The sequence below is a fragment of the Cuculus canorus genome, chromosome 4, assembly GCF_017976375.1.
Source record: "Cuculus canorus isolate bCucCan1 chromosome 4, bCucCan1.pri, whole genome shotgun sequence".
NCBI classification, from domain to species: Eukaryota; Metazoa; Chordata; class Aves; order Cuculiformes; family Cuculidae; genus Cuculus; species Cuculus canorus.
Genome location: NC_071404.1, coordinates 47,513,328 through 47,627,624, shown reverse-complemented (window position 1 = coordinate 47,627,624; position 114,297 = coordinate 47,513,328). Strand labels below are relative to the sequence as shown.

At 38.8% G+C, this 114,297-nt stretch overlaps 1 protein-coding gene across 6 annotated transcripts; it reads left to right on the top strand.

Moving 5' to 3' along the window:
* Positions 1-22,373: 22,373 nt before the first annotated feature.
* Positions 22,374-113,210, top strand: FHIP1A (FHF complex subunit HOOK interacting protein 1A). Of its 6 annotated transcripts, none has more exons than XM_054066133.1 (13): positions 22,374-23,143; positions 31,434-31,542; positions 74,827-75,059; positions 76,451-77,077; positions 81,887-82,045; positions 84,214-84,300; positions 96,107-96,274; positions 99,924-100,003; positions 101,430-101,617; positions 101,867-102,907; positions 106,509-106,687; positions 106,975-107,113; positions 111,182-113,210. In XM_054066133.1, the coding sequence occupies exons 3-13, from the start codon at positions 74,958-74,960 to the stop codon at positions 111,430-111,432; spliced, it is 3,021 nt and encodes a 1,006-aa protein (XP_053922108.1). In that variant the 5' UTR covers positions 22,374-23,143; positions 31,434-31,542; positions 74,827-74,957; the 3' UTR covers positions 111,433-113,210. The 6 variants fall into 6 exon arrangements, with proteins under 6 accessions (XP_053922108.1, XP_053922110.1, XP_053922106.1 ...); XM_054066131.1 differs by lacking the exon at positions 22,374-23,143 and adding an exon at positions 23,187-23,458; XM_054066132.1 differs by lacking the exon at positions 22,374-23,143 and adding an exon at positions 23,491-23,723.
* Positions 113,211-114,297: the final 1,087 nt, after the last annotated feature.

Here is a 114,297-nt window from a genome sequence, read left to right as displayed (position 1 = left end):
AGCATTCTGCCACTTTTTTTTTATACTGGTACATTAATATTCAGCAACAGAATAATTCTGCAATTAAATAATTTTATGATAATTACTAATTTGTGAGTTCAGTGCTAGAAACTTTAATATTAATAAGGTTGTAACAGTCTAGTTACCTTAACGTGTGCTTGCTAGTGGAAAAACACTTTTGTAATGTGGAAGTTTTTTTAAAAAAATCAGAAAATACTATTACAAATAGAACATTAGAAGTTTCCAACTTTTAAAAAATCAGTTTGATCTGTTACAGATATTATCTTTTCATCATATATTTAACACACTGGTTCTTAAAACAATTTGTATTTTGTAAAAGCGGAAGAATGGGAAAATAGTTTGATAGCTTTGATTGAGCACTTGGCTAGGGCCCTTGACAAATTTTGGATGACACCTGCTTATTTTAAGCCAGCCAGTCAAACGTGATACAAGATATAGTAGTGTTTCTCAGACATAAATTTTTCAATTTATCTGATAAGAAGGAAGGACCTGCATACCTCAGTAGCAATTAAGGGAAAAATAAAAGTGGTTCTACATGATAGTATCCATCTTGTCTTTTTCCATTTTGTACTAGAACCCTTACTCTAATCATTGTATGTCAATAGAAGAATAGATGATGACAAGCATCCATATCACCCTGGCATCCATTCCAGTTTTAAAGAGATTTAAGGCTTGACATCAACCAGAGGTTTTATGTGTTTCACACTCATGCTTGGAAGAATCTATCGTCCTAGGCTTTTAGGAGTCCTGTACTCCATCTATAAATAATTATCTAAACAATTGTAATTTTTGAGCTAACAACTCCCAAAAAATCAAGGAGATACCTATACTGTTTAGATAGAAGAGAACTTTAGCTGCAGAACTACCGGAAAGTTTCATGTTGTTCATATATTGCTACTACAAAGCAATGTCGTGGTTTTACTGTTAATGACCCACATCTTACTAACTCTTTGATGTTGAGTTTTATTAGCAGCATAGTCCATCAACAGAGGTCTTATCGTGTTTTTTCACCTCCTTATTACTTTTCGTCTACATACACATATTCACTGGGTTCAGATTTTTTTTGTTTGGTATTCACCAAGTATAGTCATAGGATTGCACCATTAAAAAGAAAAAGATTCCTGTGATTAAAAAATACAAATTTAAAGTTTATAATGTGATGGTACATCAGTAACCAGTTACCCAAACCTCTGCCTTCCTCAGACTGCAGCTACTCATACTGTTTATTCTTCAAAATGTTTAGTATTTTACCAAGAAAGAAATTAGATTCTTTCCTTACAGAGAAACAGCGTGTTCAGTCCAAGTCTTACAGCTGCTTTTTGCAACATCATTAGCTCAAAGGAAATGCCACATTCTTCAAGGGGCTGCAGAAAGCCTTAGGAATATGGAAAGCATGAAAGGCAAGGAAAAGGCCTAGGTAGAATTTCCTGGGGTTTTGCACCTTGGGAGGAAGTATGGGACATTCCTCCTACCTCCAAAAAGGACCTCACTCCAATTTATTTGGGATTTTTTTGTTTCCAAGGACAGGAAGTGGCAACCAAGACTTAGTAGGGCAAAAAGCATTCCAGACATGCTCAGTTGTGCTCTCTACACTCTTCTGGTTGTTCTCATTGACTAACTGAATTGTCTTTATGGAAAAAATCTCCTGAATGCTTATCTCGGGTTAACTTTATCAGTTTGGGAACTGCTTCACAGAAAGAAATCTTTTATATCTACTGTGAACTCCTCTCCTCCTAACACTGTCTAAATGCCAGAAGCTGTTTAAAGAATCTCTACAGTGTTCAATTCCTGATCAGTAAGAGTTCAGTGGTCTGGAAAATAAGGAAGAGAGTGTCAGAATCAGTTTCTGGGATGCTTTCACAAAAGCTGTGTGTTCAGCACTGTGCTGGAGGCAGAAACAACCTATCAGTCCAGAAGCAGCACTCTCAGAGACAACTTTATTTCACAAACCCTTCAGGGTTGGAAAACAGCCTTTATATTCTGAAAATCTATGGATGTGGTCATGCCCTGAATTTGTATCTTGACAACAATTTCAGACTTCCTTTAGTTGAGAGAAACCAAGTGATTTGTTCTGATTTAACTGAAAATATAATCAAAAAACAGTTTTTCATCTAGAATTCAGCCATGAAATCTACAGTACACCCTGCTTTTGCCCAGATCGGAGGGATGCACATAAAGGAGGTAGGTTTGAGTTACTCTCTGTGTTTCATCTGTGCAGCAACATATGGAATTTTCTACTGTTGATAGCTCTGGCATACACAATTATTATTGGCAAAGCAGTGATATGAGACTGAGAAAGGAATGCAAAAAATTGCAAAAGGAGAATGTAAAATATGCAGATAAAACCTTGGTCCTATCTCACACAATTACAGGAAACACAGTCTTCCAAAGGTTTTAACATGGGTTTATTGTCCAGTCCCAGCGCAAGACATTAGAAAGGTTTATAGGAAAAGGAAAGTATACGTTGAGAATTTCTGGAGTAAATAGTCTCTGGTTTTACTCTGGTGATTACACTGCTTGAATGTTGATATACCACTGCAGCACTAGGGCTCATCTTTCTTTGGATTAGCACTAAAGAAAACACATTGGTTTGACAGTTGTAGTAAATGAGCCTTGAGCTTTTTCTTTTTTATTCATGGCTGGTTAGGTGTGCAGGTCACGTTCGAGCCTCATTAGTGAATAGCGGCAACTTCAGTCTGGTTATTAATCCTCCAACTTGAAAGCTGTTTGCAACGGAAGCCTAATAATATTGACATAATTTTGGCTGAACCAGAGATTTCTGAGCAGGACTTCTGGTTTTGTTTCCTGATGAAAAAATTCTCGTTGAAAAAAAAGTAACCGGTTAGTGTTAGTGTTAGTGTTAGGCAGGTACACGTGTGCTAACATATGACACCTGGTGTGTTAACAACTGGAAAAGTGACATACTTGAATGTTTCCATTCTGATTCTTTTTTGGTGTTTTTCCAAGACTTCTGAAAATTTACAGGCCTGATTTTTCTCTGGAGGGTTTAAAAACAGATTTAGTGAATGAAAACACTTAAATCACATTTCCTGTTCTCCTCAGGAAGTGCCTGAGTGCAATGATTCTTGCTTAACTTAAAATACCGAAGTATCTCGTATTTGCAAGATGTAATTTCCATCTTATGTATTCTGAAATATTTTGACAGTCTTCTGCTAGCAGAAGTATACTATTCATTCTGCATCACTACCAGGTCAAAACTTTCAGGGGACAACTATAAATTTTCATAATTTCCTTATGTATGACAAAAATTATATTCAAAGGGGACATGAGAAATATAAACCAATCACTGTTCAGGTATTTCTAATGTGCTCATGGTCACAGTATCCTGTTGCGTTAAGGAAGTTAACTGAAGCCTAATTCAATTAATACGCTTTTTTTACCCTTCTGATTAAAACAGCAGAACTTCTCTTTGTGTCACACATTTGGATGTGTTTAGGTATATATGATCATTACTGTTTCTGTCAGTAACAAAGACACAATTCATAGAAATAAGATTGACTTTTGGCTCTAGTAGTACAATTAAAGTCCAGAGCTAGATAAAGTAAAACACTATGTCGCATGACAGGACAGCATCTGTTGTCTCCTGTAATTACTACTAAAATGTAGAGGGAATTTTGTATGCCATTTTCCAATGTCTTTATTATCTTATGAATACTATTCATACATCATCTTTTTTTTATCCTAGAATTTTACCTCCTCTTTTCGAAACCCCCATAAAACTAGCATTGTGGATTACCTTTCCATTTAAAACTAAATTCTCGGAAAATCCAGTGAAATGAATCTCAGGCTATTCATGGTTACACATATTGCTTTTCTTGCTGTGACTGTACTTCGAACTGTTGAGCTGAAGGAATATTGAAATGTCAGCATGCTTCTTGCCTATAAATAAAGAACAGTCATGTACAGTGAGTGGTGTCAAGAGGGGAATTACAAATCATATCCAGATATAACCCTATATTTCTTCTGTATATCCCCCATACAGCACAATTCAATATTGACATGCAATTTCTGCAGTGTAATCCAAATCACATTCAAAGGATGGCCGATTTTTATTACCATTCATCCTTGTCAGGATCACTTGAACAGCGTATGTAACTGAACTCTCCAAAGAAGCAATCTTTTTCTGTGCGAAGTGATATCAGAATACAATCGGTAAGCCAAGAAGAAATAGGAAAACCAGAAGTTCTTAGCACTTCTGAGAAAGAAAACTGAATAGATTCTACCAAACTACGTAAAAATGTTTAAAAATTATGCCCATTGGACTTAATGTTTTTTTTTGGTCTAATGTCTTCTTTCCAGAGTCCAGTCATATGAATCTTATTGTATTGAAAATATTCATTCAAAGGCCTCCCAGTTCTCATACTACCTCTGTCTTTAGTCAGCCTGGCTAATAGACACGTGCTACTTGAAAGCTCATTTCAAGTAGGAAATTCTGAGGCTACGGGAACTATTACTTTTATTAAAGGCTAGTGTGGTATCACGAAAATGGTAGAATCAGAAGACATGGAATTGGAAACCACCCAGAGGGACTGTCTTGGAAGATTGTTAATTGGTGAAAGACTGTGCAGTGATCACTGATGGGGTCAGGCAGTTCTAAGGAACAGGGAGCTGGAAGCAAGAAAGCCAGGAAGCAAGGGGTAGCAGTAGAAGGGGAGGGTCAGGAAAAACTTGCTATACACTCTAGTTTCTTTCTGGCTTCTAAACACTTCAAACACCCCACAATCACTAATGCCTTAATCCAGGAAATAAAAAGACTGAAAAGACACTCTGAGATGTTTGTTATTTCGCAGAAAATCTGGCCTTACACTTGATATCACGGTTCTTATGTTTGTGTCACCAACTACATGTTTGATTAATTCCTCACATTTCTCCCAGTTACATTACTCTGTTGCTAGCTACAATATAAAGTTGTGTTTATAAATTTATTCTTTGTATAATAAATATTCTAGCAAATTTATGATGAGCCCATATGGTCCACACTGATTCAGACTCTGATTGCAAGGAAGTTTTCGGTCGGTTTCACCACAGCCTCCAGTGTTGTGTCTTATGCATTTCTCCTGTTATTTCTGGGACCGAGTTCAGTGATGAACTAGAACGGTGATGACAGAGCTGTATCAGCACAGCGCTTCCTGGCTGAGACAGCCTCATAGAAATTACTTAGGACATCTCAATAAAAGTGAAGTAGATGTGCACTTTAAATGTCTTCAAATGTACGCTACCTTTTTTATTCCCGCTAAGATAGTTGGATTGTTCTGCAATCGGTAGAGTCCTTGATGATGGTGGTATAGAGGTATAAAAAGTATAAAGGCTGTTTATTCAAAGTCCTCTTGCAAACCATAGCAAATAGGAGCTGTCAGAGCCAGAACTTCAGCACCAGTTGGAAGCCAGTTCAGATTGCCGAACAGCCCAGAATCAGAGAAGTACAAAGTGTGTCTTGCTTATCCTCCCTGAAGGCTTTAAATTCAGTCATCCTGCTCCTAGACATGCAGTATAAAAATTCTGCTGTAGCCCTGCTGCATTGCTTGCTTAATTTGGCAGGCTCCTCTCTACATCAGGATTGGTTTTCCTCATTAAAAAAAACCCAAAACCAGAAATATGCGTGCTTTCCCTTTGCTTTTCCCTGTATTGTAAGCAGGCACAGGCAGAGGATCTTGGCACAGCTATTTCCGTACGCCTATTTTAATCAGTATCAGTAGATGAGGACACATACTCCAAAGAATTACAATCAAAACAATGGAGTCTTTCTGCCAGCTTCGGCTGGTTTTGGATCAGGGATTTAAGTCCTCACATTATCTGCAAAACACATACAGTGTTGAAGCAATCCAATGGAAGAACTATGAATTTTCCAGACCTGCAGATAGATTTGATGAGATCACATATATAGGGCAATAATGGCATTACATTTCAGTCCTTTGCCTCTCTTCTAACAAACAACAATACTGTCAATTTCTGCCAGCCGTGGGAATTTTGAAATTGTAAATGTTTACCCATTAGGATGTGAAAAGAAACAATTAAAGAAAATCTGTGTTTTGAAGAGAAAAGGAAATAAGACTCATATAATTTCATGATAATTTATTAAATACAAGACCAAAAGGAAATCAAGCCAGCTTCCTGGAGCTGGTATCATGAAAGTGGCTAGCTTTTTGAGCCTTAGGTTTAATATACTTCTTACAATATTTATCACGTTCAATTCTTTTATGACAGATAGTATAACTTCATGTTTGTGTGTGATTGAGAGCTATACCAAAATATGTTCCTGGAGTATACAGTGTATTGAGCAATTTTTCTCTTTACACTCCAATAAATTTACTACTGTGTGTATAGTGTCCACAAAATATCTTTTATAAATAATAGTATTGGAGATTCACCACTGCCTGAAGGTTGTACTAAGTGCCATGCATATTCAGGATAAGATTTTGCAGTCAAGCCAACAGGAAAAGAAGTGGTAGCATAGTAGACATAACATGAAAAGAAATAGTACAAACAGTACAGATAATTAAACAAAGCAGGAAAATCAAGACAGGAGATTATTTCAATGCGAAACTTGATCTGAGGTTAGAGAGGGCAGAGCACTGGGTAGCTGAAGGGAATACTAATTTCAGTATCTCCCAGATTTTTGCTCTTAATTGGATCTGACCATGACCTCCATCGTTTTGCAAGGGTCGTAGTGGGCGTCCTATTCCTTCTAATCTGCTCATCCTTACTAAAACAGAATATTAGTGGGGAAGAAGCGCTGTGAGGAACTATGTGTAGTGAAATAAAATGGTAAAGTGAGCTAGAGTACCCCGGCTAAAGAATTTATCAGTGTAATTGAGCTTCCAACTCAGATTGGGACATTTCGTGTTGGGTACTGTATAGATGCACTGTTCCTACACTTAAGAGCTTACTATCAAAACAAATATGAATAAAACCCCACACAAAAGAAAGCAACAACACCAGGAAATAAGACAACAGGAAGGAAAGATAATGCATGTAGAAACTGAAATACAGAAAAGTGAAATGGCATTTCACCAGGGAGGGCAGAAACAAGTAATTAACTCTGCCTCTCTAAGGCTCTCAGCTTGATAGTTTAATGATGCTACCCAATGTCTTTAGTGGCAAGGGACAGGGAAACTACATGTGGGTCATCTAGGCACTTTCTTTTTGGCACAGCAGGATTTTTGATATAACTAAATCATCTGGCACTATGATAAAATGAATACACAATATATGTTTGACTGACTAATTTCTAGTTAACCTAACAAAAGGAAAGGAAGATAAGGTAAAAGCAGTTATTTATATTTCCATGTCTTGACACTAAGGCTAATTTGGTTTTATAGGACTTTCCCCTTTGTGAATAATTTAGACGCACAAGGAAGAAAAGGTCCCTTTCTCAGGATTAGGATCACTCTGTACTATTAAGATGCTTCTACATTTTTAAAACATTGAGGGCAAGTTATTTTGTTTTAAAAAAGGGTATCAAGTTTGGACATTTACTGTCTCAGAAGCAGAGCCAGACCAGACAGGTGAAAAGTATGCAACTAAATACAGGCCCATTATATGATGCCACTGTAAAAACAGGGAAACAGTAGCATTTTGAGAATAGCCATGGACTGTATTTGGAATTCAACAGCTTTAATAATCTTCTATACAGTCCTGTTGTAGCCCTGTTGCAGCTGCATCTGAAATAGCGCACACTGACATTTCCAACCATTTAGGAAGAATGCAGAAGAAAACTAATGGTAAATGACAATGAAATTATGCAAGAGTTTCAGAGGAAAAAAAACACAACACTTTGTGCAAGACGGACATTTTTATTATCTCCATGTGAAGGAAATAATTGTTTATTACAGCATCTCAAAAACTACATTGACTGTTGCAGGATCTGGTTTGGTTTGCAGTTCGATTTACTATCTTACATCAACAGTTAAATTAATTCTTGCAAACTACAGCTCACCTAGCTTTTGTTAGCTCTATGCCTCTGCATGCATAGTTTACTTGTGCGCATATCTGACACAGTACTACCCAACAGAATATTTGTTGATATTCTCTCACTGTCTGCTGCTCTAAATCTCATTCTTTAGCCTTGCTGGTAGCCTTGAGTATTTCAGCTGCATGTGTTAGGTGTCAAAGACTGCTGCACTGCAGCACTTGCTAGGTTTGTACGTGGCACCAATCGCTACTCCAGGGACTCCGGTGTTTCTGCTACAACAAATAAGCTACAGAGTAGAATGTTGTGCTGCCTGCATCATGCTTCAGGCAGCCTTGCTTTCTTTTGCGTTCCAGCCTCTAGCTATTTGGTCAGCATCCCTGTTCTTGAAAAACACTTTTATTCTATTTCAATATTGTCACTTGCAACTTCAGCATATGGTTTTATGACACACTTCTTACATTGCTCTTGCTTGGACTGACTGCTGTAGAAATACCTTAGAATATTAGGTAACTTTTTACCTCCTTTTATACTGGTTTATTTCCCATACACAAGCTGTTTCTCCTCTGATTTGTTCCTGAGCTCCTGTTTTATGATGTCCCCTTTTTCAATCTCCTGTTCATAATAAATTTTACTTGTAATATTCCTAAATGAGTGGATATAACTGCAGCATTCAGAGCTTCCTAATGCATATTCCAGTTCTGTTTATTAGGCCATAGGCACTTTTACCTTCTTGGCAGAACTGCTTAGCACTTTTAACAGCAGATTCTGTATAGACATCAAAGGTACCTTATGGCTGAACAACTTAGAAAATACTGTTGTAAGAAGTTTTGTCCCTTGTTATAATATTAATCTATATTAAGATGAAGTATGAAAATGCTGCAGAGGTTTTCTGGAACAATGTTACTGACATGGCCAAAGGTCAGTACTTCTTTTAGTTTAAATCAATGATGACTGTACACAATGGATTTTTATTTCAGTAAGAGCAAGCTGTTTAATTTTTAACAATCCTTCTTCCCCTCTGCCCTCCAGCAAACCCAGGAGTGAATACAGGAGAATATTCAGAGGAAAATACATATTAAAATTTTTGAGCTAGTTTTCATGCTTTTAGGCTTCTCTGACCAATAAGGCCTCTTTTATTAATCTGAATAAAATTTCCTTTGCTTTGGACTTTATTTTTCACATTGCTTTCAAACAGTAGGTGTTGTTTGTACAGAAAATAGTATCATTTTGAAGCCCTTATAATATTTTATGTAGTACCTGATGGTCACTGACAGGACATCAACACGAGACTGTGTTTTTTAGAAGTTAACATCTACAAGCAATTAGATCTCTATCAACCTCAAAGTTTTCCATTTAGCTTAGATGTGCTAAAGCTGAAGGCAGGAACACATCTCAAGCTTGTTCTTATTCTACTTTCTGAATAGAAACGTGCAAAATTGCCCAAAGATGAGGAATAATACTATACATATATAGTGCCATTCCCGTACTCTTCAACATGATTTTTGACTGTGAAAGGTCTTGACACTGTAGAACTCAAGGTGAAGTGCTTACAGACAGACGAATCTACAGCTTGCTCATAGTACTCCAGAAGCAGATCTGCTAAATTTCAATCCTCTCCATTTTCAGAAGCAGATATGAAATTAATGACTTATATAATAACTTACTAGAGAGCGTATTCTAACTTTGCATAAGTGAAAAAATTCTTAATAAAAGTTTAGATGCCACTTCAAGTCATTTGAAAACCACTGTGGATGGCTACATATAAACCTCTGTGTTTAAAATACATTTTGATTCACTCCCATGACTTAGTTCTTGCACAGATTCAAAAGCATCAACATTGCATACTTATGATGGACACAAAGCATGTTATCATTCTAAGCATCTACTTGATTTCCTAGCCACAGTATTTTGAAAGCATATTTTTTTTCCTTTCTGGCATACAAGAGTGAATATTCTCTCATTTGAAGATCCAATTCAAAACAGCATCATTTCAGACAGCCAGAGCAAGCAGCATAGTAGAAAATTACATGTATTATAGTACGTACAGTATAAAAAAAAAACCAAAATCAAGGAGATGGTCTGCAACGTATTTAAGATATCAGGGTGGTAGGTGCCTACAGGTGAAATGATACTCTATTCGTTTGTTTTCTTTAAGGTAATCATACTCTCGCATATGTTCTATCACACAATCCCAGAAACTCCTCTGATACCCTCTACTTCAGTGGAACCGAAACTGTAGTTTATGCATATGGCCATCGAGCGGCAGCCTAGTAACAAAAACATCCGAAGTACTTGATGTTCCAAGAAGTGGGTATTTCCTAATGGTTTAACATTGCAACAGGGTTTCTAAACACCAGAGAGAAAAATGAACGAGGTGTGAGTAGCCCGTGGAGAAAGAAACCACACAAAGTGGCCTTGATAAAAGCTCAATACTAAGGGGAGGGAGGGGAAAGAAATTGAAAATTAGATGGCAAAAGGGGGTCAGATTACATGCCCACATAAGCAAAGCTGGTCAGAGAGTAAGAACTGAAGGACCTGATTTACGTCTTAAAAACTAAATTCTATTCCTTCCCTTTGATACAGGCAGTTAAGTACTTCCATCATGTGCAGAAGCTAGTGGACAGGGTTACATTAATACAAGCTAATTTTTAGTTAAGTGATTTCACAGACTTTTAACCGATAAAAACACAGCTCAAAAGGCCTCTGAATGTTCAACCAGTATTGCAAATATAATATGTCAAAGAACAATATACTATTGTTCTGTGTTTTGCCAGAGAGGTTTATGTGTGAAATAAGAACAATTAGATCTCTCTGCATTAAGCTTTAGTTTTATGTGGAATTAAATGAGTTTGGCAATTTCAAGCACACTTGAAACAGTATGTAAGAGAATCACTGAGGCTGAGCTTTCTTTGCATTTATGTAAATGAAAATTAGGATTAACTCCATTAATGCTGGTGGAGATTTGCAGCATGAAATTACTATGAAAAAAGCATTTTCCACAGTAACTTTTAAGGAAGTTAGTTTCCAGTGCTACTAAATTATATAGCTCATTATCCTTAGAAACATAATTATTTTATATGATCCACTTATAGTTTTACTTCAAATAGCTGCAAGTATCAAACTTACTTATTACATATTAAATATATCCATGCTGGAATTCCTAATTTGTGTATCTGTGATGTCCACATATTTCTGATGTTCTTTGCAGACCAGAAGTAACACAAAATGGAGAAAAGTGTGGAGACAAATACCAACCAATTAGTAATCAAATACAGGCTGCACTATACTTTCATGTGAACAACTTTCACTGCAGCAAGCCTGAAAATTACCAATCAAACTGAGATATAATTTGAAAGCTGAAAAGCAGCCTCACACAAAGTTGAAGAAGCCTTTGCTGGCACACTCATGTTCCTTCAAATTGCCACATATCCTTTTTACCCACTCATATCCATCTGACTTAGTTGGCTGACATTCAGTGCTTAAAAGCAGAGAGAACTGGTAAATGTATTTCTTCACAGAGCTGTAACAATTATTCTAAATAGTCCATATTCTGCTCTTTTCTCTTCCACACCTGCTGCTTGCAATAAATTGATGTTCCTAAAGGATGAAAAGGAAAGTGGGAACCTCTAACCTTCTCAGCTTCCTCCTGGATATCAAAACAAAGTCAACATGTTATTTCCTTCAGCTTCTACCTCACTACCACTTTGCCTGTTGATACTTTCCTGTTTTTAATGTGAAAAGAGATGGAAGTCAAGTACTGTGTAATGGCTCACACAGATGGGTATGTCCAGCCTGATATCCCATCTTCTGCAATAGCTAATAGTACATACTTACAGGAAAAGGATGAAAATAGCTTAATTAACCTCTCTCTCCAGCAATAAACAGTTCAGAAACTTTCTGAGCCAAAAAAAGTACCAGGAGTACTTTTTCCAATAGCAATTATATATATATATCAATTATGACTTGTGCTCTATTTTATTGATTCCCTCTTGAACGCATTTTAACTGTTGCCTTACAACCACTGTGTTGCAATGATCAGCTGTCTAGCAAGGCATTCTGACACCTCTTCCTAGGCTTCCATTACTATCCCTCACACTACCATTACTTCCTGCTTACTCGTTGCTTTAAACCTGCAGCGGGATCACTTCATGGACAGCCCTTTACTGCTTCTGCTCTGAGAATAACGATGCCACAGACTCTACTGACTAACATTAAGGGAATAAGTATCATAGAATCATAGAATCACCAGGTTGGAAAGGACCCACTGGATCATCGAGTCCAACCGTTCCTATCACTCCCTTAAACCATGTCACTAAGCACCCGTTCCTTGAACACCTCCAGGGAAGGTGACTCGACCACCTCCCTGGGCAGCCTGTTCCAGTACCCAATGACTCTTTCTGTGAAGAATTTTTTTCTGATATCCAGCCTGAACCTCCCCTGGCGGAGCTTCAGGCCATTCCCCCTTGTCCTGTCCTCAGTCACTTGGGAGAAGAGGCCAGCTCCATCCTCTCCACAACCTCCTTTCAGGTAGTTGTAGAGAGTAATAAGGTCTCCCCTCAGCCTCCTCTTCTCCAGGCTAAACAACCCCAGCTCTCTCAGACGCTCCTCATAAGACTTGTTCTCCAACCCCCTCACCAGCTTTGTTGCTCTTCTCTGGACACACTCCAGAGCCTCAACATCCTTCTTGTGGTGAGGGGCCCAGAACTGAACACAGTACTCAAGGTGCGGTCTCACCAGTGCCGAGTACAGGGGTACAATAACCTCCCTGGACCTGCTGGTCACACCATTTCTGATACAAGCCAAGATGCCATTGGCCTTCTTGGCCACCTGGGCACACTGCTGGCTCATGTTCAGTCGGCTGTCAACCATTACCCCCAGGTCCCTCTCCTCCATGCAGCGCTCTAGCCAATCTTCCCCCAGTCTGTAGCACTGCATAGGGTTGTTGTGCCCCAAGTGCAGGACCCGGCATTTGGCCTTGTTGAACCTCATAAGTATTGAGAGGTCCCGGCAGCTGCCTTCCCTAGGAAGCCAGACATTGCAACTGGCTCTATTGCTCGGCCCAGGAAGCTATCTAGGATCAGTGGTACAATATCTGACCAGCAGTCACTTGCTAACTGTGCTTCCAGGCAGGGATGGATACTAGGGTTAATGCTGTTGAACACCTCTAACAAAGACCTAGGTGAGGGCATGGGCTGCACACACAGCAAGTCTGAGTGATGCCAAACTGCTGGGCATGGCTGTTACACTGCTATTCAGGAGGACCTCTGCATACTGGAGAAATGGACTGATGGGAACTTAATGAAATTAAACAATGGCAAATGTGAAGTCCTATGTCAGGTACAGAATACTTCACACGACAGGGCGGGCTAGAAGCCAGTTAGGTAGAAAGCAGCTCTGCATAAAATGACTCAGAAGTCCTGTGGACAACAAATTGAATGTGAGTCAGCAGCATGCCCTTGTCTTTTATTGGAGGTGCAGAGTGATAGGGCAAGAGGAAATGGGCACCAGTCAGAACACAGAAAATACCCACTAGGTAACAGGAAGAACTTTGTAACCACAAGGGCAGTCAAATACTGGAACAAAGGCCATAGAGGTTGTGGGATCTCCATCCTTGGAAACATTTGAAGCTGGACTGGAAAAAGCCCCAAACAAGATTATTTATTTCATCCTTCTCTGAGCTGGTGCTTGGCCCTGGCAGCCTCCAGAGAGCTCTTTCAGCCTGAATGATTCTATATTCCTGTGAGTCTCTGATTACTATGACTAGAAACGAAGAGGTGTTTGCACAAGAACCATAAGATGGTGGGCAATTAGTTATCTTTCCAGAAGACAGCAATTTCTGTCCAAAGAAGCCCTGTTTTGAGTTTCACGCTCTAGCTAGGAACAGACTAGCTACCATTAATTCTTTTTTTAAGTGCTTAGGACTCAGTACAGAAATAGTTTCACGGAAATCTGATTTTGCCAATTGAAACAACCATGTACTATACAACTATAGCACTTCAACAGCACAATTATCTTCAGAAGTCTATAAACTTCAATTTTGTTTTCCTTCCAATTTTAATATCTATTTATTTATTTATTAGCGTGTGTTTCTGGCTATAGTTGCAACCCCAAAAAGCATCTTCCATTTGAATTTCTGAATTCCAATAAAGGAAATGAAACATTCTGGTTTATTCTGCCACGTTGTTGCTACAACTGTATACTACTTTTCCAGATGATTTTCCTGAAGTTGGCAATTAGACGTATCTGGCTGTTGCAGAATTTATTTTGCAGCTTTTTAAAATTTTTAACGGAGCATTAATTAACTTATCAGGTAGGAATAAGAGCATAGGAATAGCTGCACAGGAACAACTACCTTGCGACTGCTGTCCCAGGTTTATTGACAGATTCATGGAATTTGAATCCTGAGACATTGTTAGCTCACCTTGTCTTACCTTCTGTGAATCACAACTAACCCATGCATTTATTGCATAGTTTATCAAAATGAGGCAGGGAGGTGCCTTGACTACAGCATGTAAGGTCATATGTGTATTATCCAGTCCCTCTCACACACACATGCACACAAAGAATTATTTGTGTGTCTGCATATCTATATATACACACACATACGTACTATTCATATATATATATAAAGAGTAAGGTATCCTGGAGCCAAGAATAATGAACTAAAAGAAAACCCTACAGGTTTAGGTTCTCAACTACACTGCACATTTTCTGTATATTAATATAGAGACTGATACCACATTAGCTCTTTGGATATTACGGTATTCCTACTTATATATATAATGCAGAATAGATGCTGGTGGACTTCAGACTTTAATACTAGTTAGCACCGTCATTTGGCAGGTGAGATATTTCCCACAGGTCACACAATTCTACATATTTATTCCTATTGATCTCACTAATCTCTGCTCTGGAAGGCTGAGCTTCTCTACTAGAGCTTCTCCTCCCATCTGATGCAGATAACTCCAGCAATAAGCCTCTATTGACTGAAACAGATGTTGCTGTTTATTTAATTTATTTATTTTACTAAGGCACAGCTGCCAGGGCCAACAAATGAAAAACATTGAATTCCATCAGGATCACAATTTCCAGTGACTACATGTCAAAGGACAGAGCCCCAAAAAATTATTATTTCTACTTTTTTTATCTAAGGGTGTCAAGCTTGAGCTTGAACAAATAATTTCTTATGACAAATAATCTCAAGACAGTAGTATCTAGCAGCTTACATTCTGTAAATACACAGGTTCTTGGTGTGAAAACTATAATTGATTTCTCAGAGGCAAGTGTGTACAACTCATGCTGTACAGTTAGGCTGTATTTCTTGAGCTGTTACGGTCCAAGTTAAAAATTATTAATATTTTATTATATAATAATATTATTATAAATTATTTCAGATACTAACTACACATTGTTTTCTTTTCCTTTGTGTAGATAGATGGCAACCATATGCAAGTTTCCCTCAATACAAGTAAAATACTACAGAATATCATTTTAGGGAGAGAAATATGAGGAAAAATAGGAAAAGAAAAACAAATCAACAGAAATATCCTAATAAAGACAGAGGAAGGGCCAATTCCCTTGAACTGTAATTTTGACTATTTCCAGTTCTCCATTTTGCCTTCAGCAAGAGAGTTAAAGGCCAGATTTCCAACAGTGGTGGCACTGCCTAACTTTCAGATGCTGGAGTGAAATTCATACCTGCGTTACAGATTGTTCATTGAGTGCATGGAGAGAACTAAGCCCCTTACAAAGGCCATCCAAGAAGTCTCCACTGAGCAGGGAGCTGCTCAAAGCTAGCTAAAGACCTATGCAATACAGAAGAGTGGAACTGCAATCCTGTCCTCTCTGGAGATTCAGTGTATGAATTAGGGCTATAAATGAAGATTTTTAGTTAGCACCCAGAGACTAATAACTGCTCTTAGAAAGAACTGAAGGGACTGGTCTTCAAAACACATCTACTGAGGAACTGCTATTTGCTTTGAAACAACTCATTAATAGATCATTTGCCTACAAAATAAAAGAGCATAGATTAATTTTAACTCAGTCAAAGAAATTCAAACTCACCTTTCTTTCCTTGCATCTATGTTTCTCACTCATCAATTTATACAAAGTGAGAAACGGAGGAGTCTTTTGAAGCTGGTACTATGCTGCAAAGACCACAAGCCTGGGAACAGCAAGCAACAAGAGCATGATTGTACCAGCTGGCAGCTAGGAACTTGCTCTCAAAGGAGAAGAAAGAGCCTTGGAGCCTGGTCTTTGATCCTAATGCTGTCTATGCATTTGATCCAATGATTTTTAAATGTAAAGGGTTATGAGAAATTCTCACCTGCCAGCTGCTTTTGAAAAAATCCCAACAGGATTTTGTTTCAAAGAATTTAGGCACCTACTACTGTTGTTATTGGACCCCAAATCTCCAAATGGCCATTGACCTCCAATTCAGAAAACTGCCAGTGTTTTCATAAAAAAATCCTATTGAATACCTTGCAGAACAAGGAGGGACCTCAAAATATAGGCCCTTTAGTCTCTCATACCAAAGGTTTTGTCTAGACTGTTCTCAGTCTTTCTCTGAGAGTCTCACTCTAACTGCTCACTCTGAGAGTTTGGAGTAAACAATCTCATACAAAGATAGGTGCCCAGCTTTAATCTTGCACCAAGTATTCATTTGGCACAAATAAACTCATTATTGGCAAAAAAAATTGAAAAAAACAGTTTTCAAAAGATTAAGTAAAGTCTTTTGTCAAATAACTACTTAGTCTTACCACTCTTGTTAGCCATAAACTCTGAAGAGAAGTTAGGCTACAATGTAAATCATTAAAATCAACTGATTTTCCAGGAAAAAAACCTTCTTATGTACATGGTGTGCAAGAAATACAAAGTGAAGTTATCCTTCTTTGCAAGTGTTATTTTTCTCTCTTATTTTCTCTTCAGAAAATAACAGCTACTGACTTCACAAAATATCTGACAAGGATGAAGAATCACTTTATTCCAGCCCTAAGCAAGGAACGAAAAAGCACATGCAGAGGAACAACACACTACTAAGAATTACTTTCTGATTCACTATAGATTTTTTGCCTAGCAGCTGAATGGTTCATCTCCTGTCTAATATTGTTCCATTTTTAGACATCAGTATTCACATACTCACACAAGAATGCTACTTAATAATATTTCATTGTATTTTAAGTGGTGTAAGAGAGACTTGCAGACTTATATGATCTTTTTTTGCTTGTTTAGTCCCTGCATCTTCCCAGTCATGTAGCTGACACCAGTGGGTTTGTACAGTACAACATTTTCCTTTCCCCCCACAGTAACAATTTCCAGCAGGTGCTAATACATGTTAGTCCAGGATGAAAAAAAAAATCCAGTATGTCCGATTTCATCTATAGAAGACAGACTTTGTGCAACACAGACCGAAGGATTTTCCTGCATCACAGGTAGCATATTTCCCACTGTCAGTAGCTTGGTGTTTAGAGAGCCAACAAAAAATATGGTCTATCAGGAAGATAAAGTGAAAGGTTTTATGAAAGCAAACAGAAGCGAAAGCAGACAGAAGTGTTACAATATATTATAATGGTGAAAACTAAGGGAGATGTTATGAAAACAGGGATAATACTGTGTAGCTATTAATAGGCAAGTGCTTCTCTAAGGAATTTACATCGATCTCACTGTAATTAGCTGGGAGGAGGCCTTGTATCTGAGCCAGCATTCAGTAGTGCTATTGCAGTCTGCTAAAATTTTCCCTACTGATGAACTTTCAACATTCTGGTTTCTAAAATAACAGAGAATCAATGATTGAATCTAGATTGTCAGAGATGAATTTTGAGGAGGTAGGGACAGAAAATATGTATGTTTTTCCACTATTGACTGTGATGTGAGATGTGTGCAGGTTATGGGTTATGGAAGAGTTGCTTTTGCTCTGTTTGCTTAAATACTATGTTCACTATAATCACAGTTTGTATAACCAGAAAAGCAGAATAACGCTGATAACCTAATTTTCATTAAGAAATGTGTTACGTAGCTCTTGGCCAAAACTCTCACTGGACCTTGGAGTATAACTTGTAATTAGAAAAGGAGGATGAGCCTTTAAAGTATCTACTGCTACTCATTCTCTAGGGATATATTTTTGTTAAATATCCCTCAGCTGTATTCTTAAAGTAAGAATTTGCTAGGGTCCGGACATAAATCTTTGCTGGTAGGGATAGTGTATCAAATCCAAAAGAAACCTGTGAGAGTGAAAAAATTTCTGTCCTGCGACAGGAGCAGCCTACAGGCAAGGAAGGAGGTTTTGTCTTGTTTCTGTGAGAAGGGAAGCTCTTTTTTTCCTTTCTTCTTTTAAAAATGTCAACAGTTGCCTTCCTCCCTGAGTACACAGCTTGAAGGATTTATAGCACAGGTCCAGGGTTCAGCTCTGCATTTTCAATGCATAAAGAGAAAAAGTGAGTATGTGAAGAGGACAAAGGCAAGTTCTCAGAAAATGCAGAGGATATATTATAGCATGTGCTTTTTTAGAGACATACAAGGTCCAACACAAAAAACCCAAGACTCACCTCATAGCTCGGGAACCGAGAGTGTGAGTGGAGAGACAAAGAGATGGTTATAGAACATGTTCTAACCTGTCACAGTGAGACAAGGCTCTATTCAATCACTTCACTCAGTACAAGTGGATGTGTGTTCAAATATAGATGTTTTCTTACCCTCAGTTGGAAAACGTTGGTGTGTGAGAGTGAAGATAACATCAAGTATTTTGTGAAACTGAAGAAATCTGACAGAAACTTTTCAATTACTGACTGAGGCTTACGGTGAAGAGGGCATGTCTCATGCACATGTTTTTGAGTCAGTGCTCAAAGGAACCCATTTTTTTGTTGGTAGAAGATGTGAAAGCAAAAACTGCAGAGATCCTCAACAGCCTTCTAGATAATGATCTGCAGGACTGCTCTGAATGTTGGCCAGCATCATATGCAGCTGTGTGTCAACTCAGACGGGAACTATTTTGAAGATGATTCTAGTTGATTTTCTTAATTTATATAAATAAAAATAGTTACAGGCACAGTCTTGGGCTTTTTTGTGTCAGACCTCATACTTTCAAGTGAAAAACCTCACAAACAATAGGATAGAGTACAACTGTTTCTAGATACCTATCTGTTAAAATCAATTTTGGAATCATACTTTCAGCTTCACATATTCTTTATGCTAATATATGGTGGCCCAGCTCATTCCTGCCCTCATGCTTCTCCCCTTCTTGTGCCAGAGTAAGGATGTATGTGGTGGCAGGTGAACGAGATCAAAGAAAGGATCCATGTTAATGTTAACCGTAAAAAAAAGGTGGGGGTGGACGTAGTTTGTAATTTTAATCTGGATCAGGGAATTGATCTCATTTATTACACAGCTACATAGATTTTCTTTGCATCAGCGAACATGGAAGTGTAGGTAGGGACAGAATGGGCAGAGGAAGGCAAGATTTCTTCTTTTGACAGCAGTGCTGACCTGTGCCATTTTGCATCAAATGAGAAATTACAGACTATGAGTGGACTCACTTTTGGAGCAGAGTGAATTAACCTTTTCTCAAAATTAGTATCAGGCCCTTACAATGTATTATAGATAACCAAACCTGGTTTTAAAGACGAAGAACGATTTTGTTAAAGGGGCAGTGGTTTGTCTCATTATGTCACTCATGTATAATGGTCAAAGGTGAGCCTTTTCAATGAAATCCTGTTATATAACTTCTTTAACAAACTTTCTTTTGTTTAAAGAGTTGTGTTGAAACAGGTAAATCTACAGCTACCAGTTAAGACAGATTATGAAATCTTTAAAGTTGTTTCTGTTCATCAAAGTACAGACATTTCAGAATTCATTATTGCTTTTTCTTAGCAATCTTAAGTTTCTCGTATTCACTTGTGTTCACTTAAAGGTAACTTATTAATTTCCAGTCTCTATCAATATTTCTATTAGTTACCAGTTCAGCCAATTGTCTGGGTTCTATCCATGTAAATATAACATTTCTTTCACGTGTTAATGATTTTAGAATGGTACTACATTGTAAATTGTGCACAGAAGCAAAATATCTGCAATACTGTATCTTAGAAACCTTGGGGACATCTTTGAACACTAAGGGATAACTGTGGTTTACACCGTTCAGAAAAAATATGATTTAGGTAGAACTAACCAATGATTTTTTCACAAGCATTTAAGGTACAGTGCTTTTCTTTCTCAGTATTCAGGTTTTAGGGTATGCGTAGTGACAATTCTTAAAGCACCTTTCTGAGGATTTAAAGCAGGTTTTCTTCTTTCCTATCGCTCATAAAATGTGTTAAGAAAGGCTGTGACATAGCATATAACATGTCTTGGAACACATTCCTGTATTCCACATCATTCTTAAATGAGATGTGTAAACACTAACGCCTTTCCTGGAAATTGGATTTCTTGCTAAGAAGCAAATGTAGTACAGGTTTGTTCTACTCTCATAATCACATCTTAGAAAAATCTGCCTTAAATCGAGTAGCTCAGGGGTCACTTATTTTATAGCGAGCATTCTTGTTTGTTGTCAGTAATTTGATTTTTTAAAAATTAAGCTATTTCCATCTTATGGATTTGTAGTACACCTGCAACTTGTAATTGGAGAGTGTAGTTAAATTATTTGCATAAAGTACGCTTCCTAATGGACAATTGCTTATACACCTTAAAAATATGTAACATGAAAAAAATGGTATACAAATTACAGTAAAAGGGCTCTTCTAAAAGCTGTCTGTTTTGCATAGGTAGATACACTTGGTCATTTTTATCTACAACAGTAATTTTTTTTTCTGATGCTGGAGGCACACCCCTGGATCACAGAAAGCAGAAACTATCTGGAATTTCTTTAGAAAGCCTGAGATTTCTGTGTAGTAAAACTGGTGACCAAAATTATAATCATACATATTGTTATGTTTTCTAACTACTTTAAATATAAACTTAGTTGTAATTGTTGCTTAAACTCCACTAGAGGCACTGCACAATTGTGCTGATGACAACAGTCAAGACTGGTGAACGCTGTTTCTTAAATCTTCTGTTACTTTTACTACTTGCAACTATCCTGCCATTCAATTGTCTTTGGGTTCAAGCATTATGCCTCTTACTCTTATACCTGGGTGAAGTATTTCTTTGTTGCTAAGAATGCCTTCAGAACAAAGAAGGCCAGTAGAAGGATTAGTGGGAGCTTGTGATAAGCCATCTTTACACTTCCATCTCTTCTGTGTGATAGAACAGCTTATCTAATGATTAAAAGATAGGGATGTAGAGGGACAGCTATCTCAGATTCAACCTAATTATCACAGGAGAAATAATTATGGAGTGTTTTTAAAATGCTTAGAGCAGCAATATAAAGAAGTGAAATAGATTATATCAGCATCTCTAACAGGAACTGCTTCAGAGGCTCACTCCTTAATTATCTGCTTATGATGAGATGTTGCACACAAAGGGCATCTTTCATCTGCGTGCTGGCTGATGGTTCCCATGCTTCTGAGACCAAACAATTTAAACAGAGGTACCCACTCAGTTTCTGCGAAAGTCCTCTAGGCAATTTTACCAAGCTGGCTGCTTCTCTGCCATCCCAGGCAGTGACTGAATGCCATTTAGCTGCGTACCTGGGCTCTATAGCAGCACACCTGAACGAATAGTAAGAAATAAGAGATCTAATGCTGGAAACCAGTTCTCCAGCAGAGACATGCACACCCAAACACCTAGGCAACAGATGCTGGATTCAGACTATGAGGTGGATGACATCAGCAGCTCTGCTGAGTACTTCTATCACAGCATTTGCAATAAAGAAATATGTGGAACTAATATTTCATCTTGCAGTTCTGAAAATAATAAACGACAGCATGAGAAGAAGCATCGTCTCTGGAAATGGCAGATCTCCCCATGTGTGACCCCTCCATAACCTTTCTTAAAAGCTTAGATTTAGCTTCAACATACATCAAGATATTTTACAGGAAGCAGCGATTCTTCCAGTCTAACTGGAGGAACTTGACGCAAGTTCGATTTGTTTTATTTCTGACTGGATTTTTGGATGATGGTTTTGGCCTGAGTTGGGAAATCTTAACTCTGGCATACCTAGCTGTGAGATAGTTTGTGTGGATCTAGTTAGTGATCTTTGCAAATTATTCTTTAATTACACAGAGCAATGGGAAAGAATGTTTCCTGAGCTCATACAGAACACCATTATACTCAATAAATTGTTTTATACATTTATTTAAATGAGCTGTTACCCTAATAGGCCAGCATCTATTCCTATTTTGAGTCATTAGCAAAATCACAATCAGTACCCTGACAGTCTAATTAATTTATTTGAAGCCATTTAAAATAAAAGATGACACAATAGCACAGCAAACCACGCTTAACTATTCACCACAGCGGTCTATTGCAGTTATAGCAAGGTATTTAAAAATAGAAGCTACGCAGTTTCTCTTGTTAGGGAAGTATGTCTAATTCTAAATGGTAGGTAATATGGGCTAGGTATAAAAGGTTACTTCTGGTTTGCAGGTTTTCCACCTAGGAGAAATGGACAGCAGGAAGCTTTCTTAGTTATTAGAATCACAGAATGGTTTGATTTGGAAGGGACCTTAAAGAACATCTAGTTCCAACCCCCCGCCATCGGCAGGGACACCTCCCACCAGACCAGGCTGCCCAAGGCCCCATCCAACCTGGCCTTCAACTCCTCCAGGGATGGGGCATCCACAGCTACTCTGGACAACCTGTGCCAGTGCCTCACCACCCCCACAGTAAAACATTTCTTGCTAATATCTTACCTAAAAATCCCCTCTTAAAACTGTTCCCCCTCATCCTATCCCTGCACTCCCTGATAAAGAGCCCTCTTTATCTTTCCTGTAGGCCCCCTTTAAGCACTGGAAAGCTTCTCTAAGGTTTCCCTGGAGCTGAACACCCAACTGAACTTCTCCAGGTACAACCCCAACTCTCTCAGCCTGTACTTGTAGCAGAGATGCTCCAGCCCTCCCATCACCTTCCTGACCCTCCTCTAGGACTCGCTCCAGCATCTCCACATCCTTCCTTCTTTCGAGGGCTCCAGGGGCAATCTCTAATTTGCAAGTAAGGCGGGCTCGGTGGTTTGTTTTTTCTTCTGTGTAGGAGGAAGCCTTCTCAGCTATTCACAAGGGGCTGCGCCAGCGTCGCTCCGGGGGTCCCGCGAGGGGCGGGCAGGTGAGTCTCTCTCTGTGCCCCTTCCCCGCGGGCGTTCCCTCCCCGCCCCTCTGACTCAGCTCCCGGTGCGGAGCCGGGGCTGCCCGCCCTAAGGGGACGGAGCCTCCGGGGCGCTCGGTAGGGGCGTGTTTGGGTGGGAATCCCTCCCTCCCTCCGAAGGGATCAGCGCCGGCTGCCCCGTCTCCTACCTACCCGGCCGCCTCCTCCCCTTCCCTTTTTTTTTTTCCTTCCCGGAGCCGGTTGTTTCGGCAGAAAACGAGTGGAGACCGCTTCGCTCCTCCCCGAGGAAAAACTTTCCGCCGCTCCCCGTGCCAGGTAGGGGCTGGGGCTTTCCTGGGCTGGCAGCCGGGAGCTGGGATGGGGGTGGCGGAGCATCCGTGCGCCTCCGGCCCCGGGGGTCGCGCGGCTTCGCTTTGTCGGCGCTTCCCGCAGCTGTCCCGGGGCCGAGGGCAGTATATAGGTCACGGCAAGTAATGCCGGCCTAATCCCCTTTATCTTTTTCGGCTCGGCTTTTCCGCTGCTGGTTTGTAGGGCGACGTGGGCAGCGCCGCTCGCAAACTTCGCGGAGAGGAGCGCCGAGGTGAGAGCGTGGGGTGCGCGCTTCGATTTCAAATAAAGCTTTTTTTTCCTCGCAAATCGGACGCTTTACGAAGCGCCAGGTGTTCCTGCGGATGGCTTTCAGCTGCCTGACCCCAGCGCACGGGCTGTCAGCTTGGATTCGGGCTTCTCTTTTAACAGGCGAGAAGCATCGGGTGTTCTTCCTTCAGGACACTCGTTGCATCACTCACCAAATCACTGAAGGCTATTTCGATATTTTCTTGGGATGCCAAAGGGCAGTAGAGGTCTCCTGGTAACTGGAGAAGGCAGTGTGTCCTGATGAAGTGATTGCTGTGTTGCTCTCTTTCCTCTTTTAGGCGACTCGGAATTGCTGGCAGGGTCATGCAGACGTATTCAGGTTATCAGTCATAACTCAGTGAGTTTCTCTGTGTGGACAAACCTGTAGGTGCGGGCAGAGACACACTGTCTGTCAGTCCGGTCAAGCACAGGGCCAGCCTGCCAGCACAGGACAGTTTGCCACGTTGGGACGGATGGTTTATTGTAACTGGGAAACGCTAAGGCACTTTTGGTAGAATTTGAAATTTCTTTTTTTTTCATTCTGATTTCTTCCTCCCTCCTGGGATGTGTGACTGGTTTTCTGATTCTTATTGACACAACTCATATGATGATAATAAGGGAAAAAAATGCCTAAAAATGAGTGCGTTATGTTATATGCTGCTGTATTGTCTCTGGTTGAACTTCCTTTTTCAAGACTTCGGAATCTGCCAGTGCCCTCTCTCTTTCTGCCTAGATGTTTTTTGTTGATCAGCGTGAAACTGGTGCCATGGAAGAGTTGCATTTTTCATCAGTACATCCGTGTTTTTATTTCTACTCATAGCCGTAAGAAGGATTCAGGGCCTCATCTTGTTAGTGGTAAAGCGTGATGCTTTTATCTTGTTTGCATTTTCAGAGGGAAGAGAGAGTGATGAACTGTCCATTCAAAGAGATTTCTCACACACCGATATGGTAGTAGTGTTAGGTCCTGCGTACACACCTGTGTTTCTGGCCTGTGCTGGCCATCATTTCTAGAAGTAAATATTTTTTGAAAAAATGGCAATTGGAAGGGTTTACAGTACCTGGATTAGGGTTTTCACGTTATTCATGTTGCCTTTCTTTCTCTGGGCTTTGTATAAAAAGTCTACCTGATCTGAAGCTAATCAAAGAATAAGGACCTAACGCTGTGATGTGTTTCTTCCTCTCTGGCTTTGCTTTAATGGCCATGAAAGGTAAAAGGGAGAAGGAAAAGACAATCTGCTTTGTGAAGTACAAATAATTGCAAAGGGCAAGACTATACCAGTCAGATATTGGTGTGAGGATGTCAGTTGTGGAGCTGATGGAACGTCCAGATGCCTTTTTCTGTTTTCCATCTTAATCAAGACAAATGCTTTCAATTGACTTCTGCTAACACCTAATTCGATCTAGTTATTGAACCATGGTGATTGATGATCTATGCCTTGAAAAATAAGTGAATTCTATTAAAATGATGAAAAATGTGTTGCCAAAGCCCACATAAGAAACATAGCTTCATTTATATGTTTTTCTTTCTTTCTTTTTTTTTTTTCTGTAAAAAAACCCCAAACCTGTATCTACATTGTCTAAACTATATGGTGGTGATGGTAACAATGGGATTATCCTCAGTGATGCTTATTTTGGCTTCGGTTTCTTTTTCCCCTCTACATGGGATACAATACTTCATAGAAACTGAAACTAAGAGGACTAAAATTGGAGAAACTGTTGCTGACGTTGTTTTATTTGATCCCGGCGTGTAACTGAGCTTTAGAAAGCTATAGATGTATTTTCTTTTCAAAAGATTATACTAGTACATTGACCGTTAAGCTTAAGTCTTCAGATTTACAGACTCTTTCGTAGTATCTGAAGCATCAGTTTCTCTGTTAAACTGTGTATTGAAGCTGACTTTAATGTACATCAAGTTTTAAGGCTTTTTTCAAAAAGAACTTATTTACAAATGCTGCTCTTCCATCCTTGTGTATCTTTATTTATTAGTATACAAATGCTTTTTGATGCTTGCAGCAGGTTTCATTGTAAGGGCTTTTAAATTTTGTAAAAATCTTATGAAAATCTAGTTTAGTTCTTTAATGTTTGAGCTGCGTACTCAAGTTTTAAGAAATGCATGTCTCCACATCCTGGTATAATCTTATTGTGTTTAGTAGTTTCTATGAAACGGTTGAAAGAGATGTTTCTTGCTCTCTCTCTTTGTGCTTATGGCATGTCTGGAGCGGTTGGTATGTTTGTGGTGTTTCTGTGTTTAGGTGTTGCTGAGAACAGGGCTTTTGTGACCTCTTGTTCCGGTCATCCTTTTTTGTAATAGTTTTATAACTATGTTTTGGTTAACAGCCACTGTAAACTCTAAGACTTTTCTATTCAAACATGCTGACTTGGCATTGTTAGCTGACTTGTCTCTTCTCAGCCTCGTCAGATAGCTATTTAGTATAAGACTGACCTACAGCCCAAGAAAAAATCATATACTTTATTCCCACTGGAGGAAGCCCATAGGAAAGGTGGCATCAAGGAAGGCTGTTGGCAAAATAGTGCTTTTTATGTCCTGCTTTAGGGTGTGTTTCAGGTAATGTATTACACAACAATGGATGCCTATACTTTAGGTATGTTATGGATGCACTCTTAATGCTCTGATGGCGTTGTGTCAAGACAAGCAACCTCGGGGTGCTTCCAGAAGAGGCTGCAAAGGCCTGCACTGGTCGAAAGCTGGGGTGGTAGCCCAGAGTGGCCAAATAAAGGCCTGTAAGTAGCTGCCGGTACGGCTGTTCTTTAAGAATTGCTGTACCTTTAAAAACTCACACAAATAGCCTCCAATGAATGGTGGCTTTTCCTAATTGGCTTAATCCATTTGGAAAGCAGAGCTAGGACTTCACTGTGTCATGGGGAGCAGGTCACTTAGACCTGGCTCAAGTCTGAAGACTGTCTGGGCTCATAGGAAAGAATGGTTTTGAATGCCCTTGTGAATGAGTACAGCAATAAGTGGTTCTGGCTTAATTACTGCTGAATCATATGTATACATACACGGGTACATTTTAAAGTGTCAACTTTAGTTTGGAGGTGCCAGGATGGTAGCAAAGCATTCACAGCTAAAGTTAGTCTTACAAAGACCGAGGAGCTTTTGGGAACACATCTTTCCTTACTTTCTGTCTTTGGCATTAATCATAAGACTTTCTATTATTGTATGTAGATATCTTTTAGTAAATAAATTGCTGATGGTATGGTAAGAATTCTTTCCATTTTAAACTGTACGGCCAAAAAGTTCTTGTCAAAGGTGATCCTAACAGGCATATTCGGGTGAGGCAGTTTCGTGTGGAATAAAAGCAGAGCAGGCAAGGTAAGAGCTGGGGACAGTGGTGGTAGAGGCTCAAGGCATGTGAAGACACAATCTAATCATGTGTTACCTCTGATGTCTAGTGGGATTGCCTTTAATTAACAGAGGAAATTTTGGAAGCATGACACAAATAGAGCTATGTGCATATGGGAGGCCTGAAACCTTGTTTCTCTAAATATGCATAGCTTATTCCTCCAAAACAAAATTCCACCTGAAAAGCAAGAAAGAGATTCTGACTGAGTTTGTAGAAGATTTAGCTGGAGCTTCAACTTGCGTTGTCTCTGATATTGGAAAGAGAAAGGTCCAATTGGGAAGTAACAATGAATTGTCTACCTGCACAGTGATGGTAGGCCATGACAATTAATTCTGGTCTAATCATAATTAACATTGTAGAGGACACGTTATCTGCTTCTGTGTGGGGAAATGCATAGCTAGATTAGTGGTAAAAGTGTTAGGCAAATTCTAACTATGTAATTTTTGCCATTTAACATTAGAAGCACAGTCAAATGTCATCTTCCCCCCTTGCACCTCTACCATAGTTTTGAAACAGAGTAACAGACACAGTTTTGTTTGTTTAAACAGTTGCATGCCTTAGCAGAACTTGTCCAGTTTGGTTTTTTAAAAAAAAAAGTCAAAAAAGCTGTGTGATAATAAAAACGTGTCAGGTTCTTTGCATAAAAACCTTGCTGAAAGACACTTGTGCCCTTTATTCTTCTAATTGTAGTTCATTTTTTACAAGTTGCCTGTATTGTAATTTGGGGGAGGGTAGGATTTATTTCTGTGAAAAATTTTATATAAATAGACCTAATATAGTGACTACTCTTGTAGTAGTTTGCCTCGGGAACTGATAAAGTGATGCTAGTGAAAGAGCTCAAAGCCAGAAGATGTATGTAAAAAAGAATTAAAATTAAAATTAAAGCCTTTAACCTATTGACAAGACCTATATGCCAGTAAACTTCTGAATTGTAACTTAAATTTAACAGTTTGCTGTTTTTACTGCACTGTGGTGCTGATGGTTGAAGAGTTGCACTGCTGAAGAATTGATCCCACTCGGGTTCACAAAGTCTTTTGTAAAACCTCAGGTACCCCTGAGCAGTAAGGAAGAGAATTTTGTATTTTTGAGTTAGTTTTATGAACAATTAACAGTTAATGTGTTTGTAATAACTGAACATTTTTCACGTATTTATTTCTTGACACGCAGGTCAAAGAGCAACAAATGAAAAACTGCTGTTCTGTAGCCAGGTCCAAAAAGTAGCTTGAGTTTTTATTAAATTGTGTTAACTCATTTTGACGTGGCAGGCTCCTGCCCTAACGCAACATGCCTGAGAGGGAGAGGCAATTTGGCTTGCTGGTTCACCACTCTACTGGCATTATATTAACAGCAATGTTTCTATAAGCGTATGTATCTTGAACATATAAGGAAGAAGGGAGCCTCAGCAGGGAGGTGCTGCTTTTATAATTACAAGTTGAAACATCTGTGGCTTGGAACTTGCTACACTGGACCCGTGTTCTTTATGAAACATAGCTGTGCTGTTTCCTTCTTGCAGGTTTAACACTTCTACACTTTGCCAAAGCCATAAATGTGTTTCAATGCAGTGTCATAAATTCAGTATTCCTGTAAGAAAACCTCCAGAAGACAAAAGCTTATCTCCCCTTGGGAGGAACACCCTTTATTTTAAGCACTGGACTTCTCAAGAAGTGCACGCTCCCAACTACAGTGGCGTATGGATTTGTTTCCATAATGAGGGCATTGTTCCTCTCCATGTGTGACTTAGAGTTATGATGGGTTCTCTCTCTTTTGTGCCTGACCAAAGTACAGCTGTGACAGGTGCTAGGCAGCCTAAGACTTTTCTGTGAACCATTAATGCCTTCAAAAAAAGGTGCGTTGCTCCTTGTTTCACTCTGAGGTTGTTATTGAATCACCCAAATGTCCTTCCAATGCCTGTGGCATGTATTGGGAATATTAGTCGTACTGGTACTTGTAATTCTGAGTTTCAGAGATATAGTGGATTCAGGTTATCTGGTACTTTGAGGTGGTCCTGGTTTTTTATTTATTTGTTTATTTATAGTTGGCCATTTTGCCATTCACTGCAGGGAAGCATAGAACACAGTCAGCAGTAGGTGTAACAGGTTAATTTCCTTTCTGAGTTGCTGACTTGCATTAAGATTAATTATGCTTGCCTGCTTGGAGTGGTTTCAGGTAAACAACTCGAAAGTTCTTTATCAGCTCCTTGAAACTTTGTCATAGGGTAAGAAGCATGCAAAGTGGAAATACGTTTTCTGAAAAGTGGTGGGACGGAAAGAAGGCAGAAAATAAACATGGAGGGTAGAAACCGATTTGCCCTCGCTGTGATTTCTGTTCTAAGTGTTTTTGGTCCCAGCAACGTAAACAACTCTGGGAGACAGTAGTGTGAGCTGGCTGCCAGATACCACAGAAGTTTTATGGATGTCAGTGGTTACATCTGCCTTCAGCAGTATTTTGTTGGCATGATTTTTACAGTGGTGATGTTTGCCAGCAACAGCCCAGTGCTTAGGGGTTCCTGACGTGCTAGTGTTGATACGGCAGAACACACCATAATATTGAGATGATTTTGCAGAATTTCCTTAGGCTAGATAGAGCTAGGTTTGTTTTGCTTGGATGCCAGTGGAGCCATTGGTCTTGGAAAACTTTTTTCTTTTCACAAGAACCTTCGTTGTTGGAAAAGAAAATAATCTGAATGTTCAGAGACCACTAAAGCCATTTAGCAAACACTGCATTTATGATGCATGCTATTTAGAAGTTATATCTTTAGTTAGCGGTGTTGTTTTTAGCAACTTACTTGTTAGTAAAATGGATTAATCTGAAGTGGTAAATTGCATCCACTACCCAACATTGAGGACGTAGGGAGGAAGGTCAAAGGAAGTGATAATGCTCTTTGTTAAATCAATTTCTGCAGCTGAGGGAGCAGACAAAAGTTCTGGGCACACCGACCCTGGTTCTGCTGACATTCAAGGCAGTTCAGTTAAAAATACTGAATTATTTGTCTTTTGTTGTATATAGAAGCTCTCTGAACAATTTTGGAGTTATTAGTATTTCTTTTGCCTAAGACAATTTTTAGCAGAATTTATGGTTTGTATTTGCATGAACTTTTCCCATTCACTTCACTGAAATTCAACAGCATTTGGATTACTTTATGTACTGATGCATTTAAAAAAGTTAAATGAATTACAGGTGCATGAAATGTTATCAGAGTCTTCCTCCTGACAATTTAAAATCCTGAAGTGATAGTAATGTCTCCCATTTCATGGATGTTGTATTAGCCTAGGAAGTGATAAACTATGCCTAGCTTAAATTCAGTACTTGCTGTGCATTGTATCTTTACACATGGAACACAGGAAGATGTATCTTTACACGCAGGAACGCATGCAGTGAGACAATTGGCGGAAAGTTACTGTTTGATTTTAAAGTAGCAGAAAATGTAGGGGATAAAATGTAGTTGCATTGGCAGCAAGACATGTTCCATTACTAGTGGTAACATTCATACAGAGTTTTGGCAAGCATTTAAAGTAAGCAGTGGTTTAGATTGTAAACGGGCATCAAATCAACAACAACATTTCAGGAGCATTCAGCATTGGGCTTAGTGACAGGAGATAATGTGATCTAAGCCGTTATCATTCCAAAATACATTAAAATAGATAAAAATATTATTTATTCGAGTACAGGATTATTTGGGGCTGTGGCATAAGGGAGTTGAAAGAACAGTTGATGGCAGAATAAATAAACTTCTCCATTCTAAGCAATTCTACTAATAGTCTGTGTGAATAAAAAGGAAAATAATATTTGGTAAAAGTGACTGAGGGCCAGAAATTTGGGGAGATTTTACGTTTGAGAAATTGCTGTAAACGTTATGTTAGTAAAAAGAAACTCTGACTGGGTGGTTTGCTGCTCTTTGAAAACTGGAGTTGTGGACAGATAAGGCAAAGCAGACAGGTCTTTTTTTCTTTTTTCACCTCTTCTTTAATAAGAGAGACCAGGACTAGGAGGTGAACATGATGTTCAAGGAAGTGCCAAGACCCTGAGCTGGTGTGAGGGAGAGTAAGTTACAGAGCATTTAGACAAGTTTAAGTTTGAAGTGTTAAAAAAAAACACTGTTGAAAGGGTAAGAGCTGGCTGATGTAATCCCTGAGCTGCTGCAGTTACTTAACTGGTGGAAGATGCGTGTAATGCTGTGAGACTGAGAAGCGTGATTATAGTGTCTGTCTTCTCAGGTGTTGGGGGTGGGGAGTAGACCCAGTTGCTTGACTGTGTTTTTAAGATTAAACCATGTTAGACTAATGCAGTTTCTTTCTCCAAAATGCTAACAGGCCCTGCAATCAGAGGAGGAGCAGCTGGTCTCTGATAGCTTGACTCTTTATGATAGAAAATGTCAAAACTTCACTCTTGTTAAAGAATGTCTGGAGGAACTCACTGTGGGTAAGTGCTAACCTGCTTGAAAAACATTGTGTTCTCTAGGAATGGACTCATGATTATTTTAGAGTAGGGTGGTTTGAGATTTTTTTATATATATATAAGAAGGTTTAGGTATTATTGTGGGTAACAAGAATTACAGAAGTCAACATTGTTATGTATTTGTAAAATTAGAGAATATCATACCAAGATACCATCACAGAATGCTTGAATTCTGCCCTTAGAAAAGGATTTTTCAATAGGGCTGGTTGTCAGCTTGGGGCTGAGGTTTGCATAGCAAAAGCATGAGCCCCACAGCCTATCTTCTTACTTCAAACAGAGCGAGGCTTCTTTAGAGTAATTACTGCCTCCTGGCTGATGGGAGCAATAGGAGAAGGCCAGAAGGACCAAATGCTTCCCCCCAGGTTTGCTTCAGTAAACCTCTAGGACCTTTCTGGTGTGTTCTTACTGTGGGGTACTGTGACTGCATTACATATGTGAGAACAGATGTATATTCTGCAACTTAAATGAAGTAACCTTTCTAGCCAGTGTTGAGGTAGTGTCCAGTTTTGAAGATGGAATTTTGATCCTTTGGCTGGGTAACTAGGAAATGGTTACTGTGGTACAGCATGACTTGTAAAATCCAGGGAGAGCACAGTCCTGAGAACTCCTTTTTTCCCTACCTCTGTTCTAATGTCTCAATTGAGAGGAAGGATCCAGGCAATATTAAAATGTTGTTTGGGTTTTGTTTTTTTTTTTTTTTTTAATTATTTTTCATCTGCATGGGGTAGAGAAGTGAGACGTAGAATGTCACATTGCTGTGGCTTTTGGAACGTAGCTAGAACTCCCTGTTATAAGACAACAACATGAAAAAAGGCAGGCATGCCTGTACCCACACTGACTCTGCAGGAGCAAATCCTAGAACAGGGAGTTCTTGGCGGTGTGCTGTGAAGATGCCTAGATTAGCTTCAAAACCAGTTTAGTCATATTTGGATGGCATTGCATCCAAGCCACTGTGGTTTTATGGCTTCCAAACCCATGCTAATGTCTGCTGTCTGCCATGCAGACTTAATCAGCTTGTGTTAGTGACAATTTGGCGAACTCTCATATAATCCACTGTATGTTGTAAACAACCCTCTATTGTGCTGCCCTTGTAGCCCATGTTTGTTTGGGTGCACTGTTTTCTTTTAATTAATCGTCCAGTAACAGCACAAAACAGAGATGGCTCCTCTCTGTGTGAGATTTCTTGTCTGAATGCTAGAGATAACAATAGTGACATTAAACAAAGGTTTTAATTTCAGTTGGATGTTATTGGGCAAAGCTGTGAATAGCAGAAGCAAAACAAAGATTTGAGGGAGTCCTGCAGTGTCAACTGATCTTTAAATCAAAAGCAAATAGGCAGGATTTTATGTGAAAGTAACAGTTTAGGTGAATTTTTTTCTTACTCACAGAAAGAAGTTTCCCAGGCTGTGTTGCTTCTATGAGTTGTTCTTTCTCTTAATTACCATCATGCATGTATGAAACGGAGCTAATTCGTAACATAATTCCCTTTTAATATTTTAAAGTCCATCTGCTGTTTTTGTGAGATTTTGAATGTGTTGCTTTTGGGAGTGTTTGTGTTGATTCATGTATCTATGGATGATGGTTTGTGAGGCTATTTTTTTTGGTTTTCACATGAAGGGGAAAGATAAGGAAAGCAATTTAAATTTCCCAAACCACAAGGCTATGCATCTTTCATAATATCTAGCCTGGGCAGTGGTGTAGGTTATGATACATGGGATGCAATACAGTCTCTAAGGACAACTTTCATCTCAAATAAAATGCAGTATAATCCTGAGCTCAAAATTAATTGTTTGAAAAAGGATGGCTAGTGCTTCGCTACTCGCTTGCAAAATCCTTGAAAAGGCTTTTGCCATTCTGAAGATGTGCTGGTAACCTGCCTATTAAAAGGTTGTTGAATTGCTCTGCTGTGGGTTGAAGAAACATTGAAAACTGCCTTCTGTCATGATGCTGATGATAGTAAGATATAAAATAGACTATTGTAACTCATGAAGGTTACTGCTGTGAACTGACTATTTTTATCTTCTAAAACTTTTTAATATCCTTATCACACTGGTTTTTTTTTTTTGGACAGAATTTCAGACTATCCAAGCAATGTAAGCTGATATATATATGTGTTTTTTTCTGATATTCATATTTTTTTTTTTAATGTTTATATCTGGTTCTATTTTTTTGTGAAGAGTTCCTCTACCATTTCATTTGTCTCAGTTTTCAGAAATGAGAAGGCAGAAACTTTTTGTGTTCTTTCTCTATCTGTCTTTCTCTAACTGTCCCCCTCATCCCACTGGGGATGTAGAATGCAGATGTTTGTTATTTTTTACCTAATGTGTGTTATTGCTTGTTTGTTTTTGCAAAGCTGTGTATTTGTTGCAAAAGCAAAATACTTGTTCTTCCAAAAATATGTTACATAAGGCAAGACTGTGCTTGGCGGTAATGGTGTTTATCAGTGCCTAGAAGGAGATTCAACTGTCAGTGCTCTCTGGAGATAGGATGTATTATTTTCTAGCTGGCAGTACTGAATTTTGTCTGGAGGTGAATGAGGGATAGTAATGTGTACACACTGCCAATACTTTGATTAATGAGATTCTCCTGGGCCACAAGTACAGGAAGCTCTCAGTTTAATTACAACTGTGCGTCTTTAATTTAATTACAGTTTTTTAAAATAAAATAAGAAGCAGTGTTTGGAAATCAGAATTTCTTTATCAAGTTATTGTGATTTCATATACTAGACTGAGACTTTTTCTCTTCTAACCTAAGGTGTGTGTTGTTGGTTTTTGTTTTGTTTTGTTTGTTTTTAAATGAGTTGGGAAGCTAAAGGCACTTAAGTCCTGGAAAGTTACCATAGCTTTACGTTAAGGTTTCAGATCCAGATTTTTTTTATGTATGTGTATGATTCAGAGAATCTCTCCATGTTCTGAATACTTTAAAACCTGCACATTAGCTGCATATTGAAGAGAAATAATTCTTTTGTAGATTACAGAAGAGCAGATCTTTGTGCTTTTCTTTACTACCTTAGTAGTAGTAACAAAGATTCATTGAGTGCTTTGAAGCTGAAACACTGAATGTATTAGGATAATACAGCACCACTTAAATATGTGTAGTATTTTATTAAGCATGTGTGAGGAAGCCATGCACTAGCCAGATCAGAAATGGGATTGTTCATCATATGAATCTGTCCTTCGTTGACTGTGATTTCAGTCTCCTGTACCAATTTTCAGTTTCAGGCTTGTGGTTCTAGATACAAAATATTCTTCAGGTCGAAGCATACTGGAATCGTTAAAACAAATGTGCCTCAATTCTGATCATTTAAGGCCCCTCCATGGATGTTTCTTGCGTATTTCTTTCCCACATCTGCCTGAATAATGATTTCTGGAAAGACTTGGGGTTACTTTCTGTGCTAGACTTTGGTTCTGCTATGGGTAAGAGCTATTTCTCTTAGTTTCCTTCCCCCCCCCCCCCCCCCCCCCTTCTGTTCTCTGTGATGGACTACTTCAAAGGAAAGAAATAAGCCAGGCTGATCAACTTTTAAACCTTAGTCATGAGGACTTAATTTAGACTATGCTTTTTTTGTTACATGTATGATAGTAATTTTTAAGCTATGCTACAGATTAAAGAAGATAAATCCAAGGGAGAAAATAATTATCTAGTGGAATGTCCCTACCCATAGTGGGATGTCCCTGCCCATGGCAGGGGGGTTGAAACTAGATGATGTTTAAGGTCCCTTCCAACCCTAACGATTTTATGATTCTATGATTCTATGATTATCTAAACTAAAGTACAGCTTGGTCAGGAACACAATTATAAGCTCCGCTTACAAACTTAAACAGATAAGTGATACAGCAAAACAAAGACAAAAAGACTGTACTTAACGAATCAAACTTGTAATCTTATTTTTTATGACCAGACATAATGGAAATATGAAGCAGACAAGACAGGAGTTAGTGTTAACTCTAAATTATGAAGAAAGCTCCTTCCTTTAGAGGCCAAACTCAGAATTAATTTCAGTAATAAGAAAATATATTAAAAATATCATGGTTTACTGAGCTAGCATTTTGTGAACAGGATTTTACTATGTCAGTGATGCTACACACATCCTCCAGTTGTGGAAGGTAGCTAGTAATAACAGGCTATACAGAATGTCAGCAGATAAAAGCAGTTGTTTTGAGTCTCTTATGGATTCTTATCTCTAGTGAGCTATGCAAAGCGATACCTTTCTGAATTGGGGTCAAAGAAAAAACCCAACAAACTTTTTTTTCCTAGTGTAGAATTGAAAAATACCCAACCCCGACATACTAGTTACAGGGTGCTTCAACAAAAAACCCTCAGCTCATAACATTTTCTGTATTAGTCTGCTAGGTATATGTTTTCTTTGCTGTTCTTTAGAGGCAGAATCTGGAGTAGGATTGCATTAACTGGAAGCGTATTGGAGATGATTTGGAGAATAGTGAGATTCACACTGGTATCATTTCACTTGAGAAAACTGGCTAGTTTTTAGGATTACCTATTTGTTTTTATTAGAGGGGGAAAATTGTGCTAAAAGGCTGTTGTGAGATTTCAGGTTACAAGAGCATGAAGGTGGGTGTGGAAGAACCTAGTACAATCATTCCTAAAATTCAGCAGTATGTAATGGCAAGGGTTCTCTTGGATCACCCAGACTAGCCTGAAATGAAGCAGTGTTTTATGTGTGATCTGTAAGCTAGTAGTGTCTTCCCGTAAGCTCTTAATTTTTGTGTGGTTTTGTTCATGCTGCTTTGATTGGAAAGCTGCTTAAGAATCTAGTTTAAACTCTGAGTTCCTGGCCAAAAATTATGTTTATGCAAAGTAATTGTTTTCTCCCCTCATGTATATATAAACCCTTATACTTCTGCATGATTCCTTTCAGCATGCTGAAAACTATTTCAGAATTTTGCCTCCTTGGTTATAAGAGAGAAAAACTGGCAGCCTCCTTACTTTGAATTAATTTGTGTAGTCTGGAGGAATTTCTGCCAGACAGGTTAGCAGGATGTCTGTAAAATCAATTTTGAATGCTAAGCATTGTGTAATGAATAGACACCCTTTTCATACTCACATTTTTTTTTTTGTATGTGTGCGGCCTTGTTACATGTCAAATATACATTTAATATAAATGACTCCAGTGTTGACAGAAAGGTGTGGATTTCTCCTTCTCCCTCGACTTTGCATGTGTTTAGCTCGTTTAACAAGATGTTGTTATGATGCATTTCCTGTCTGAAAAGTGGGTTTTATAATCAGCTTTTTTGCAGCATAGCCAGCTTTAGCATTCAGTGTCACACCACCTTTCTCTGGTTTTGCGTTTTATTATTTCTTTTCTTTCCCCACAGTGGTTACTCTTGAGCCAGAACAGTTTCATGATTGTCCCAGACACATTCAGTGTGTGATGCAAAAGTGGTTTTGAGGTGCAGCATGGGTGCATACATTCTTGGGTTGCAGCAGTGAACAGCAGGCAGCAAGGAAGGGAAAACTGGATTGCTTGGACAGTAGTGTAGGCTCATAGCTGGTGGTGATCTTTGTGTTTTCAAGGGCTTCTCACCAAGCTGATGGTGAAAGGCCTGAAAGTTCTGATCTTGTCTGTGCTGACCCGTCTCATGCCTCTTGTATGCTTGAGATTCTATCATCTTGTGCTCTTTAAGATGGTTAGGTGTTGTGTCTACCCCTGCTCTGTAGTTAAGCTGCCAAATTTCATTCAAGTGTTGGGCAGTTACTTTATAGTGATAGAGAATCATATTTTTTTCCTTTTCTACTTTCTCTGCCTTTCCTTTTCTGTAGTGGGAAACTGGATGCTGCTGAGAGGTGTCAGCTGAAGAAACTTTAGATCTAGGTTGTCCACCAAATGGAACAGCTGCAAGAACAAATTTTTCCTTGCTGACCTGTTAACATGTTTTAAGTGCAGGTAAAGTAAGCGTGTGTATATGTGTGTGTAATATATGATTTGTAATAGAAGCCTGTTTGCTGAACCGTGAGCTCTCTGCTTGGGATGCTTGGTGTCACGATAAGCATCCGTACGGCAAAAACCTGTCCTCTGAAAAGCGGGGCTTGAGACTTCAGTCTTTTTAAAACATCAAAGAGAGGCTCTATCTGGTAGCATTGAGCTGCATTTAGATAAAGTGAGCTTTGGAGCATCCTGCCAATGTGTGGTGGTTTCAGTTCCCCTTCTTGCTTGCAGCTATATAGTATACTTCATAGAGGATGACAGTTGCCTAATATTGCTAACTGCTTACCTTTGAAATGAATATATGGCAATTATAAAATGCGCTTAAGCTGTCTCTTAGTGCCCTGTAACTTTTGGAAAACAATAGTATGTGACCCTATAAGTTGGTGATAGATTACCAGTGCACGCTGATGAGAAACCAAGGCTGTGCACCAGGATTTTATTTAGTTGGAGAGACTCCTCCTCTTTTTTTTTTTTTTTTTTGTTTCAAGGATATCTCCATGTCGTTTGGACCATGGAATATGAAATAGTTGAAAAGCCTGTCATGCGAAGAATGTACATTTTCTTATTTTCCTCTGACTCGAACAGGTAGACTGTGAGATAAAGAAAGAGTTGATGGAGGAAAGACTTGTCTTCTTCTCTATATGTGCTTAAAAATTGAGCACAGAAACCTTAGAAATCCTTTTACAACAAAAACTGAATAAGGTGTAGAGGCTCCTAGTCTTTGGTTTGTCATTGGATCATCTTACTTCATCTGACTCTGCAGTGAAACTAGTTGGCTGACAGATGAAGATTCAGATACATCTCCTCCCTGACCTGGTCTACAAGTATGAGTATCATTTAGTTCTTGATGCAACATTGTGCATGTGCCTTTTTAAATTCGATTAGCTGGTTTACAAGGTGAAAAGGGCTGAGCACTTATGAGTTGCCTTCCCAAGAAAAGCTGACTCTCAGATTGCAAAACGGGCTGGTGAAAGAGCATGAAGGTGGGTGTGGTCTTCATAGCTTGAATGTTTCATAGAGCAGTTGGCATCATTTGAGGAGATGTGGATGTTAATTGCAAGGCTGATATAAGGAAGTTGTGTGCACGAGAGAAGTAGCTAGTAGGAGGCAGCCTGATGTGTAGGTGTAAAATGCAACTGGGATTAGTACAGACAAGCTTGAAATTTGTCAATATGTTTGCTTTCCAGAGTTGTGTTGCTTACCTCAGGTAGGCTATTCATACCAGTCAAATAACATTAGAGAGGGGAACAAATATGAAATTATATTTACAATAACCACTACCTGCTGGGGTTTTTTTTGTACCTAGGTTTTCTTTGAAACAGATTGGAAAAATTAGGAATAGCTGGTAGATATTAACTAAATAGTAACTATCTAGTAAACTCGTGCTTGTTTATTTTAAAACTCCAAACACTTTCTTTATGAACATTAACATCTTTTACCAGCCTTTCATATAGTGTGTGTCTGGACTTATCCTCCTCTTTAGAGTTACATGTTCACTCTTCCATCTCTTGCAGTTTGTTGCAGTTCTTGATGCTGACCTGTGAAGGGGAGACTTCTGTTTTGTCAAGTTGAACACGAGGATATTCTTCATTTCATACCAGCCTGTGCTGTTCTGTAATGGTTAGGGAGGCATCTGTTTCCTCCATAATATATTGTATGAGTTCCCAAAGTACCTTATCAATTTATCTTTCGGAACCTGAGGGGCTGTGAATACACTGATGCTTGACAAGTTTAGTATTTAATATGTTATTGTTTTCACTCTGAAGGAATTAATTGGCAGCTCTGACAGTGTTGTAAACCTGTTTTGTTACATGCAGATGAGTAAAATGTTTCTGAATGTCAGACTTTGTCCAGAAGCTCAGTTAGCAGGGTGTTTGTCCAGAACTATGTGCGTCCAAGACAGAGGACACTATCAAAAAGTGAAGTATAGGTTTTACACTTACTGAGTTACAGCTGATCTGTGGTTCTGTGGCTTTATGGAAGCAGCTTTGATTGCCAAAGTGACTAATCAGCTGCTGTAGGTAAGAATTGTTCTCTAGGTGGTTTGTAGCATTAGAATTTAATTACATTACTTTTTATGCAATAAAGGCAAGTCTGTTTCTTTCTTCTGATAGAAAGCAAAAGAACCACAACTGTTAGTTCAAACTGTAGTTCAGTCTTATTCTGTGACTTTGTTTATAGCAGCGTACTGCTTCCAGTTGTTTCTTAGGTCCTTGACTTAAAATGTAGCTATGCTAAGGGAAAGGCAATGCAGTCACCAGTAGTGGAAAGTGACATGAACTAACATAGTCACGTGAAGTCTTTCTCTAGTTTCCACTAGTTCCTACTCCAGATTAGTTCAAGTCATCAGTTATACTGGTTTTTGAGTTCCCCTCGGTTTATCCAACAGTAGTCATGAAAAGAATTCTGATTTCCTAATGTAAGAGCTTGGGTATCTAGTTTATTTGTGATTAAGGCTTTAATGCCAGTTGGGACTAGAGGCAAGAACATTTTTTTATCAGAAAATATTAATGCAGTTGAAATAAATATGTTCCCACATTTTTGTTTTGAATTAAGCATTTCTAAGGAAAACTTTCGTAGAGTCAGGTTGGAATTTCTAAATGAAAAAAAGACACAAAATGGATAAAAGACCTTTTGTTATTTAGTTCGTATGCAGGATCTTAGGATCATGCTTTCTTTCAGCCATATGCTTCCTCTGTGTGTTTTTAGTTTGTCTTTTTTCTTTTTTTTTTTTTGCTGGTGTAAGTTTTGTAGGATTTTGAGTTTTTTCTAATTTTCAAAAAAAAAAAAGTAGAAAAATTGTGAAGACTTGGGAGGAGGAAAGTGTCTTCTTCATTAAGAAGTGAGTTTCTTAGGAGCAGAAACTTGGTTATTATCAGTTATCTGAAATTAATTTTATAGTAGAAGATCCTATTCTACTGATGTAGGTAATTTTTAAACTTCCTTGAGCTTCACAAAATCTTAATATTGATAGAAAAGGACTATGACATGATTCAGATGTTACTCTTCCATAGGATTCCTTGGGCCAGTTGCAGGCTACTTGGCATGGCCTTCTTCAGGAGACAATGATAATCTATAAATAATTTAAATTGTTCTTATTTCTAATACTTTATCACTATATACTGGCGTATGAATTTGCTCTCACTGTGATGCTGAGGGAGAGGTCTATGAAGGACACATCTGACTGGCAGTTTGGAGAAGTGTAGAGGTATATTCATTGCTTGAGTGATGCATAAGACACTTGACTCTCAGCTCAAGAGAAACAAGGAGAAAATTTGCATATCTATTACATCGTGTGGGCTCCTTGTTGCAAAGTTTCAGGGTATGTCATAAAGTATGTTTTGTCCAACCATCTTGACTTCTCATTGCTTGTGTCTTGAATCTAATTAGGTAAGTGCTTATTTTACCCTGAAGAACTGAGCACAGCAAAGGGAAGTTGGCAGTGTGCAATGGTAGATAGGGGAGACCACTGGCATAATGAAATAGAAAAGTAAAATCAGTTTTCCAATAATAGTGATGGCTGTTTTTCTCAGCTTTGGTCCCATTGAAATAGAAGTAGTAAGTTGACATCTTTCCAGAATTAGCTTCACTGCAGTACTAAATTAGTGTAAATTGTGCTTAATAGCGGCCTCATGGAACCTAAGGGAATTTGTGACCATTCTGAATAAAGGAGGTTTGGCAAATTCAGTGTTAGAAATGAAGAGATTTTTATGATGGTTAAAAAAAAAAGGGAAAACCAGAAAATAAAGAGGTGATTATGTTTTTCATAATAAATGTCATCATTATCAACATAGTGGATTTTTTTTTTTATTTTGGAGGAAAAAAATATCGTTGTGTTGGCAGCAAGCTTACAAGGAAAAAGTTCTGCAGTTTTATTTTGTATCAGCATGAAAAAAAATCTCTATGGATCAGATTCTCAGTTGACAGGATTTTTCCCCATGTATTCCCATTGTTCTTTACATCCCTACATTTTTTAAAACGAAGGGTTTTCAGGTGAAGCTAACTCCTTTTTTTTCCAGGTGTGACAATTAAATTGTTAATAAGTGTGCATTATTATTTCAAACTATAAACTTGGAATGAACGAGAGAGAGGAGTTAAGATACACTTAATATCTGCCTGTATATATGCCTGTAAGAACTGATTCAATTGGAAGTCTAAATGTAAGCTTGGTTTTGTTTCTGCAGTCCTAGAATTGGTACGACTGAACAGAAGAACACGGGAGAGACCGTTCTGTAGTTGTTGTCAGAGTCGCTTCTTGTTAATCAGACAAGCAATGGAGAGAACACCACTGCACAGTGATGTTTCCAGTGGCAGCCGCTATAGGTTAGAATATGTGCATAGTCCAAACGTATGGCACTATCTTTGGCCATGTGCGGTCCGTCAGCTTATTAGTCAAAAGCTATAGTCTTCCTGCTCTGCAAGTTCAGTGTTTGGGTTTTTTTTTTTAATTTCATGGATTTGACTAATTGCTTTTAAAGATAATGTATATTTTTGGTACCTGCTGTGGCCTGTAAGAATGAGTTTCATAGTTTGTCACAAATCAACACTTGTGTTGGAACAGATGGAGGAAAAGTGATATCCAGAGGGAGAAGAATGCAGGATCAAAGTTGTAGGCATTTAAATCGTGTATCATATACTCCTTTTAATTTTTTTTTCAAAGGACTGTGTCTCTGCCTCAGTGCCTGTTTCAGGGCTCTGACTGTACTTTGTCATTTATTTCCCTGGATTCTGGAGAAATTTTTAAACTCTGGTTTGCTAGAAATAGAATTGGATTCATGAAAAAGTACCTTCGAAGTAACTGACGCACTACTGTTGGGCTTTTCAAAGCAATGTTTGTGTTCTCAGTTTTGTATAAATGTTGTAAAAGTTACATCGAATGTTGTTTTTGTTGTAAATCTTTCAAAACAAAGAATTGGACACTGTAAGTATAACATTACTGAGAGGGAATTTTGGAGAAACTTTTTTAATACCCAGATTAGATTAATGAGATTTGATGGCAGTGCTTGAGGTTGCAAGTGAAGAAATTGACTGAGTAGTAAAGGAAATTATTCCTCGGCCCTATATGTGCTCATGTTTACAAAATGCAAGCTAAGCAGAAGACTTGTTTCGTCCTAGTTTTGTGGCTCTAATAACTAAAATGAAGCGTGGTTTATTTTAATCAAGAGAAGGTGGAAGTGATCAGATAAATACAATACATTCCTGAAGGGCACTGGTGTCTGAAACTAGCATGTCGATTGCAAAATGATTTATTGTAATATTCTTTTTATGTCCATTCAGTTTGAAGGCTTCCTCTTCTTACCAGTAAAGTGCAACCATGTATCTTTGTTTTAGGCTATTTCCATGTGTTACAAAGGTGTGTGGCTGACTACTTCAGTTAAACCTTGGAAGGTTTTAAACTGATTCGCATGGAAACTGTTTTATGAAGTACATCACTTTTTTGCATCTCTTCTAGCAGAAACCTTGTGTTCAAGAGGAAAGGAAAGTCTTTCACTGCGTTTAAGCTGTGGTACAAAGCTGTGTGTGATAGCAAGTGAATGCCTTTTTCTGGTTGAATCTTTTGCTAATGGGGAAGTTTTTGACTACCCTACTGCAGAAGGAGGTTAACCTGAAACAATATTGAAACTTTGACCAAAATCCTGTGTTCTCATAGGTAAAATTACTGCAAATCATTGACTTGATTGGTACTGCTCTGGGCTTTACCAACATCTGAACTTAAAGTGCAAGAAATGTATAAATATTTTGTTTAAATGCAGAACAGTTGGTGTTTGTCGGTTTAATCACTGTACCATTAGAATCTGATTGCTTTCTGAAGCTGATTGTGATCCTTCAGATATAAAAAGGGATACTAGAAAATAACATGGTAAGGCCTGCTTAATATTGATTTTCTTCAATAGCATTTCTCTCACTTCATAGCCGTTCTTCACGCTTAACGGCAACCCAGTCATACTGAGAAGACATATAACAACGTTATTAAAAAGAAAACAACCCCACAACTCTATCTTAGAATGCTGATATTTAATCATTCCTAGTTTTGCTAGTTGTTTATAAGACGTAATGAGCTTTGCTTGAGTTGAGAGTTTGTTCTCTCTGTGTGTTGAAATTACATTGCTGATCTACAAAATGTTGTAGATTCTCAAGTGGCCTGTGCAAAATACACTTTCTACACATCAGCAGCAGAGTATTATTGTTGTAGGATGTGCTGGAGAGGAGCCTTCATTTTAGTCTCATGAAATAATTGTTTCAGTACACCCTTGAGCAACCAGCTGCAATTCAAAAAATGAATCTTTTAAAGAGGCTGTGGTAATGAAGCTTTTACATGTGAATTCAGTAACTTCAAGATTTATCTTACAGTACAGTCTTTAAAGATCTAATTACTTATTTTCTCATTTGAAAAACAGACTCATAAAACACTCTGACAGTTATCTGGCTCTGTGGGTGATTCTAGGGGCGAGTAGGCTGCAGTAGGATACCGGGAAAAACAACGCGTGGACTGATAGGTCACTGCTTTGGAAATGCTATAATATCTTCAGTGAATGTAAGAGAACATTAAAAAGCTGGAGCTTGATCAATTTATGAAGGATTATAAATTGTGATTGTAGATGGGGGGGACTTGATAACCAAGGAAATCTTTTAATCCTCAGCCCTACAAAGGTCATGGTATGGGGACAGCCTTGCAAAAGCCAAAGCAATTGAAAATAAAAGGAGTTATTCTAAAGACAGCTTAAACTTCGGCGTAACTTTTTGCTGTTCGTGAATGGCAAGACAAGCATTATTTTGCTGTGGTTAAGGAAGTAATGGCAGGTGTCATTCCAGGAGCATTGCAAAAAAGTATTGTGCCTGAGAAGACCAACTTACTTACCTGCTTCTCCCCTCATTTTAAGGCTGTAACAGTATCAGTCTGGTTTCCCTTTTAAAACTGCATCAACTGCACAGTAAAGCGTGTTTTAATATGGGAACTAAAGTCTTTTTAACGTAGTCATGGTAGATGCATTGTGGAATTGGTTCCCTCTATACAAGCACGTTTAAGTGTGGGATAGCATATATAGGGAAGTATCCTCTCTTACTTTTCTTTGTGGCACAGTCCTCCTCTTAGTTGTTAGGGTGGATGAAATGCGAAAACAACCTGCTGGCCTCCAAGAATTGTGTTCTGCTTGAAATGGCCATTGGCCAAATGCAGAGTTGGAGGTGTGATCTTGGAGAAATAAACCAGGAAAGTGATGTTTGAGAGAGTGAAATTCTTCCAGTTTCAGAAGAGTAAAGGATGTGAAAAGGTTATTTTAAGAAAATAAGCAATTCTTATTAACTTATTTGCAAAAAGAGATACATTTCTAGGAATGCTTTGACTAGTGATCGTGTTCAGTATGACTATTGAGGTTTTGTTCACTTCTGCTAGTGTTTTATGTTTCTGTACGCCTCCGTGACCAGTTTGCATCCCTTACAAGGGCCACAGTGGCTATCAGACCAGAGAATATTTGTCTTGCACTTGGTTACTTCGAAATAAAGTGAGACCAGGGATCCAGTGTCTCCTGGCATTCTGAACATTTTGAAATGCTTACTGCTATTCAGTTTGAATTCTTGTAGCATTATTTCAGAAGAAATAACATATCGTTAATTACTGGCTCAGTGACAAGGGATCATCTGTATATCTTCAAAATTTCACTTGCTGTCTCTAAATATACAGCTAATAAAAGTCAGGGACTAATTCCAGGAACAGCAGAGCTGCTCTAGCCCCTGTCCAAGTGGAAGCTATGCAGCCCCCTTCTCTCTCTGCCTGTGTCTCTCTGTCTGTGTCTGTCTCTTCCCGGCTCCCCCTTGGCCTGGCCATCCATTCCTAGCTTACTCTCTTCTATTTTGACTTTTGTTAGAGCGACTGTTAAGATTGCTTCCTTTGTGAACTGAACAGGAAATGGTCAGTCTTTGCTCCTGGGTTTGTGTCTAATAGTTCAGTGAAATGAATCAGCTCAGGAATGACCAAATGCGCTCCCATGCAGAAAATAAATATGCTAGGGATGTTGGGCAAGAGACAGGAACTTGTTTTCTTGGTAAATACAAACTGGTTTAAGTGGCTCATCCCATCTTTTGGAATTATGCTTTTAGTAAAAACCCTGTCAGAAACTCTATAAATAACAGTTTTGTCTCAGAAGGATAAAATTGGGATTAAGATGAATAGCTAATCTTTCAGCATTAAAAATCACAGCCTAGAAAGCTTTGTTGTCTCTTAAATCTTAAGACTGTACAACTGGGTTTCATCTTTCTTTTGTTGGTGTAAATCTACCTTAATTTCACTGAATGGCAAACCTAGCATGCAGCTGGTAAGAAAAACTCAGACTGTTTAATGAGACACAGTTGAAGAAATCCAGTGAGACAAACTAAGATGAATGAACATGTGGGAAGGAACTACAGTCAAGAGAATAATAAGGTGCATTTTGAGAAATATAGATGAGTAGGAGGGTGGTGATAAAGTGCTTGCACAAAGTAATCGCCTAGAGCTGGGTGCACAACAATAGTTAATTTGAGAGATGAAGCTATTGTCCCATGGCATTGCTTTCTTAAAAGAAACGAGAAAAACTGGTCTGGCACTTTTGAAAGGCAAGGCAGCAGCTGTGAATCAGTATCATGAATGACCCTGTTCAGAACTTCCCACTCCTGCTGAAACTGGAAGGGGGAAAAAAAACCAAATGAAAAATAACCTGACAAATCCTGAGCAGAGTTACTGCTGCTCTTTTGTGAGTGCTGTGTTTTTTTCTCTTATAATGATAATGTTTTGATTGTGTGCATGATTGTTTTACAAACATCTACTCCCAAAAATCAACAAAACATAGGTATAGGGTGGTGTCTTACATCTCTGCCTTCTAAAATGCAAACTGGGGAGGTCATGTAAGTGCATCTATTCCACTTTTTTTAAAAGTGTGTGTTCTTTTTTAGAATGTATTGACTAGCCTGTTGCTAATAACAAGACAACTGAACTTGTATGTGCTCTCTCAGCATGTTTCATTTGACATTCTCATGTCACCATTAGCTTCTAAAAAAAGTTCTTAAGTGTTCTGAAACAATATCAGTTGCGAACGTAGTTGAGACAATCCCAGTGCTAGATACTTCTGGAGGAGGACATAGCCCCCCAGTCCTCTTCTCCCATCACACTACAGAATATATGCATTGTGTGATTTTTCTTTTAGATCTTTTTTTTTGAACCCATATAGCATACCATCTTTCTTGAGCTCTTAATAAAGAGTGCTAGCTTCGTGACTCTTGCACATTTAATAGCAGGAGATTGTTCAAACAAACAAAAAAATCTGTCCCTGGGGATGTGCTGTGTTTGTTTGTTGGCATATAGATACTTATTTTCCTGTTCAGACACTTCTGTTTATACTCCAAATACTCTTTAAAGGTTCTTGTACTTCTGAGTGTCACTATTTTTAATCTATCACCAGTCTGTTGCCATTTGTCTATCACCATCTATCTTCATGATGCCTGACATGGACACATGATAAAAAGATTGGGAGTATATTTTGGTCTTATAGAAAGAAGAGATTTTATTTCCAGTATTATAAAAGTAACTTCTGACTTACTATGCTTACACTGACATCTCTGTATACTTCGATTATTTTTTTTATTTTATTTAACAGTTACATTAAGAAATAGCACTCACAGCACATCCCATCTGTATCTAGGATTCAAGGACTTGTGCACTTTACTTTTCATTAAACATGATTCTGACTTGTGGATGATAGAAAATGAAAGGCAAAATGAAATGGCTACAGAGTTTTTAGAACTGAATAATTCCCTAACCAAGTTGTGCAGTTACTTCAAGTGAAAAATTAACAACCTACTGTGCTTGGCATTTAAATAATGCATAGTGAGGTGGGTCTGTGTCTGCTTGGATTTTTTGGCTGTTTTTTTTTTTTTTAAATTTTATTTTAGGGTTTCCATATTTTGACATGTAAAGTATCAAGGAAATAAATGGCATAATGTTTATTTAGTGTGTATGTAATTGTTCAGTGTTATTTTTAATAGCAAGGTTTCTGCATTCTGAAACTGTCATTAACGTTCGTGGTGTAGATATTGAGGGCTTGATATACTTAAGGTACAGCAGTTATGGAGTTTGAACATGAATTTCAAATTACCTGTTCAGTAAATCTGCCTTGGTATTAAGTAGGCAGCAGCTCGACTCCTGTCAGCAACACATATTGGCTTAGTCCAGGTACTGGTACGTATGTGCATGGGTCATGGTAGTGGTAGGGGTTTTAAAACTGATATACAGTACAGATGAGGCTGCTTAGTGTTTTAATAGATGCAAATCATATAAATCCATCTTTTGCTTTCCATCTATTGCTTTTCTCTATTTCTTCCCCCCCCTTTTTGTCTGGAAAAAAATAAATAAATCGGTTTTGTTTCCTTAAGTTCTGCTATTTCAATCTCCCTCCATTTACTTTTTCCTGATAAACCAAATAACGTTCTGCAGGAATGATACTGGAACTGGAGGGTTACATGACAGACTCCAGTCTGGTAAGTGGCCCTTGCTTATCTGAATCTATCCTTTTTTTCCTGCACTTCTGATTTTTCTTCCCTCTTACTTTGTTGTCTCATTTGTTTCTGTAGCTCTTCTTCCTCTGTCAACCATGAAAGATCGTGCTTTGTACTTCTAATTCTTCTGAACTGGGCAGTGACAACAGCTAAAAGCAAAAGGATGGTAGCAGTTACTTCACTGTCTTAATTCTGCACTGCTTGGAGAACCTCTGGGGAAAATGTCAGTGAGAGTACAGCAGGCATCCAAATCGAGCATCTTGATTCAAAACAGTGATTATAATTTTTGCTTTTCTGATGTTGGGAGGGAGAAATAAATCGGAGTTCTCTATAAGCATGATCAGAAAATGGGAGGCCAAAAGCTTAACACTTTTCTTGATAATTGTAAGTGGCAAAGTCAATTTTGAAATGTGAAATGGTAGCAGAAAGCTAGTCCTGTTTCAGACCTGCCCTGAATCTTCTCTGGATATTTCAGTTCATTAGAAAAGTATTTTACTGGAACAAAGAAACCTTTAAGGACTAGGGTTAACTAAGAAGAAAGCTGATGGGAGTTTTGAACTATGTAAATTATTACTATGAGAAAAAGGTGTGGTAAACTTGATAAAACTGTGTTTAAAATAGTCTTAATACTCTCACTTTGGAGTGAAGAGGAGCCTGTATGTGTCTGCTGCCCTACTTGGAATGCTTATTTCACTCTTAGCAGAGGTTGGTAGATGAGGTGGAAGGGAATTCGGGGTCAATGGCACAGATTTTTTTTTTTTATAAGCAGAATTAGGAGGGAGAGTCTAGGCAAAGGTTATTTTAGTTAGGCAGTCTGTTCGTGTCCTTTTGGATTTGTCCACCCAATTTATGCTTGCCTTAGTGAAATTGGAGATGTTATGCTGTTTCTTCTGCTGTTTGTTGGCTTCTGTTGTACCAAAACTTGTATGAATCTGCATTTATCGAATTCGTGTAAGACTTTCCTTTGAGGTGTGTGTGTGTCCATGGTGAGGCAGCATCTCTTGTTCTAATAGAAAAATGTTAGATAGCTGCGGCCCCATACTTTACTGAGCTCTCTGGTATTGCCCCATCCCGGTGCCACTAGTGCCAACTGTGGCTTTAGTCATAGAACTTGAAATGTTTGTGGGGTTTTTTGGGGGTGGTGGAGTTGGTGTGCAGGGATGAGGGGGGTGGCTGAAAAAAAAACTCTGATTACTTCTGCCTGGTCTGTTATAGACCTCTTTTGGGTTTACTCATTTTATTTTTATCACCCACATAATGCTTTCAGCTATATGGCAGGTTGTCTGTGGGAGATAAGCTGACACTAAATGATCAAAGAATTAAAAACATTATTCTAGAGATACAGGAATTCTCTGAAGAAAATTGCCCTAATCATTGTTACAGGTAGTTCTGAAAGAGTGGGAGAAACACGTAGATATGAGTAATCATGACTTAAAAGAGAAGATCTCAGCTATGTGTAGAGTATAGCTGTATTAATCGTGTTTGGTGAGACTGGACTTTTTTTTTAACTGGACTGAAGTTTTTACTAGTTAGAGAATATGGCAAATGTATTTTTTGTTGTGGAGGCGGGATGGAATGGGAAAAGGGCATAGTTAATTGTGCTGGGGAGTTAATTGAGGAGTTGTGGTATGCAAAGTGGGAAAAGATTTTCTTCCTTTTAAAGTGCTGGGCTTGAGACGAAAATGCTAAGCTTTGCGCTGCCTCTTCAGTCTCTGCTTTGTACAAAAGCAGCTGCCAGTGTGAGAGGGACTGCTGGCTAAGCTAACCCTGACAAAGCACTCTGTTCCCACCCTGGCTGGGAAGGGGAGCAGAGTGTGGAAGGAGTTATTCTAGTTTTTCTGGATTAGTAAAAATAAAAGCAGCTCCCACTCCCCAGCTGTAACTACAGATTCGTTGCTCTGTTTTTTTTTTTTTCCTGTGGATTTTGATGAGTCATTTGAACACTTGAGATGTTCTTGCAAGTTGCATTTAGCCAGATACTGGAACACCCCAAAACTAAACAAATCCATCAGTATCATGTCTTAACTTTGTTTTTGTCAGAAATTATTTGGTTCTTTGGCAAAGCCCTCTGCAGAAGTAGGATTTTGGTACTTTCATTAAAATTAAGTGATTGGAGGACTAAGATTTGGAAATGAGGATGAGGGATATTTTGGGTTTTGGAGTCTTCTCTGCCTGTTGACTCTCTTCACCTTTTGGATTCTGAAACACTAAGCAAAACAGCTCTAGATCTCCTCACGTTCAAGGACCTTTTTGAGCCTGCTTTGGCTCAAGCAAATTGGAATTTGACCAAATGTAGGCCAACCCTGTGTCAGTTAATGCTCTTGGTTCTTCTTTCCAGACTTTTTGGGTTTTTCTGTGGCTTAGTTCTGAAAAGTGCTGAGATGGCTTCTGCCCAGCAAGGCATTTAAACAGGTTCACTTCTGCGAGCAAGGAGGTTCAACATCAGTTTGACTGTGTTAATCGTGTGGTTGCCTTTTCTTTGTTCGTTTGTCAGGTTGCAGGAGTTTGAAGCAGTTAAGAATTTGTCACTTGAAAAACTGGTTTTGAAGGAAGAGCCTGGAAGGAAGGGCAGTAGTAATAAATAATAATAAAAACGAACCTTTTATATATTTTTTTCTATTTTGCCTTTATAAAGGGGAATCAATTTGCTATTGAACTGAACAGGACATGTCATGCTGGGTGAGACCAAGCCTCATATCAGAATAATGCCTGAGAAAGTAACAAAACGCATTAGAGGATGCTTGAATATGTTAAAAGTAAAAACATTGATGTAAGATATTCTATTTGTACAGTCATTGATACTTCAGTGTTAATGAAACACTCTGGAGACAGTGACTGTAGCACTGGAAATTTGATGTGCTGCTGTTGCCTTTAATGCCATTTATGTCCTTGTCAGCTAGCCTGCTCACTGCTTGTTAACCTTAACATGTGAAACTGCAGCAGAGCTGCTATTCAGGTCCTCTACCTGTTTTGGTCTGACTTTTAAATTTAACTGAGACAGAGAAATGGTGATTTTTTTACTTTTTTTGTTCTTATGATACTTCCTGAGCTGTCCAAATGTGCTGCAGTGAGCACGTGTGCGTGTAAGTATACATATACAACTGTAGTAGAGGACTACCCAGTAAGGTACTGCAGGCTGAATGAATGAAATGAAAATCGAGTACACATATGAGTTTTTAGCTGTCCAGCTCAATTTGCCTGGGATGAGCATGGTAGGTCTATTTTACAATTTGAATGCAGAAAAACCTGTAGTGGGTCAGATTTTTTTGTATATACAGAGCAAAAAAAGATTGTGATCTGAGTCATCTTTTGTACAATAAATGTATCTTGCTGTAAAGTCATCTTTTAAAGTAAGCAATACTGAAATTTCATATTTTGCTTTTCTTCTGAACTTGCTACTCTGTCTGCCAGTTAAGGGAGTTCAAGCAGCAGTTATATTTGATCACTGGGAAAGCCTAAAACAAATCTTGCTTATTGTGCAGTGTGCTTTATGTCTGGTTATTGAATTTCATAACTTATACTGTGCAAAATTTTTGTAACCCATGTTGACTAGGTGTGTAGTGTCAAATCACAGTTCACCAGCTTATCTGGACAGTGGGCTAGCCATGCTGTAGATCTAAAGATAGGTTGGTATATTGGAGCTGGCATGGCATGGCACAGCCCTGCAGAAAATCTGGCTTTAACGTTTCCAAAGTCAGTTTGTCTCTGGTAATGGTGCAACCAATTTTGCCTGACACAGAACCAAATTTAATAAATAGTTGCTGTACAGAGCCACCTTGGATGTGCGTTCCTGGAACGGGAGGCTCAGTACAGAGGCACCCATTCTGCCTTAAGTCAGCTCAACTTCATCTGCAGTCATTAGTACTTCTTGTTCTGCTGTATAGAAGCTCATATCATGTAGGGCTTGCATAATATTAGATTTTGAGATGATTTGTTATAGCATAATATAGCACCACACAAAACCATGGACTTGGTTTGGGAATGGTCCCACATCTGATTTGTAAAGCATACCTGTTGGAGCAGTGCGTTTCACATTGCTATTACTTGAATTGTTCTGCAGGAGACAGTTTGAGTCCAGTTGTAGTGGTGCTGAGCCCAATCTAATAAAAATAAGCCAGTATTCCCTTGGACTGTTGTTACTTCTTGGGTTCATCTACTCACAGCTTCAAGAAAAAATACAGGTTGTTGATTTATAATTAATTATGATTTATGTAGCAGGACTGAATTTTCTAGTGTTTTCGGTTATAAAATTGAAAGATGGAGGTTGCAGGAGAAAATTCAACGCAAGTTGAATATAAGATTAGTGTTTGGATTCCTCTTTTAATTGCTTAGTGCTTCTTATCTAGAATTGTCAAAGGCTTATCTCAGGCACTTTTGCTGAGTGTTCAGTTGTCACAGAAACATTTCAAGCATTAGTGTACATTTTAAATTACTCTGGTGAACCCAGCAGATATCTCCGCTGGCTCCATTGCAAATGTGCTATAAGATGTTGAATACTTGAAATACAAAGTCACTTGCTAGCTTGCACTTTATCAGCAAGGTAATTTGTAACATGTAAATGCAGCTGGTATCTCTGCCTGGAATTTGGAGGCATTGCATAATTCTGTTCCTTGCTGCTAGTTAGTCCGCTAGTCAGTTGCTTCTCATCTGATTGAGATTTATTTCAACGTATCCTATCAGCAGTATTCATCTTTCACAGATTAAGACATTTCTCTAAACCCAGCAGGCATCTTGCTAAACTCATGATCTCAAGTGGGATACTGAGTAGAGACTGTGTGTAAGAGGTTCACAGCCTAAATACTTCTGGAAGATGAATGGACTTCTATAAGCAGTCAGCTTGGTGTTCTTTGCCACCCCTGTGCTCTCCAGTGCCAGTATCTTGAGGCATCCTTCTCTAGTCTGAATATTGTGAAGCTGTCTGTATAGTCGTGGCTAAGTATGGCTTTTTATGGATGCTTTTGTTTTTCTGTAGTTGTACTGTGCATAGCTTTCAGAATTCTGTTTTGATTCTGTATTACATTCCTATACTACTACTTCAAAGGAATTGATAGAACATAGAGGTAACAATACCCAATACCTGCACTGTTTCCATAGTAGAGAACTGTCAGCTCGCACTTTTTTGTTTTGTTTTGTTTTCCAGTTTCTCCAAATCATCCAGTCCCCTTAATACCTCTTGTCTGATTATGGCAATCTTGCAAATTAAGCGCCTGCAGTAAATCTAGGATAACAAGAAACTTGGCTATAATTACTAGTAACAGTAATGCTGATGTTCTAGTTAGCACTGACAGATGCTGTAGTTAATTCTTATATTCTCAGCTGTAACAACAGTCAGAAGGTCAGGAAAATTGTAAGCACAGATTAGTCCAGTCTGATATGCTACTAACTGTAGTTCTGTCTACTTCTTGGATACAAATAGTCACTAGATAACTTCAGGAACTATTTTTAGAAGTGCTTCCTACAGCAAATACCAGTAGGAGAGAGGATCTTTGAGCTGACGAGCAGAATCAAGCCAATAGTCAATAGCATGTTCCAAAATGATGATTTTATTAGTCATCTTCTGAAGATCATGGAATGAAAAATTTGTGGGGTTTTGTTGTGGTGAGTTTTTTGTTTGTTTGTTTGGGGTTTTTACTAATTCTCTGGCAAAAAGGAAGCCTCAGTATTAGATGTGTGTGTCTCTTGTGTCTCAGAAATAAGATTCAGCTAGTGAATGGAGGGAAAGATTGGGTGTCCACAGTTGAAGAATTTAGGGAGGATTTCTTTCATGTGACAATGAGGTATGTAACGTCACTCATTGGTTGAATGAGTTAAAAACAATAAAATATGCATGTCTCATTGCCTTATGGTATGGTATATATTCTGAAGATCCAAACTACTTAGTAGAGACTGGAAAGTAATCAGGATTTTGTCAATGGATCCCATTAGAATACTTTCTAAAACTGCTTTCAAACCATGGTGCTGTTCTCTGTACTTTGAGGCTCTTCTGTGGAAGATCAAGTCAGTTCTTGAATAGTTCTTAATTAAAATAATTTGCTTAAGAAAAGCAGACTCTCATTATTTAAGCAGTATTCTCTCTGGAGAGCGGCGTGGCCCAAGCACTGTGATATTGTGAAAAGCTCGTCTCTCAAGATCAAATTCTACCTAAGTCTCTGTTATGGTAATCTCTTGTTTTGAGGTTAGATTTGATTATTGCTAGTACTATAAAAATGTCTTTAAGACTTTGTGGCATTTCCATGCAGGTGTATAATAAATAATACAAGCATGAGGGTGGATAAGGGCGTATGCCAGACTTTATTTTCCATAAAAATTTAGTAGAAGACATTATTTAAAGCTTTCTCTTGCATTGAAATTCTGTGAAATGAGCCTATGAAGAATTAAAAAGATCACAGAGAACTGGAGTTTGATAGAGTTGGGCTGGGTTAGTTTTATGCCTGGAACTTTGTGCACTGACTCTTCTGTTTCCTCTTGGGTGTTTTGAGTTCAGAGAGATGTGAAAAAATGTGATTTGTGCCCAACAAAAGAAGGGGCTACATCTGCCAAGAATTAGTAGGAAATCCATTTGGTTGCAAGAGTTGACCTGAGCTGTCCCTTTGTTTTCTTGACCTGTCATTGATTCATGATTAGGGAGAAGTATCCACAGTACAGGAAGGGCCTCAGGTTTCCAGACTGCTTTAACTCAGGTTGAGGATGGCAACGTACAGAAACCACTCAGATCCCTGCCATCATCTGCCACTTGGAGGGCATGGCAGACCATCACCCAGAACATCGCACCTCTCTCCTAACCGCAAATATGTTTACTGCTGGAGATCTACTGATTTCGCACTGCATCATAGCTACTTCTGAATATTTCATGTGTACTAGCTCTTATAACCCCTCAGTGTAGAATAGTACTTTGGGAATGTAAGATGAATGCTGAACAAATTTCTTGACTGTCCCAAAAACATAACGTGGGAAATAACTGATATCTGGGTTTATTCTGGCCAGAGTGGGTTCAGCCCTATGTCCCACAGGTAGGATCATAGTTTGTGCTGCTTTGCACAGGGATGGGGACATGGATGTGTTTTTTTAATGAAACTTTTCAAGGTGTGCTGTTCTGCTGCAGGCTGTAGCCTTCCTCTGTGCTTATCTGCTTTTTTTCCAGTACCGATGCTGTTGTTTTTTTTCATGGCAATAAATATAGCTGTCTAATGTTCAGTTTTTCAGCACATACTCTGCTTTTAATGAATGTGATCATTTACACAGTGTCACTGTAGTATTGGCATGCTAAATAATTTAGTGAGCTGTGGCAGGTAGATAGCTCTGTGGTGTCTGTGTTACTATGGCAATACATTTGCTTAATGTAAATATTAGTCATTCTGACCATATGAATCTCAGGGCTTCTGACATTATTAGCTGTGTTTGGGAGGTGAGAATATGTGTATCTGAAAGAAAAGTTGCTCTAGAAATATTAATAGTTTGGAGATTACTTTATTTTTTCGCAATTCCTTCTGCTTTCTGACTGAGCTACATAATCTATTGGTTGTACTGAACAGAGCAGAACATTTCTCCCATTTCTTTATCATGGCTGTAACGCAGCTCTATTATAAAGAAATACATAACTGTATTCTGATCCTCTAAAAATTCAGCTGATGGAAATAAAAGGGAATAGGATTTTGAGGTCTGTCAACTTTGCTCTCGGTCACAGAGTCAAGACTTTTGTAGAAGCACAAGAAATAAAATCAGACTTGGAAGAAAAGTTCCTGGAGTGTTAGATCTAGTTCCGTGGCTTGAAAATGAAGCTAAGAGTGGGAAGGTTCTCTGGCCCCTCTATGGTTACCATCAGATAAAGAATTTCTTAAGAAACCCCTCATTTGTCAGAAAACTAATGTGTAAGCAATATGTTAATGAAGCTTCTTAAATATTTGTGTATATGGTTTTTACTCCATTTTGTGGACTATTTCCAGGGAAAAGAAACTACTTTCTGCAAAGTCTTGTCTCAAAGGCCAGCTTATTCCTATTTGTATTAAATATTCTTTGTTAGTTATACTCTGATTTGCCGCCACTTTTGAGGAGACAGATAGAAGTGGTAGAAGAATTAGATTGTTCTCCTTTTCTAAGAGTGATAAGGCATCACAATTCATCAGTTGATAGTCGTATAAAACTTCAGTCACTGCAGACCACAAGTATTAACTGTAGATCAGTACCATTCGTAACGTGTTATGTACCAATTTAAACCTTTATTTGTTAAACTGCTAAACTTAAGACCGATGCTGAAAAGATGATTTGACTGAAATGTGCTCCTCCTCCTCCCCGTGTTTAAAATTGTCCCCAGCCCAACTTCCAAACAACTGTAATGGAGGAGAGAAAAAAAAAAAGTAGTAAGCAGTGAACAACATCTTTAATTATTTGTAGGGTGGATGATACTGGAGGGTTCTGTGTGCTGCATTCTGACACTAGTGCTCAGACCTATCGGTGTTGGGCTTGTTAACTGTCAAAAAAGGAAATAATAAAAAATACATTATTAGCCACACACAGAACTTGCAACCAATACAAAGAACTTGCAAGTTCTTTGTATTTCACAGAAGAGTCTTTGCTGGACTTGCATAAGTATTCTTTATTTCTCCTATCTCTGAGATGATAAAGCTTTTGCTGTCAGTGCTTGCATGTAAGGTAAAGCTTCTTACTAGACAAGAATATGAACTAGAGTTGTGAGTTGTCTTTCTGTGGCACTGTTGCTTACAATTGATAGTCTGGAATTCAAGTTAACCTAGGAAAATTAATTATTTACTACTTATATCTTTTCCTGACAAGGCTGCCTGTGGGAATACTGAGCTGCTGGCTCTTTGTGTTTTAAAAATGTAATATGCTGCATATGCCTTTGTTGTTTATAGATGCAGTAAGTATTGAAGCATTTAGATTCAGGATACCTACCAAGTATTAGCATAGTTGGAAGAGTAATTGGAGCAGCATCTCTGATTATTCTTTTAGTAAACAAACCATACTCATAAAATGGCTTGGGAAAAGACACATCTACTGCAATGTACTGAAGGAGAAAAACTGCAGAGCTACCTTTCTCCTCTGTAGGAAGAACCTGCGTAGAGAGAGGAGCTCCTGTGGGATCAGGATTTCAGAATTTTCCTGTAGAGAAAGAGGCTTGATGATTCTGCTTTTCTAAAGTAACAAGTGTCCATTTTCAAGACAGATTTATTGGGAGGGATCCTCTGAGCACTCAACAAACACTCCTTTGCAGCTTTTGCTTCAAGATCTGATGCATCCCATATTACCATGTGAAGAGCGAAGGGAGTTCTTTTGACATAACTCAAGTTACCTGTAGCTGAAAGGGTCTGGTGGAGCTTGTCTGACTTGGTGGTTTTCTGGTAATAGAACATATCACTGAAGTGGGCTGCTCTCTCTTTTCTTTCTTTAAAAATAAAATTAAAAAGTCTGGCTGCAGCACAGACTTGGAGATACCAGTGGATTCCTTACCCATGGATTTCTACAACTGGAGATGCAGTGGGATGCTTCATGTCAAACCATATACTACGTCTTCTATTTCTGAGCTCCACTGCATTTCTTTGCTTCTGCTGTCGAAATATGACATACCTGTATTTTAAAGCTGGGCTGAAGAAAGTGGAATGGGTTCTATTACAAGTCAAATGTTTAAATCGGGTGATAAATTGAAAGGGACAAAAGTGTGTTCCAAAAAGCGGTTGCACTTAATGCTTCACATGTGATTTGCTCAGGTAGTTTCTTTTATTGTCACACTGTAAGTGCCTTTTCACTTTTCCCTACAGAAGAAAAAATTCTGGGAGTTCTGCAGTGCCGTTTTTATGTCTGTAACAAATGTTTGCATTTAAGTATTACCTTATAAATAAGAAGCAGAGTTGTTTTATCTGTAGTGTTCTTAAGCTTTTTGTTGTCATTCTTTTTGTATATTTTACTGTGAAAAGGTAATGATGATTGCTGTACAGTTCTGTACCTGCTGTGACTCTCTTTATGTAAGGAGAACTGGTGCCACTCTTGTGTTGGGGTGGGGAGCTCCCGGTGGGAACTGTGCAGCGTAAGTCTGTGCTTACCAGAAATACTTTTTTGGACTGGTGCATGTGGGTCCTGACACTGGTTGATCCATGGATAGTTGGCATTTAGTTATCCCGTCTTGCTTTCTTTCCACTGCTGTCACAGGATAGATACATTGTGGAAATTAAAATGGAAAGAATGTTGTGGCCCTTGTTCTCTTATGTTTTCCTTAAAAATGATTGCTGTCCGTGTAAGTGCTCACATTAGATACATGTGGCATATAAATATCTAGGATAGTTTAAGGCCTAAATACATATTTTCAGTATATTTTTTAGTAAATGATGGGTGTTTTATAGGTGTATTTTTGATAAAACGTGATGAAAAAGGTGAGCGAACTCAAGTATCGTATCCAGGCTTTTGTTGTTAATTTTGTCAGTACCTCAGTGCTTTTTCTGTTGGGGATATTAGGGACCATATGCCAAGTGTAATGTAATATACTGTAGGTACAAAAATACTTGTTACTTAATCCTTACTGAAATAAGACAGACAAACACCATTGAATTCATAGTAACAACGATGTTTACCTGTCTGTTGCATTGTTAGAAGGTGGCTTTGGGCTTTCAGAAGGGTCAGGAAAAAGGCACAGACAGCTGGTGCTTTCTCACCACATGAGCTCAACAGGTGTTTATTTCCAGGTGCAGAACACTTAACTTCAGAGCTACAGTAATACTAAAGGATGTGATTCTAATATGTTGCTTGGTTATTATAGTTTAATGCCACTCAGCATTATAATTAGCTTTACTAGACATTAATAAGTGGGTTTAATATTCAAACCATGGTGTTGGAGTTAATTGTGCCAATGAACCTTATCAGTGGAGCAAAATGTAAATTTTAACTCGTTTATCTCATTAGTCTTTAATAAGGCTATGCTTCTCAAATCATGGCTGCATCATCTGCTGATTATATCCTCTGATCTGCGAAGCAAAATAGCACTCTAATAATAGCCATACTTTGCATGGAATCCTCCCACTGGTGTACTGAAACAATGTATTTTTTTTTTCTTCATTTAGAGGGCCTTGCTGGTGTCTTATTTTTTAGGCACAATGCTGAAAATGTAGACGTGAAGACAAGATGAGAATTCGGTACTTGCAGGTCCCAAGTTTAGAAATGTTCTGATGGGAACCATAAGTCTGAATGTGTTGTCTGAATGTGGTGCGTAGGGACTCTGAGAGTTTTCTGGGCAGCTGAAACAGCCAGACTGTCAACTGAATAATGAAAACTTGCTGCTTTAATAATAATCAGAGCTCTTCAAAAGTCTGTTGCTTTCAACTTACGGGAAAACCTAAGCTGAGTGATTTGCCTTAGGCTCACATAAAAGGGAAGAGAACTGGAGAAGGCTAAGTCTCTTGGATTGAACTCTTCCATGTAGGCAGTTACCACTGTGGCTTGTGATGACAGTTGTCCCCAGAATGCCATTCAGAGCAAGTAAGTGGGAATTTAACAGATCTGAAGGAATTTTTCTGGCAAGTCCAGTAAATTCTTTTACCCACCAAATTGCTCGTACCATGTTCTCTAAGTCCAAAGATATTTCTTCAATCCATCTAGGGAACTTTCAGGCTTTGAATGTTTCTGCAATAAATGTTTGTAGGATTCAGTGATTGTGGGTGAACATGGTTGGCTCTCATGTCTGAGGCAACAAAACTCAGTCATTCCACTTGTAAGCTGATTTGGTTCAGGTTTGCTTCCACATGGTCTTTATTTTGAAAAAAATTACGCTAATCTTTTCAGATAAAGTTCTTTAATGATTGTGCTTCTTTCTACAGCAACGTTACAGTAATACTTCAGATATAATCTGATATGGTCTATAGTGAGAGAATCCTGTTTAAATGGTTGCTAGAGGTGCAAGGTGGATCTCTTTTCTTACTATCCTGTGTTAAATTGATGCTTAAAACCCTTTGTAGTACTCTGGGGGGATGTAAGATGGGACAGCTGCTGTAGCACTGTATTTTAATAGCAGGAGATACAGCCCTCGTGGGTCCACAGAGCCCTTTGACTGCTTCTCCTGGTAGGTTTACTATGTTAGTGGTCATCCATCACAGTACTGTGTTTTATTTTTTGAGCTGGTCTTATTGATGGTTGGGTTGGCAGATAGATGCACTGTCACAGGGAAAACTCAACGTTTCCCTTGTCGGAGAAAACTGCAGATTTTGGCTCCCAGTAGAGGGTGGAGAGGCATTGCCACAACCCCATCTGTGCACGTTGAATCTAGCAGGTTCGAATTTTCAAGTGTTGGCAGCTTTAGAGACTGGTTCTTTCCAATTCTGTTGATTGTTGTGATATGCATAATTGCAGGTAGATGCACTTTGGGTACCAGCACTGCTAAAGAGAGACTTTTTTTTTACCATTCATCATTAATTTGTCATTAGTCACAAAAATTTGATATAGTGGTGGCTTGCTGATAACACCATTTATTTTCAGTTAGCTTTTCAGTGCAGATGCTTGATTGTATGCAAATTCTCCCATAAAGTCAGTGAAGGGCCTCCTGGGACATTCCATCACTCTAAGCACTGGAGGTTAATGGCCTTCAGAGTACAGGTATGCTTGAGAACAGCAGGGATGTATGAATGCTAACTAGCAGAGAGACGGTGTTTTCTGAAACACTGAAGTGTGTTATTATAGGAGTGCCCATGGCATGAATTATGGTAGAAGTAAAATGTCTGTGGGGAGAGATAGGCTTGAAGATAAACCAGAGTAAAATGTGGAAAAACATAGAACAGAGTACAGAGATGGCAATATATGTGGTGGCAGTAGAAATACTGTACCTTCTATTTCAGCAGAGGACAACTGGTAAACGCTGTAATAGTTCTGCCTGTACTAAAGTACTTCGATAACTGATAGTTCAAAACAAAAAAGTGATTTGATGTTTGCTTTCTATTTCTCATAGCCTATTTCCCCTTTTAAATGAGAGGTTGGAAAAAAAAATCTCAAGTTTGTAATTCCATGTCAAGAATGACGTCCTTGGGAGTAAAGTTGGAGGTCTTCTAAACGTGCTGTGATTACAACCAGCTGATGTTCAAAGCCTGTGCATACAAAGAGCTTGTGCTTCTCCCTGGGAGCTCTGTGAGAAATGGTATGTAGTAAGTGGCACTGCATAAGGCTTAGTTTGAAGTTTTGGATAGCACATCTATTGCCAATTTTCAAGAAGGCTGTAAAAGTGCATTGAAAAACTTGGGATGAGGGTAAATGGGAGAGGAGAGGTGCTGGATTTTAGGGCTGGGAGATGAAAGTACACCCCAACCATTTTAAAAAAGAAAATTATCGGTGTACTGTAGCTTCTGCAGCTCTGACAGCCTCAGGTGGAAGGATGGTAGTAGAGGTGAGAAGCAGCAGCATTCTCAGATGTACACAGGCACTCCCCATGGTTGGAGGTGTTCAGGCAGGAATAAGAACAACCTATTGATGGGCAGAACTTTTGCTTTCCCATGGCAGTAGAAGTCTCCTTAGGTGTTACAAAATTAGATGGGAGAGGTTGTAGTTTGTCTTTCGGTTATCTGTACCAACAAGCATTCCAGCTAGGGCTGGCATCCAACTGTCGCCTTTACTAGGCTTTCAGTATTGATCATTCCAAGTGTTAAAAAGTTTGAATAGTAAATTTTTTTTACTAGCTTCTGATATTTACCCCACCTTTTAGTAGATACTGTTCCCCTGCAAAGTTTGTGAGGTTCTGTGTTTTTCAGCGCAATTTATGAGATGTATAGTCTTCATTGGCAATTCAGAAAGGGCTATTATTTACCTTACTTTACCTTCCAAGGCGTGAAAGTTGCTAGTTTATCTTCATTCCTTCCTGGACTAGAAAGACACCTGTATTTCTGTTCATGTTTTCTTAAAGCTTCTAAGGCAAGACTGAAAAAAAATGATACAGAACTGTTATGAAAGTGTCAGCTTATCTGGAGATATATATATATATATATATTTAATATTGTTCCTTTGATTATTGAGCAGTTTCTTTTTTTGCATGCTGGCAACAAGTCTGAGATAATAGACTGTATATATTTCCTTTTTTGCCAGTGCGTTCATAGGTCTCATTTTCCAGGGAAAAGTAGTCACAACAGTGGAAGATGCTGTAATGTCATTCAGCTTCCAGTTGTGGAAATCTTAGGCAATGCAAGAGTGTAACATATTTTTGTAGTAGAATAGACTTGTGTTATGAGATCAGAGATGAAGAATTAATTTCTGCTTTACAAAATGGACAGCTTAACACCATTTACATGATGGAAATAATTTTATGCCTTGGAAAGCTGGAGCAGCTTAGAGGGAAAAACATCTACTATCTGTATAAGATACCATGAAACTGAATAGGAGTGGAAATATAAATTCAATAATATGGGGATTTTTCTTAGATTTGGCTTTTTATGCACTAAACTTCATAAAAATGCCAACAATCAACTTTTGATTTTGTTGTTTTGTTGTTGTTTTGATTTTGTTTTGATTTTTTTTTACCATATGTATTAAAAGCAAAAATTTCAATGTATGTATGGGAAGACATAACCTGACAAAGTCCACTCAACTTGCAAATCCGTACTAATATTTTTAAATAAAAGTGTGAATGTGGGAGAAGATTTTTTTTTTTTTAATGGATCTGTGCTAACAGGTAGGGGAAGTGTTATTTTATTGAGGCTTTTGTGATTATTGACTTTGCAATAGGAATTAATATAAAATGAATCTTCAGCTTCTGCATATCTGCTTTGTGTTGGAATAGAGAGAGGGAGAGCAGCATTTCTGTGCAGTCTCCTATGAGACCAAGCATATGGGGGTTTGTGTGTTATCAGAATGGAGAGCTGGAAGGACAAGATAGGATTTTGTAAGAAATACTTGGTTTGCTTTTTTTTCCTTTTCTTTTTCTTCCTTGTGCTTCAGTGAACAGTGGGCTCTAGGGATTTGTGGGTCTCATCTTAAACAGTAGTGTTTGTTCAGTCGTTTAACCCACATTTGGCAATTCATAGTTATAAAAACAAAATGAAAAAGGATTTTGCAAGTGCTTTTCTCTTTGCCAAGCCTGGAACATAATTTAGGACAAAGGGAGTTCACTCGTTTCTGGAGCTTTCTCCAAGTTACATTGCAAATATCTGGTGCAAGCAATGCTGGTTCACACAGTGTTTTATTCTTTCTGTTCAAAAGTACATTTATATTCAAAAGTGTCAATCCACTAAATACAACAATCTATCGCAACCCCTTACCTAATGTCAAGCCATACATAGTACGTAGGGTGAAATATGAGAACAACCTTTCAAATATTTGTAGCTCATTAGGTTTACTAGGTTTGAGAAGTAATTTGTAATGGGGTTCTGCTGTCCTACAGTGCAATGAAATGGTTGTCTTGAAGCTGTGTAACAATATGTTTTTGCTGGTTCCCTTCATTCGTTAGTTCATCATGTCACTAACAGGTTATCGCTTCAGAGTGTAGGAAATAATACCGACTTGGTGGATAACTGTCAGAGGGTGATAATTCTCTCCAGAATGAGTAGTTTCAGTTAATCATGTGCAGAAAGATAAATGACAGGTTCAAGTCATCTAATCAATTATTATAGTGCCTGCACTATAATGAATATATTAAGCAGTATGAAAGGGTTTTATTGTGTGGTAGATAGCTACCTAAATTTATATACAGTTATAAAACTGTTGTTCTTCCAGGACAAAACCAACTTTGTATTGTGAATAAAGCCCCAGGTGGAGAAATAAATATGCATCTAGAGTAAGTATTATGTTAACAATTACACAATATCCACGCTATACCTAACAGTTTTGATTTTATGGCATATTCTACCTTTTTTAGGGCTTTTAATTTGAAAGAGACAGATAAAGAAAATTAACATGTGCATGTGGACAAGAGAGAGAAATTCCATCTGACAAGTGGAAGTTCTTTTCTCAGTGAATATACCCTCTGGGATGACAGCGCTCTGGGGCAGCTTGTTGGTTGGTTTGGTTTATCGATCGAGTAATCAGGATAATCTTAATGGTATTTTACTTCTTATTCTTGTGCTTGAACCATATTTGGAATCTGCATGAGAGTTCGGAAATAGTAAAAAATAAATGCTTATGGCTTCCTTATCATGAAATGTGAAATGTTTAGAATATGCTTGTATTTGCATTTTGTTGTGGGTTAGTGCTGAAAGCATACACGTAGTCTTTAATGTCACTTTGTAGACTTGAGAACATTATTCTTGGGCTTCTTACGCTTATTGTAATGAGTAGTTTGACATGTTATACAAATCACTTGAAAAATTCTCTTGCATGTTATTGCTGTAGCCATAAAATATATAGCTTAATCTTGTTTCCTGTAATCTACATATGATAATTACAGGTATATTGATAACTTTTTTCTAGGCCAGCTTTCTCTCGGGAAGGTTATATTTCTATTCCATATGCTAGTGTTCTGAGAACATTTTTAAGTCTACAGAGTATAGAGTCTTCTACTGCTTTGCTGGTCTCATTCATCTTCCTGTCAGGAAGGGTTTCTAGAAAGAAAACTTAATAATTTCCTATGAATTTATTTTATACTTTTAGCTATAGATGCTGTGTTACCTTTCTCAAAAGAAACTTTGAAAAAGAAAAGGTCCACTCATTTCAGCACTACAGTGGTTTTCCTAAATTATGGGTATGTTGGGGCCAAGTTTGTATATCTCACAGGTTGCAGAATTATCTTGGAAAACAAAATTGATGTTGCAGATTGCATGGATCATTTTGATTTCTTTCTTCCACCAGCATAACCAAAAAATAGTTGGTTCTGTTGTGTCTGCTTGCTGACGTGTTTCTCCCTCTCACTCCCAGATAGTGATGAATTTTGAAATAATCCCTGCACAATTTCTCAGTAGAGTTGAGGAGGTTAGCAACAACTGTTTTTTTCTCAATAATTCACTTCAATTGTGACAAAATAAAATTACTAGTGTAGACACAGCAGATGATATCTGCAATTCCTCTATAAATCAAGGAATGGAAGGTAGCTTTCATTCAGTGACGTGTGCTGTGCCCCATGGGGTTGTTCTCTTTCCCTTTGAAACTTGATATGAAAGCATATTCACAGTATGAAGTTTTAAACTGAGTTTTGTTTTGCTTATAATGCCTGTCTCCCATAGGACACCACCAAACACCTTGGTCTGTGGGCCTCAGGCATTTTAATTACTTGGTTTTCTATGGAAACATGCTTTTCTTGGGTCAGCAATTTTGGTGGTGATTTGGGAATGAACCAGCAAAGTTAAAGCCTTTGAATTGACTTCAGTTTGACACCTGCCTTCTTCAGTATATAGATAGAAATGAACTTTTCTGAGCTGCTATTTTTTTTTCCTAGATTAGTGTAAGGTTTTAATATTCCTTTTGCAGCAGTTGTCTCCTCGTAGCAGACAGGATACCACAGTCATACTGTGCCTGAGTGCTTCTAAGAATAGACAGTTACCTATCTTGGATTTTAAGAAGTCTAGTTGCTGTTGTATTCTTAAGTTCTTGACCAACGCAGTCTGTTTTGAACCACTAATGATTACTGAATTTTTGCCTTTCTGTAGTAGGCCAAATGTGAGGAGATCAAATACAACAGAGAAACAAGTTTATTTCTTATCTCTCTCTCTCTAAAAGGAACTCCCAGCCTCCCTGACCTTCCCAGTTACTCTTACACAACAGATATGGAGCTCTGGAACTTGAGGGCCAGGCAGATGAGGATGTAGGTGAAGGTCCATCCAGTGGGTTGCCTAGGGTGAGTCAGTCAGCCCCACAAATTATGGCTGCCTTTGTTAAGAAGAAAAGGAGAGTAACTGTTGTAGGCATTTTCATTCTGAGGGAAATGTAGCATGTGGACTAGACCTCTCCGCCAGGGAAGTCCACTGCCTCCCAGGGCCCAGGTTAGAGATGTTACTAGGAAACTCCCTGGTCTTGTTTGGTGCTCTGATTATTACCCTCTGTTGGGTGTGCAGTTTGGCAGTGATGAGGTTGCAAAGCCCAAAAGCGATCAAAAGGGACTTCAGAGCACTGAGGCAACTGATTGAAGGATCAAGAGCCCAAGCAGTGTTCTTTCTCAGTCCTGTCAGTGGCAGGGAAGAATACTGTAAAAAACAGGAAAACCTGCCTGATTAACACATGGCTCAGAGGCTGGTGCCATCAGTGGAATTTTTTTATTGTGGGGAGGTTTACACAGCACCGGACCTGCTGGCAACAGATGGAGTTTAGCTGTTTCAAAGGGAGAAGTGGATTCTTGCTCATGAGTTGGTAGGGCTTATCAATAAGGCATTAAATTAGACCCAAAGTGGGAAGGAGATACAGCCAGACTCACTGGAGATGAGCCTAGGGGTGCATGCCAATGTTGGGGGCAAAATCAATAGCCCAGCTCAAGCGAATCTACATCAATGTACATGGGCAACAAACAGGAAGAACTGGAAGCCATTGTACAGTAGGAGAACTATGATTTGGTTGCCATCACAGAAACACGGTGGGATGACTTGCACAACTGCAGTACTGCAATGGATGGTTGATGCTCTGCAGAAGGGATAGGAAAGGATGGAGAGGCAGTGCAGTGGCTCTGTATGTTAGAGAGCGGTTGGATGTGATGGTCTTTGGCGATCTTTTCCAACTTTAATGATTTTATGATTGTAATAGGTCATACGGCCAGGATTGCAACCTTATTTTTTCCCCAGATGTATGACCTAGGGATATGAATCTGTAGTTCATTCCTCCTGGGATTTTGCAAAAGTAGCATCGGTGCTTATATGCTCTTTAGTTATAGTGAAATTGCCTATGTGCAAATGCATGTGGCAGATGAACATGTGCTGTGGCATATCAGATAAATGGAGCCCTCCTTGAGGAGGTCAAGATCTCTGTCAAGTATTCTGCTTTGTTTAATTACTGTTTTCTTGAGCAATCACTGCCACTTTTCTAGCTTTGGTAATAAGCCCTGTGATGAATAGTCTTTGCTGATTAGCTCTGTACCTTTTTAGACCCACTGTATATAATTCTAGCTTAACCCATCAATGTGTTTTGGACCATGCTGCCTAACTGGCCTCTCCATTCTTTCATTGTGGCTGACTTATGCAGCAGAAGTCTCTGAAGACTTGGAATTTGACTTGGCCTGCGTGCATAGGTTGCCAGTGTGAGCTGATCCCATTGCTTACCTTCGAAGCATGCACGTTTATGTCACCGCAGCACTGTTGAACTGAGGCTCTCAAGTGGGCCTCTCGCCTGTCCCTATTACTATGGGGAATTGCCCATTCACGTGTCTGACGTACCATGTATTTAATGCTGTAACCTGAATCCCCTAACATATGGTGCTATAGGGTTGCGTAGATCACATGAAGAGGTTAGCGTTGCCCCAATTGGTTGTCTGAGCTGATGTGAATCTATAATAAACATGTGAGTAGTGTAGCTCCCTGGAGATTCAAAAGAAGATGAAATGTGTTTTTTAACTGCATCAGTCTCACCATAAATGGGGCAGTAAGATTTTTGTCTCATTATAAAACATATTGCGTGTAGTTTCTCTCATGAGATAGATCTTGTTAGGCAGTCTCTATGGGCACGAGTCACAAGACGTTCTTACTTTCATGTTAGCAGGTTGGATTAAATTGTGCTTGATGAGAACAGATTGATACTTTGATTAACTACATTGCTTTACAATTTGTGGTGACTTGTTCTCTGTTAGGCTTTTAAGCAGATAGCTTTATCAGTGTAAACCATATTTTTTCCCACCCACACACGGAAGGCGTAGTGTCTTTGCAGATACTGGGTAGAAAAGATAGATTGAAGAAAGCTGACTAAATGTGAAATGTTTGCTTGAGGAAGAGAAAGGACGGGATAACTGGTGGACTGCAGCACTGAAACATGAAAGAACAAACTAAGGAGGAAGGCAATTGTGTAGTTCGAACTGTTCCTCAAGTAATCTGCTGCAGTTTTCTTGCTGCAGGTGAGTAGTGATCATCTTTCTGAAGATGAGTAGAATTTAACCAAAAAGGGGGTCTTCTGACACAGCAGCTTTTAACCACTGGCATTTTCTCAGTTGCCTATCACAAAACTACTGCTCTCCAGTGAGCAATCTGTAACCCTTCTGCATTCTGGTGGTGAATGTATGGGATCATTAAGGGTGGAGATGTGACTGTTCTTCATAGGCTTTTCTTTCATAGCAAAATTTACCACAAGCAGGATGAATCCTTTCCTTTGAAAGGATTGATGTCTTCCTTGGAAACGCTTTTGTTAATAAAATTTGAACCCTCTGCCTGATCATAGTCTCCAATGAAAAGCTGATAAATTTATGCAGAAGGCTTTCTTTTCAATCAAAAACAAACAAAACCTGAACAAGGCCCCTTTTAAGCTGGAACTAAGTTGAAGCATGAGAAAATTTGCCACTTGTTTTCTCCTACCCTCCCTCATCCACTTATCAGAGACTGCAGAGACGTTATTGCATAGCTATGTATAAGACCATATAATTTTCCTCTGCTTCTTTGAAGTTGTCTAATTTCAAGCCCCTTTATGCCACACTGATCCATGAAAATGTTTTGATATATGCTGTTTCTCTCACTTGAGGCTTCTTATTCATCTCTCCCTTGTCTCGTGTACCTCGACTGACAGGGTGGAAAGCTTTGGCTGGTGGAGCAAAAGCATACAGGATCTGATAACAGAGTTATGCTTGTGTTCAAGAAATGTTGGAGAGCAAAGCATCTCAGCATTTAAACAGAAGATAATCTTGGTAATTAAATTGCAGAGTATGGCAGCACATTTCATCTACCTTACTGTATTAGGCAGCGTATCTTTTGTCTGTATGTTGTGCATTGCCTGGGAAGCCCCGACCCTGCAAACTTCTGTGCTACTTTTTTAATTCAAAATTGAAACTTCTGGAAAGACACTCCAGCAGGACAAGCCTTCACAAGCGATTCTCTGCTGGGCTGTTCTCCCAGTGTACTTTGCAGTCGAATAAGTACTTCTGTTGACTGGGGAGTTGAGCCTTATAATCAGCTGTGGAAAAAGGGTTGATGATTTACAGACTTCTGTAGGAAAACTGAAAGCAGATATCCTCCATGAGTCCAGTGACTGGGTCTCAATCTCATCGTTAATCTAAAGCTACTTAGTGCAGTTGTGGACTGCTGCTTTTTCTTCAAACTGGAAATAGGTTGAATTGTGCTGAAGTTTTCAGCTCTCTTCCTCCCAACCCCATTCACTTACCAGAGACTGCACAGATATGGTTATAGACCCATGTATGCGAGTGTTTAACTTTCTCTGCTGCTGTTTAGGGAAAAACAGGTGCATGTTTGCATGTTTGTGTATGCAACAATTGACCAGATTTGCAGTAAAAAAACTCCCAACTGACTAACCAAGCCTACACGGAAAGCAGGAGCAAATTAGTTGCCTGATTTCAAAAACTGTTGTCCAGTTACACAGAGAATACAGGGAGATAGTGGCTTGTCTCTTTGAACCTCAGTTCCTCATGTGTGTGATGTGTACGCTGGTGCTTCTTGTTCACATGAGGATGGTTAAATGTGTAAAGCCTTGGCGACAGCAGCAGGTTCCTGGTGTAAGAGAGGAGGCTTAAAGACAAAAGTGTTGTCACTATAGGCAATTGGAATAGCTCTAGAAGGCATATGTAAGTGGACTTGGCTTTGTAATAGGTTTAAATGACTCATAGATAAGACACGTTTGGATTCTGGAAAGATTTAGCTGCTAAAAAGGTTTTTTGTTACTGTGCAGCAAGGTCAAAGCATTAAACTGAATCGCAGTTTTTGGAACTAGAACTTTGAATGCCGGAGAGGTGAATTTGCGGCTGTCAGGACTATCAAATGATGGAGTAATATGTTGATCAGGATTTAGGTGAGAAAAAAGGCTAAATTACTGTAAAAGATTAACAAGGAACTGATTAAAATAAAATGTTCCTATTTTTCTTAGTGGCTCCCAAGTTCACTTCGACCCCTTCCTCCATGAAGCAATGTTTTAAAAATTAATTTTTCTCACCTGTGGACTCTGTTTAGTCAGGTTATTTGTCCTGTTTAATCGGAGTTTTACTTCATAGGGAATAATGTGATGTTGCAGTCCCTGTGGCATGTTTGCTCTTGCAAAATAATCAAGAAAGCCTACTAATCTAGTAACAAAATCTGCTTATCACAAATATAGTGAATATATTCTTTCTACTGCTGCTGTAACTGAAGCATACTAACTGTAGTCTGATATGTATCTTAAAAGATAGCATCTCTTCCAATCCAGTTACTTTCCTTTTTTAAATAGGTACACTGTTTTTAGGATCTACTTTGTGACCACTTAAGTCGTCAAAAGCGTTTTGTATTACTGAAGAAATCTCTGTATCCCAAGATGCTTTCCCGTCTGGAAATACTTGCTTCTTTAAGAGAATTGATTTGATCTTAGAAATATGACACATTTAATATCTACTTGTTGCTGTCTTGTTACTTTTAAATTAGACATGATTAAAAAGCCATAGTATTTGTCACTGTGAGGTTGTCTGTGTTCTCACTCTACTCTTAGATTTCTGATCTGATAGCTGGGCTATATGCAAGTGAACTTAGCCCTTGTCAACTTCACGTTTGTTGCAGGCAAGGTGTTTCAGCCAATTTAAATTTGGTATTTTTGTTCTTCATTTGATGCTTTGTACAGCCTGTTTATGGTGAGTTTGTGCAGTAGGAGTGAACGTTCAGAATGACCTGTTAGATTCAATTTCACTGAGATGTTATTGTTTGTCAGCAAGGGACAAATGATCTTTATTGTTATTAAAGAAGTCAGTGCCTTTGATCTTGTTTTTATGTGCAGTATACTGTTAGGTGGAGGTTTTAGTCAGAGTACATAAATGCTGAAGAAGAATTTGCCACTTTACAGTTTGTCAATCACTTGCCTCCAAAGATCTTTATCAAGCATTGGGGCAGTGTTTGTGCCTGTCATAACAAATGTAATAAATGGATCCGGCAGGATATGTGTAACATCAGCTTGAGGGAAACATCCTAAAATTTTTCTGTGGTTGGTAGATAGACATTTCTAGAGTTAGCAACATTCAAAACCTTTGTTATTCTGATCTAGTGTCATCTAGCTCCGAAAAGGTCTGGTTTGTATCAAATTGCTGGCAGTTGTTAATAACCTGAGAGCTCCTGGTGTTATGTTATAGTTGAAGTGTGCCCAAATTGAGACTATCTAATATCAAGAAGTTCTTGGATATCCTGGATAAATAGGACTTTAGAGGACTCTATGCAGGAGATGAGCGGGCGCACCTGCTTGTCTTGAAGATTTCTTTCACAGGGGGGCTCAGTCTGTTCTTTTTATATGGTGGCTAGACTGAGGATATCCTTGTGTAGGAAAAGGTGTCCATGATACATGTGCAGATTGTAGCACGGGACTTGAGTTTTCATTAACAAAGTGGTGCTTATAAATTCTTACCTAAGTGCCAATAGCAGAGTAGCACTTTTGCGGAAGGAGCTTTCCTACTGGACAAACAAATGTAACAGTGGGTCTGTCACTGGATATTTTGGCATCTTGCCGTACTTTGCATGTGTGGTTAGAGAGGTACTGTTTCCATTCGCCTTAGGTCTTCTCATAGCTGCCAAGAAGTAGGGCAGTATTTCAGGAGTCTGTAATGGCCGAAGCACCAGTGTAGAACCTCTACCCCACAAAAATATCTTTAGAGAGCTACAGAATAAAACTATTTAAAGGAGGGTCTGGTGGGGAGGGAATGAATACTGTCTTGAAGTTTGTGCAGTAGAGTCTGAGGCTGGGATAGGAAATATGTATAAGGAAAAAAGAAGATTGTGAAGGCTAGGGAGGACAGAGAATTAGAACAGATTAGAGGAGAAGAGAGGGTAACAGGTTAAACAGTTTTGGATTGCCTGTGTGTGGTACATCCTAGAGATCTGTGTGCATCTCAAGAGTCTTACATCCCTGATTTTTAACTTTTATTAGCATTTATGAAGAAAGACCTAATCTCCTTTATTGTTGTTTACTAGCTTAAGTAGTGGAGGCTGATCTGAAGTTTCTGATTCTTCTCATGGTGTCATACAGCTGCCATAATTTATCTTGTGATATTAGATGTGTAATATCAGTTTCTTTTATTTAAATTCATAAATAACATACAAAGTCTACATTGAAACAACCTCTAAGTTGTAAAGTCAAGCAACTCATAAATTCCAGAATTGAACTTGCCTCTGCTTTGTTAATTAAGTTCTCTTGCTGCATCTTATGATACCATCTTTAATTACATGATCACATTAGTTTTTCCAAAGCTGCTTGCTTCACATCACGCACAGGACAGATCTTCTCAGAGGGTGAATCAGGGCTGTGCAGTGAAGGTCGCTTTTGCCTGGTGGAGTCTGCTGAACTTTTACAGAAATGTGAAGATTTCTGTTTGAAGGAGAGGGCTGACAAAGAGGGAACTGGCAGGAAGTGGACAGGTTTGGGCTATTAGATATGGTATTAGGCAAACTACTTATAGCAGCCTTTTTCTAAATGGTCTCTAAGTATGTATCTGTTTTCTGAGGGGGTTTTGCCAGAAATATTGAGCTCTCAGAGCAGCAAGCAAAAGTCGCAGAAGACGTGCTTTCTACGTACAGTGTCCCCTACTTAAGTCGGTAATGATAAAGAAAAAAACCCAGATCCTGGGCTTCTGAAGTTCAGTTCTCAAACTCACTACTTCGATCTCTATTTATTAATTTATGATTTTTTTTGTTATTTCTTTTTTTCCTGTGCAGGAACATCAGCAATGTAGTAATACCACTATTCATTTTTACAGGACTGCTGATGAAATAGCAGTATACTGGTAGGTGCCTTCAAGTAAATGAACATGTGAACCGTTTTGTTGGGAAGGGCAGTACTTGAAAGCATAAGGCCAGCGTGAACACAGAAGGGATAGGCAGCTAAAAATGTGAGTGGAGTAAGGAGACACAGAGTAGAGACACTTGGATGGTATTTTATAAGGGATTACTTCTGTTCCCGGTATTGGCCAGCTCTCATGAGCTAATTCTCACTGATTTTGCACAATGCTTTCTAGAGTATCTGGCTGCAGGTGGTTTATTATCTGGAGAGTAGCTTGTATGGAGTGCCAGCTTTGTTCTGAAAGTAGTGTTCCCCAAATAGACAACCATCAAGGATTTATGCTGGCTTCTCCACACATGGACTATTTTATCTACAAAAAGAATGAATTGGATTGTTTTAATTGTTTTGCATGAAAGTGTTTAGAAAATGTATAGGAAATGCATCTTGTGTGCTGTAAGAAGCAAGAGTTGGGATGGAGTAGGGAGATCCTCATCATGCAGTTTAATCTTGAGCATATGAATTATACATACATAGATACAGGGCAATGCATGGTTATCGATTGCTTTTTGCTCGCTTCAGAAATGTTCAAACTTGTACCTTGTGTGGTTTTGGACGTTTTGTAAATAGTAAAAATTGCTGCTACTTTTGAGACTGGCTGTATGGGTTTCTGTGCTTATAGTTTCCATAATATAGTCAGAACATACATGCAAGGAGCAGAAATGTCTACGGTAGGGAAGATTTTTATCCTCTAAGATATGTATAGAGAAATACCTACTATACTGGCAGAGAATTGCTGTGTGGGCTGTGGCAGCTTATGGTACAGAAATTTCGCTAAGCCAATGAATGTCCAGAGGCCCTTGGGTCCTAACGAAGGCTGAAGAAAGAGAAGGCACTTCACAATGCAGTCTCTAATGAAAATAAAAATCTGCTCTGGTTTACAGGAGCTGATGAAACTTGTGGTGCATTTGTTGTCTTTCTAAACTCTTTGTATGTTGCTATTGTGGAGGATTTTCTCTTGGTTTAGTTATTTTTTTTTTGGGGGGGGGGGGAAGAGTGGGGCAGAGGTAGGTTGGTGGGGAGTTTGGTTTTGTGGGCGTTTTGTGGGGATTTTTTTAGGTGGTGTTTTTTTCTGCGGCCTAAAGTGGAATTAAATTAAAAGCCTAGTTCATTTGCAAAAAGGAGAACGAAAATGTAAAGCTCATACAAGAAAATAAAGGTAGGACTGTGTCACATTGGTGCTTGAGGGAATAATATGTTCTCTTAAGCCCTTGCAAATATCTGGAAGTTATCTGCCTTTGTTTCATCTGTGCAACTACTTCGATACTTGGATACCTAAGATATTAAATAATGGATGAAAATAATGTTTCAATGTTTGGTCTTATTCTTTCATAGTCCTTTAATATGACATGTCAATTTATTTGACATTAGATATATGAAAGTTTTTTTTGTCGTTTAGTTTTGATTACTCTGGTGTTGATACAGATACATCCTTTTACTTGTATATGGTGTTCTACAGACATTTTCAACTGTTTATGATATGCTTTCTGACAGAAAACAGTATTTGTAATTATATCTGTGCATTGAAATATTGTTTTTAAAAATATAGAAATTACCTATAATTTTTTTTACCTGTACAGCCTGTGTGACATTAGTTACTAAACAACTCTGAAAAGAGACATGATTAGATGACAAAAATGCCATAATGAAAAACTAAAAATGTAGTGACATACGCATAAAGGGTTTACTGTGTGAGCTTCTGTTATGCTTATTTATTTCAGTAGGGCCTTAATTCAATCACTGGTCTCAAAAGTTTGAGTATAAGGAGGAAAAAGTCATGAGGAAAAGTTTGAGAAGATGGCTCCACTTAACATGCTTTAAAAAATTTTATCTTCAAATTAAATTAAAGGAAAAAAGGTTTTAGCATTCTATTTGCATATGTTCTTTTTTGTTGTACAATATAATTTGATGTGCATAGGTATATGCGTGTTTTGTTTTGTCTTGTATTTCTTAAACAGGTTTCTGTGGATACCAAAGCTCAAAACACTGTGTCATTATCATCATGATGCTTGAACATCTGTAGCTAACTACTGGCTTTTCAAAAGAAATCCAACATGGCTTAGTGGGCTTGACCTTTGGAAAATTTATAATGTCCTCTGGAACCAGTATCAGCAAAAATCGGCAGGCTCTGAGCCTGCAGGGTGTTGACCCAGAAACATGCATGATAGTGTTTAGAACACACTGGGCACAGGTAATGTTAATTAATTTTATTGATTTGAAGTTGGCTGCATTAATAGGAATTTTCTTCTTTCTTACTTTTGGGAAAATCCTGAATTGCTTAGGAACAAAGGTCTTTCATGAAGAATGTAATAGATGACATCGAAACATTTTAAAATTCCAAGGTAATTGACCTTTTAAGCTATGGTTGGCCTTTACTAATCACACTTTAAACTCTAGATGTGCATCTAAGAGGGCAGTGGTAAGATGTTGTAATATATTACAGAAGGCCTAGATCTTATTGCTGGCTTCCCTAGTAATTCATTGTGACTTGGACCTTGTTGCAAACTTCTGTGCTTTCTTCCCAAGTGCTGGGTAAGGCTTGCCTAGCTTTTGTAAAGTTTGTTAGATGCATGGTGCAAAGCTGTATGAAATGTTCATTATGGGTAGATGTAGATTATGCAGTTCAGCATATTCCTAAAATTATTAGCATATCATCAGGATTATAACTGGTTTTAGGCCGAAGATGTTTTGCTCTGTGTACCCTGATATAAGGTTTTATTTACTGTGGTAATATCAATAAGTAAGAGTCTATGTAAAATTGATTTCTGTCCTGCTACTTTTGCTGGGTTGTGGCTATCCTGAGAAGCAAGCCGGTCAAACACTGCTTTTTAAGATGTTTCCAGTGTCAAAGGAGTCATTGTGCAAGAGCTACCGTTTCTCACTTGGCTCTGATGATGCTGTCATGTTAAGGGAGGCACTGTCCCTTTGTGATTTTGTGGCAATTATCCTTCATAAAAGAGCTATAAATGATTGTTTCACAGAGAAGGAGCCTCATTGATTGCATGCAGAACAGAATTTAATCTGGGGTAAAAGCGCTGGAATGACAATTGTTACCCAATCCTAAATCTCTATTGAATGTTGCAAGAGTATGTGGCCGTTTCGCGTCATATAAGATGTGGCAAGGAAAGATCAGCTCTGTAGGTTTCTGGCACTCTTACTTCTGCCAGTCATCTGATATTGATACTCCTGAGCATGGTTACTCTGGCTGAAGAGCAGGCTCTTTGCTTTCAGTCCACTGTGGAAACGAAACTTATTGCAAACATCATGGAAACTCAGTTTCTGAAGGCTAAAGGAACTTTGTTTATTCATACTTAAGAGAACCCCAAGTTTTTAGCAATAGGTCAGGTGGCAAATTTAGGTGCTTATGAAAGTGAACAAAAGCATTATATTTTTGGCCTCTTGCATGCCAAATGCAAAGCTTATACATTTAGAAAGCTTGATAGACCAAAGCAGCATAAAAAGAGTTTGGGCTTTTTATGTTAAGAATGTTGATTGGTTTTGGTTTTTTTTTTAATATAGGCATAAGTGCATATTTTTTTTTAAATTCATTCAAATAACTATTCTGCATTTGTTTCTCTTCAGGTTCTGAAAATCCTAGAGAGGCATGATCCTTTGAAAAACACTCAGGCCAAGTATGGGGCAATCTCACCTGATGAGGCCAGCACTGTTCAGAATTATGTGGAGCACATGCTTTTCTTATTAATTGAAGAGCAAGCAAAGGATGCCTCAATGGGGCCTATTCTGGAGTTTGTGGTCTCAGAAAACATTATGGAGAAGCTTTTTCTTTGGAGCCTACGGCGAGAGTTCACCGATGAGACAAAAATTGAGCAGCTAAAAATGTATGAAATGCTAGTAACCCAGTCTCATCAGCCTTTGCTACATCACAAACCCATCTTGAAGCCTTTGATGATGTTACTGAGTTCCTGCTCAGGAACAACCACTCCAACAGTGGAAACAGAGTTGGTCGTCCTCTTGAACCAGCTCTGCTCTATAATAGCCAAAGATCCCTCCATTTTAGAACTTTTTTTCCACACCAGTGAGGACCAAGGAGCTGCCAATTTCCTCATATTTTCTCTGCTGATTCCTTTCATCCATCGGGAAGGAACAGTAGGCCAACAGGCCCGTGATGCGCTGCTTTTCATAATGTCTCTGTCTGCAGAAAACAAAGTTGTTGCAAACCACATAGCAGAAAACACCTATTTTTGCCCAGTAAGTTGTTCTTGGTTTGTTTGATCTGAAATGCTAAACTGTCTCCCCTGTATTCTTCTCATCCTTTTCAGGCATTTTACATAAAGATGTGTTGTAACACATTTGTTTCTGCTAACAGCTATTTCACAAATTGTAATGCAGTTTAAAGACATCCCTACTGCCAAATGTGGTCTTACTCCTTGTTTCCATACCGGTGTCGTGTGCTTTTGGGCGAGCACAAGTGTTTTTGCAGTCCCACAGTGAATTGAATTGGGGAACCAATGGAAGTGATAGCAGAACTTGGTGTGAGGGCAACCTGTTCAGTCCCACCGTGAGACCCATGTGAGATTCGAGGGGTGAAGGGGGTGAGAAGTGGGAGCCAGGTGTTCTGAAGCTGTTGTTTCTTGTGGCGGTGCTAGCTAAGGTGTGGGCTACGCTTGCCACACTGTAACATCAATTCAACAGTTCAAAAAATAAGTGGGAAAATAGTGTGACTGTTATAGAAACCTAATATTTTTGCAAGGTAAAAGGGAGACTTGGTCTTTGTCACAGAATTGGATGTTTCTATGGCCATCTCAGGCAAACCACCATCTTGCTATGCTGTAGTCTCTTACAAAACAGCAGTGTTGCATTGTCAGATCTGGCAAACCAATATTACTACGTGAACAGAAAGCCTTTGATGTTAAACAAGTAAATAATCTAATTTAACAAACAAAGCTGCCATGGTGCAGTTTTAAAGCTAAAGCAGAATGGACATCGCAAGACCTGTTTCTTCACACCTTATGACAAAAGTCAGTTTGAGATCTGCAATGGATGGGTTCAAAACCTGATACAGTTCTGCAGAGAAGTTGTTCTTGTGCACCAGTTTTGTGTCTGGTTCTTTTATCTTCTGCGTGGCTTGAATTTTACTTGAATAAATGCCAGAAAATTGGAGAGGAGCCTTATATAGCTGCTAAAGCAGAGAGCTTTAGAGCAGAAAGGACTAGAATGCCTTCCTTAAGCATTAGTGCCTGACACTTATTCCAGCCACAGGTTTCCATTTACTCTGAGATTATGTCATTTGAGCAGTAGGGTAGAGCCAGGTTTGCAGGGTAGAGGAGGCCTACAAGTTCCAAGATGAAACTTCTAAATGGTTTCCTTTCAGTTGTGAATACTGCACTGAATTTCTTGTGGTGGGAGACTCAAGTTGACCTTGTTGAATAGATGCGATTAAAGAATATGAACTTGGTTCTCAAACTGTCCCCGAGACAGATACCGTTATTGGATCCATGCTATAACTCCCATAATTACATCTTCCAATTAATTAAAAAGAAAAAAAATAGCAGCCTTTTTACACTGAAGATAAAAAGCCAGCCATATTAACCTTCGAACAGCAGGGAGTCATAATTGACAATCATTCTAATTAGGAAGGCTTCTTGTCAAAATATGCTAAAATCAGACTTTTCTGAAGAGTAATGAGACTGACCAAAGTCTATAATAAAACTTTAGTGCAGTGCCATAGAATTAACTCAAAATCTTCTTTGAATCTGAGGGTGATGAGCTGAAGGAACAGGTTTTGTTCTGGTGGAAGATTATGTAGGTGACAGTGGCATTGCTGTACCTCACTCATCAGTATAGATGTGGCCTCAGCTACTCTGCACATCAGCTAGTGCAGTCCTGGGCTAATAGGAGTAGCGTCTGGGTGGCACTGTGTTGATGCTGCCTCTGGTTCTGGGGCTGAGTTGGTTGGTAGCATATAAGGTTTTCTTTACCATGCCTTATTGCATAGTATAGACATGCCCTGGGATGGGATCTGGCCCAAATCTCTGCTTCCTCATATACCCAGATTGGTGATAGATCTGTGCCAAAGTGAAGCTGAAGGCTTCCTTGATGCTGTTTTTTGAGCTAACTTTGGATAGCAGCTTTTTAAAACTAGATTGTCCGTGGTATTCAAAGCTGTAGGCAAGTGAACTATGAGGATGGATGAGGACAAGGATGCAGTATGATGCATCGGTAACAAATTTTTTTAACACAGAATATCTAAATGTGCTGTTGGGCAAAGATTTCTGATTTTACAGAGATCTTTCTATCATATAATTTTTATCACGTTCTGACCTGAAAGTTTCCTGAATCTGATTGAACGCATTTTCTATTCAGCATTTCAGAAAACAATATTTCTAAACAATTTTGAGCAGGGATAGCATCTCAAAGTCTCTCCATAAAATTTTGCATTTGTAAATACCTCACAGCTTAGGAAAGCAAGTATTAAAGCAGGAGGAGAGGTGTGGCTCTGCAATTTCCTTGAAAAGTTGTGGCTGCACAGAGGTAGAAAGACTATGGATGTGGGAAAAAAGGGGAATATTAATGGGAAGGAATTGGCCAGATAGCAATTGATTATATATTAATAATGCACATTAATCATACAGTGTGTCTGGGATTACAAATCACGTAGTCAGTCTCTTTTGTAAGTTAAGAGAAAATAAATAAATTGAGGAGAATGGTTTGCAGAGAGACTCATGACTCAATGGTGAGAAAAAAACTGCTGGAGATGCTTGTAAAAGTTAGATGAGTGTGTAGCATTGACTTGATGAATACTGGGAGAAGTTTAAAGGACACTGAGGTAAAACAAAAAATAAAACTAATCTTGCCCTTCCAGGATGTGAATTCATTAATTGCTTTCCCTTAAAGACTTTTTTTCATTGATGTTTACCATTTTACTTATTAAAACTCCATAATGTAGTCTGTATATAGTGCATTATTTTTATGCCTGCTTATGGAATATGAAGAGTTCTGTTAGTAATTTTAAATGCTAATCCTGTTATACCATACACTTCTATGAAAATTTTTATTTTTTTTTCATTTTACTTGAAGACATAAAATTGCTTCCAGTGGCTACTGTAAATCTCAGTACTTTAGAAAGGTATTTTAACATAAGCCGTTTGTGTTGTACTTCATAGCAAAAAATAAAAGCTTTTTAAACTTCACAGATTTTAGCAGCTACGTCTGTCACTTCTTATTTCTGCAAGTCAGACAAACTAAAGAATTCTTCACTTCAAGATATTGACTGATTGTGAGTTCACTGCTCCTTTTAGTGGAGAGTAGTACATTTTGCTCAAGATTGGTTTCTTATGCTTAAGGACTAGACTTACATATAAAGGAAAATGTGGACAGTACACAGATCTGAAAATCAGGTTGCTTGCTGAGAGGGTATGTGTTTATGAATAGCAACTAAATTTTAAGCAGACAATGGAAAATCAGGTGTGCGTTAATTAACAAATCGCAACACAAAAGAAATTCATGTTCTCTCTTCAGAATTTTTTTTTCTTCCTAGAATCCTCTGAAACCTGAGTTTGTGCATGTAAGTGTGTGCGTGGGTTACGTATAGGTAGTTCTATATGTCTAGTAAGAGCTTCCTAACATTTTGTTTTGAGCTTTTCTACTGTGTGCCAGAAAAGAAAAAACTGAGTCTGGTTATAGAAGAATTTGATTGTACAAATGAAGCTTTGCTCAATGGCTTTAGCTTCTTAATTTTTTAACATATCTCTCACATAGCACAGTGTGCTAAAGCAGTGACTGTTCCACAGTCACCCACCCCCCATCCCGCCTTAATATTTGTCTTAATTACGTATGCCAGAATAAATCAATCTTCAAAATTACGTGATTTAGGAATGGAAAGCTTTCAGAAAGGCGGCCTTTGTCTGACTGGATGGATTAGTAATTATAATTGGTTACGCTTGTGTATGGTCAAAACCTTCTGTGAGCTCTTGGTCTTTGACCTGTACATTGTCAACTGTTTGTTTTCTGATAGATAAAAAGATTGTGTTTCATCTGAGCTTTGACTGTGCAACCCTGTAGATGCCAAGCAGCCTCTTATATTGATAGAAAGAGGAAAAAAGTCTTACAAGAGTCTGAATCAAAACTGAAAATATTTCCATGAGGCTGAGTCTTAATGATCCCATTAAAATAAGAATCACCTTAAAAATTATGCTGAAGTGGTATAAAATCATGTCAGAAGGATAAGAGTTGTAAATAATATTTAGAAAGTTTCCAGCTTCAAATAATTTTAATTTTTAAAATTGGACTGAAACCACCAATAGTCTAGATATATTCAGTAAAATTAAATAACATTTTGGAAATAGGCTTTTAAAGTTGTAACTAAAAATAGAATCACTTACTTCAGTTATAGATTCTATGTAAATATCTGTAAGCCTTAAAATCACTGGAAACAATCTCTGTACAGTAACTTAGTTCAGACTTTATTTCTTTCCTTCCCTTCTTCCAAGTACATAAGAAAGGAAAATGAGAAATGATGAACAATTAATTTTTTTTTAAGTGGATTCAGCTGAATTCAACTGCCTAAGAAAGAAAATCTACATATATCTGTGTTCTGATTGAGGCTAAACTTTGTTTTTGTTGATGGGGACACTTTCCCCCTCCATTTCTACTGTTTGATATTTCTGAGTGGAATCAGTTCATATAGGCACATGTAAGGAGTAAGATTAAAATCGCCTGTGAACGAAATGCTGTAGGTTTGACAGCAATGGCTTCTTCTGGAAGAGACTGAGGAAAAGTGTAACATTATTTTACAAGTATTTAAAAAGAAATTATAACTTCAGATTAGGAAAAAAACAAAGGACAAAAATAAGACATACCAGCTCTTGGAAGGATATTATATGGAAGGCTCTTTAAATTATTCATGTCTCTCTGCCACAGGACTCTTTCAAAAGGAAATGAAATGAATCTCAACACTCTGTTACTAGAACTAGTAAAAAAAATGATTCGTGGTGCTGCCTTTCAAGCAGCTGGACAGTTGGGAAGTCAACTTATTTCTCTTCTGTTTTCAAAATCCAGGTGCTAGCAACGGGACTAAGTGGCCTGTATTCATCTTTACCTGCAAAGCTGGAAGACAAAGGAGAAGAGTGGCACTGCCTTCTGAAAGATGACTGGCTCTTGTCACCAGCCCTTGTACAGTTCATGAATTCCCTTGAATTCTGCAATGCCGTGATACAGGTAACGGAGCAGAGTTGGCCTGTCCTTTTGAATTAGTAGTCTTATATATCCCGCAGGCATTTGTAAAATATAGAGTTTATTTACACCTGTTAATGGTGTAGATTTTTTAAGTTACACTAAAATAAGTTGCTTAAAATGTATTTTTTGTGTTGTTTTTCCTGGTTATAAGGATGAATTAATATGTTTTTGGTTTTCAGGTGACAAAAGGTTTCAAATAAAAGCAGCAGGATTGTGTAGTGGCTGGATGTTTTGTTGTCTAATTGGGAGGATTTTCTGTTTGTTTTTTTTTTTGTTTTTTTAAATGTTTATTGGATTTTAATACCACAGTTGGTACTAAAAGTAAATTGAATGTCCTACCATGTGAGAAAATGTAGCCATTCTGTATTTAAGCATTGAAAAACCTTCTTTATATAAGCTCTCATAAATAGCATGCAAAGAAAATAGTCTGTTTTGCCTCTTGGTGAGTACTGCATAAAGAAAGCTTTCTGAGCACAACTTAAGTATCTTCATAGGAATACAAATTTATTTTAGATTGACCTCTCTGTTATTAATGATGATTTTTATTATTAGATTTTTTTTCTGGCTTTGATCTCTTACTTTTGTTTTCCTCCAAATGAAATATAAAATGAGGTTTTTGTGTCTTTTTTTTTTTTTTAAGGCTAGGGAACATTGTAGGACCCTTGTACAGTATTTTATTAAAACATGATATAAATTCTACTGAAACTGTGGGTTTATGTGTTACTTGAAGAACCAGTTGAATAGTATTGAAAATTTAGCCTCATTTACTGTTAAATAAAATATACTGTTCAATAAAATATGTTTTAGTGAGATGTGCATGGAAAAAAAGTAAAGCTACTGATTGACAAAGCATTGAACAAGCAAAACCAATAATAGCTGTCATTCTTTAAATGCCATATGCAGGATTTTTAATGTTCATGTTTAAACATGAAGACGTATATTCATTTTGGTGACTAAGAGTTTTTCTACAAGAGGTCTACATTTGCAGGAGGTCATATTACAAGAGACAAAATAAAGAACAGCAGATTATTTTAAAGCCACTTTTCAAATAAACTCAAAATAGTTAAGGATCTTCAGCTGATGTGCAGAAAGAGCGGTTTCTGACTGCTGCTTGGTTATATCTTTAGAGTTGTTGTTCAGCTGAATTGAAAGCTTCATTATTGCAGGAGTTTTGCTCAATGCATGGAAGGGCTTTCGTGATGTGGCTGTTCTATGTTGACCCGAGAAATCTGACCAGAGAATACAAAGGGACAACATAGCCAAGACTTCTTGCCATTTACTACTTTTTCTAGGAAGTGCGACCCCTTTTCTTCTTCTTTCCAAAGTAAGGGTTACAAATTAAATGAAGTCTGGGAAGAATTGCAAGTGGGAGAATGTATTTGTGGCTATGAAGGCTGTGACATTCCAGTCTTGATGTGAGCTTCAAGCAGTATGTATTAACATAGATTATTTCTGAATGGGCTTTTTTTTTTTGCTTTTATAATTTTTTTTTAAAGTGCATGAATTTATGGAATGTTTTCTTTGTGAAAACAAAAGAAATGCGTTATTATAAGAGCAGATTTTTGGTTTCTAAGAACGGCTAATTTTTTAAAGCTCTAAATCAATCTATTGAATGAATAATGTATGTTTTGTTTTACTTTTGTTTGTTTTACAGTTGTTGGGAGAAAGGCTTGTGAACAGAATGTTCTTAGCCCATAGTTAGAAAGTGCTTTGGTTCACCTACTCTTGACCATAGGAAAGCAACTGTTCTGCTTTTTCTTCTTGTAAGAGAACAAGTTAACAATGGCATGTGTACCTTCATGTGACCCTGATGATGTTGCAGGAGCTAAATTTAGGATCTCAACTCTTCTTTTGGTGCATGGGTATACACACTTTTCTGTCCATCCATTCATCTTTGTCAGCGTGCAGGGAGATTGAAAAGTCCTGTTCTCTTAATTTGGCAGACTTACTGTAATTAAATATAGTTTCGGTATTTCTTTGAAGAAGGAAGACTCTTTAAGAACCTGAATCATAGCAAACGCTGCTGAGAAGGACAAATGAACATCTCCGTTAAACGGAAAAATATTTGGGTAGTGGATGATAGTAGTCTGTGCCCCATCCTGTTTTAAATCTCATTGGAATTGATCTGTCTTTCTCTCCCACCCTCTTAGGTAGCACATCCCTTGATACGTAACCAGCTTGTGAATTACATTTACAATGGATTTTTGGTGCCAGTAATGGCTCCTGCTCTCCATAAGGTCAGTGGTGTATGCAAGCATGACATGAATTAATAACAGGTAAAAGCATTATGGATGATCTTTGTGTAAAGATACTGTTAAGTATACTGTCACTAGTGACCTCCGTATATTTGAGTAGGTTTCTAGGCTGACTTTTCATCTTTTAATTCCACACGTTCTATTTACATTATACAGATTATGAAGCAGGATATAGGTGTTTCTGAATATGTTTAAAATTCTTAAGTGAAATGAAGAACCAAAATATTTTGTTGCTCCAGGCTGACATGTCAGCAAAAAAACAGTGACCTTTTTAGACAACATTTCATTGTGGTAGACGTGTTTCTAAGAGGAGTTTTTTCCACAAAAAGAACATTTTCCAAATCGTAAAAGGAAAAAAATGTTCAGTCAAGAAGTATTATGTTAATTTTAGCAAAGTTGGTATTGTTTGTACTTCCCCATTACAGCTGGTAGAGCTGTTTCCATGGATTGGAGAAGACATGAAGTTTGCTATCAAGTTTCTAATGCATGAGGCTACAATTGATGTTGCTTTGAGGAAAACAAAATCAAATTTTCTTTGAAAGGGATTATCCTTTGCAAAAATGTCACTGATGTTGGTGAATTACTTGATTTTTGGCTTTTTTTTCTTAAGCTGCAGAAAGCTACATTTCAACAGCTCTTGCAGAATATGTCAATTAACAGTCTTCATTGCCCTGTAAAAAGAATACCTTCTTTGAGTAGAGAAAGTAGGAATTTCTGATGGTAAAAATCCACCCAAAACTGCCAGGAGAGGACTAATAAATTACTTCTTGAAGATCTACTAATTTTTACTAAGCCTGCCAAGCAGAAAGCGCTGCACATGTTCCATTTTTTGAGCAGCCAGTGAAATGCTGTACCTTGTTTTCTTGTCTAGGACTTATCTTGGCAGTGCACACAATTCTTCATATTAAGTAGCCACTTACCAAGAACATAATAGGCAGTATAGAATCTTTTTCAATGATTTAACAGACCTCAAATATTTGGGAACTTGGTGAGGGCTGAAATAAAATTTGGCTGTAGTCTGTTATTGAGATAGTTCACCTCCTTACTTGGCAGTATTTTTTTCTATTTCTGTATCTTGACTTAATCCCTTGCCAAGACTGGGAATTAGAATCAGAAGTGAAGGGCTAACCAGCTTTAGGTTAAGGTTATGGATAACAAGGGAGATATCGGAATGTAGTGGTGGGATTCTAGTCTTAGTAAGTGCTGGTTTCACCTCTGAAGTACTTGAATGATAAATTTGACTTGAAATGACAAATTTTAAGTTGTTTTGAATAACATCATGCCACTGAATGCCATTTGTATTGGTCAGTAAATCTGCTAAACCCCTATTGGATTGATTATTTCCCTGTTGATGCTATTTAAATAATTTAGGACGTGCTGGTCTTAAAAGGTTTTGTTTCATGTGATGGAAATATTGTTGAACCTCATTTATATACTCAGAAATTGGGTGAAATAATATTTCTTTTGAAAATGGAGATGTTGGCTGCTAATGTATGTGAGTTTCAAGCCTAGATCTGTCCTGAACCCAGGCATTCTGTTTGGTGCCTTGTTCTTCCAGTAATAAACCTCTCCTTAATTAGCATTAAGTTTGACTTTTTCCTCTTTAAAAATTAACTATTTAAGTGTATAAACTTCAAAGGCATTTAATGGAGAAGATGGATTGCACCATCTAGTGGATCTGATGTAGGGCTCTTGCATATATGGGACCAAGACACCATAGCAAAGGGAAACAAGAAAATAATATCTCTTTCTGTGCTGTGCTCCATCTTAATTTAACAGAAAATTAATATTTTACACTTTTGTCTTGGCACATAGACATCTGTCCCCAAACCAGACAATTATGCTGTAACAGATCATTCATACATTAAAATAATTTCTAGTTGCTATTGAAAACATTCATACTAAGTTGACGAATACTCTTTGGAAACTGTATCACATATTTGAGGACTTAGTGTTATAATTAACCTTTAAGAAAAAAGTTCTTAAGAAAAAGTTGTGAAGGGACAAAATGGGAGAAAGGTCAGATGCTCCATAGTGTCTTTCAAAATGCAAGTTCTGTCATTGAATATGATTGTAAATGGATCCTGATTTTTCTTGAAGTCTACTCGTGGCTGAAGAGTTTACTTTTTATCCAGTCGCTCTGTTTGGGTTTTTTGACTCATTCTGGCTTATAAGTTCAAATACAAATAATAATGGAGCATGGTATAAATACCTCATTAGGAAGACAGATTTGTGGAAGTTTACAAGGAAGGGTAGTAAGAAGAGATTATAATTATTGGTACATCTTCCTAAGGTGTTCCTAAAAATCTTATTTCTAGAATTTATATGGTATGGAACAGCTGCTTCTGATGAGTCTTGGTGGTAGATGTGGAAGGGAGTCCAGACCTCATGTGGCATTATTCCTACACCTGGATCGGGGCAATTCCTGATTTCAGTATACAATGGGGGATGGTGTGATTGGGAGCGGCTCTGCAGAGAAGGACTTGGGGGCGCTGGTTGACGTGAAGAAGCTTGACATGAGCCGGCAATGCGCGCTCGCAGCCCAGAAGGCCAACCATGTCCTGGGCCACATCAAAAGAAGCGTGGCCAGCAGGTCAAGGGAGGGGATTCTGCCCCTCTATTCTGCTCTTGTGAGACCCTACTTGGAGTATTGTGTCCAGTTCTGGAATCCTCAACATAAGAAGGATGTGGAACTGTTGGAACAGATCTGGAGGAGGGGTGCAAAGATGATCAGAGGGCTGGAGCACCTCCCATATGAGGACAGGCTGAAAGTGTTGAGGTTTTTCAGCCTGGAGAAGAGAAGGCTCTGAGGAGACCTTATAGTGACCTTTCAGTACCTGAAGGGGCTACAGGAAAGTTGGGGAGGGACTGTTCAGAAAGGCTTGTAGTGATAGGACGAGGGGCAGTGGGTATAAACTGAAGAAGGGCAGATTTAGACTAGACATAAGGAAGAATTTCTTCACCATGAGAGTGGTGAGGCACTGGCACAGGTTGCCCAGGGAAGCTGTGGATGCCCCATCCCTGGAGGTGTTCAAGGCCAGGTTGGATGGGGCCTTGGGCAGCCTGATCTAGTGGGAGGTGTCCCTGCCCATGGCAGGGGGGTTGGAACTGGATGAGCTTTAAAGTCCCTTCCAACCCAAACTATACTATGATTCTGTGTTTAAGCCTTAAAATCCCACATCCAATCTGGCACTCATGGTTCTACCTTAATGCAGAAATGGGAAGGGAGATGAGCCTATGGTTCTGCTCTTGAATGACTATTGGGTAGGCACATTACTTCAGACCTGTTATCTCTGTACAATATTCTAGTTTTCCTTCAAGAAGTCATGTTTTAAGGAAAAAAATCTCTGCAGCAAGACACAGACTTGTATTTATTGTTTTCGCAAAGACAGCTCCAGTCAAGAACGTAGATATGTAGGAAAGAAGTCTTCCATCTTTTCTGTTCTCAACATGATAGAACTTGATTTCTATTTGAAACAACAGCGGTAACAGAAACAAATAATGTTGAAGTGACTTCCTGTCTGATCACCAAATCAAATGTAGTTGATTCAAGTATATAAAATAAAATAAGCCAAACAGCTGTATAAGCACTATTAAATGAATTGTGTAATTAATAGTCTTATTAGTTTTTAATCCCTCAGGGAGTAACAGTTTGCCATTGCAACTAATGCGTTCAGGTAAGAGGAGGGTTGCTCACATTTGGATTAAAGCTGAGCCTGTTTTGTGTATGCTATGTGCTTGCCAGCCTCCTCCTTCCTCCTATCTCTTCACAGAATTGCAGAATATCTGAGGCTGGCAGATACCTCTGGAGATTGTCCTTTCTGATTCCTCTGCTCAGAGCAAGATAAGCTAGAGCAGGTTGCTCAGGGACTGGTCCAGTTGGGTGTTGTGCTGTCTCCAGCCTTCCAGATATACAATCTGTCTGGGCAACGCCGTTTCAGTGTTTGACCACCTATACAGTAGAAAAGTGTGTGGTCTTTGTTTGCCTTTTGTTCTTATGTCCAGCTGAAATTTCCTGGATTTCAATTTGTGATTTCTTGTTCTTTCACTGGACTCCACTGAGAAGAATTTGGCTCTATCTTCTCTGCTGCTTCCTAGCAGGTGTTTACAGACATGGATAAGATCCTACCTGAACCTTCTCTTCTCCAGGTTGAACAGTCCCAGTTCTCTCAGCCTCTCCTCGTATGATAGATGCTCCCATTCCATAATCATCTTTGTGGGCCTTTGCTGGACTCGTTCCAATGTGTCAGTGCATCTCTTGTACCGGGGAGCTGAGCATTCTAGATTTTTGCATGTTATCTTCCTATAAACACTTACTATGTGCACTGTTCACCGCGTATATGAAATGGTGCCGAAGTGTTGAGGATAGAGACGTGTTTCTATGAAAAACTCGGGGGTTGGAGAGACTAATATATTTTGCTTAGTGTGATTTTTATGGTTTTATCCCAGGAAGTTAGTGTGGAGTTGAAAAAAGAATTTGATAGTTCCGTTCTTTTTCAGTAAAGGAAGTTTCAAGTTGATTGGGCTGGTTTAGCTAGATAGAAATAACCTGTTTTTCACAGTGAGCTCTGTGAAGGTTATTTATGTAGCAGATTAATGCAATGTGCTTAAATAACTCAAACATTCTCAAATTTATGCCTCCTTAACTTCATTTCTTAAAGATAAGTATCCTAAATATAGCATGTTCTTGTAGCCTAATTTATACCTGCTCTGTACTAATCTGTTGTCACTTTGTTTGGGTTATCCCACCTACGCATCTGACGAGCGACTGAAAATACCTTCATGTCTCAGGAGCTGCACACTGCTGAACGGGTAGACAGAACTGAAACTTGTATTATGTAGCTAAGGATGTGCATTAACTGACTGTGCTGGAGAACCCTATCTTGGCCTTGAGGTGTCTGGATTTTATTGTACTTTTTACAAAGAGTTACCTCCCTTACTTCTGACATCTGAGTTTCTTGAGACATTGAAAAAAAGTGATTCAATAACATTGTTCAGGTGGATTTGTCTTTATGCAAGGTCACAAATTCCTTGTTTCTGTACAAATTGAGTTAAAACCAGAAGGAATCAAACATTTTGTCCCTAAAGACACAGGCCTGAAGAACAGGTTAATTTGGTAGTTTTCTTTCTGTAATAACAGATAATAATTATTTTTTTTTTTTTTCCCAAACTGTATTTTATTCTTTCTAGTGTGTCAGGGATTTGACAGAATTAAGACTATCTGGCAGAATCTTAATGTAAGACCAGTATTTTTTAAATGGCATATTAGTTATAACTTGAAATTATGCAGTTCTATATGTTCTTCCCTAGGCTTTGGTAGTTAGGTAAAAAATACTTGTGAGAAGATATAATTCTGCTCAGGCACAGAGCCATACCATTAAATTTCTGTGACATATCTCATTGTCTATTTCTTGCGTCGCTGTCAAAACTAACTTTTTGGAGCTCTATCGAAAAATTAGAAAGTATTCTGGGGCAAAATTGTACAAAGACACAAGTAATCTAATCAGGCTAATTTTCTCTTCAGTTAAATTCTGATTGAGATCCCATGATGAATGCAGTATAACCCTAGCAAAGTCTTAAATTTTATGCGTTCTGCTAGGGGCCATATTGCCTTGTTTTAGTCTTTGTATATTTCATAGTAGAAAATGCTTATTTGCCTTGTTATTTTAGGTAGTTGTAGTACCTCTGTAGAAATCTGATCAGTGGAATCCTTCTCAGAAAGTCTTTAATATGGGTGTATTTTGCAGTCGAAACCATGTGCTAGATAATTAGGAGACACACTGTGGCATATATAAATATTATGCTACCTTTGATACAACTCAGATTGGTTATATACATCTCCTTCCTGTAAATGCTCATGATTTAATTTTAATTTGGCATTTGGAGAATTTGGGTGACAAAGACAGCTGTTAGGAATATCTCGAGTGTTTATATAATGTGTTGTTTCAATTTATTGAAGATTGTGCTAAGAAATTGACAAATTTTATGATAAAAGCAGATTTTTAATGTTTTAGCAAATAAATGCCATGTAGTATAGCAGTAAATGCTATGATATAATTATTTTTCTACTTGGAAGGCTTAAAGAATAATGGAAAATTTTACCAGTTTTTTAGCATAAGAGGTTGCTAAACTTTTTATGTGAACAAGCAAACAGAACTGCTCTGTGGAAGCGCTGGCGTGGTCCTGTCAAATATTCTCTGTCAAACAGACCTCAGTTATTGCGTAGTAGCTCATCTAAACAAAAACCTCTAACACAGTATGCTACTCTGATAATTCGATAACACTTGACGATTGCACGGCTCAGCTAGGGAGAAATGACCTGTAAATTATACCCCACAGATCAGAAGGAGCATCTTTACAAATATCCTACAAGACTATCAGTTCCCATTTAGGAATAATACCATCTTTCACCTTACAGAAGAGTGATTGGAGAGGTGCTATGAAAAGGTCTATAGCAAGTGTTACTGAAAAACTTTGATCAGTCTTGTGCTATGGAGAAGCCCATCAATAGTTACAAAACTTCGTTTTTCCGGTTGTGGAGTGGATTTACGCTAAAGGTGCCTTTCAACTTTTTGCAGCAAACACTGCAGTTGAGTTGAGCTTTAACCTGGTATAAACTGAAGCAGTTCATAGACGTAAGCTGAGGGAAGTTGAAGCAGTTCTGGTTTTCTGGTTCCTCCGCTATGCAGACTCCCTCTGTCCCTGATTCCACATGTCCCCTCTCTTTTGCCAGGACAATTGTTCTTATGGGAGACTGATAGAGGTTAAAACTCACCTTTATTTCCTGGATAGTTTTAACTGAATCAATTCCCTGAGCCAATCTACTGTGCGGTGAAGTGAAGCATGAACCCTTCTGCCAGTATAAGCAAGGGGCAAGAAGCTGAAAATGAAGACGGAGAAGAGGAGAGTGGGAACAGTTGAGGGTTTTGTTTTTTTCCTCAGTGAGATGTGCTTATTCAGGTTTAAACTGCTTGTGGATCTAGGATCTGGAGGATAAGTTTTAATAAGACATTCATGGTCTCTTCATGGGCCGTATAAAATCCTTGTAGAAAGGGAACTGTGAGGGAAAGGAGGAATCATGATAGCAATATTCCTATAAGAGGGCGCACGACGCTGTAAATTAGAAAATACATTGTGTGGATCCCAGGGGAAAATAGCCAGCAATAAAGAATCAGTGCAATTGGTCTAACACGGTGAGTGTAATATATTAAACTGAACTCTCAATGACAGTAATTTCTGGCTCCTCGCTATTACTTGGCACAGGGACTTGTAAAAGCTGGATCTCTTTACAGTGTTCTGCCTCGCCATCTAATCAGTCATCAGAAGAGGCAAGAAAAGATTTGCTAAAAATTATAACATAATTAGAGAAGGGTATTACAAGGCTAAAAGTAGCTTTCTTTTTTCAATAATCTCTAATCAAGTATCTGTCTGGCTATGAAGATTCTCAAGTAGTCCCTTTTGTAGCAGATTACGTCTTAAAAAATATCTGTAACAACAAATTGTTGCACAGAAAAACATGTGGATGAGGTTTTTCTAAATGATACTTTTAAAGAGACACTTTAAATTTATATCGGGGGGGGCGGAATCCAGCAACTTTCATTCTTACAGCTGTAGATAAGGAAAATAAAAATGGTAGGATACTAGTCCGATTGATGCAAAGGATATGGATTTTTCTAATTTTTCATTTTCAATCCTGTAGTTTTATCTTAGGAGCAGAGATATCCCTGGACTTTACCATTAGTAGAAAGAGGATGCAGGGGATGCTGCTGGTGGGTTTATATTTTTGCTGTTGTGACAGTGGTGTATTTTTATTTTGCCGAAATATCTTTATCAAAAGCATAGCTTGAAGAGTACTTACTTAACAAAGAGCTTAAACTACCATGTCTTAATTTTATTGATCTCTCTTTGTTGTGATATTTTTCTTAATACTTGAATTATCAAAGGTGAAGAATTTTCAAATATCAGATTTGTGGATGTATGGAAGTTCTGACTTGTTTTTTATCATCCTTTCGAAGATGTTCAATTCTGAGGGCTCGCTAAAAGCTTACTTGTACAAATTATGCAGCAATCAATGTTTACAATGGTATAAAGTTTTTGTAAGCTGCCTCAGGATTTGAGTGTAGTGGACATGTAGTAAATGTTTTGTTCTCTGGGAATGTTTCTTCTTTGGTTGTTTACCTAGGTACTTATTTGAATTTAAAGGATTTCCCTACTTTGCTCAAATCTATCTCATGAGCATTAGTTTAAGGAGAGACAACCAGCAGATAGTCTGGATAAAGCTTAATAGATTGGTATTGGTATCTTAGAAAACAGAGATCTTCAATAGAAACTGCATAAATTGAACAAGTCTCACTTTCAACACTTGTACTGTGCATAATGCGATCTGAAGAAAAGGCTTACAGAGGTAAAAGGGGTTTTGCCACAGCTTGGTTTTACCTGATGTAACTGATTTCTCCATCATCCTTCTCTAGTTAACTGCAAAGAAGAAAAAGAAAAGAGTTCTCTTGAGGCTCGTTCAGAGCAGGCTAATGTAAACCGTTGAGTAGAAAGAAAATTAGCTTCATGGAGCTAAAATTAGCCTTTTTGAATACTTCTCTAGATGCCTCGAATCTTCAGAAGTTACGCTTGCTGTCAGATATGGTAACAGGGAGAAGCAAACCCAGGATGCAGGGTGGCAGGATAAGATATAACTGCAAAACCACATATATCTGCTTGCCAGTTTAATTATCTTTTTTTTTTTCCAAAGTTGCGTACGTGCCTTTTACTTCAAATGCCAAAGAGCAATATTTTTGTTTGATTTGCTCTTGCAAGGAAGCAGAAGGATGGTCTCTGTGCTGGTTTGTATGGACAAGTTGTGCACAAAGGCATGCTGAATGTGCAGTGAAACTTCTAGAACATGATAGCAGCAAAATCTCTTGTACAGTGTTAACTTGCCTGTTTTCAGTGTTGCACAGCGAGCTGTGAAGTAGATCCTAGCTTCATTTATTGCAAAGATTTGAAGGAATGTTGTGGGTAAGGCAGTGAATTTTCATTGAAAACTGAAAAAAAGATTCTTACACGTGCATTTAAATCTCGAAAAACTTAGTCTTCATTCCTCTTTCTCAGGAAATGGTTAAGCAGATCAGCAACTCATTTCCCAAGAGCACCTAAAAATTAGGTGTAATGTGGCACTCTACACAGAAAACCTCAATTCAAACAAGTAAGATTAAACAAGTTTATAGATAATTTCTTTGTGAACTCTATGGTCTTTATTAATCATCGGTTGTTGCTTCTAGCTCTTTTTGTGGTATCAGTGAAGTGTTGGATATAGTAAACATGAATTCTTTTTTAGGCCTGATCCCCAAGCTGTTCGGAGCACTGAACGTGCTCTCAGAATTGAAAATTTCTTTTCTAAAGTATTCTCTAGCTGACTTGCTTCTCCTTTTTGTTTCATTCATCATACACACTCTGAAAAGTGTATGGGTTTCTCTTACTGATGGAAATTTAGGCTGAGTTGTCCAAAGAGCATTAGTTTCAGAAAAAGGTCACTGCCCTTGTGAATCTGCTGGCTTTTATTGCTTTCATTTACAGCCTTAGTATTTTATACATATACATAGGCCCCTGCTGTCAGTGGACATCTGCGAAACCCTCAGGCTGGAAACGTGCTTCCTTTTCTCTATAAAGGATGAAGGAGAAGTGGTACAGAGATATAATGATGTATCACTTCTGTCTGGCCTTCCCTTGGCAGAGGGTTTAAACTCTTCCATGAACTGTATGCTACCATAATGATGTCACATGATGCATTTCTTGGGCTTTGCTTTTTACAGTTTGCTGCTATAAAAACAAAACAAAAATGCCAGTTCTCTGGGTGGTAGTCAACAGCCTTCATCAGAAAGCCATTCTTTTTCAACCCATGAGTCCCCACACCTTTTGGCTATTGCAAAACAAAAAACCAACCAAACAAAATCTCCGTTCTAACCAACCCCAATTTCCTTTGTTTCACAACCCTGGCTCATTTCCTAAGTGGGTTTTTGGTTGTTGAAATGTGGTAGTAGTGCCATGGGTAAGCGTGTACGTGCATAAGCAGGTTTGTGTTATTATATTTATGGTAATACAGAACTTGAGTTAGAGCTGTAGCCACAGTGCTAATTCTGACAATTAGTAACTCTGGGGTGCTTCACCTAGTAAGTTAATTACACTTGTGGGAGAAGGAGGAGGAATTAATTCATAAACTGTATTCTAAGTTGGAGTGTATGTAAACAGGTACTATTTTCTGCAAGAACTAATATTCTCTTTCTGGTTTTGGTAGCACTGAACTTGCAACTGCAGATCTAGAAAGTGTGTCTATGTTGCTTGCTTAGCCTTACACTGTTCACACCTCCTGCGAAAGTGTGCCTCATTCATTTCGCTGTTATATCTCAATGCTTGATTTGCAGAAGGGGAACTTATATCCCATCCTGGTGAAAATTCGACTATAGCTACCTCATCGATGCTTTGTTTCTAATGCCAATATGAGCTCATAGCCCGTTGTATTAAGGATGGTGTAGCTGAGTATTGGAAGGCAGCTTCAGAATGAAAGTGAATCAAAGACCTTAACTTTAGAGCTTCTCTCTGCTCTCCTTATTGGTGCTCGCTCTCTATAAGGTCTGGAGGCTGCATTACAGCATTCCTATGTTCTGTGTAAGCAGCCAGAAGCAGCTTGTGATCTTACATGCTTTAAAGAGAACGTTTGCAGCATGACATTACTGTGTACATGGCTACCATGCAGCATAATGGAACAGGAATTTTAATATTTACAGCATGTTACGTAAATGCTGCCCTTCTGAGTATTTTCTAAATCCTCTTAGCTCTTAAGTGACAGCTTTGATTCTTTTTTTTTAATAAAATCAGTCTTTTCATTTATCCAGCTAAGTTTGGTAAACAAAAGATGCTTAATACTTCCTTTCATATAGGCAGATTCTTTTATTTAAGGGTTTATCTTTGTGCACTTAAGCTTATTAGGTTCCTGGGTAACTATTTTTAAAGAGCTGACTTTGCACCAGCAGTGTGTGGTGCAGAGGTGGCCTTTGGAATTTTCTGTGCTTTGCCAGTGCATACTGTGAATAGATAAGCTCCAAAGGATTGCCATAAGCAGAGCAGTGTGGGTTATGGTATGCAAATGCTGCATGGCTTTTTGAATTGTATTTTGATATATAAATAGTCAGTAGCAAAGATTTTGGGGTTTGGTGTGTGTGTGTCTGTATGAATATACGTACTCTTTAAAAATTTGAGTGAGATGAGGAATTGTGCTGTGGGAAAATAAAAAGAAGGAAAATGGTGGTAAAATCCTGAATAGCTATAGGGATTTTTTTCTTAAAAGCTCTAGAACCATGAGTTTGTACTCTGATTTGATTGTGGTCTGTCATTTATTTTTAATAAAGTGGTAGAGGCGGATATTCACAGCATCTGAAAATGCTTCTGAAGGATGGCAGAAGTGAGATACAATAGATCTGACACGGGCAGAAAAGTTGTGAGGAGCTTCTAGCATGATCTGGCTGTTTGATTTCAGTATGTGTGAGATTTGGGGTGTCGGTTTGGGGGAGGCTTTTTTTTTTTACTGAGGAAGCAAGACAGATAAGAAATGGGTTGAAAATGCTTGTGAGTTATTCAGAAGCATGCTCTTTGCAAATTTCAAAGCAAAGACATCAATATTTTTGTGGCAACGTTATCCATGGAGCGCTTAGAGCGTTTGCCAGGTACATAGTTGCAGAGGATGGATGAATGTTTTGTGTGTGCAGTATATTTGCATTCATATTATTTTTGCTTGTAGGTGACTGTGGAAGAAGTGATGACTACTACTGCATACCTGGATCTCTTTTTGCGTAGTGTTTCAGAGCCAGCCCTCCTCAAGATTTTCCTCCGTTTTATTTTGCTGCACCGACATGAGAACGTGCATATCCTGGACACACTAACCAGCCGAATCAACACACCATTCCGGGTAAGACAAGCAGGAAGGAAGTTCAAGTACTCAGCATGGGCGTAGGTTAAATATTTCAGTGGGAGCTTCCATGTATTCAGTGGTTATCTGTTTAGCTAGGACTTTTTTTCCCCCCCCACCCAAATGTGTGATTTCTCCACCCCCTCAATTTTTTGTTTGTGATGACATTTAGCTACCGCTATACTGAGTTGATGATAAATGTGTGAGCTGGTTTCACACAAACAGGAATAGGGAGATGAGGACTTCGGGAAGTCTGGATTCTGTTAGAAGATTAAAGGTAAATTTGGGAGCATTTTTGTTCTGCATACTGCTGAATTAGCGTGGCCATAGATAACTCACCCTGGGATTTATAAATATACTTGTGGTGAGGAGCTTTTTCTTTGGAGTTTTGCCAAGCAACAAGCATTTTCGAATAGTTCTTGTGGAAGATGATGGCATCCCTATAAGAATGTCTCCAAGCTGATCCAAGTTGTGAACTGCAGCATTGCCAATGTATTTCTCAGGGATGAAGTCTGTCTTGTACATGTTTGCTTAGCTGTCATGTTGCCAGCTTCCTACTTTGATTAGAAGAAGGCGCTTCTTGCTCAAGTGGTCAGATTGCTGCTTCCTTTTCTTTGCCCTCACTCCCTTGTGTAGTAAGGTTTAGCTCAAATTTGCAGTGAGCCCATTTTCATCCTAGGCACAATGCAGGATGGTGGCTGGAAAGCAAGCTGACAGAGATAGTAGAGTTAGCTTTACTAATAATTGGATTTTCTGGCAGAGAAAATGACTATTTGTTGCATTGGACTACCCTTCTGAGCCTGCAGACTTGGCTGAATCTTGTGTGATGCATAGCTTCATGGATGAAATAAAGAATATTGTTTTAGTGCAGGTACAAGAGAAGCCAGAACACCAGCACGTGCATTAAAAGAGACTGTAGCTTCATTCAAAAGTTGTTTTGAAATGTGAATGTACGCAAATACGGATATATGCTGCTGTTACTGCATCTCTAACATGGATTAAATCTGAAAACTGAAACAGCTTCTGTTGGCAAAAAACCAAATGTTATCTCTTCTAATCATTAATTACCGTTCCATAAGAAAATGAGATGGGAATTGTAAAGAATTCTGCAGCCCTGAGCAACTCAGGATCTCAGCCAAAATGGTTCTGTGATGCTAAATGGAGTTTCCTGCAGTACAGCTTGGCCAAGTGCAAAAGCTGGAAATGCAGCCTTCTGTGTTTCCGCAGCACAAAAGCTGCAGACATTATTATGGATGAAAATACTTATTAATAATTCACAGGGTTAAACTTATGTGTAGACAGGTAGCCAGAAAAACTTGTAAAATTACTATCCTCTTTGTCCCCTCAGCATATATTAAATAATTTCATTTTACAAAACACAAAAATAGACTACCTTAGCTTTGCTTATTCGAATGGTTCCTGATCTGCAATATGGTTGCAGAGACAAATGAGAAATGTTTCCTTGTAAGCTGAAATTTCCTAAATACAGGAAAAATTAAGGCAGTAGCAGCATTTTTGAAATTTCACTGTATGAGGAAAAGTTGGACTTGACTCTCAGTACATTTCACAGAAGAAACAAGAATTTCCCTGTCTCCTGGCTAAAACGCACCTCTCATGCAAGGAGCTGGCTTCTTCCAAAAGACTGTTGTGACGCTCTCCAACTCCTGTTCCTATTAAGAGCTCCAGTTCTGGTTATTTCTTCTTCTCTTGCCCTTTCACTTTGTCCATCTGTTTCCGTAGACTTGAGGTCTTGGACTAACTACCATCTCTCCTGTTGGCTCCTAGTACAAGCACGGGACAGTGACGGCAGGGCAACAAGTTTGAGCTCCACTTTGCTTCACTGCAAGTCAGCTGATGAGCATTCCCTGGTTCTCTTCTTTCTGCTTTTTCCATTCCTCTCGTTCTTCTTTGGGTGTTAGTTTAATGACCATACCAGGGAAGGCAATCAAAGAACCTTGCTTTTCAGAGGCTATCAAATGAGGTTCACTTAAACAAATATATAACTACCAAGTAAGGAAAAATAAATGTATGTACATATATTTTTCAAGGAATATATGCGTTCATCTGCTCTTGTTCACCATGAGCACCCAGTCCTATTGTAGGGGAGCTAAGTCACTCATCTGAAAGAGAGAAGTAGAAATGGTGAAACAAAGAGTTGTTAAGTTGGTGTTCTTCAGAAAGCATGGGCTGGAAAGAGGAATGTAGTGAAGTGATGTTGCAGAGCTAGAACAAAGCTTTTTAACAAAGAAAGTAAGGGGAGTGACTGCAGACAATAGGAGGAAATTCCCTAGTCTGGAGAAAAAGCCATGCCCAGGGAAGAATGCTAGATTTAATCCTGAATGAATTACAAAGGATGTTCAGTGACTGAAAAAATGAGGTGGAGAAATATCTGTAGCTTTTTCCTTGTTTTGTTCTAATCGGTTTGCACTGAAAAGTGCAATTAATTAAATATATTAATTATTTCAGTTTAGGTAATTAATATAGGGAGAGGCAAGATTTAAAAACCAACTTGAAACCCTAGGAAAGGGTCAAATTGTGCTAAATAATTCTCAGAAGAATCAGCAGGATCCTGGAGTCAAAGACAGCTGTGAAATACTGTCTCTAGGAGAGAGCAGTGCAGGAGAATGTGCCCAAGGAAATGTGTATAAGAGGCTGGGAGGGTTGATGTACTGTGGTCCCTGCAAACAGTGAAAGCTTACAGCTCATACTTCTACTGTGCTGGGCATAACTGTGTGGTCTTGCGAGCATCTGGCATGTAGAAATGTGCTGTACGATAGCTTTGAGAAGTGTTGTATGTCTAATGGGTGACCAGAAAAGCCTGTAGAAGTCCATGTTTCTAGGTTGTCCTAAAGCCAGTGTGAAAGTGGAATGCCTGTCACAGAATGGCTATGATTTTTGTCTCTGCTGAGTGTGACTGCTGGAATATCTAGTTATGAGTATATTAGATCAGACCTTTGCCAAAATGGCAAGCATGCAGTTCCAATGAGGAACTCTATTCTCCTCCCACTCCTCCTTTCTCCTGGTCTCTCAGAAAGGATCTTCATGCCCTGCTGCGGTTCCCAGCCGTTCAAGTGTCCTCTAGTGGAGGGACTGTGAACTCTCCACGTGGAGAAGATTCTTATAAAAATGATGGTTTTAGTCCTAGTCTATGTCACTACGTTAAGCTGTATGTATAGAAGCATTCAGCTTTTTATTTTGTAGAACACTAATCATTCCTTATACTTAAAGCAACAGAAACTTGAGATGGTTTGTAACTTTTCTTTTGGAATAGACCATTAGTTGGTTCAAATTCTATGTCAGAGGTAAAAACTAACACGCTATCTTGGAAGTTACAGGCTTCAGTTCATACTGAGTTAGATTAAATTAATAAATTTGAATAATATTAAAACTTGGTAAATGAATGCTTTTTAAAATGGCTTATTTGAAGGAAAATTCTGGATTGTATTTTGTTAAAATATAACGTTATGTATATAGCTGTAGACAACTGTTGAAAACAATCCCATGGGGTGTTGAAAAATTGAAATTGCATTCTAACAGTGTCTTATAGAGCATATTGTTCAGGCAGAGCCATTTTGTTATGTAGTATGCAGGGAAGATTGGAAAGGCACAATTTCCAGATGAAAAATTGACAACGTTTATAATTTTCCAGCTGTGTGTGGTCTCCTTGGCACTGTTCAGAACGCTCATTGGCTTGCATTGTGAAGATGTGATGTTACAGCTAGTTTTAAGGTAAAGCCCAAACTCCCTTTTCCACTCTTCATCCTAATTCTGGGACATTCAGTCTCTGCCTGTGGATGCAGAGCTGGATGAGTGTTCTCCAAGGGAGCAGAAATCCAAGCAACTACAGACATAAGAATATTTATGATCCTGACAAAAGTCTACCAGACCTGAAGTGTGATTTACATCCTGTGATCTTCAGGAGCAAGAGATTTTTCTTCTGATTTATTTCTGTAAAAGTGAGAGAAGAGAAGCTAAGAATATATTTATCACCTCCAAACTGCTTATTCCCTGCTTCTAAATGTATAATTCTTCTCTCCTGCATGTTTTCTCTAGTGTGTTATACACAGTGATACACAGCTATATACTTATTGGAACTTCCACCTTCTTTCCTGTTGTTTTCTACCTTTTTGATTCCTCTCTCACCGAGAATACTTCAGATTCCTGAACTGTTGTGGTAGATTGTTATGTAATGTACCAAATGCATTGATTGTTTTGCTTTTAACTGATGGTTTTATGCATTGCTGCAGAATAATCACTTGCAGTTTTGGTGTGTGTATTACATGAGGATTGATTATTTATTTGGAAATATTGGTGTAACTAAATTGAGCTTTTAGCACCATAGATCACACGAACGTTTCAGATACTGTTTGTCCCTCCGCCTGCAGGTGTTTAGAGAAATTCCCTATACCTCTGGGTGTTGTGCCTGGAAATGCTGTTAGGGCCTCTGTGAACTCAAGTATGTTGTCACTCTAACAGCAGTAGAGTGCTGTATTTAATCTTTTTGTTTATTTAGGGATTTTTTTCAGGATTTGTTTGCATTTTAAATGGTAAAAATAAGTTCAGTTAACACTGAGGCTCTTAATAAAATGCCCGTAACAGGTTGAAAAGTAGTGCTCTAAAGAAGTTCAGTGCAGGACTGTGCTTCCTCTGTTCCTTGTATTCTTTATTGTTTATTCTCTCCTCTACCCGAGAGCTCCACTTCTATTTAGTGTAGTAGAGTACCTTGATGATCCTTCTGTTCTCCGTGCTGGTTTCTTGTCTGGGACATGTAAACTGGGTCTCTCTGGATTTCCCAGGTAAAACAAATAAATTAGGGATTCTGAGACAGACCTCATTCATAGTGGGGACTAAACCCCTTCTTACAACAAGTTTGCTCTGAGCTGCAAAGGATTGTACACTTCCTTGTTCTGATGCAACTGATCTTCTGTCTCTACTCATCTTGACAGTTCCTCATCAGACTGTAGTTTCACGATATAAAGAATCAGTGCTTCATGCTTTTAAGAGGTTTAGAATATGGATCATTGTCAAGGTTATTATTACTGTTTGTTTTAATTTGGAGGCGACAGGAAGGTGGGAAGGGAACTTTGTGTGTTCTCGCTTTCTCTGACACGAAAGGATGATGAAGTAATGCTAGACACTGCTACTGCTGTTTCAGGTATCTGATCCCATGCAACCATATAATGTTGAGCCAGCGGTGGGCTGTGAAAGAGAGAGACTGCTATTCTGTATCTGCCGCAAAACTGCTGGCTCTGACACCAGTCTGCTGCTCCACTGGGATCACCTTGACGCTTGAAAGCCAAGGAAAAGATTATATTCTGTGGACAAAAGCAGCACAAACTAAAGGTAATTGGTGCTCAGGGGAGGACCAGATCATGAACTGAGCTTGATTTGGCAAGCAGCTCATGGGAGGAGGTGGGTAAGAATGGGAGGAAGGGGAGGAAATATGTCAAGCGACAATAAACCAGACAAGCCTGGACTGGAAAGCTTATTTAATTCCTTTCATGTGTCCAGGTCTATTGAAACCTTATTTTAATAGAGAACTTTTGAGTGGTTGTATTATGTCATGGTATGAGTAGTAATCTTTACTTCCAGATTCTGCCAGACGCTCTTCTGAATCTACTTGCATTGTGGAATATGGAAGAGCTGTGGACATCAGCTACTTGCAGTACCTGGGGGAAGCTCAGGAAGCCATCCTCCAGTGTCTGAAAGACTGTAAGGTTTGGTCTGCCTTGTATGATGGGGTAAACCCTGATCCAGACACCTTTATTCAAACACTTGCTGAGGAGAACAGTACAGATGTGGAACACCCAATGTTTCGGCTCCAGCAAAGGACACCTAGCACATGTAGCTCCTCTCAAGTAACTGCATTTGGTGAGAAGATGCAGTTGGAGCTAGAATGGGATGATAGCTATGACACAGGGATTTCTCCTGGTTCTGATGTGAGCTCACCACAACCATATGATGATCTGGGAAGCACAGAGATGCAGCCACCTGCAGAGCCACCAAAACACATTCAAGAAATGAAAAAAAATGCCATCATGCTCATCAAAGGATCTTACATAGAGGAATCAGACTTTCAGGATGATGTTATGGTTTACAGATTATGTGCCCAGAAGGATACCCAAGATGATGATAACTCCAAGAAGAAAACTTTAAATGTAGACAGAGAACATGAAGTCCAAAGCCAGACTGTAGTCAATGGGACTCTTGCAAAGAGCCAGCTGGAAATGGACTTGGATGAGCACAGTAAGAGAAATTCATGCTTGACTCATGGTGTAATGAAAGAACAAATAAACCAGAAAATGACTGAGATTGATCCACAGCCAGACTTAGAGTTGAAGCTTTCTCCTCAGGAGGCAGATCGTAACTTAAGTGTAAGACTGCTGAGCACAGATGGTGAGGATTTCATTGCACAGTATGATAAAATTATTAAGGAACTGGATCCAAACAGTGTGAGCTTGGAGGAGCAGAAGTTGGATACTCCTGACCCTGTCTCTCCTGCAGAAGAGGAGGAGGACTTTGAGAATTTCTCAGCAGACACCCTTTCTGCAGAGAGCATGTCACCTCCCTTTAGACCGAAGGAGGATGTCTCTCCTGAGCATGCTGCAAGGAGCCAGAGTGCCCCATTTACAGGTGGAATGTCCTGTTAATTATGTACATAACGAATACAGGAAGGTGTGGTAATTAATAGTGGCCAAATGAGATCACGCTGTGTGGTGCACAAGCATAGAGCAAGGAATAGTCTTGGCATGAAAGAGGTTATATCCCAAATAGCTGAGACTGGACTAAGGAGAGTGAAAGAGATCCAACATGAAAGTAGAGCAGTGCAATCAGTGTTGTTTTATCTGCTTTTTTTGATAATTGTTTAAATTTGGGGGTTTTTTGTATCTCAGAGCTCCGTCACTCTAGAGAAAGCTTTTTCAGTTGGAAGGTGATTGGAGTCACTCTTCTTATGTATAGAGCCCAGGTGAATAAGTTGTTTTTCTGGTGCCTTCCATTTCTGATGTTATGGATATGCCATCACGTTGCCTTCTTTTTTCCTCTCCGCTATTTCACATTTGAGCACGAGGTGGCAGCACTGGTGCCCTGCCTGTACGTGCCTATCTCCATGCCATCCTGTTCCTCCAGTGTCCTGTCTGCCCTCCCTGTTGAAATGCTGCTCTGTCTTGTGCCAGGCAGTAATTTAAGCTTGATCTCCACAGACTGTCCAAGCCATTCAGGAATGACAGTGGTACTGGAGGTTAGAGTGGGCTTTTGATCAGTGTTTGTACAGATCCTTGCACTGCAGGCTCCTGGTCTTTAATTAGGTCTCCTAGACGCTGCAGTAATGCAAATAATAAAAAATAATAGTATATCTAGGTTTCCTCATCCAACCCCAAACCTCTATAAGATGGCTCCTCATTCATTTGAAAGGAGGAAATGTTAATTTGTGTCCATAGAAATATATACATTTCTGGTCGGCTGTGGCCAGCATGCCTATTAGAAAAATTCAGCCTGTTTTTCAGTCAATTTGCCAGTTTTGCTGTGGTGATGATTTCCTTGTACCAGAAGCCGATCACATTCAAACCTGTTTCCCATTATCTGCTGTCAAATGTAGCTCAAAAATGTTGTCCCTGTCTCGCATCTAGTCCCTACTTCCATTTGTTCCTTTCCAAAAAACCTGTACCAAAACCAATGCCTGCCCTCCCCACCACAAAAAAAAAAAAAAAATCCCAACTGAGCCAAACAAAGGGAAAAAACACCACAAAAAGCCTTGCTGTTTGTTCCCCATCCACATGTTTTACTCTTAGGCTGTTTACCTTGCTTTAATGGAGATCTCGCTGATTACAATTACGGAGGTACTCATAACAATACCTCAGAAATGTTGAGAATGCAGTGTCTTTCAAATATAACAATATGTTTCATTTAGAATGCTATGTTCTCATAGAATCATTAAGGTTGAAAAAGACCTCTAAGATCATCAACTATCAGCCCAACTCCACCATGCCCGCTGAACCATGTCGCGAAGTGCTACATCTGCACCTTATTTGAACACCTCCAGGGATGGAGAGTCCACCCCTTTCCTGTGCAGCCTGTTCCAATGCTAATCTGTGCAAACATATTACATTTGTAGATGTGTGTGATAAGGATTTTTGGTTGCTTTCACTGTTTTGGGATGCTGTCATTGTATGGGGCTTCTCTCTGCAGAATCAGATAACTAGACAGAGATTTTCACGCCCAGTAAGCGTCAGCAGTGCAAAGATGCTTTCTTCAGGCCTGCAGATCTATGAAGAAAATGTCCTATTGGTGTCCATGTCCAATTCAAAAGCATTAAACAGTCATCCCTCTCCCACCCCCCCCCATCAGTGCTCAACTTCGTGGCCTCTTAGAGGTGCACATTCAGGGAAGGAATAATTGTTTTATTTCTCCTCTGTCTACCCTGTTTGTTACAAGGCTTGCCAACTCTGTGCAGTTCCTCCGATTCTCATTCCAATAATTTCTTGGGGGAAAAAGTCACTCTACAACTGAGAAGTTTTTTAATTTATCTTGGTAACGTCTCTTGCAGTGGCATGCAGCACTTCTAACAAGTACTAGGTTCAGTTTCACCTGCTCAGCTTAGAAGACTGAACTTGAGGAAGAAAGACATGATATTCTCAAGTCCTCCTCCTGCCATCCCTTGTGATGCTGTAGAACTCCCACTGCACTGTGGTCTTCAGGAGCTCTGTGAAAATGTCTCCATGAACATGAGAGGGGAAGCAGTAGGTTATGTTGGGACAGGCGAAACCGTATGCCAGCAGAAGGTTTTGGGGCTGCTCCACTGGGTATCCAGGCAGGGGGCATTCCTGCAGGATGCAATACCAGCCTTCACGCTGGTGGCTGACATGGTGGTTGAAAGGTACCAGCCACATAAAGCCTTGCAAAACTGGCTCTCTGACCTTTCCTTTCGTGAGTGGAGCTGTGCTGGTATTAGCCGTGATAAATGAGACTCGAGGGAGTGCTTCCTTTGTACTCACAGTTGCTGGAAAACGTGATAGACTTCAACCTTCAGTAGTGCTCTGTTAGGTGAAGTGGCAATGTAGGCATTTCTGATTTGATCCTTACTGTTGTGCTAGCCCAGAATTGCTTTGACCTCAGACATAATTTCTAGCAGGCATCTTAAACTGGGCTAAACTATGCCCAGGTTTCTGAAATGGCCACCGTTTGGTAGTGGAGGGGAGTTGAAATGGAGTCGGATTGTGGCCACCTTCTTGACTCTCAGAGTGCCCATGGCATGCATCTTGTGCTGGGTTCTAGGGTGGGATATTCAAGGTCAGCAGTGCTGTAACTGTGTCACCCAAGGATTCTTCTGCATAGTTTCCCTAGCTTTTATGCAGCCAGAATAGTGTGGTGGGACTGAGTGTAGGATAAGGGATGTTTCTAAGACTTTATAGCTGATTAGGTCAGTCTTACAGACTGCTTTAAGCACTTCATGGGCTCTGTCATCTAATGATACTTGGATAAAGTCATGCTCAGCCTTGCAAAGGTTTCTTAAGCTTGTGCGCTAAGGGTTTATGTAGCTTCATGGTAAATGCTTCTGTATTTCAGTGGTTATCCTGCAGCATGAATACACAAACTAAAGCTATTATTTATTGGTGACATTTATATGATGAAGCCTGTGTGTACCAGTAATTTTGCTTATAAATCTATTTTAATGTCTTTTCTGTTTTGTGTGACTGTTTGCAGTATTGAAAATGCCTTTTCTTGTGATGTGAACTGTCGGAGGCCTTGATTTTTATGTTTAGAGTAGCATTTTCATATTTTCTTTATAACACCAAAGTCTTTTGAAAAGACAAGAAAGCTGCCTGTAATTTACTTTTTAGAAATAAGCCCTAACAAGAGTAAAAAGGTTGCATTAAAGCTAGTGGTACCTTTCCAATTAACTTCAAGGGGAATATAACAGTAGACCATAACATGCTAGGCTAAATCCTTATTGGCACGTGTAAAGTAGAATACTTATGCATGTTAAAAATGCCATTAATGTAAACTCATTGGCTGGCTAGTGCTTCTACTCAGGAAATCTTTTGACACCTCTTTTAAGTCTGTTTTGTCTGTTCAGATACAGTTTGGGTTTTTTTCTCAGCTGGCTTTAATTAGTGTGCAGGAGGTCTAATTTGTTTGGTTATGATGATCAAAATTCCTTTTAAATGCCAGTTTCCTGAATGTTACTATGTTAATTCTGTGAAAACAAAAGCATTGCTTCCTCCTTTTCTTGCAGGACCGTTCATCAGCGTAGTGTTGTCGAAGCTGGAGAACATGCTGGAGAATTCCTTGCATGTAAATTTGCTGCTTATTGGGATTATTACTCAGCTGGCAAGTTATCCACAGCCTCTTCTTCGCTCCTTTCTGCTCAACACCAACATGGTGTTTCAGCCTAGTGTGCGGTCACTTTATCAGGTATTTGACCACAAGCATTAGTTGTGCCTTTTGGAACGGTATTTTTGGTGTCTCATTAAAACTTATGTTAGCTCTTTTCAGTCCCACCTGTCACTTTCCCACCTGTCTGAGAGCCTCTCACCTCATTTCAGTGTTTTAATTACATTTGTGCAAAGAACTGGAAATTCTGCATGACCACAACTTTTGCCAAAACTATTTTAATGCAGATAGAGAAATCCCGAGTATCCAGTCTGTGCCTGCACTGGGAAGGAGGGAGGAAAAAGTAATTGTTACTGTTATTTTGGCAGGTGCTGTCATCTGTGAAAAACAAAATTGAACATTTTGCCTCCATTGAAAAAGACTTCCCAGGTCTTCTCCTGGAGGCCCAACAGTACTTGCTTTTTCGTGTGGACTTGTCTGATGCCGCGGAAGAATTGCTAACCAAAGGTAAGCATTAACCACACTCGGAGGAGCGTTGAATTGAAGTGACTCACCAGTTACCTCCTTTGTTTTCTGCAGCATGATTAAAATTAGGTGTGGTGCATTGTTAATATCATTTACTAGATGTACCCTTCTAACTTTAAACTAACGATGCTCAGAAGGCCGCATTTTATGGATCTATTTGGATAGTCTTTGCTCTTTAGAAGGTTTTATTTGCTACAGAAAAATGTCTGCTTAAAGGAGTAACAGAATCGGTTCTTGGCTTGCTGTCAGTTTGGCTGTAAACAAACTTGCTTTCAAGGCATGAGGTGAGATGGCATATGTGCATGATTTCGTTTTATTTTTAGCCTGACCTTCAGCTACTCATTGGCTCTCTTTTGATAGATGTTAGGGAGGACAGAAGTCCAGAATGAATTGATTTCTGCAACAATTGAATAAGGCTTCTTATCATGGTTTGGGCTACTACTGAAGGAGATAGATATTAGCTAGAAAACTTTGGATGTGCTGACTTGAATGAAAAGCAAAACAAAACGATGAAAAAGGGCGGTGGGTGGGTGGATGCAAAAGCCAGGACACTTCAAGAGCAGTGGGGAGTTAAGCAGGTATCATCACCCCAACAAAGCCAGCTTTCCAGGGGACTTCTGTAGCATCTGCTGCTTCTCTAGCACAGTGCGCACTACACCTGTCTTGACAATTGCTGGTATTTACACTGCCTTTGGGGAAGCTATTGAAAATAGGCAAAATGAAGGATCTTAGGTTCTAACTGAGAAATTTCCAGATACAGTCAGGCAGCTGGTAGAGTTTGGGCCCTGCCATGCGGACGTGCTTGTTCTCTGCTTGCTCCTGAGTGGGCAATATTGGGTGCAGGTTTCCTGTAAAATCCAACTTCCCGTGTGATAGAAATATGTCGAATTTGGTGAGGGCAGTGACAGCAGTGATGAAGAGCTGACTCAGCAACAAATGTCAAGCGAGGGTGCACTTACACGTGTGCGCTTACTCATCATTGCAAATCATGAATAATCACCCACTCTGCCTGTAACTCTGCGAAGGTGTTGAAATGTTTCTTGGATTTCCAGAGGTGTGGAAAGTGGGACTTTTTATGTGCCTTTTTAAGTGTGTTTTCATTTTTTGAGGCTCTGAATAATAATTTACCTACTTCCTAGTCAGCATGGTATGTATTTCTAAGGTTTGCAGTACCTGTAGTCTGTAAGATTATGATCTTGCTAAAGCTGCTTCTTAGAGAGTTAGTCTGTGGTAGGTGCCCGTGGTAAAGAAACAGTGTATTGCAGAAGTTGGTAGTGTTTCAGGCTGTGCACTCTAATGCCATAAATTAGGAAGCCCTGCAGTTAGATGGTACTGTAGTAGCATCTGGGAGATGAGATTAGGTGGCAACATTTAGTGTCCTATTTTCAGGTGCTGGCAATAAGAACATTTATATAATGCATTCCCAATGACATTAATTTATACTATTTTACATCAGTTTTCTTCTATGGGCTTCAGAATTTTCCAGCTTGACTCATGCTGATCATTATTTAGGAATTTGAAATGATGCTGCTTAGTCACCCTGCTGGTACATTCTCTTCCGTGTTGTGGCAACTCCTGTAAAGAAAGCACCTCTTGACAAATAGACAGAGGGTAAATGAATGTCTGGATAACTACAGACTTGGTTCCCAACAAGACTGGTAATGCAAGTAATCAAACTGTAATCCTAGGGGCAAGTTGGCTCAGTGGTCCATCAGCCCACAGTAGCTCATTATATTGATTAAGAAGTGCAAGGTAGGAATTGCTACACTTATGGTTAATGAGAGGAGGAGAAAAAAGAAAAAAAGGAACTCCCATAAGATTTCTTTGCTTCAGCTCCAATGCTACCTTTTGAGCATCGTGCAAATTAGCTGTTCTGTGAGGGTTTTCTCACCAAATGGAAGTGGTGAATAGCTTCAAAGTGTTCTCTGCAGGTCTGTCCATAACTGGCTTCCTACAGAATTCACATCTGAAAAATGGAAGGCAGACTTAGTGGGGAGCACAAATGTAAAACTGAAATATTCCAGAGCATTTCCTTTGTCTTGACAGCAGTGGTCCCTGAAGGTGTTCCAGTAGAAATGGACAATTTGTTATTTTCTGCTTGCAGCAGTATTTGGTTTCCTTACACGGTACCTTGGGTTCTGGTTAGGTATGTAGAGCTGTCGTGGTGTAGATCCCGTATGAAATGCTGCCCTTCTTTCAGAGCATTGGTAACAATATCTCCAGATAAATCAGTTTCTCAGTTGTAGGATTCAGTTTGCATCCTACAAAAAAGTGAACAATGCTCGTCAAAGAAAAAAAAATAAAATCAAAATCTCTTGTCCCTAGACGAGCTTTCTGTGCTTTTTTCTTTTCCTTTCTTTTTATTTTAATTTCAAATAAGCAGTTAAATCTAAATAAAAATATATTGAGGGAAATGTATCAATTTTGATGCTTTTTGAAGGGAAGAGTTTATTTTTTTTTAAAAAAGCAAAGCTATACTAGCGTTATGGTTGTACTGGCTAAACTATTTAAAAACTTAAAATATTGATTATGAAACATCTTGGTGTTAGAAAATCTCAAAAGAAAATCTTCAAGGCAAGCTTAAAACTTTATCTTTTCATTGTAATTTATAATTTAAGTTGTTTTTCCTCCCACAGTCAGAATTTTCCACAGAACTGAAATTCCTGTACTCTCTCTCCAGTAGATAAAAATTTTTAGAATAACAGTATGAATGATTGATAAGTCTGGAGTTGGAAAGGTTTTCTGAAACTCCAGAAAAGTACAGCCTTGTTAGATGATTAAGATGAAAATTTATTTCAAGTATTTGGAAGTATCTGGTAATTCCACGGTACCTTGGGAGAACTAGAGGAAAGGAACAAAAGTGCAGAGCTGTTGAGCACAGGGATTGCTCTGCTTGCATTCATCTACAAGTCCTTCTGTTAGCTGCTGGGAGAGGTGTCAGAAAAAGGGCGGTGTAACCTGAGACTCAGATCTTTTACCATAAACTGCATACACTTTAAGGGAAACTTTTTCTTAATACAGCATCGTAGTGTTTGGTTTCTCTGCAGTGTGTGAGCTAATGGCAGTCTTTTTTTCTTTTTAATCTATTTACTCGTACAGCTCATGAGAACATTCACTTGTAAGTTACACAGGGTTTTATCTGTCTCCACTTCTGGCCTTAATGACATCTTGTGGCAGTGAGTTCTGCAGGTTAATTTTTCTTTGTAGAGTATTTATTTCCATCAGTGTTAAATTTTGTCACCTTTTTAGTTTCACTAAATTAATTATTGTCTAATTAAAGTGCAGTTCTGCTTCAGGTTGAAACAAGGAGCAATTTATTGAAACCTAAGTGCTGCTATCACTGTAATTCCATGCATTCTGATGCTTGAGCCCTGATCCTCTGAACTCTGGCAGCAAAGATCATATAGCAGAGCACACAGTGGTTTTTGCTTGCTCCTTTTTTTAATGTTTAGTTGCTTTACAGGGAGTTAAAGGTAAGGGCAGGTGGTGGGGCCTACAGCTGTAGAAAACCTGAATCTTTGAGTGTTTTTTTTTCCCTTAGTTTCTGCCTTGCTTCAAACTCCCATGGCGATGTGATAGCTCAGCCTCCAACCTATTTACATGATGATTCGTGGGGAGAGGACAGAGAAAGAGAGAGGGAAGTAAAGTCCAAATGATATTTTGATCTGAGGGAGAGCTAAAGCACAATATCATTTAAACTGAGAGAGTAGTGCTGAGTCTAGATGGGTAGATATCGTCTGCTCTTTCAGAAGGTAAATCCATATTACTCTCTCCCTTGACTCCTCTTCTGCCCGCGTACTTCTCTCATCAGAGCCAGAACTGAATAGTGCATAGAACCTGGGGAAAGATAGCTAATAAAAAATGCAGTAGAATCGGGCCAAGTAGAACTTAAAAAAGTTGAAATGGTGGAGTATCTCTCTGCATGGTCTGCGCACTGCAAACCACAGCGCTGAGTGCAGCCATCGTAAACTGTTTTGGGTGCTGTGCAAATACCGTGTGTGCTTGATATGCTGAGTCTTTTTATTTTTCCCCTCTCTTTTCTGGCTTTAGGTAACATCCAGCACAGCAGCAATGCAGGGAAAGGAAGAAACTTCTCTGAAGCTTACCCGGCTGTACTCCAGCCTTTCCTGGGACAGAAAGGAAAGAAAGGCCTGACTCATCCCAACCTTCCTGCGCACGTGAGGAATGCCGTACTCGCAGCTGCCCTTTTCCCAGAGTTCCTGAAGGAGTTGGCAGCTCTTGCCCAAGAACATTCCATTTTATGTTACAAAATACTAGGGGACTTTGAGGATTATTATTAGTGGGTTTTTTTAATGTATTTTAAGAAAGCTTTTGGAGTTTCAAGAGATTTTTAATGCAAAGCTGCTTACAAAAGAAGGTTATACTTCAATATTTCCTGAAAATACTTGATTTGGAGAGGGAAGAAGTAGGCAAAAATATTATTCCATGTTACCTTATATTAGGCCTTATATTTCCCTCTCTGATACATAATTTATTCAAGAGATTTCTGATACTGCTCTAACTGCAGCTTCCTACTTCATCTCCTCCTTTTTATGCAGCCACCCTTCTTTGGTGTCACTGCTTCCAGTTGAATTTTGGCAATAGGCACTCATAGGCTGGCTGAGAGAGGCAAATGTTTCAGCTTTTTCCATTCCAGAAATACTCTTCTGGATAACTTGTCAGGAGACAGTTTGTTTGAAAAATATTGCCCTGTGGGGACAGCTCAGGGTGTACGAATATACACAAAATCTGCACAAACCTCCTTTACGTGAAGGGTTGTGCTTCTTCATGTCTTTATCCTCTTCCCCCTCTTCCCTTCCTTTTCCCTGAAACCATGTTCTACCAGCCCACATCTGAAGCCCTCTTTTTAAGTAGTGGCTCAGGTTTTTTCAATTCAAGTGATCTTATGTGTATTAAACCCATGACTTAGATGAAAGCAGGTGCTGGAGCCTACACATACCACGTTGCCTTATGGTGCAGACAGATCTGCAGCTATCAGCTGTTGGTCTTTAAAGTCAAATGAACTGTGTAAGTGGATGTCGATTGCAGACTGCCTGGAATTTTCCTTGCAGTTTCTCAGCATTCTTTGATAACTGCTACGTTGCTACCTAAACTCTCAAGCATGCCTTATTTAGGAAGATTTGCACAAAGTACGAAACAGAATGTTTCTATGCAAGCTGTAATTAGTATGTAGTTTGTTTTTATGCTCGCTTCAATAAGCTAAAGAAAGGTATTAATTATCTTTCAGTAGTATTAATAGGACAGAAGGCTGGTTTTGTCTGTTTTTGTTTTGTTAATGAAAAAGGTTGGCTTGCTCCTGAAAGCTGTTCTGTTCTACTGTTCATTTTTTGGTTAAGGGAAAGTTAAATACTGTTTGTTTACTTTTAATTTAGGTGTTGACTTTTCCTAATATTGCACTTTTGGGATGGTGAGGGGAGGCCCAGACTATTCACCAGCTGTAGAAAAGGAAGGAGTAACAGGGAAAGCTGTCTGCTGATGACTAACTGCTTGAGAAAATTCTCTTCTGTGAGTAATGGGCTTCATTAGAAGAACCCAAACATGATGAATTGGTGGATCACCACTGCATTTTGTCTTATCTTAGTAGCATAATTGTGCTTCCAGTGTGCTGTAGCTGGCTATGTAAAGAGGGGCTTAGTTCAAGAAAGCCTTAAACCCCTTTGCCCAGGGAAGAAACTAATGGTGACTCCAGGAAATCTGAAGAAATGGAAATGGGAAATAACACTTGCATACATTAGTTTTCCTGCTCATTGTAATTCTGTAATGCGGGATGCTGCAATTAATCACATCCTGGTTTTGAAACATGCTTTATCACAGATTGCAAGGGAAAAGAATACTTTCAAAGCAAACAAAACAAAGACACTCCAGAAGAGTTTAATTATTTACAGGTCAAATTCCTATGGAATTTGCACTGCAATTTAAGCTCCTAAATCCTTTAGATGCTTCTGAAAAGCTGTGCTTTAAATCTACAAGCTATGAGATGCATTCATTATGTCAAACTGCTGTAGGATATTCCAAGGAAAAGAAAATCCAATATGCACCTCTAACGAAATCACCTTAAGAAATTTTCTGGGTCCGTCCTCACCGGTTTGCTGCACAGTGGTGGCTGGAGGTCCGATTGCTTCCTAGCTGACACTCTGGTTTGCTTTAACTTCTAACTTGACTGTATTTTTTTAGGCACCATTGCATTGCCATCCTCATGGATTGCATTGCCATGACCTCCACATGGCCCATTTTCACCTCAGAAGCTTCCTTGGAAGCTGAAGCCAAGGCTGTGGGCTTCTTCTTAAATCTTTGTTACCCAGGTTTAAGACAGCTCTTTTTTCCCCCGCCTCTCTGTCTTTTTCCTCTGCATTGTTATTATAAATGGGTGATGAGAAAATTAAGATTACTTTTTTTAAGCTTGTCCTAAGGCATGAGACATGGTGGGTTGTTTCCTCACTTCCCAATTCCTGTTCCCACTGTTACCTGTAGTGCTGCCTCATGCTGTACTCGCAGGCCTGGCCTGACAGAGTTCAGTAGTGTCGTGTGTGGATGCAGGGTCAGTACTTGCTCTGCTCCTCACCTCTTCTGGTGGCAACTTTATGTGAGCAAAAGAAAAAGTACCAAACAAGTGCAATCAGTTGACTTCTAATGGTTCAGAAACAAGTGCTAAACTGCAGAAGCAATCCAATCCTTTTTCTGAAGGACTTTTAAAAAAGCAATGAAGAATAATTTTCTTTTTTTAAAATGAAGAATTGTGTAGACCAGCGCTCAAGGCACTGAGGTTACTATGTGAACGCTCCCGTCCCTTATTGTAAAATAAGAATCTTCATTTGCTGGTTAGACAGGATTTCTTTTGAGACTGTTAATTTTAACTGGTGTTTTCAACAAATATACAAAGTCGCGGCAGTTTCATCTCAGCAGGTCTGTTAAGCTACGTGGGGATTTTAAAATTGCAGACTGCTCAAAAAAGCACCTGTAAATTTGAGGAAGGGGAGGATTTACATCATAAGCTGTAGAAGAGCTTCTGCTCTACATCCAGTAGGATAAATTCAGCCTTTGAAATCTGGAATCGTGTGGAACATGTCTTGCTGAAAAGTCACCACTGTGTGTGTGCACAATATCCCCTTGTAAATGGGAAATCTGTCTGTCAGCTCCCCAAAAGG

Coding starts and splice junctions, on each gene's coding strand:
- FHIP1A (XM_054066133.1), top strand. CDS start 74,958: ATGTCCTCTGGAACCAGTATCAGCAAAAATCGGCAGGCTCTGAGCCTG. Junction 84,301..96,106: donor TGGCTCCTGCTCTCCATAAG/GTCAGTGGTGTA, acceptor TTTTGCTTGTAG/GTGACTGTGGAAGAAGTGAT. Junction 101,618..101,866: donor AAAAGCAGCACAAACTAAAG/GTAATTGGTGCT, acceptor CTTTACTTCCAG/ATTCTGCCAGACGCTCTTCT.